General features: G+C 53.1%; 1 protein-coding gene across 7 annotated transcripts; it reads left to right on the top strand.

Moving 5' to 3' along the window:
• The first annotated feature begins 44,095 nt into the window (after window positions 1-44,095).
• Window positions 44,096-137,236, top strand: PDE9A (phosphodiesterase 9A). 7 transcript variants are annotated; one of them, XM_064578432.1, is made up of 19 exons: window positions 44,097-44,325; window positions 73,367-73,437; window positions 74,543-74,620; window positions 78,116-78,219; window positions 105,364-105,418; window positions 106,546-106,616; window positions 113,468-113,552; window positions 118,769-118,850; window positions 120,764-120,838; window positions 124,410-124,496; window positions 125,342-125,446; window positions 125,683-125,765; window positions 126,802-126,958; window positions 129,790-129,903; window positions 132,447-132,551; window positions 133,197-133,325; window positions 134,457-134,552; window positions 135,896-136,004; window positions 136,772-137,236. In XM_064578432.1, exons 1-18 carry the CDS (start codon window positions 44,257-44,259, stop codon window positions 135,986-135,988), a joined length of 1,659 nt encoding a protein of 552 aa, XP_064434502.1. In that variant the 5' UTR covers window positions 44,097-44,256; the 3' UTR covers window positions 135,989-136,004; window positions 136,772-137,236. The 7 variants fall into 7 exon arrangements, with proteins under 7 accessions (XP_064434519.1, XP_064434502.1, XP_064434507.1 ...); XM_064578437.1 differs by having other exon boundaries at window positions 44,098-44,325; window positions 78,119-78,219; window positions 136,807-137,236; XM_064578423.1 differs by having other exon boundaries at window positions 44,098-44,325; window positions 136,810-137,236.
• The last annotated feature ends 4,723 nt before the right edge of the window (window positions 137,237-141,959 follow it).

The raw sequence follows: 141,959 nt of genomic DNA, 5'->3' as shown, positions 1-141,959 counted from the left end.
CCTATGCCCCTCGTGTGTCACCTCTATCCCTCGAATGGAGTTGGAATTTTTGTGTCAGAGTCTGTGCCCACATTGCACAACGACCTTGACAAGGGCAGGCTATGGTTACAGCTCAGTGCCCAGTACATACTGGCCTTCCCAACGACACTGCTGAACGAATGAATGAGTGAACTTATGGAGCCTTCACCTGCCTGCTCTCCTCCTTCACAAGGGCATTGCAACAGAGGTGTTAGACCCAGGACTCAGCCACCGCAACACGCTCACTCCCATCAAACTTGAAGACGTGGCTTCCCTCCACTCCCTTGGTCCTACTTTCCAGTGACTGAACTTAGTGCAGGATGGATCACCACCATGTTGAAAATGCCAACTGGCATTTGCCCTCTCCCCGGTCATCCTGGGGCAGCAGGAGACTTTCAGCATCCAGTGAGATGTACCTCCCGTTAGCCCACAGAGGCTGGTCCCATCTTCTTCGTCCCAGACATTGCTGACTGAATTCCTATTAGGAGTTTGACATCACGCTGGAGGCCATGGAGATTACGGAGATGGGTAAGATGTAGTCCAGCTCTGGAGGCGTGTACAGCCCACTAAGGGGGTAAAATTGGAGTCGGGGACACGGGCAGAGACAAGGCCAGAGGCCACGACGCCTCTCCCTCGGTACTGCTGAGTCACGAATTTACACCTCAACTCACTCCGATTCAAGGCCACATCGGCTTCATTTCCAGTGCAAGCCTCAAAATGTGTGGTCTTAAAAATACTGATTATTCTATTTTAATTAAGCTTCTGCCATCTGCATTTCCATTTTGGGACAAGCTGTCAGTCACTGCTTCCCTGAAATGCATGTGGATATGCACAGGCTAATTTAGGGGCAGCTGGATAATGACTCATATTGAAGAGGAGCTAATGAGAGCTTGTCTGCTTTTGAGATGCTGTGGGGAAGGGGTTGACCCAGTAAGTGTTTGTCAACTTTATAAGCTCCCTGCAGGGCAATCATCCAATCTTTCATGTGGTCGTCAGCAGCCTGGATAATGCTGATCAAGGGGCAAAGAGCATGGGGGTTCCCCACTAAGCTTGGCCACGGAGGGGCCCCCACTCCTCACAGGCAATGCCCACCCAGTACCCTGCACCAGTTTAACCCCAACTCTTGCACCCAGTTGACTCTGGCTTTGCAGCAATCAGAAAGTTCTACACAGTGGCTTTTAGCACACACCCCAGGGTGCTCTTTTTAAAATACAGATTCTCAGCCCCACCCTCAGAGATTCTGGTTCTTTTGGTCTCGAGTGGGGCCCGGGCATCAGCATTTTAAAATACTCCCCAGTAGACACCCATGGGGATCCAGGGTTGAGAGCCCCCACTGTGCTGAAAGAACTTTCCTAGACTGAGGACCCTGAGCGCTAACAAATTCTCTTCTCATGGACTCAGCGTGTTCCCAGGTCTCTGGAGGCCATGCCTCAAACCATCTTTGCTTGAATTAAAATATTGACTTCTTCTGAAATTCTCAAACTAATTTAGCTTATTTCACATGAGAAACTATTACTTCTTTTCTAAAACAACATAGTAAAATGGCTGTTTTTCATATCTACAAACATATAAGGTGAAATTTTGTGTAAAACAGACACCCATACCAGTCATAAGATTAACCAAGTCATTTGGTGCCTAGTGATGTTTTCGACACCTGCAGAGCAAGGAACCTGAAACTTTTCTCTCTCTCTCTCCTGCAGAGCTGGGATCCCACACTGAGCACAGAGCCTGATGCAGGGCCCTATCTCATGACCCTGATCATGACCTGAACCAAAACCAAGAGTCAGACACAACCGAGGGCACCACCCAGGCATCCCAACCTTGTATTTAATACAAGTATACATTGCTAGATGTCACCCTCCTCCCATGCACCCACCCTTCCATGCAACACAACCAAGCCTGCTGTGTAGACCAAGCTGGGTTGTGCCTCACACAAAGGTGCCAGCCATACAGGCGAGTGGGGCTGAAATCCAGTTCATCTCATGGCACTGTCACCAAATCTTCAAAGGGGCACCCACTGGTCTCCATCAGGAAGGGGCACCCACTGGTCTCCATCAGGAAGGGGCACCCGTTGGTCTCCATCAGGAAGGGGCACCCGTTGGTCTCCATCAGGAAGGGGCACCCGTTGGTCTCCATCAGGAAGGGGCGCCCGTTGGTCTCCATCAGGAAGGGGCGCCCGTTGGTCTCCACCAGAAAGGGGCACCTGTTGGTCTCCATCAGGAAGGGGTACCTGTTGGTCTCCATCAGGAAGGGGCACCTGTTGGTCTCCATCAGGAGGGGGCGCCCGTTGGTCTCCAGTGTGAAGGGGCATCCATTGGTCTCCAGTGTGCAGGGGCATCCATTGGTCTCCAGTGTGAAGGGGCACCCATTGGTCTCCATTGCCGAGACTGGGAACCTGAGCCTGAGTGATGTTAAATGACTCCCTGGTGGCAGTGTGCATATCTGCATGCGGGTTCGTGTCACTGTAATGCCCATGTAAGCATGTGAATACATTTGTAAATTGATATGCACATGTTTCAAGAAGCAAGAGGCCTACTATACCATCTTCTCCCAACCCCATAGGTCAGCTGAGAGGCCCACTGCTCCTTCCCTTAGAGCCCCTCTGCCCCTTCCCTAACAGCTCCACTGCCTTAGTGCAAGACACTGGTGCCTAGTTTTCAGCAGGTCAGAGTGGATGGATCCTGGGCTTAGACCCAGTGAGCAGGAAGGGCTTCACTTTTTGGTGGCTTCTAGGCCATTGTTGGGGTAATGTGTGTCAACTGCACCAGGCCAGGGGTGTTTGGGGGTATTTGGCTAAACACTATTCTTGGTGTGTCTGTGAGGGTGTTTCTGGGTGAGATGAGCATTTGAATTGGTGAACTGAGTCAAGCAGAGTGCCCCCTCCCCAGTGTTGTGGTGGGGGGTTCGTCCAGTCTGTTGGAGCCTGAATAGAGCAAAAGGCAGAGAGGGAAGACTTGCTCTCTGCTTGGCTGTTGAGCAGGGACATTGGACTCCTGCCCTCAGACTGGGACTCACACCACCTGGGCTCCAGGCCTCAGGCCTTTGGACTCAAACTGGATCACACCACCATCCTCTTGGGTCTCCAGCCACAGATACAAGTCTAGGGATTTCTCAGCCTCACAATCACGTGAGCTGATTCCTTATCTTAAACACATAGACATCTGTTCCCTGGAGAACCCTGACTAATGTGGCCACCCCACCTAGATTCTGTTCAATCTGCCTTTGAACCCGAGGCTGCCCTGCACCCCATGAAGTGGGCCCCATGCAGGGTGGTGCTGGAGAAACCTGTCTGTTTTTTTGCTCCACAGGAAATAGCAGAACACCTGGAAGCAGGTGTCAAACCCGCTTCCACTCATAAATATAAGAGGACTGCCGGGCCTGAGGAACTGCAGGAGCAGCTCCATTCTCCTTTCCGGCACTCGTACAATTTTCAGAAAACAAGCCAACCTTGGCTGGAAAACACTGGCAGGAGAACTGAGTCAAGGACAGTAGGGGGCAAGGGGTTCTGTCAACTTGTCTGCAGCAGAGACACACAGAAGGAGTCCATTGACTGTGTCAACTCTCAGGATAGGAAAGCCAGCCCAGACAGGCAGGTTGGAGAAGACTGTGTGTGGTCAGCATGGCCCAAACAGTCATCCCTGGGCTGAGGTCAGGGTGTGTGGCTTTCAGGAAGAGTATCTGCGGCTTCACAGAGCTGCAGGGGCTGTCTACAGTCTCCTTTGATTCCAGAATTTACATCTCTATCGTGGATGAGGCACTTAACCCCTCCAAACTGGGTGGGGAGAGACCATGGCTGAAGGAGGTCACAGCAACTGAAGTAGGGTTGGACAGGAGACATCCCTGGGCAATGAGGCCCTCACCATCCTGCCCAGGATGAATTGATCCCCTTTTGTTATATGGTTCTTTGGGCAGTGAGTTATTTTATGTTGTGACCATGACTTCTGGGTGAAAGACTGTGCAATAGATTGTTTAAATGCTGAGTTGGTTGTGGTTGGTTGGTTGGTTGTGGTTGGTTGGTTGGGTGGGTGGTTGTGGTTGGTTGTGGTTGGTTGGTTGGTGGGTTGTGGTTGATTGGTTGTGGTTGGATGTGGTTGGTTGGTTGTGGTTCATTGGTTGGTTGGTCTGTTGTGGTTGGTTGGTTGGTGGGTTGTGGTTGGTTGGTTGTGGTTGGGTGTGGTTGTTTGGTTGGTTGTTTGGTTGTGGTTCATTGGTTGGTTTGTTGGTTGTGGTTGGTTGGTTTGGTTGGTTGGTTGGTTGGTTGGTTGTTGGGTTGTGGTTGGATGTGGTTGGTTGGTTGGGTGGTTGTGGTTGGATGGTTGTGGTTCATTGGTTGGTTTGTTGGTTGGTTGTGGTTCATTGTTTGGTTGGTTGGTTGTGGTTGTTTGTGGTTGGTTGGTTGGTTGGTTGTGGTTGGTTGTGGTTGGTTGGTTGGTTGGTTGGTTGTGGCTGGTTGGTTGGTTGGTTGGTTGGTTTGAAAATATGCTTTTGTGTTGAAAATATGCCTTTGTGTTGAAAATATGCCTTTGTGTAGAAAACTCCTTCAAGCCCAGAGAGAGTTCTGTGCCAAGAGCCTCCACCTCCTTGGGGAACGCTTTGTCTTAAACCCACACGTACTCTCCCAAGTAAGCTCAAGTCTGTACTCAGAGCACATTGTTTTCCAACAACTTGAAAGGATGTGGCATTCTCCCTTAAACAAATGCACGGTACAGGCCCAGACCCCATGCTGTGGCCCCTGTTTCTGTGGATTCCAGGCACCTGCACTCTCCTTTCTCTGAGACAGGGAACCTTGCAGATGCCTCTGTCAGGCCCCCCACCCACCACCCCCTCTTCTCTGGCACTCTGACAACACCCCCAACATGTCCACATTATTAAAGAAGTGTGGACAACAGCACTTGCCACCCTCATAGCCCCTTAAGCAGACCTTTGCACCTGCTCAAGGAGACTCCTCTGGGAGTCACATTCAGACCATAAGATTTCTCCAGCACCCAGATGTTTGTTACACAGCAACCTCTGACTGATGCAGCCTCAGCTTCTCTCTGGTTCTCTCTAGGTGAGACCTGGCCCTCTCACAGATCCTGCAGTGTACCCTTAAAATAACCCAATCCGAACTTGAGACATCCAAAAAGTGTCTGTCCCTTGTGGCCCAGGGTACTCAAAGCATCCCCCAACTCATGTCTCTGTCCCCCGCATTTCCCCTTCCAATCCCTGTTCCCTCAACTATATGACAGCACCAGGCTCTGGTAGGATGACCCAGGGGTCAGAGCTCATTCCCCACTCAGGAGCTGTATGCCTTCAGGCAGTTCGTCCACTTCCTTGGCCTCAGTTTCTCTTATTGTAAAAGAAGATTGGTAAGTGAGGATGATGTTTTAAAAGGCATATGAAACCCCTCACACCACCAGGTATACAATAGGTATTCAATAAATGTTTTTCTTCTCCACCAGCTCCCTTTTCTGCTGCCCCAATAAACCTTCCTAAACTACCACCAGCTGTGGACTGACTTGTGTCACCCCCCAAACTTATAGGTTGAAGCTTTAACCCCACTGTGGGTATATTTGGAGTAAGGAAGTAATGAGGTTAAATGAGGTCCTAACGGTGGGGCCCTTATCCCACAGGACCAGTGTCCTTGTGAGAGTACAGCAGAGAACTTGCTCAGTCCCTCCCTGGCCCCACCAAAGTGCACACAGTGGGGAAAAGCAAGAAGGTGGCCATCTTCAAGGCAGGAGGTGAGCTCTCACCACGAACCAATTTGCCAGCACATTAATGTTGGACATCCAGCCTCCAGAACCATGAGGAAATGAACTTCTACTGCTTGGTCACCCAGTCTGTGGGATTCTGTTACAGCCACCTGAGCAGACTGAGACACCCTGACAACATTACTCTCGTCCTGCCCATGGTTTTTACTGCATTGTGAAGTCAGCCCGGGTGCAGGCAATGAGGGCTTTCCCAGGTGGGACTCCGACTGCCCTTCTGGTACCATGACAGCCCCACCGCCAACACCCAAGGGTCCAGCCACACCAGGCCAAGGTGATGGCTGATCATAGATGGACAGACAGACACGAGGGTCTCAGGGGGTCCCCAGAGGGAGCAAACTCAGTACCTTATGGCCACAGAGATGGCCAGAGGGATGCAGCAACAGCCGGTCACTGTCAGTTCTTGGAGGCGCTGAGGCTCAGCCCACGGGCTTCTCCTTCCTCGGAGCCACACTCTGTTTTGCTCTGTAGATGAGCAATGCTGTAGTCACATGCACCACGGTCCCAGTGCCAGGGCCCTGGCTGTCATTATCTGCTCTCAGAGTCAAGGTTTTCACTAGAGCTCTACTTCACTTCTAGGGACCCTGAATTAGGTGCTCACCTAGTCATGTTTTGTTTTAAGTATTCGGTTTTCAACCTAGGCTTATCAAGAGGACACTGTTTAGGAGGCTGGGCTCCAGCAGTGATGGGGGCTGACCAAGCCTCTGCCCTCCCAGAACCTAGAATCTGATGGTCGATGTTGTTATGGAAGAAATGCAGGAGGACAAGCCATGAAGGACAATCTTCAGAAACAGGTCTTTCAGTCTGCGGAAAGTTTATCAAAAGCAAGCCTGAGATGTTGATTTTATCTTTATGCAGGCAGCAGGTCTGTATGATCTTGCAAGCCTGTCTCATCTTATAGGCAGGGTGGTTTCTGAAAGGCTGACAGTCAACTTTCCTCCATATTTAAAAGGTCCCTGCAGTGAAACATGAGCTTTAAAGTCACAGTATAAGGGCAGCTGCTGCTGGGAATCTACGAAACCCAAGCGTCATTCAGAAAAGGAGCCGCAGGGAAATGTGTTCCAATGTGACCTCCTTGAATGTGAGCTGGCTTGAGGTGCATGTCGGGCGGCCACAGGTCAGCTGACCAGCAAGCAGCCTCCGGGCCTTGGTGTTCACCCGAAACTGATGGCTGACGTGAGCTGGGCTCCTTCCTGCTCTGAAATCCACCCTCCCCCCACTGATCCTTCCTTCTGTGGTGTGGTGTCACATGGCAGGTGTCGGCGGGAAGAGCAGACAGGTGGACCCTGTCCCACACGGCCAAGGGCTTGCTCTCCTGCAGACACCTGGGTCCAAGTGTCCCACGGGCTCTGACCAGGCCAGGAGTGCACCTGCTCCCACGCCGATGAGCCGCCTGTGTACTTTGGGGAGTCAGAGCAGGCTGGGGCCCCCTGGACACGGGCCCCTCGCCCTCTTCCCTCCAAGGAAGGACCTGCCCAAAGCCGCAGGGCAGGGTGCAAGTGAGGCAGGAAGCAGAAGTTCCATCTAGATCCTCACTGTGCCAGCAGAGCATTTTCCTGTGAGGTCTTTGGAGCTCTGTCCTCTGCCTGAATGGCTGCTGACATGTTGGGTCTGTGAGCTGGCGGACGCCACTTGTCCACCATCTCCTCTCCTTCCTCCACCTCCTGAGGATGTCTACAGTATTTTCCATGATCGTTTTTTCTCCTTGTAGAAGTTGCAACCCAATAGGGGAAAAAAAGAAACAAGCCAGGACAGACAGGCAGAGTGGATGCCTACAGTGCATGACTTCAACATCCCTAAGAAAGAAGAAAGATGGGGACAGAAAATGCAGGATTCCATGAAGTTAAAGGGGATGGAAATGGGAAAAAAACATATTCAAATATGTTATGTTGTTGGAAATTAAAGGTGGAGACAGAGGGCTCCCTGTTCTCCCTACTTTTGTGCAAATTTGGAAACTTTTGTAATTGTAGTCTCGGGAGCACCAAAGAAAGGGAGGTCCCATGCCACCTGGAAGGGATCGAGCAGCAGCCTCCATGGGACCAGAACACTCTGTAAACGAACGGAAAAATCTAGCCAGACTGATGTAAACCTTTAGGATGTGAAAACAACATAGAACTCTTAAAATAAGGGATGTTTAAAAATGAAACCACCCCTTTTATAGACTACAAGCAAATCTCAACGTGTCCAAATGCACTGTCGGAAATAATGCACCAACATCCTGATCGTCACAGGGACAAGACCCTGCTGTCTCCACAGTGGTTTGGGAATATGTCACTGTTTCCTTAGTGGCCTTCTAGAGATCACTTCTCAGGACCTTTCAACAGCTGAAATGTTTGGAATCTTGTACAGAAATTTTAAGAAAATCAAACTCCTAGTCTATATGTTCACATTAAAGAATTTATGGATATTCGGAATTTGCTGTGTTCATAATCACAATCAAAGGGCTCCCTGGTTTCTTCTTTCGATTAAGATAGAAGTAACTGATATAGACTGGGGATGTTAAGTAGAAATTTTCCTAAATTTATTTCCAGCATGGGAACATTTGAAAGAACTTGAGAATCGAGTCCGGGAACAAGACGGCGGAGGAGTAGGAGACCTGGATTTCGTCTGGTCCCAAGAATTCAGCTGGATAGGGATCAAACCATTCTGAACACCTACAACCTCAACAGGCAATCAAAGAAAAGAATAGCAGCAACTCTCTGAATAGAAAAGCGACCACTTTCTGGAAGGTAGGACATGCAGAGAAGTGAATCCGAGGCAATATTCGGGAGGATAGATGGCGGGGGAGGGGCCTCCGTCGGCCACTTCTGGCAAGTGATAGAGCCGCGGAGCACAAAATCAGAACTTGTAGAAGTTGCCTCCGCTGAGGGACGTCACTCCAGTGGCTAAGTGGGGGGTGGACCCCTCGTGGGACAGTGTGGTCTCAGAACCCTCGGGGTCACAGGAAGACCGGGGGTGCCTGAGTGTGGCAGAGCTCCCAGGTATCAGAGCAGGGAAGCCGGCTGCAGAGACAGAGGGGAAGCGCAGGCTCTTAGCTCGGGGTGGCCATAAACCGGGATCTGCGGCACAGTCGGGCCACTGCTCCCCCAGCAGGGACCCAACAAGCGGCAGATCCAGGGAGACTCCCCTTCCTCCCCTGGGAGGAGTGGCGCGGGAGTGCACAGCAGGGATCTGCTGAGTTTGTAGACTCCACAGGGGGTAGGGTGCCAGAGATAGAAACACTCGGTCACAGGCTGGGTGAGCACGGAGTGTGGCCAGAGACCGGGGAGATGGGAGTGACTGACTGCTTTTTTCTGGGGGTGCACTGAGAAGCGGGACCCGAGTTCTCGGCTCCTCCGGGGCAGAGATTGGGAGGCCACCATTTTCACTCTCGGCCTCCAAAGCTGCACAGAGAGCTTGCGGGGAACAAAAGCTCCCAAGAGCAAACCCGAGCAGATGACGTAGCCTGGACTGGCAAGGGCGGGGCAATTCCGCCTCCAGCAAAGACATTTGGGAACCACGGCAACAGGCCCCTCCCCCAGAAGATCAGAGAGAACAGCCGGCCAAGACCAAGTTTACCGATCAATGAGAACGGCAGAACTCCAGAGCTAGGGGAATACTGCACATAGAATTCATGGCTTTTTTACCATGATTCTGTAGTCTTTCAAAGTTAATTTTTTTAATTTTCTTTTTTTTCTTTTTCTTTGTTTTTTTGAATTTTTCTTTTTCCTTTTTTCAACCATCTTATCAATCCTTTTTTTTTTTTGGCAAATCTTTTTTATTTTTCATTTTTAGAGTCATGTTCTATCCCTTCATTGTAGTTAACCTTATTTTTGGTATATATATAAGTTGTTCTTTCTTTAAAATTTTGGGATACAGTTTCTTCTAACAGACCAAAATATACCCTAAATCTCTAGTGCATGGTTTTGTTCTAGTCTCCTGCATGATCACATTCCCTCCCTTTTTTTTTTTTTTTAAATTTCTCTTATTTCATTTTTCAACCAATGTCTTATCAATTCCTTTTATAAAATCTTTTATAATTTTCATCTTTACAGTCATATTCCATCCCTTCATCGTATTTACCCTTATTTTTATACATATATAAGTTTTTCTTTCTTTAAAATTTTGGGAGGTACTTTCTTCTAACAGACCAAAATACACCCAAAATCTAGTGTGTGGCACTGATCTATGCACCAGCCTAATCATATTTGATCATAATCTTTTTTTTTTCTTTTTTTTCTTTTTTCTTTCTTTCCCTTTCTTTTCCCCTGGTTTCAGGTCTCTTCTGATTTGTTTAGTATATGTTTTTCTGGGGTCATTGTTACCCTGTTAGCATTTTGTTCTCTCATTCATCTATTCTCCTTTGAACAAAATGACAAGATGGAAAAACTCATCTCAAAAAAAAAAGAACAAGAGGCAGTACTGATTGCCAGGGACCTAATCAATACGGACATTAGTAAGATGTCGGAACTAGAGTTCAGCATGACGATTATAAAGATACTGACTGGGCTTGAAAAAAAGCATGGAAGATACTAAAGAAACCCTTTCTGGAGAAATAAAAGAACTAAAATCTAATCAAGTCAAAATCAAAAAGGCTATTAATGAGGTGCAATCAAAAATGGAGGCTCTAACTGCTAGGATAAATGAGGCAGAAGAGAGAATTCGTGATATAGAAGACCAAAAGATGGAGCATAAAGAAGCTGAGAAAAAGAGAGATAAACAACTACTGGATCACGAGGGCAGAATTCGAGAGATAAGTGATATACCATAAGATGAAACAATATTAGAATAATTGGAATCCCAGAAGAAGAAGAAAAAGAGAGGGGCAGGAAATATATTGGAGCAAATTATAGCAGAGACCGTCCCTAATTTGGGGAAGGAAACAGGCATCAAAATCCAGGAAGCACAGAGTACCCCCCTCAAAATCAATAAAAATAGGTCAATACGCTGACATCTAATAGTAAAACTTACAAGTCTCAGAGACAAAGAGAAAATCCTGAAAGCAGCTCGGGACAAGAGGTCTGTAACCTACAATGGTAGAAACATTAGATTGGCAACAGACCTATCCACAGAGACCTGGTAGGCCAGAAAGTACTGGCATGATATATTCAGATCACTAAACAAGAAAAATATGCAGCCAAGAATACTATATCCAGCTAGGCTGTCACTGAAAATAGAAGGAGAGAAAAAAACCTTCCAGGACAAACAAAAATTAAAAGAATCTGCAAACACAAAACCAGCCCTACAAGAAATATTGAAAGGGGTTCTCTAAGCAAAGAGAGAGCCTAAAAGTAACATAGACCAGAAAGGAACAGAGACAATATAGAGTAACAGTCACCTTACAGGCAATATAATGACACTAAATTCATGTCTTTCAGTAGTTACCCTGAATGTAAATGGGCTAAATGCCCCAATCAAAAGACACAGTGTATCGGATTGGATAAAAAAACAAGACCCATTGATATGCTGTCTGCAAGAGACTCATTTTAGAACCAAAGACACCTCCAGATTGAAAGTGAGGGGGTGGAAAACCATTTACCATGCTAATGGACACCAAAAGAAAGCTGGGGTGGCAATCCTTATATCAGACAAATTAAATTTTAAACCAAAGACTAAAAAGAAATGAGGAAGGACACTATATTGTACTTAAAGGGTCTATCCAACAAGAAGATCTAACAATTGTAAATATCTATGCCCCTAACATGGGAGCAGCCAGTTATACAAGCCAATTAATAACAAAATCAAAGAAACACATCAACAACAATACAATAATAGTGGGGGGACTTTAACACCCCCCTCACTGAAATGGACAGATCATATAAGCAAAAGATCAGCAAGGAAATAAAGACTTTAAATGACACACTGGACAAAATAGACCTCACAGATATATTCAGTACATTCCATCCCAAAGCAACAGAATACATATTCTTCTCTAGTGCCCATGGAACATTCTCCAGAATAGATTACATCATAGGTCACAAGTCAGGTCTCAACCGGTACCAAAAGATTGGGATCATTCCCTGCGTATTTTCGGAACACAATGCTTTGAACTAGAACTCAAACTAGGACTCAGTCACAAGAGGAAAGTCGGAAAGAACTCAAATACATGGAGGCTAAAGAGCATCCTACTAAAGAATGAATGGGTCAACCAGGAAATTAAAGAAGAATTTTTAAAAATTCATGGAAACAAATGAAAATGAAAACACAACTGTTCAAAATCTTTGGGATGCAGCAAAGGCAGTCCTAAGAGGAAAGTATATAGCAATACAAGCCTTTCTCAAGAAACAAGACAGGTCTCAAATACACAACCTAACCCTACACCTAAAGGAGCTGGAGAAAGAACAGCAAATAAAGCCTAAACCCAGCAGGAGAAGAGAAATAATAAAGATCAGAGCAAAAATCAATGAAAGAGAAACCAAAAGAACAGTAGAACAGATCAACGAAACTAGGAGCTGGTTCTTTGAAAGAATTAATAAGATTGATAAACCCCTGACCAGACTTATCAAAAAGAAAAGAGAAATGACCCAAATAAATAAAATCATGAATGAAAGAGGAGAGATCACATCCAACACCAAAGAAATACAAACAGTTATAAGAACATATTATGAGCAAATATGCCAGCAAATTAGACAATCTGGAAGAAATGGATGCTTTCCTAGAGATGTATCAACTACCAAAACTGAACCAGGAAGAAATAGAAAACCTGAAGAGACCCATAACCACTAAGGAAATTAAGCAGTAATCAAAAATCTCCCAAAAAACAAGAGCCCAGGGCCAGATGTCTTCCCAGAGGAATTCTACCAAACATTTAAAGAAGAATTAATACCTATTCTTCTGAAACTGTTCCAAAAAATAGAAATGGAAGGAAAACTTCCAAACTCATTTTATGAGGCCAGCATTACCTTGATCCCAAAATCAGACAAAGACCCCATCAGAAAGGAGAATTACAGATCAATATCCCTGATGAACATAGATACAAAAATTCTCACCAAAATACTAGCCAATAGGATCCAACAGTACATTAAAAGGATTATTCACCACGACCAAGTGGGATTTATTCCTGGGCTGCAAGAGTGGTTCAACATTTGCAAATCAATCAATGTGATACACTACACTAATAGAAGAAAGGACACGAACCATATGATCCTCTCAATAGATTCAGAAAAAGCATTTGACAAAATACAGCATCCTTTCTTGATTAAAAGTCTTCAGAGTATAGGGATAGAGAGTACATACCTCAATATCATAAAAGCCATCTATGAAAAACCCACAGCGAATATCATTCTCAATGGGGAAAAACTGAGAGCTTTCCCCCTAAGGTCAGGAACACAGCAGGGATGTCCACTATCAACACTGCTATTCAACATAGTACTAGAAGCCCTAGGCTCAGCAATCAGACAACAAAAAGAAATAAAAGGCATCCGAATCAGCAAAGAAGAAGTCAAACTCTTACTCTTTGCAGATGATATGATATTTTATGTGGAAAACGCAAAAGACTCCACTCCAAAACTGCTAGAACTCATACAGGAATTCAGTTAAGTGGCAGGATATAAAATCAATGCACAGAAATCAGTTGCATTTCTACACACCAACAAGACAGAAGAAAGAGAAATTAAGGAGTCGATCCCATTTACAATTGCACCCAAAACCATGAGATACCTAGGAATAAATCTAACCAAAGAGGCAAAGAATCTGTACTCAGAAAACTATAAAATACTCATGAAAGAAATTGAGGAAGACACAAAGAAATGGAAAAACATTCCATGCTCACGGATTGGAAGAACAAATATTGTGAAGATGTCAATGCTACCTAGAGCAATCTACACATTTAATGCAATTCCTATCAAAAAACCATCAACTTTTCTCAAAGAAATGGAACAAATAATCCTAAAATTTGTATGGAACCAGAAAAGACCCTGCATAGCCAGAGGAATGTTGAAAAAGAAAAGCAAAGCTGGCGGCATCACAATTCCGGACTTCCAGCTCTATTACAAAACTGTCATCATCAAGACAGTATGGTACTGGCACAAAAACAGACACATAGGTCAATGGAACAGAAGAGAGAGCCCAGAAATGGACCCTCAACTCTAGGATCAACTAATCTTCGACAAAGCAGGAAACAATGTCCAATGGAACAAAGACAGTCTCTTCAACAAATGGTGTTGAGAAAATTGGATAGCCACATGCAGAAGAATGAAACTGGACCATTTCCTTACACCACACACAAAAATAGACTCAAAATGGTTGAAAGACCTAAATGTGAGACAGGAGTCCATCAAAATCCTAAAGGAGAACACAGGCAGCAACCTCTTCGACCTCAGCCGCAGGAACTTCTTCCTAGAAACATCGCCAAAGGCAAGGGAAGCAAGGGCAAAAATGAACTATTGAGACTTCATCAAGAAGCTTTTGCACAGCAAAAGAAACAGTCAACAAAACCAAAAGACAACCGACAGAATAGGAGACAATATTTGCAAATGACATAGCAGATAAAGGGCTAGTATCCAAAATCTATATCAAACTCAACACCCAAAGAACAAATAATCCAATCAAGAAATGGGCAGAATACATGAACAGACATTTTTCCAAAGAAGACATCCAAATGGCCAACAGACACATGAAAAAGTGTTCAACATTGCTCAGCATCAGGGAAATCCAAATCAAAACCTCAATGAGATACCACCTCACACCAGTCAGAATGGCTAAAATTAACAAGTCAGGAAACGACAGATGTTGGCGAGGATGCAGAGAAAGGGGAACCCTCCTACACTGTTGGTGGGAATGCAAGCTGGTGCAGCCACTCTGGAAAGCAGTATGGAGGTTCCTCAAAAAATTGAAAATAGAGCTACCGTATGACCCAGCAATTGCACTACTGGGTATTTACCCCAAAGATACAAATGTAGTGATCTGAAGGGATACGTGCACCCTGATGTTTATAGCAGCAACGTCCACAATAGCCAAACTATAGAAAGAGTCAAGATGTCCATCGACAGATGAATGGATAAAGCAGATGTGGTATATATATACAATGGAATATTATGCAGCCATCAAAAAAAGAAGAAGAAATCTTGCCCTTTGCAATGACGTGGATGGAACTAGAGGGTATTATGCTAAGTGAAATAAGTCAATCAGAGAAAGGCATGTATCATATGATCTCACTGATATGAGGAGTTTTTTTTTTTAAATCAACTGTATTTTTTTTCCTGCTTGTGATTCCCTTCATTCTTTTTTTTAAGTAATTTTATTTATTTATTTATTTATTTATTTATTTTATTATTATGTTATGTTAATCACCATACATTACATCATTAGTTTTTGATGTAGTGTTCCATGATTCATTGTTTGCGTATAACACCCAGTGCTCCATACAGAACGTGCCCTCTTTAATACCCATCACCAGGCTAACCCATCCCCCCACCCCCCTCCCCTCTAGAACGCTCAGTTTGTTTTTCAGAGTCCATCGTCTCTCATGGTTCATCTCCCCCTCCGCTTTCCCCCTCTTCATTCTTCCCCGCCTGCTATTTTCTTCTTTTTTTTTTTAACATATAATGTATTATTTGTTTCAGAGGTACAGATCTGTGATTCAACAGTCTTGCACAATTCACAGCGCTCACCATAGCACATACCCTCCCCAATGTCTATCACCCAGCCACCCCATCCCTCCCACCCCCACCACTCCAGCAACTGATATGAGGAGTTCTTAATCTCAGGAAACAAACTGAGGGTTCTAGAGAGGAGGGGGGTGGGAGGATGGGTTAGCCTGGTGATGGGTATTAAAGAGGGCACGTATTGAATGGAGCAATGGGTGTTATGCACAAACTAATGATGTAATGTATGGTGATTAACATAACATAATAAAATAAAATTAAAAAAAAAAACTTGAGAATCTCTGTGTTTAAAGGGTTAATTTCCTAGGTGGTTGGATCCAATAGGCAAGTTTGCTTTGTTAATCAAATAAGTGAAGCTCTCACCAAGAAAACCCACTGTGCTGAACTGAGGAATTTAAGATATTCCCAGGTGTTTGACCTGTGCTCATAGGTATCAAAGGCCTCGTTAAAGGAATTGCTTCCAGTTACCACACTGATAAGCTGAACTTAAATATAAGGAAGAACTAGTTATTCAAATTCTCCACTTTGATAAAACGAAGATTACTTTTATAAAAAAACGAAAACCAATTTGTGAATTATGTTTTCTGTATAAAAGCCAGCCTTGAGAGTGCCAAACCTTCACATTTAACACAAAAGGGAAAATGCAGGAAGAAGCCACCCACGTACTGAAGTGCAAATGTGCTCTGACCAAGAGCCCTTCAGAGAGCGGTGGGGAGCCAGCCGGGGCCCTCTAACGGGGGCTCTGGAAGTGGGTGCTCGGCCCTCTGGCCCACCTCTCCCGCCTCCTCAGCTGTCCCTGCTCCTCGGCCCTTTCCTGGCACCCACCTGCCACCTGCGTGCGTCCCTCCGGGCTTGAACACACCCCTCACTGCATCCTCGGCCCCTGCGCCTCCAGAGAAGAACCCCTGGCTCCTTCCACGCCAAGCGCCCCCCCAGCCCCCACACACAGCACGCCTCTTCTGTGCATGAATCACACACCTGTTCTCCAGTCCTCACAATGCCAAGCACAGAATAGGAGGCTGAGCAGAACGAGGCCATCCTCGCGTGCTAACCCACGGTGGCCCCAAGGGAAGGCAGGGGGCAGGGGCTGAGCTGGGATCTCGCCTAGCCGTGGAGTGTCCGCCCCTCGGGGTCTGCTTCGGCTGCGGGGGCACCAATTCCTGTCCAGGCTGAGACCCGAGAGAGGGGGAGGCCAGAGTGAGCCAGGGCAAGGGGCACTCCAGACAAGGCAGAGGGGACAGTGTGGGACCCAGAGCTGCAAGTCACAGGGCTCCCCTGGGAAGTGCTGGCTGGGGTGGGAGGCTATGTCCTCCAGGGGGCTTGTGGCAGCAGGCACCCAGGATGGGTGTCTTCCTGAGCAAGGGTGAAAGGGGCAGCTGAAGGACTGTGGCTTCGCTGCACCGTCCCTGGGCCATAAACTATCCCCAGCAGGTCACCTCCACCCTCAGGAAGCTGCCAGGCAGGCACCCCTGGGTGCCCGAGGCTTTGTTCAGTCCCCTCCCTGGACGCTCTTGTGCTCCTCACCCACCCACCAAGGTCCCATGGCACCCCTCTGAGCCACCCGGCTCTTCTCCCTCGGGAGATCCCCTGCCACCTGAGTCTGATCTGTGAGCTTCCTAGGACAAAGCCTCTCCCTGTGGGGTCACCTAGTCCTTAAGTTGGGGGTGCTCGTCCCTTCCCACAGCACCACCAGCCTCGGTGGGCAAGGTGGGCTCTCCCCATGTCCAGGAGCCAGCAGCCCCCGACACCCCCGGAGCCGGCCCCTGCTCTCCCAGCGAGGCAGGCACACCTGCATGCCCTCGGTGCTGTTCTCCAGACCCACAGCCACCACCCCGGCCCCTGAAATCGTACCTTCCGCCCACCGAGAAGCAGGGCCCAGACTAGATTTGGAGGAGAGAATGGGAATGAATCAAACATCCATGCGCTCCCCAGGCAGGCATTCGCTGAGGGTCACTAGCATCTGTCTGCACCCCCAGGGCCCCTGCCCAGAGCCTCCATGGGGACATTTTGGCAGTGGGAAGGCAGACTGGGCGGTTTCCATGTCCTTCCTCCCCCTCCTCCTCCTTCACCCTCCTCTTCCCTCCCCCTCCTCCTCTTTCCATGCCTTCCTAGTGACAGTGTCAGGGACTTGAGGGAGAGGAGGTGTTCAGGGTTTAACCACACCCAGCTCTCCGTACCCCCTCACCAATCCCCAAGTTCATCTCCTCTTGTATTTTAACTCTTTCTCTTTTTTTTAATGTTTTATTTATTTATTCATGAGAGTCAGAGAGAGAGAGAGAGAGGCAGAGGGAGAAGCAGGACTCCCGCAGAGCAGGGAGCCCGATGCGGAACTCGATCCCAGGACCCCGGGACCATGACCTGAGCCGAAGGCAGACGCTTAACCGACTGAGCCACCCAGGCACCCCTATTTTAACTCTTTCTTGAAGTATAACCTGCATAAAGCTAAATACACAAATCATAAGTACTTAGTTTTATGGATTTGCACACCGTGAATGCACCTGCTGAACCAGCCAACAGCTCAAGCAAGAGAGCCTCACCCCCCAAGATCCCACACGGCCCCTCCAGTCACACCCCCTCCCTAGAGAGCCGCTGTCCCGACGGCCAGCACGACAGACTATCTGGTGTTCCCTTGAGTAGGTGGACTGCACAGGGCTCTCCTGTTTCTGCCCTCCCCCCTGTCCCGCCTGTGCTGGTTGCCTATAAGGTTGCCCGCGCCGCTGGACCCTCCACTCTCACCACCGCGCGGGGGCGCACGGGGCTCCGTACCTTAATCCTACTGGTCACAGGCTCTTTGGCAGTTCCTCGCTCGTGGCTAAGATGGACCGTGGCACGGTCCCACGTGAGCGTGTTTTCTCTGGGTATATGATAGGAGGGGACTGCTGAGTCCTAGGATGCTCACACGCTCAGTGCATTCTTTTAAACCAGGTTCCCGAGCCACGTGGCAGCTTACAAGCCCCCTGCCATGCGGGAGGGCTTTCTCTTTGCCACCAGCACCTGGCATCTCTTTCTATCCATCCTGAGGGTGCATTCCAGACCTGAGTTGGGCTCCTCTGCTGACTAATTGAGTTGAGCATCTAGAGGATCCAGTGTGATCACCCTGTACATGGGGATCCCAGCTCCCAGCCAGTGGGACGCCGTGGCACTCAGTAGAGCGTTGGAGGCCAAAGGACTTCCAAGCTGTGGTCTTGGAGGCCAGAGGGCCTCCCAGCTCTCAGTTCAGTGCTACAACAGTGGGGGAAGCAGGGGCCACAGATCTGTGGAAGGAGGCAGCAGGCCGGCCACCAGACCAAGTAGGCTTTTCTTTCCAGGATCTTCTCATGCTGACACCGGCGGCTCAGTTTATAAAACCAGAAAGGAGGAATTTGCTCAGCTTTTACAAATCCTGCAGAAAGGCAGCTCGAAGTTGAAAACTGTTCAAATTCTGTTTTCTCAGCGTGTACTGATGTAAAGTTGTCCGTGTTCCTTCCCCACCGAGGACCATGAAGAGGCACACGATCGGTCCCAAGCTCCCTCATCTATGTGATACTCTGAGGGCAAGACATCCCTGGTGCTCCAGGGAGCTGTGCCCAGAGGTGGGGAGCCTGCACTCTGGGGCTTGGCTCTTGCCTGTCTGGGGGGACCATCAGGGTCTCTCAGCTGTGGTGGTTTGATGGGGGACCCTCCCAGCCCCACACAGGAGTCAGAGAGCAGCTGTGCCTGTTCTCATGGCCCCCGAGGCCCTTGACCATGCTGAGGTCCTGATTCCTCCATACACTACCGAGCTGGGAAGTCTTCACGGGATGTGCCTGCTACAGTAAAGACACCAAAGATGTGAGGAAACCCTGGAGCGTGGACAGCACTGGCCAAAAGTCTAATCCAAACGACATCTCAGTGCCGGCCCATCCCCCTTTGCCTTCATCCCTTGCGGGCCACCAGCCTGGCTTCTGGCTGCCTACACCTGCATTCTCCTACCTGAGCAGTGTTGTGCCAACCCAGAGTGGAGCCTGAGATGAAAGGAAGTATATGCTCCCCATATGCGCGCTTTATATAGTTGTATATGGTTATTTTCCCCAGAGCATTAAAGTAGTAGAAAAATAATGAAAAGCTAAAAAGTAGGTGTATTAAAAGCCACAGCGCTACTGGTTTATTTATATTGAAACAGAATTCATTATAATTTTACTTCAATTTAAGTTAACTAAAAATTATTTAAGGTGACCACTCAGTTAAGAGAAATCGTCAAACGGGGAAATTCTCTCCATTAAAAATCAGATTAGCAAACAAGTCAATTTTGGATATGTTACTGATGCTTTGCTTCATGAAAGCCAGGTGTAAACCCACCCAGATAGATCTACCTGAATCCTGTTGACCTTATTTGGAAAAAGCGTCTTGGTGGATGTAATTAAATTAAGGGTCTGGGAATGAGACCATCCTGGATCAGGATGGACCCTAAATCCAAAACAAGTGTCCTTTTAAGAGAAGAGAAGGGGGTGAGACACACAGAGGGGACAATTATGTGAAGAAGGAGGCACAGGTGGAAGGTGGAATTGATACAGTCACAAGCCCAAGACCACCAAGAACTGCCAACAACCCATCAGCAGTGGGGACAGAGGCTGGAGCAGACTTCCCCTCAGAGCTTTCAGCAGGATCCAACCCAGCTCTCCCTCCAGAGCCAGGAGAATATGCATTTACCTTGTTTTAAGCCACCTCACTTATCACAACAGCCCCAGGAAAGTAATACAGCTGGGGTTCCTTTTCTCCCCTCCTCAGGCTCCAATGTGGTTTGGTGTCACCCTGGCTTGTATCTCAAACTTTGATATTTTGTTAATTGTGGATTTTTTTGCATTAATTTTAATTTTTAAAGTGTATTGTCTTTTTGACATGGATCCAATGAGCAAACAATGGGCTGGTTGAAGAAAGAGATTAGCTGATATCCATAAGATGGGATCCCTGAATACTGGGATGCCCCCACATCCCCCAATGGATATTTATGTCAAATACAACTATCTTCACACTCTGCCCATTCCACAAGATCCACAAATGTCTCCCCAGGACCCACCTTGTCACCGGGTTTTTATTTGGGCTCTTTCCACAGCTCTGGAAGACTGGCCCACCCTTTTGCCACCCTCCACCAAGCAACAGAGACCTGTGCCTTCAGTGAATTCTACACCTCCATGAAGTAGACAACCAGATGTGTTTCATGGAGTTCTGCCCACCAGGAGGATTTCCCGTCCTCATTGTCCTTTAGGGCAATGCCTTGATTGCACTGCATTGCCATCTCCTTCCAGCTGGTGCCAGCCCGTGTGCAGACCCCTCCACTAACCAGTCTCATGCTGCTCCTTCCCCATTAACTGTGGGAGATGCCCCTAGTGGCCACAGGTGTGCGCTGAGGGAAAGGTGATGGAAGAGCCCGCAGGTCCCATAGAGTCTGAGCTCCTCCCTGCTCACGCAGGTTACGTGTGCCTTGTGGGTCTACTCATGCCCAGTGTCCCCACGAAAACTTGCGTTCTATAATGGAATTCTGTTGTGTGTATCCGATTTCATGGTTGGGCCACATGGTCAGCTGGTGATCTTCTCTTTCAGGGATGGTAGCACCTGCTCACCATGAAATGTGTTGCTCTTGGGGGCGATGTAGTGTGAATACCACAGTAACGGCTGGGACATCCTGCGGAAAAGGGTTGGTGGTGCTAAGGAGCCCTGGGGGCAGGGCAGGGAAGACAAATTTTTTATTTCTGTGAAAACAGAGTGCTGCTCCTATGCAATGGGTATATCAAGCCGGCCACCAAGTAGTCAGCTTGTCCCAGTGGGGATCACGCGTGACTCGGCACGGTCTCAGGTCAGCACTCAGCAGTGCTAGTAACCAGGTCAGCTTTGCCGAGAGGAGGATCATGTGGCTGAGTCTCCGTGCATACCGTAAGTGCAGACTGCTTATCATTCTCCTTAGTGATTCCCTCAGTAAAGATATATCTGAACCATAGTCTCCATCACCTCTAAGTTTCTGAAAACCCACTATCATGCTCTAGGGTCCATCTGACTTTTGTACCAGCTAAATGGGTGTATTAAACGGGCTCGTGGTACCAATCTCCACCCCGACATCTCCCAAGTATCCTGGTGTCCCAAATTTTCAGTTTCCCTGGGATGCAGTTTTGGGTTTGATTCATTATTTCTCAGGGGTATGGTGTAGAGGGCAGTTCCAGAGTTTCCTTGGCCCCTTCTACCAATAGGGGCATTTGGCCAGTTGCTGAATATTATGGACTGAATGTCTGTGTTTCCCCTCCCCCCACAATTCATATGTTGAAATCCTAACCCCCAGTGCAAAGATATTCGAAGGTGGGACCTTTAAAAAAGAATTAGGTTTGGATGAGGACATGAAGGTGAGCCCCCATCGTGGGATTAGTGTCTATAAGAGACACCAGAGCTGGTTCTCTCTCTGCCACGTGCGGACATGGTGAGAAAGGGGCCATCTCTAAAAGCCAGGGAGAGAGGCCTCACCAGACACCGAATCTGTGGACACCCAGATCTCAGATTTCCCCACCTCCAGAACTGTGAGAAATAAATGTTTCCTGTGTAAGTCACCCCGTCTATAATATTTATTACGGCAACCCGAGCTAAGACATTAAGCATATTTATTCCCACTGTATACTCTGCATCTGGGGAAATAATTAAGAATGGGTCTGTAGGTCCACTGGGCTCCATGTGAGATGAATTTGGGCCAAGACTCCATTATTACCGTGCCAAAAGCTTCCACTTTTTAAAGATTTATTTATTTATTTGAGAGAGAGACAGAGAGGGTGTGAGTGGGGGAAGTGGCAGAGGGAGAGAATATCCAAGCAGACTCCCACTGAGCTCAGAGCCCGGTCTCACGAGCCATGAGATCAGGACCTGAGCTGAAAGCAAGAGTTGGATGCTTCACCAAATGTGCCACCCAGGAGCCCCCAGAAGCTTTTTCCACTTTTATTAGTGGATCACAGTGTCTCTTGGGGATCAGTGTATGTTCCAAATCAATATCTAATAATGCCCTAGGGTTGGCCATTGCATTGGTCCCAGGACATGGACCCCTCTAGGGAAGGCCCGAGGAAATTCCCACAACATACACTTGTGCCTCATTGCAGTACCCTTCTGCAAAGGAAGACAGCCTCCCCATCAATGGGGGGACCCAGGTCTGTGAATTGGCTCTAGGTCCAGATCTGGGTCATGAATCCCTACTATAGTGATTTAAGTTGGATTTCTACCTATTGATTTAGAATTTGAATTTTCCACAGATAGATCAATATAGATAGATGATAGATAATGATATGGATAGATAGGTAGAAAGAAAGAGAGAGAGAGGAAGGAAGGAAGTAAAAAAGAAAGAGAGAGAAAGAAAGAGAGAAAGAAAGAAAAACACTCCTCCTTACATACCTATATCTTGAGAGGCTGTTCACCTGTTTCATTTCTATTGATTCCATGATCAGTTAGCCATTGCTGCCCATCCGACTTGTCCAAACACTCTGATGACTACCCTTCCCATTTGGATATGGAAGTGGAGCCCACTTGTCTCTGATGGGTAAACCCTTGGCCTCTGCCACTCCAGGACCTTTCTCAGAAATGCAGAGCCAGAGGCTCATTGAGCCCTTCTGTAGACCATCACTGAGTCCAGGCTCTGATGAGCAACCTAGTAGTCTGTTGATGAAAACATTACATTTAACCACACTTAACCAATGGTTCCCAGCCCTGGCTGCCCATTAGAGTCTCCTGAGGAATGTTTAAAACTCCTTATGTCCAAACCCTACCCCAGGTAATCACCTCAGACTCTCTGGAGGTGGCATCAGGCTCTGCAGATGACTCCCATCCCACCTGGGTCAGTGGGTTGGGTGGGCCTTGAGCCTCATATCCCCACTTGGCCTTACACCATCAGAGCCCCCTCACACGTGCTCCCCTATTTCCTGCTAATAACTTGTCAAGGTCCTGAAGCCTCTTGGTGCGTAAGCTGCCTCCTCCCTTCCCAGCAGGACTGTGTTGAGCCCGCCTCTCTGCTGCTCAACCCATGGTCCAGAGCCCAGTGGCAGCACCGGAGCTTGTTAGGAATGCAACCTCTCAGGCCCCACCCTGACCTACTGGGTTAAATCTGCCTTTTAACAGAACCCCCTGAAGATTCCCAGGCACACTGAAGCATGAGAAGGGAGACTCCACTCTCATTTGCACCTGGTGGGAATGGAGGTGTTTGGGGGTGGTGGTGGGCGAGGAACAAGGAGACTTAACATCAGCTCAGGGGGCACCTGGCCCAGTCTAATCCTTGAAAGGCTTCTGTGCAAAGCAGGGCTGGTGTCCTCAGACAAAGGAGGGGGACTGTTTCTAGGGGGGAAAGGAGGCTCAGGGAACTTGGAAGTTCAAAATTCTCGGCTCTATACATGTCTCCATGCCATGTGTCAGGTCCCTCTCTTTGCCCGCCGGGGCCCTTACCTCATGCATGTCCAGTAATCTAAGTTTTTCCTCTCCCTAGGGAGGTTGGAAAGCCAGGAAACTAAACTCTTGGGACTCATCACTGTCACCTCACAAGGGCTTCCATCCCAGTGCTTTGCCCTCCCCACTGCACTGTAGTCCACATGACACCAGGGATTATCAGAATCATCAAGATGCCACTGTACTTGCGCTGCCCTGTGTCGCCAAGGAGGTTATTCCTGGGCTTCTGGAATATGTGACCAACCCATTCCCAGACCCTATTTAGGCCTCTCCTTGTATTAACTACCTTATCAATCAAGATCTCAACAGGAAACAAGTGCAGAATCAGGATACTTTGGGGCTATTTGGTAAAGGACTAGTTATAAAGGTATGGGCAGAGCATGGGGGACACCTGAGAAATGATGTGGTAACCTGGAGATGTTACCACCAAAGGGGTTATAGGGAGGGGGAAAGCATTTACCAGGAGCCTGGAAGAAGACAGCCATGTATAGGAGGACACCGTGAGCAGAGCAGTGACCTTCAGTCATGGGAGACAACAGCCTGATGAGGGCAATGTCCCAGAGTCTGAGGCCCTGACCTCTCCCCCCAACTCTGAGCTCCTGCTGAACCCAACCAGAAGCCAGAAGAGAAGGGGGCCTGTTGGTGTGTCCATATGGGTCAGCCCCAGGACAGGTGAAGAAGAGGGACAGAGGGTGGACCAAGAGGGCATAGCCCCGTAGCACCATGATACAGACTTGCAGGGCTTTGTGAAGCCCAACATCATCACCACGCCATTCTTACCATAGTTGTTCTCTCTGCTAGAAAGCTCTGTGCCCTACCTGCTCAAGGCCAGTTCCATCTTCACTCAGGCTCAACCAGCTGCCATTTCTTCAGATGCTTTCTGACCCTCTACCAACAACCGGGGTCCCCAATCCCTAAAAGGTAAGCCTCATGCTGGCACCGTGCCTGTCACAAAGTAAGTACTCCATGAATGTGTGTCCACCTACCTAGTGGACTTCTGTGATTGCATGTGCTGACATTTGCCTAAACCAAACCAAACATCTTTATTTGTTAATTCATCCATCCATACATCTGTGCATCCATGCATCCATCTATCCAAGCATCCATGATCCACCCATCCATCCATCCAAGGATCTTTGATCCATGATTCATGCATCCATGCATCCATCCATAGATATAACCAAGTATCCATCCATCCACCCATGCATTCATCCAAGTACCCATCCACCTATCCAAGCATCCATGATCTATCCATCCAAGCATCTGTGATCCATGATTCATCTACCCGAGCATCCATCCATCATCCATCCACCATCCATCCATCCATTCATCCATCAATCCATCCATCCATCCATTCATCCACCCACCCATCCATCCATCCATCCACCCACCCATCCATCCATCCATCCATCCATCCATCCATTTAAGATATATTCTCCTATCCCTTTCAGCACCAGCCTCACTTCATCAGGTGCCTGTGGATTATGACATTAACCTCATCTTTAACTCCTCTTTTCTTGGGGGTTGTGTAGAAACACACAAAGTGACACTGAGATGCAGATACCCTGGACCAAGAAAGTTTTGCCTTGGGGCACCTGGGTGGCTCAGTCGGTTAAGCGTCTGCCTTCAGCTCAGGTCATGATCCCAGAGTCCTGGGATCGAGCCCCGCGTCGGGCTCCTTGGTCAATGGGGAGCCTGCTTCTCCCTCTCGCTTGCCTGCCACTCCCCTTGCTTGTGCTCTCTCTCTGTCAAATAAATAAATAAAATCTTTAAAAAAAAAAAAAGAAAGAAAGGTTTGCCTCTTAGGTCACCATAGCCCATCTCCACATAAATGCAAAGTAGCTCTCTCACTGTCCAAGATGAACATTTTTCACACCCACCCCAGGGTGGGCAGGCAGGGAAGCCCTAATTGGTGTGGCAGTTTTTCTTACTCCCCACCCCCAGTTAAAGAAAAGAATAGAAAGCAGAGAGCTCTAGAGCATATTCTCTGTTTTTCATTTGTTCACTTACAGATAGCTTTTTTCCTTCCTCCATGAGGCAGCTAAGTAGATTTAACAATGATTCATTAAAGTTCTGTCTACAGAACATCAAATCAGTCAGTAGAGAGGCTTACATTGTCAAATTACTAGATATTTATTCCACAGAGTGACTAACTTTCCCCTGAAGCAAATGGTTTTCTTGTTCTGTAATACTCATACCGTAATAATGTGCTATTGTGTAACATGTTAATAACACTCTGCAAACACCGTAACTCAGTTAAGGAGCATTTATAAAGAAGCCTTGAAATATCTCCCCAAAGACGTTTGCCTTTTCTGGTTAGATGGCGTCCTATGCACCATTTTTGTTTTCAAAGCTGGAAAATGAGCAGAAGTCCAGTGTATAAGCTGTCAAACAGGACAAATAATGACATTTGTTGGGAACGTGGGATGTGCATTATTTTTACCATGCACATTATTACATCAAACCCATGTACCTGATAATGGCATCTCTTAAAAGAATCAATCTGGGTTGCAAAATTATAAAAATGAATATTTCTAGAATACTGTGTGTTTTCTTAAGCCACCATTATGAGGTTTTCATGGAGTAGGTCACAGAGGGTCTATGTGTTTTATAGGTGGGGTGAGATTAATCAGCATTAACCAGAAGACAGATTCACGTCCAGTCCCCATTGGTGCTAAATGGGCTTGCGAATAGGATCTTTCAGTGCACACACACGTGTGCATGCGCACACACACACACACACACACACAGGAAAGCTGCCTCTTATGGTCCATGCCTCCTTCCCAGAACTATCAAGCTCTGAGCTCTGTGAGCTCACTTGCAAATTCTGGTAAGAAATGACGTCTCATCCTCATGATGCGGAAAAGGGCATGTGACAGACAGCAAGGCAAGGCAATGTTCCAGCTCCATAACAGAGATGGGTAGGGAAACACAGAAGACGGTTTTCTTCACTCTGGGCACTCTGAAAATGGTAGCTCACGTGTCCACAGAAAACCAATACCAGGGTTCAGTTTCTATGAGGACATTCCATATTCCCTGAAGGTCAGAGTTGAGCTATTTTTTTTTTTAAAGATTTTATTTATTTATTTGAGACAGAGAGAATGAGAGAGAGCACATGAGAGGGTGGAGGGTCAGAGGGAGAAGCAGACTCCCCGCCGAGCAGGGAGCCCGATGCGGGACTCGATCCAGGGACTCCAGGATCATGACCTGAGCCGAAGGCAGTCGCCCAACCAACTGAGCCACCCAGGTGCCCAGAGTTGAGCTATTTTTGAGCAAAATACTAAAGCCAGTTCTGCTGACCCACAAAGCACAGAGTGCCTCCTGGCCACAGCGGCAGCTCACAGTGGGCCAGCCGGCCGGCAGGGTAGCCTACTTCAAGCTCACAGGCCCAGCGTGCCCAGGGACGACAAAGTGACAGGAAGGCGTCAGCGCCAGTCTGCAGGAGCGCTGTTCCAGGAGCAGACCCCGCCTCCAATACTGTTACAAAACCATCGGTTTCACCAGGTGGGCTGCCGGGGGCCCTGCCTAAGCTACCTGGGTCTGGGGACTTTGAAGGGGCAGGTCGCTTTGGAGGAAGGGCAAGACGAGGGCCACCTCTCAACAGCTTACTTTGAAGTTGCTGTTTCAACCTTGGGCCTCCCGTCAAGAGGCTCACTGCTTAAATCAAAATCAGCACGCCGAGAGTCTTCATTCCTTTTACATCCGGGGGCCCTGCCTAGACCTCCCTTAGCTGGTCTGATAGGTCCCCTCCCAGCACGATCATTCATTCTCTCGCAAGCCCTCCACAGTTTGCAGAGCCTGGGAAGCCACTTGCCTGCCACCCACACAAGTTCTCATGAGAACATCCTTCCTACTATCTCCGGCTTTCTACAGGCTCCGCGTTCTGCCCCAGCCAGGGTGGGAGAGGGGCATCTGTCCAGGCCCTTCATCGAACGCTGTACAGAGAAGCATCTCCACTGCCCGCGAATTCCACAGCAGAAGGCTAACTGCTGACGCTGCAGGGCAGGGAGCCTGGAATGTTCCGCAGCCACAGACCTAGAGCCGGAAGCGGGGTAGCTCCTGCTGTGTACCCCTCCTCACCTCCGCATCCGGGTGGCCAGGCCCTGAGAGCCCACCCACCCCTAATGGGCTCTCCAAACATCAGGACACATAGATACTGGGCTTCACCATGGGAGGTGGGGGGGTGCACAAGCAAGAGGAGGGGCCGGAAAGATTATTTTGTGTGGTAACAGGCTAGAGTTGAAGATGCCAATATGATCACGTCGGACGTGATATAGATACAGAGGTTGTGGGTCTGTGTCTACACACAAGTCAGTATATACACATATATTTTCTTGGTCTGTCAGCTGAGACAGCCCAGAAGCAATGAGCACAGCCAGCGCCGGATGCTGGTCTCAGATACCACCCTCCAGTCCAGGCTCCTGGGGACATGGCTGATCTACAACTAGGGCAAGAAGTACACGAGAGGAGCTGAGCATCTTGTGGTGCCAGAAAGTAAGGAAGTGTGAAAGAAAGAAAGGAAAAAGAAAGAGAGAGGGGGGGAGGAAGGAAGGAAGGAAGGAAGGAAGGAAGGAAGGAAGGAGAGAGGGAAGGAGCAAAGGGAGGAAAATGGAAAAGCACATGTAGAGAATGTCCAAGGGACCCAGGAGCCTACTGAAAGAGCTCCCAGTGACCAAAACTGGAACAATTGGAGTAAGAAAATAAAGTAGCATTGGATTATAACCCAAAGAATTAACTAAATATCCATGAGTCCATACAGATATACATAAATGGTTGAACAAACGTGTAGGGGAGAAGAGACAAATTTCCCATACAGAAGAATTCAGAATAACTGATGCCAATGGATACGGAGCACAGCTCACTCTCCTTCCTTGGGGACAGTGCACAGTGACTTCCTCTCAAAGAGGACGCTGAGGGAGGGGAAATGGGGTGACTGCACAGAGAAGAGACCTGTCAGACACATCACAGCCAGGGGACCGAGCTCAACGTGGACGGTGACAGGGCATGTGGACAGCGTGCGGACGGCGTGCACCCCGGACCTGACGCGATTCAAATTGCTCCTCGCCTCTGGCTTCCCCCTCAACCCACACCCCAGTCTACTCATGAGAACAACATCAGACGGATCTCAATCGAGGGGCAAAATAGCTGACCAGCCCTCCTCTAAACTGTCAAGGTCACCAGAATCTGGGAAAGTCTGCGAAACCGTCCCAACCAAGAGGTGCCTCAGGAGACAAGATGACTGGATCTCATGTGGTTTCCTGGGCGGGATCCCGGAACAGATCAAGGATATTAGGAAAACGAAATAAAACAAAGCAAAACAAAAACAAGACAATCCAACCAAGGCTTGGACCTGCGTCAAGAACGCTGGATGGATACTGGTTTCACTGATTGTGACAAGGGAGGCTGGTGCGGGGTATGCGAGAACTCCGTGTCCCACCTTTGCCATTTTTCTGGAAGCCTCATAGAGTTCTGCCTTAAAGACTTTATTTTATAAACGGTAATGAGCATATTAAGCTTGTGAGTCATGGATCTTCCTGCGTCGGCTGTGACCCAGACGCCTGGGTCAGAGCACCCAGGTCCCAGCTGCGATGACTCATGCTGGGCCCGGAGTGGCCCCTCAGGCCCGTGTCTCACCCAGTTTTGAGGAAGTGACCCTCCACTTGGGTCACAGGGCTGGCATGACCTGAGCTCTGGGCTGTCAGCCAGCCATGGCTCTGGCCACCCTCGGGGAGAGCCCATTTGGGGGTGGGGGGTGGACAGATAGACAGACACACATAAATTGAGACCCTGGATCTATTTGCAACCATTCCTGGACTTTTTAGTTATGAATCAGCACATTCATTGTCTTTGCTTACGTTCCTCTGAGGTGAGATCCCGTCACTTGCAAATGCCAGTGTCCTGATAGGCCCTGGATGTAAGCCCCACTCTGTGCCCTCGACGTGACATTTTAGCCTATGGGAAGTCCTGTGCTTTAGAACGGGAAGAAATTTGGAGAGCCATGTCTTGCATCATCAAACAATTGAAATTTCTTGTTCTAAAGATTTTATTTGGGCGCCTGGGTGGCTCAGTTGGTTAAGCGACTGCCTTCGGCTCAGGTCATGATCCTGGAGTCCCGGGATCGAGTCCCGCATCGGGCTCCCTGCTCGGCAGGGAGTCTGCTTCTCCCTCTGACCCTCCCCCCTCTCATGTGCTCTCTCTCTCTCTCTCTCTCATTCTCTCTGGCTCAAATAAATAAATAAAATCTTTTTAAAAAAATAAATAAATAAATAAATAAAGATTTTATTTATTTATTTGACAGAGCGAGGGAGCACAAGCAGGGGGAGCAGCAGAGGGCAGAGGGAGAAGCAGGCTTCCCGCTCAGCAGGGAGCCTGACGCGGGGCTCGATCCCAGGACCCCGGGATCATGACCTGAGCTGAAGGCAACGCTTCACCGACTGAGCCACCCAGGCGCCCCAAACAATTGAAATTCTGATGGAGCCCACCTAGATGAAAAGCTCAAACTTACTTTGGTCCGGAGCGCCAAGCTTTCCTGCACACGGTGGCTGAACAACCTGGCTCCCACCTCGCTTAGTGAGCGGCTGAGGGCCCTCGGATGACAGTGTGAGGTTCTGCCGGGATCTACTCCCCCGCTGCGCTCAAAGGAAGGAGGGGCCGTAGGTTTCTGCGAGAAGAGCAGCGACCCCCCATTGTGCTCTAACACCACAAGGACAGAGCTGCCCCCCTGCAGATGTCGCTGAAGTGTGGCCGGCTGGTCGCCCGGGAGAGAGCCTTTGGAAAGGGGGGCTCTGTGGCACCTGGCATCCCCGCGGGCCGTGCTGATGCGTCCACGGACCGGCTCCTGTCCTGTCCTGGAAGGCGGAAGGCTGTGGCGGGCCCCGGACGGCAGCAAGCGGCCCGGGACACCCCCTACCCGCCTCCATCCCCCCGCAGCTGGGCATTGCTTGGGGGTTGTCTCGGGGAGGAAGACATTGCCCACCGCCCTGAAGGGGGAGCAGAAATTGTCTGTCGTGTTCACCTTGCTCTGAAGAGGCCTCTTCAGCAATTCTTAGACCTGGGCTCCCAGGGGGAGAAGTCGCAACTGCCATGGCAACAGTGATCCGTGCTGGTCAGACAGACAGCAAGCCTCACAGAGCTTCGGCCCCGCGGTCTAAATTCTCCTCGGACGTTGGAAAGCATAAAGACGCAGGACGGGGGAGAAGAAAGGCGTGGATGGAGACATGCTGTGTGCGGCTGAGTGCTTTCTACACTTATGCCCTCGAATCCTTGCAGAGGCCCTACGAGCCCATTTTACAGAGCAGTAAACTGAGGCTTAGGAAGCATAAGCAACTTATCCAGTGTTGCCCAGCAAGGAAGAGCTGGGTTCTGGCCCCAGCTGACCAGTCCCTCGTACCCGATGGCCCGGCCGCTGCACTGGTCAGCCGGGCCTCTGTGCACACGTGTTGCTTGCATCCACGTCAGCTCAAACTGCTCCACAGCTTTTGATCCTCTGGGGGCTTTCCTCGCACCGAGAATAAAACCCCCAATCCCACACCCCAGCCTGCTCTGACCGCTGCCTGCTCCTTTGCCTCTCCACCATCTCCCCGCCCAGGGCGGGCTGCCTCTGGCTTTCCCAGGGGCTGCTCCTCTCCTTTCTGACAAGTCTCCTCCTTCACTTGATTCATGTCTCTGCTCACGTGTCACCTCCTCTGTGATAACTTTCCTGACCACAATATCTCAATAGCAGCCTGAGGAATTCTCTATCCTCTTTCTCTGCTTTTTTTTTTTTTTTTTTTTTTAATTTTACAGGTCTTATCTCTGCCCTGACATTGTAGATCGATTGATACAATCTATCATATGGTATTTTTTCTATTGTCTATCTCCCCACCAGAATATAAGTCTCACTAGGGTGTTTGTGGTCTGTTTTCCCACCAGAATAGAAGTCTCAGGTTGGTAGAACTCTGCCTATCTTATTTACCGACAGAGATTTTTGCAAGTCTCCCTGCAGAGAATGCTTATATTGCGCATACGTGCAGGGTGAGGGTGAAGGAGATGGAGTATCTGCTCTTGCTTATGTATCTTCCTCTTCTCTCTGCCAATGAGCTCACCAGAGAACGGGGCCAACCCCACAGATCTCTGCCCCAACCCTGCTCCAGGCTCCCAGCTCCCCACTCCTGGCCCAGTGCTTCACCCTGATACATGCTCAATGAGTTTTGTTTGCTATTGTCTGAATCTGGGCTGGACCCAGAGTCTGGAAGGCCTGATAGGTCCTGCCATTCTACCTGCTTCATGGTTGGCCTTCATGAAGTTCTGGTCAGAGACAGGCCATCTAAAGCTCATTTTTCCAAATGTCAGTAAACCCTTTTGATTCCCTCCATCTCCCACCTCACCTAATTTCTTCGAAGAAGCTTCTTTGAAAATCTCCAACCTCTACACTGATCAAGAAAAATGCTCTCCTTCGTTTAAGGGTGTGATGGAGGCGGTGAGAATGGGCCACACTCAGCAGGCAGGGGACTCGGGGTCCTGGACAGAATATCAGAGCCTCTCCCCAGTGGCCAGGAGAAGGAAGGAAGGAGCGTAACAGGAAATCCACAGGTTAGATGGAGTTTAGGGGAGCAAATCAAAAGGAAGTGGGAGAACAAAGTGGGAGGAGGAGTTCTGAGATATGATACGCTGTCCTCTGGCAGGGGTGACCCCAGCCTAGTTGCAGTTTGGAAAGTCACAGACCAGAGGACCTTTCTGAGGAAGGTGGCCAACAGCGGGGTCTCTGGAGACCTTACTCCCTACTGCTCTCATTGGGGTGCCCAAGCAGAGGCCCAGTCACATGCTCTCAGACCCAAATCCTTTAAATAAGCAAATATCAGTAATGGCTCAACGGCTAAGAAAGAAAAAAGGAACAAGATTTTCCTTAAGATCTCTCTTTGTGATCATGCTACAATTTGCAAAATATAATCTGTGTTGGGGAAGGGGCACTTTGGGTTTATGGGCTTGCTTTCTGGGGAAGCACTAGAGGAACTGAGCTGGGGGTGGCTCAGTCGTTAAGCGTCTGCCTTCTGCTCAGGTCATGATCCCAGGGTCCTAGGATCGAGCCCCACTTCGGGCTCCCTGCTCGGCGGGAAGCCTGCTTCTCCCTCTCCCACTCCCCCTGCTTGTGTTCCTGCTCTCGCTGTCTCTCTCTCTGTCAAATAAATAAATAAAATCTTAAAAAAAAAAAAAGAATTGAGGTGGAAGGAACCGTGTCCTCTACCAGCTGGGAGGATTCAGAGGCCCTTCCCTTCGAGCTTTGGGCCACGTGGGAGGGAGAGGGTGGCTCTCAGGACAGGGGACAGGGAACCACCCGCTCATTTGAACCGGCGGGCGCTTAGGAGAGTAATCACAAATGTACAAGAGTCATGGCCAAGGTCGAACTTTGAGTTCACAGAGGAGTTTCTCCCACCAGAATATGTACCAGCTCTGACCCCTAAAACTACTAGCATTGAGTATGTTTTTAACATATTCCAAGGTGTTGTGGAAGCCACCCAAAATAAATAGGACACAACCATCCTCCTTAAGATCTATTGGGAGGAGTGCTATCCAGTCAGAGTGCCAGGATCCACAGATCTACTCCGGTGGTGAATAATCAAGGACAGGTCTGCATGACAATGAGGCCTTTGTGCCCTGTTTCTGGAAATGACATCATCGGTCCGCAGTGGACTCCACTTACAACAGCAGACTCACTACTGAGCCAGCGTGGGCCAGGAGGTCATTTGACTTCTCCGATCAGCCTGGACCCTGACTTAAAATCCTGCAGCTTCCCCGCACGGTTACCGTGGGAGCTGCTGGAGGCAGGGGATGCCGAGGACAGACTCAGATGCCCACCACGCTCTCCCAGAACCTGCCCCGGGGCCCAGACTAAGAAGCCCACCTGCTGGGTTGGCATCTGTGGGCGGCCACCTCCCCTCCTTGTCCAAGGACCTCGGGTGACGGGGTAATGAGATAATGACAGAAATGAGGGCTGGCTGGTCAGCAGGGACCTCCGGTGGTGACGGGGCCCAAAGCACCCAAGCCCCCACTCACCCCACGTCTGCACATCGAGAACCTCCTCCCGTTTCCGACGTTTTCGACGATGCTGGTCTTTGCTGTTCTCACACAGTTAATGCCACTCTATGAAGCAGAATGAGCTCTCCATTCTGCCCGCGACCCAATCATAGAAACAGAGTCCAGAGAGCGTCGGGGTCATTTCATCCTAACGGGCCTGGACCCCCCGACCCAGGGCGTGCAGCAGTCAGGCTCACATTGGAGCTCGGAGCTCGGAGCTCCTCGCGGTGGACTGTCCTGAGGGACTCAAAAGCATTTGCAAGCTGAAGACCAACAGCGGTCCAAAGGGTTGAGAGCGGCCATGGTCAGCACTGGTCTACACGGCAGATCGGGGAGGGTGAGAGGGCGCATCAAGCCTTCGCAGACAGTCGGAGAGTCCACCCAGCAGCCCTGTGCGAGGACAGGTGAGGGGGCCCCAGAGAGCCCCGCTGTTCGCCCTCCAGCTGAGCCGGGCCCCAGGGCTACAGTGCTCGGCTCCTGAGCTCCAGCCGTGCACCTCTCGGCCGTGGTGTGTCCGGGGCTCCGGCTTCGCTGGGCAGACAGGAACCAAGTTCACCCCGCGGCTGCAGGGTGAAAGAGGCCTTCCAGGTCGGCACGAGGCAGCCTCTTGCTCCTCAGAAATGCCACCGTAGCCCAAGGGGCAAGGAGTGCACAGTTGGCTCTTGGTACTGTTCTAATACCAACTGAGGCATGTCCAAAATTCAGCACAGGCCATGTGCAGAAGGAAGGTTGGCTGCTAAATCACGGAGGCACTCCTTAATGGAACAGTGTTTGACTGTCCACTCAGCTCCAGGTGGAGGGCCAGCCCCTGTCGGAAAGACCCCCACAACTCTGTCTTTTCCTCCCAAGGTCATAATTCAGTGGAGAAGACAGTGGTGGTTCCGTGCACAGGATCAGCCAACAATACGCTGTCTTCCTAATGGGACAAGAATACGGCCCATGCTCCTACTGTGTGCCAGGCCCTGAACCAGTGGATTCTCACGCATTAGCCTGTGCTCCCAGTGAATCTCCAGAAAGCGTTGAGCCAGTGTCGTCTCCCCCATTTGATCAGGGAGGAAGCTGAGGCTCAGGGGAGCACGTAAATTGTCCAGGGCCACACGTGGGATCCCAGACGTGTGCTGGGTCTTGGGGGCCCAGGGGAGGAGCTCCCCACCCTGCTCCAGAGGCCAGGGGTTTAGGGAAGTTGGCACCGTGTAGGTGATCTTAATGGATCTTAAAAAAGAGGTGATCCAGGAGAGGAGAGAGGAAGGGACATTCTTCTTGATGAAATGAGGTGCAAAGTCACAGACATAACGGCGAGTATCTGTTGTCTCCTTGGGGGTGTGGATGGGGAAGGACGGGACAGACGGAAGATGCCAGGTAGGCCACACAGGGAGGCGAGGAAAGGTCCCCACAGGCCAGCGGGGAAGTGACAGCTCCAGACTAGCCCGCCAGGAAGCTGCAGCAGGGAACATGCGCTCCGGAGAGATGAGAGGGGACGGAATCCCTGGTACGAGGCCCTAAAATGGACCACAAGAGACGAAGTAAGAGGGCCTGGTCCAGCCAGCTCCTGCGGAGGCCGTCGCTGGCTGAGGGGACGAGGGAGGCCCCCTGAAAGCCTGGGGAAGCAGCGTAACTCCACACCACACGGTTAAACGAAGGCTCACGGCGTCACGTTCGTAAACCTTCTGAGAAGGTGGGAGGGCACTGATTTGCCCGCGCTCATCGTATGTCACCTTAATGCTTGCTTTCCCTTTTCCTAATTTCATGGCAAAAATAATATCACAGAATCAAAAAAAATAATGTTTTGAAAAAGAAAGTGCCTAGAGCCCCACCCCCCATTTCATATCCCCTTTCCAAACCGGCGCAACCCCATGGCGGTTTTCACGGAGCAAGCCTGGTGGGCAAACTCTGTGCAGGAGGGGCTGGCTCTTGTCCACGCGGGCGTCCAGCTCTGGCACGCGGCTCAGGCCACACAGACAGGCCGTGTGTGGGAACAAGTGTCCAGCGTGTAAATGCCTCTGTGGATTCTACCGCGTCCTGGATGTGCTGTGACCTTCCCCTTGGCCTCCGAACGCTCATCATAATTACAGTGTTTGATTTTCCCCCTAGCGAATGCACCACAATTAAGTAGCCAATGCCAATCTTTGGAAATGTAGGTCATTTTTTTCTTTCTTTTAACAAAAAATTTTTTATTAGAAATGATACTTCCTTTCTAAGCTGACAGGAGACCCAGAGTGCTACCACTTGGTTGTGTAAATATACAAAAGCCTCATTATAAAGACACTATGAATAAAGTTGAAAGGTGAACGAACCACTGACTTGGAGGAAATATTTGTAAGGTCTATGATGGTCAGTGAGCTGCTATCCTTTGCACAGAGGAGTCAGTAAACATGAGTAATAAAAAAGATTTGGGGGTGCCTGGGTGGCTCAGTCAGTTAAGCATCTGCCTTTGGCTCAGGTCGTGATCCCGGGGTCCTGGGGATCAAGTCCCATGTCAGGCTCCCTGCTCAGCGGGGAATCTGCTTGAGATTCTCTCTCTCCTCCCTCTGCTCCTCCCCCTTGTGTGTTCTCTCTCTCTCTTTTTCTCTCACTCTCAAATAAATAAATAATCTTCAAAGAAAACCACAAGATGTTTCTTCTCTTTTTAGATTGGAAAATATAAACAGGATGGCGACTATCATATTTTGTTTGCTTGCTGATGGGGGGCACATAACTTGCTATAACTATCCAGAAGGCAGTTCAGCAAAATCAAAAATTTAAGTGTGCACACACTTCCGCCCGGAAATCTTACTTCCAAGAACCAGTGCCACACAATAAAACACAACTACCCAAGGCCACGCATGAGGATTCTTTCCGCACTACTTACAACCACAAAATGCTGAGAAGATCGCAACGCCCACGGCGTAGGGAGCCGGCTAATGAGAGAAGAGAGCGTGCACGCAAGAGATCCACGGACGAGGATTAAGAAAAGGGTGCGTCTCCATGTTCTCATCTGGATGCTCTGCCTTTCCCACCGCATTGTTGGAGTTATTTACAACTAGTAATAATTTTGCAATTACCAAAGCCAGAGAAAGAAACCTGTCAATGTGGGTGTGAGTCAAACACCAGTAGCACCGCACTGAGATGGTTCTCGTGCACACGGTTTTTCTCCCTCTGCACCAAAGCTCAGGGCAGACCTTTTCTCGAACTCTTGCTGCACCTGCCAAATGGCTTCCCAGAGTGTTAGAGCAGCTTAGGGGGTGTTCGGCTTATTACATTCGTGTGAAACAGGCTGATCCCTCCAAGAGGCTGATGGTAAAACTGTCAGCGTGTAAAAAGTCTTACCTCCAGTTAGGTTATTAATTTTAATCCCGTCCTATGGTGCTCCCAGAGTCCAGAGTACTCCAGTCTCCCTTTGTAAGCCCTGCTCAGTGCCTTGTGGGCAGCTGACACTAAAACACTTTGCTTGTCTGATACATTCACTTTGTGCCCTCCACCCCACCCCTGGTTTGGAAAAAGGATTCGTATAGGAAGCAACTGGATCCTCCTCAGAGCAGTTATTAAAAACACCAGGTAGACTGAAAGAACAGGCAGAAGGATGCCCTCAGGGCAGATCGGCAGCAGGTGCTGGGAGCAGGTGCTCAGTGCTGCTGGCCTCAAGGGAAGATGCTCTGCCCGGCCAAGCCACTCCGGACACACGGCTCCTTCTGCTGTGGATACATCCTCTGGACTTTCCCCAAGTGCCCCAAGCTTCCTTCCTAATCTCTGCATCCTTGCTGGAGGCTGCCCACCCTGCAGAGACAGGGAAGACCTTCTCTTGCTCCTCACGTGGCTTTGCTTCTTCAAGCCGGAGATGAAGAGCTGGTGTGGGGCCCGGGGACCAGGACCCAGCCCCTCCCACCACGGTCTCAGCTCAGTCCCTCTGCTCTTCATTTTGGCTCTGATGCCTTACTTTGAAATTCTCCTTGGGGGCAGTCTCTATGGCAATTCACGAGTAAGTTCTGCATACAGCAATGCACAGAAGAAAGTGCAGTCCATTCTGGGGGCCAGAGACAGAGGCCGGCCCCAGTTCTGGCTCTCAGGAGCCCCGGTGGCTTTACACCTCCAGGAGCTCCTTCACCTCTTCCCCCTTCCCTGTGAGATTTAGGCAGGATCTGGCCCTCAGACATCCCAGACCATCAGAAGCTTCCTTCCCTGTGACTCCCCCGGGGACTGTGTGAACTCCAAGTTCCCATAACACTCTGGGGCCTCCTGCTCCACCCTGGCTCCTCGTCCTGCCCCCAGCCCCCAGCCCACCAAGCAGAGGCAGGCAGTTTCTTTAGTTTTTGTCCTGATTCTGGGAACTTATACGGGCTGCATTCCTGGTGACCAAGCCAGGGTCAGGAGTACAGATCAAGGACACCGCAGAGATACCTGGGCTGATTCGGTGCTTGGAGGGGAGAGCTGGCTCCTCGGATGGCACCCCAGGGGCTGTCCAGGAAGAAGGAGCATGAGTTCAGGCAGGACCACATGACACAGAAGGGAAGGAGAGCAAAAAGTAGAAATAATGTCAACCTAAGCAATGAGCAGAAGTGAAAGATCTGAGCACCAGCCACACTGGATGCAGAATCCAGCCACTTCTCACCGCTGTGGCCCCGTAACCTGCGCTCTTAGCAAACGCTACCGCAGCAGTGTCTCCGCGGCCCTCCCTCCTACAGCCCTGCCAGCCAGCAGCGGATGATGCTGTCGAAACACCAACACGCGGGTAAGCCACGTCCCTCCTCCGCTCCGCCGCCCGCGGGGCTGGCATCCAGAGCAGGGGCATCGGGTGACTTGCATGGCCCACACGGGGGCCTGCCCTCCCCTCCTCTCTCTGACCTCACTCCCCACTGCAGGCCCCCTCTCTCCCCTCCTCCTCCTCCCACCCACTGCACCGGCCCCCTGTGCGAGGAGCCTTGGCCTGAAGGTTCTTCACCTTTGCTAGAAGGCTCTTTCCTTCTGGGCTCCTTGCTCCCCGACTCCTGTGTGCTATGCCTGGTGCGTTCCTGAATACATCAGCTCCCCATATGCCGTATTTGGGATCTCCTTCCCAGAGGGACTTTTCTCCTTGGCACTCATTATGATCCAACACGCTACATGCTACATTTCTTTGTCCCATCTTGTCTGCCTCCCAGTGAAAGGCCAGCGGCCCCAGGCCGAGATTTCTGTGTATTCTCTCCTGAGGCTCGGACACACAGTAAGGACAGTGCTGATGAGTGCTGGAAACACTGCCCCGCGCGGGAATGAGGCAAGGGCAAGGACCCCTCTCAGGGGCAACCGCCAAAGTCTCACTGTATCTGCAGCCGTCCTCGTCGATCACCCGCTTACGAGAGTATTATTCTGAACACGGAACCAGCCAGCCCGCAAGGAGGCCTGCCCCACATGATGCCGGACGCAGTCCCAGCACTGCACGCTCCCCTCTGGGGTATACAGTTCTGCAGAGCTGCACGCAGCATTTGGACACCTGTCCTTCCAGGGCCCCAGAAGGAGATGACTGGAGAGGGTCAGGTCAGATGGCTATAGACACGGGGAATGAATAAGTGCCGGGCTAATGAGCCATCTGCTGGGTGGTGAGATTTCCACACCCGGCAGCACACCAGTCCCACAGATCCACCGCTGGATTAGCCCAAACATCAGAACATCCGACAACAAAATTGAGCTACAATAACTGTGCTTTTTCCAATTTTCTGGGGACACGTTATCACGATTGTGAGTCAGGTGGCCAAGTATAACCCCCCAGCTTCAGCTACCCCCACCTCGAAGGTCTCCTGCTGCCTCTTGCTCTCCCCCTAGTCACTTCTAAAGCAAGTCTCAGGGTGCCCAGGCTCTGACGTGGTCCCTTCACTGGGCTGGAGGCAAGGGCAAAGCCATCATCATTCTCAAAGAATGATGAGTCCTACTCCCAGAGCAGGCAGGAGACATGAAATGACACACTGTCCAAAGGCTGAGGAAGAACGCTTCCCGTAAAGACGATGAGCCCCGCCTTCCCCAGCGCTCCAGCCTGGCCAATGCTCCAGGGGGCCCAGAAGACTCTGGAAAGCCTGGGCACCAGGGGGAGGCTGCATGGCCAGGGAAGGGAAAGGCACTGACCGTTGGCAGTGGTCAGCCTGGCTCGGGCAGGCCTGGAGGGAGGGAGGCGCCTGTGTGCACCAGGCACTCTCACTACGCAAAACCCAGACAGTCAACAGATGCAAGGCAGTGGCTTGGAATCCACATAGAATGGAACAATCAGGGCATCTCTGGCTGGGTTGACACGCGTTGCCAAGAGCGAAAGGCACCTGGAGCCACTCAGCACTTACCAGCCTCCCCCCATCTGGGTCCCACTGGGAGATCCCAGAGAATCGGGAGCCGCAAAGCAGCCCCCACTGTGATCTACAGGTCACTAACCGCCCGAAATCCCTTCTTTTTCCCTCCTGCTTTTCCCCTACTCCCTGCAGCGATTAACGAGGTGGGGGGAGGGTGGGCAGAGCAAGAGCTGCCGGCTGGGTAATCCTCTCTCCAGCTCCATTAAGAACAGAAATAAAATTGCCATTTCAGCTCTGGGTGCAGCCGGAAAGAGGCTGTCACTCCCGAGAATATACAGAAAACTTAGAAGGATGCGCATGAATGAGAAGCAACTTTTCCCATTTCCTAGTCAAATTACATGAGGATGGCAATCACGGCCAGGAGAGGCTGAGCCTCGGGGAGTTGCCTAATGCTAAACAGTTCTGGATTAGCCACCTGGGGCAAAGGAGTCGCTCTGGGCAACTGTCCACGTGGGAAGGTGACCAGCCTGCAGCCAGAGGGGGTCGCCCTGGGAATTTCTGGCACTTGGGAAGGTGACCAGCCTGCAGCCAGAGGGGGTCGCCCTGGGAATTTCTGGCACTTGGGAAGGTGACCAGCCTGCAGCCAGAGGGGGTCACTCTGGGAATTTCTTCTGGCACTTGGGAAGGTGACCAGCCTGCAGCCAGAGGGGGTCGCCCTGGGAATTTCTGGCACTTGGGAAGGTGACCAGCCTGCAGCCAGAGGGGGTCGCTCTGGGAATTTCTTCTGGCACTTGGGAAGGTGACCAGCCTGCAGCCAGAGGGGGTCGCCCTGGGAATTTCTGGCACTTGGGAAGGTGACCAGCCTGCAGCCAGAGGGGGTCACTCTGGGAATTTCTTCTGGCACTTGGGAAGGTGACCAGCCTGCAGCCAGAGGGGGTCGCCCTGGGAATTTCTGGCACTTGGGAAGGTGACCAGCCTGCAGCCAGAGGGGGTCGCTCTGGGAATTTCTTCTGGCACTTGGGAAGGTGACCAGCCTGCAGCCAGAGGGGGTCGCCCTGGGAATTTCTGGCACTTGGGAAGGTGACCAGCCTGCAGCCAGAGGGGGTCACTCTGGGAATTTCTTCTGGCACTTGGGAAGGTGACCAGCCTGCAGCCAGAGGGGGTCGCCCTGGGAATTTCTGGCACTTGGGAAGGTGACCAGCCTGCAGCCAGAGGGGGTCACTCTGGGAATTTCTTCTGGCACTTGGGAAGGTGACCAGCCTGCAGCCAGAGGGGGTCGCCCTGGGAATTTCTGGCACTTGGGAAGGTGACCAGCCTGCAGCCAGAGGGGGTCACTCTGGGAATTTCTTCTGGCACTTGGGAAGGTGACCAGCCTGCAGCCAGAGGGGGTCGCCCTGGGAATTTCTGGCACTTGGGAAGGTGACCAGCCTGCAGCCAGAGGGGTTCACTCTGGGAATTTCTTCTGGCACTTGGGAAGGTGACCAGCCTGCAGCCAGAGGGGGTCGCTCTGGGAATTTCTGGCACTTGGGAAGGTGACCAGCCTGCAGCCAGAGGGGGTCACTCTGGGAATTTCTTCTGGCACTTGGGAAGGTGACCAGCCTGCAGCCAGAGGGGGTCGCCCTGGGAATTTCTGGCACTTGGGAAGGTGACCAGCCTGCAGCCAGAGGGGGTCACTCTGGGAATTTCTTCTGGCACTTGGGAAGGTGACCAGCCTGCAGCCAGAGGGGGTCGCTCTGGGAATTTCTGGCACTTGGGAAGGTGACCAGCCTGCAGCCAGAGGGGGTCGCTCTGGGAATTTCTTCTGGCACTTGGGAAGGTGACCAGCCTGCAGCCAGAGGGGGTCGCTCTGGGAATTTCTGGCACTTGGGAAGGTGACCAGCCTGCAGCCAGAGGGGGTCGCTCTGGGAATTTCTTCTGGCACTTGGGAAGGTGACCAGCCTGCAGCCAGAGGGGGTCGCCCTGGGAATTTCTGGCACTTGGGAAGGTGACCAGCCTGCAGCCAGAGGGGGTCACCCTGGGAATTTCTGGCACTTGGGAAGGTGACCAGCCTGCAGACAGAGGGGGTCACTCTGGGAATTTCTTCTGGCACTTGGGAAGGTGACCAGCCTGCAGCCAGAGGGGGTCGCCCTGGGAATTTCTGGCACTTGGGAAGGTGACCAGCCTGCAGCCAGAGGGGGTCGCTCTGGGAATTTCTGGCACTTGGGAAGGTGACCAGCCTGCAGCCAGAGGGGGTCACCCTGGGAATTTCTGACACTTGGGAAGGTGACCAGCCTGCAGCCAGAGGGGGTCGCTCTGGGAATTTCTTCTGGCACTTGGGAAGATGACCAGCCTGCAGCCAGAGGGGGTCGCCCTGGGAATTTCTGGCACTTGGGAAGGTGACCAGCCTGCAGCCAGAGGGGGTCACCCTGGGAATTTCTGGCACTTGGGAAGGTGACCAGCCTGCAGCCAGAGGGGGTCACTCTGGGAATTTCTTCTGGCACTTGGGAAGGTGACCAGCCTGCAGCCAGAGGGGGTCGCCCTGGGAATTTCTGGCACTTGGGAAGGTGACCAGCCTGCAGCCAGAGGGGGTCGCTCTGGGAATTTCTTCTGGCACTTGGGAAGGTGACCAGCCTGCAGCCAGAGGGGGTCGCCCTGGGAATTTCTGGCACTTGGGAAGGTGACCAGCCTGCAGCCAGAGGGGGTCACTCTGGGAATTTCTTCTGGCACTTGGGAAGGTGACCAGCCTGCAGCCAGAGGGGGTCGCCCTGGGAATTTCTGGCACTTGGGAAGGTGACCAGCCTGCAGCCAGAGGGGGTCACTCTGGGAATTTCTTCTGGCACTTGGGAAGGTGACCAGCCTGCAGCCAGAGGGGGTCGCTCTGGGAATTTCTGGCACTTGGGAAGGTGACCAGCCTGCAGCCAGAGGGGGTCACTCTGGGAATTTCTTCTGGCACTTGGGAAGGTGACCAGCCTGCAGCCAGAGGGGGTCGCCCTGGGAATTTCTGGCACTTGGGAAGGTGACCAGCCTGCAGCCAGAGGGGGTCACTCTGGGAATTTCTTCTGGCACTTGGGAAGGTGACCAGCCTGCAGCCAGAGGGGGTCGCCCTGGGAATTTCTGGCACTTGGGAAGGTGACCAGCCTGCAGCCAGAGGGGGTCACTCTGGGAATTTCTTCTGGCACTTGGGAAGGTGACCAGCCTGCAGCCAGAGGGGGTCGCTCTGGGAATTTCTTCTGGCACTTGGGAAGGTGACCAGCCTGCAGCCAGAGGGGGTCGCTCTGGGAATTTCTGGCACTTGGGAAGGTGACCAGCCTGCAGCCAGAGGGGGTCGCTCTGGGAATTTCTTCTGGCACTTGGGAAGGTGACCAGCCTGCAGCCAGAGGGGGTCGCCCTGGGAATTTCTGGCACTTGGGAAGGTGACCAGCCTGCAGCCAGAGGGGGTCACCCTGGGAATTTCTGGCACTTGGGAAGGTGACCAGCCTGCAGCCAGAGGGGGTCACTCTGGGAATTTCTTCTGGCACTTGGGAAGGTGACCAGCCTGCAGCCAGAGGGGGTCGCCCTGGGAATTTCTGGCACTTGGGAAGGTGACCAGCCTGCAGCCAGAGGGGGTCACCCTGGGAATTTCTGACACTTGGGAAGGTGACCAGCCTGCAGCCAGAGGGGGTCGCTCTGGGAATTTCTTCTGGCACTTGGGAAGATGACCAGCCTGCAGCCAGAGGGGGTCGCCCTGGGAATTTCTGGCAGTTGGGAAGGTGACCAACTCTGTAGCCAGGGGGGTCACCTGCTATGGGCATCTGTCCAGGGGTCGCTTGGACATAGGCTTCTCACTTGGCCCTATCCCCAAGGCGGCTGGAGTCAAACGGAAGAAGAGGGGGTGTGCCTTAATGTGGGAATGGAGGAAGGGGGAGGAGGGAAGGGAAAGGAGCAGGAGGGAGGGAAGAGGAGGGATAGGGAGGAAGCAGGAGGCGGAGGAGGGAAAGAGGGGGTGGGAGGGGGAGGGGGAGGGAGGAGGGGGAGGAGAGGGGCCGAGGCTGGAGGCGGAGCACGAGCCTGGACGCGCGCGCCAGAGGCGGCGGCCCGAACCGCACCGTGCGGCGGCGGCGCTCTGGTTGGCTGGTCTCCCCGTCCTGCCGCCGCCGCCGCCCCCTCCTCCCTCCCACTCCCCGCCCTCCCCGCGGCGGCTGGCGTCGAGAAAGTACAGTAAAAAGTCCAAGTGCAGCCGCTCGGCGCAAGATGGGATCCGGCTCCTCCAGCTACCGGCCCAAGGCCATCTACTTGGACATCGATGGGCGCATTCAGAAGGTAGCCTCCCCCCCCCGCACCCGCGGCCTCGGGTGCGAGCCCCCCACCCCGCTGTGTGCCCCCACCCCGCTGCTCACGCCCTCGCCCGCAGCGCTGTGCTTGGCCCCCACCGTGCGATCCCGCGCAGGGGCCCCTCCCCGGGTGACGGCGCGGGGGTCGCAGCGGCGGGTGGGGGAACCTGGCGCAGCGACGGAGGGCGCCCGTGTGGAGGGCCGTCGTCTGTGCGTCCGCGCGTCCTGGGTCCGGGCTGCAGCCTCTGACAACTTGGGCTGGGGGCAGCAGGGCTCTGCGGAGCTGCTGTCCCCACGCGCCGCCCCCCACCCCCCATGGAAAGGGGCGACCCACAAGGGGGTATTTTTTTCCACTTCACGGGCAGAGCTTTCTTTGTAACAAATCTCATCAGGCTGAGTTTGTATGTTCAGAGGCTGGTGCATGAAGCCTTTCATTTCCCAGAGCAGACGCGCCGCAGAGCCCCTGGGCTGCCCTGCGGGACGTGGTCCCCAGGCAGGGGTGGTGACTGAGGCACGGAGGGTGGCCGAGTACGCAGCCCCCCACCCAGGGGTGGTGCTTCCTGGCCAGGGGGGAGCAGGTGGAGGGGCGGGGTTTGGGGAGCAGGGGCTGCGCTCGGCAGCCCCCCACCCCCCGCTCCCTGTACCCCACTGGACAGATGGTCAGCTCTGACAGCAGAGGGGGCTCCTTGAGGCTGCTCTACCTCCTGGGCCCACAGAGAGACTGAGGGACAGGCCAGACCAGCCCTGTGGTCTCTCTGCCCTTCTCTGGAGGCATGAAGCCCTCCAGATGTCCAGGGTCCCTAACCAACTTGACTCTCATAGGAGAGGCTTCCCAGCAGACCCTCTTTGTTCCTGGCCCCTCCCTTGCTAAGCCCCTGGCCTGAGTCCAGAGCGTCCTGGGCCCATGTTCCTGATTGGCAGAGAGGCACAATAAGAAAGCTGGCTTGGAGGGGGGATTTTTAGCTCCTCCAGAACCACCCCCCCACCGGGAAAAACCATAGTGAGGAATCACTCCCAAACTTCAGCTGGACATTTCAGGGAAGCTGCCACCAATCCCCTTGCTCTTCTCAAGGAGCACCCCCCCCCCGCCCCCTGCCGGGAAGCCAGGGAGGGATGCCCCAGCCAGTGACAGAGCAGGCATGAGGCGGGGGAAGCGGGGGGAGTCTCCAGAGATCTCTGGAGTGCCTCTGCCAGCTGATAGGCTTGCCAGAAGCCACCCTCACTCTCCCATCCCCGTCTCCATCCCAGGAAGTGAGAACTGCCCCTCCCCCACCAGCGCCCGCTTTAATAGAATCAGAGAGCAGGGAACAGGAAGAGTCTGCAAGGCCAGGTTGTCAAGCCTCTTGTTCGTCAGTGCTAGGCAGTTGGTCAGCGGCAGACGGAGGACTGGACTCCGGTCCCCTGACTTCCAGGACTCAGCACCTGTGACTGAGCAGGGACTTAACAGCCCCCTCAAAGGTAGAAATGACTCTCGGCTGAATACCTCCCTGTGCTGCAGACACGCGTGCACAAACGTGCCCACACGTGTGCACATACGTGTTCACACAACACGCACATGAAACCATGTTGCACACACATACACGGATACGCACACGTGTGCATGAACCACACATGCTCACAAGAGCAAACCCACACGCCGACACACGCATGTGCAAACAAGTGCGCGTGCACACATCTGCACAAGCACACACACTCCTACCCCACCAGATGAGAATTCTCAAGAGATTGGCCTATTTTCATCTTTTTGAAAGAGATGAGATGAGATGCCCGCCACTGGGTCAGAAGTGACAGCTTCTTCCCGAGAACTTCCCAAAGGTCTCCCCGAGAAGCTGGATTGGAAGTGGGTAAGAAGTGGCAGAGAGGCGCCAGAGGGTGGGAGGTGAGCACTGAGTCTGGCAAGCTCTGCCCGCGTGGCAATCAGGCTGGTTTTGAGAAGGTGACACACCTGAGGTTGGGGTGACCTCCGGAAAAACAGCCCTGGAGGCACACCTGCATTCAGGAGAGAGGCTGTGGCCTCGGGAGGGGCCAGATCTGCCGCTGAGTGCCGGCTCCCCTACTTTCTGTGGTCTTGAGCAAGTCCGCGGGCAGCTCTGAGCTGGCCTCCCCCTCCGTAGAGTGGGACGGCAGTCTCTGCTTTATAGACCGTCCTGAGAAGGACACAAGACCGTATGACCAGAGTGCGTGGGGTACTGCGGGAACAGGTGGGTCCCTCTCTCTGTCCACAGTGGCCTTTCGCTGATACAGACAGGGGAGGGGGAGCCCGAGTAGGCTGTGGTCTAAACCTCGCCCGTGGCCGCAAGGCAGGGCAGGCGGTTCTTGTTAGCGGTTCTTGACCGGGCTCTGCGCCCTCTGCCTGCGCTGTTGACTCTGGTGGAGGCTCTAGCTGGACTTCTAGCCGTGGTTGAGAGCCGAAGCATCTGGGATTTCCAAGCACGTGCTGGAAAAGGACAACGGGGCCCTCACCGCACACCCGGCAGCATGGTGGGGACCGAAAGTGTCTCTGCTGAGAGCATTTCCAGCAATGCTTTCTGTGGCCGCGCTTTCCGTCCTTAAGGCTCCAGGCACTGGATTCAGCCCCGCTCTGTCTCCCTTTTATCCTGCCCAGCGCTTCTCCCAGGAAGGTCATGGACACAGACCCCTGTTGCTTCCGAGGGGCGGGCGCGCTGGGGGTGGGGGAGGGGCTAAGGCACTGCTTTGTCTCCCCCGCCCTCTGCCCCTCCAGTGACCTTCTCTTGGGCACCCCACGCTCCCCCCCCAGAGAGAGCACCAATGTGGGGGGAGAGCGTTCACAGCAGTGACTCCTGCAGGTGTAATGTGCTCCAGCCAAGCTTAGGGGGAATGGTCCCAGGTCACCGGAAGGGAGGCCGCCCGCCCTGTCTGAGGACGTACGTGGGGTGGTGACACTGGATACTGGATGTGTCTCAGGTGCTTGACGAAACCACTGCAGCTCCCGGATAGCTAGTTCAGTGCCTTCTGACATGAAGAAGACTCCAGACACACAGCTCACCCAGGGTGACACAGCGCGAGGCCAGCAGGGGGAATTTGGGGGATCCTCAGGCCGCCGTGAGGGGATCGAGCTCCCATCTGCGGGCTTTCCTTCAGCGCTGTGCGGGGGGGGGGGGGGGGGGGGCGGGTTTGGAGGGCAGAGGTTATCCTCCGAGCCTGCGCCCCGCTGGGTCCCCACAAAGGCAGCAGAGAGCCATGCGGCTGCTCCCAGGGCCTCGCCTGCATCCCCGTGGCCTGGGCGAGGTCCCTAACCTCTGTGTAAGGTGGGGATCCCTGTAGTGCTGCTTGTTGTAGAATCGGCCGGACAAGACCCATCACTTAGGCCGCTCTCTAGAGGAGCTGTCGAACAGCCGCTGTGTGCCGAGGGCTGGGTCCCGTGCGAACGTGATACCCACGACCCTGTCCCACCGAGCGATGGGCTCACAGATGGTAAACCACAGCTGTTGAAGGGTGCCCGTGGACGGACAGAAGGACATGGCAGGCCCCGCTGGTGGGGCAGGGCTGTGTGCCAGAAGTGGGATGCTTGATGAATAGGCTCCCTTCCTTGGTAAAGACTGGCTTTGGGGGGCCCGGCGTGGGGGAAGGGGACTTTTTGTAGACTGGGAAGCCTTAGGGTGACCCAGGTTAGGAACTGCTGGACGGCCAAGGGGACAGCCTCACTCACCTCCACACGCCTGTCCCCTTGATGCCTCCTCCCCTGCTCCTGTTGAAGGAGGAGGGAGTGGGAGCCGGGGTCCCCAAAGCTGGATAGCTGGGGACCCCCGCTCCACAGGACTCTTCTCCAGAAGATGCTGCTTCTCTTCTTTGCCCAGATGGTTTGCGTTTTCCTTTCCTCCGCTGGCCCTGGCCTCAGTACCTGTTCCTTTCTCCCCTTCCCCACGCGGTACATCGGAGAGAGGGGGCACTCAGCTGGGATGTCCCGGGGCTGCCAGGGTGGTGCCCTTGGCGTGGGGGGGGGAGGGGCCCTGCCTGGTAGCACGGCCAGGCATGCGTTTGATGACCTTACCATTACCAATGAAGAAGAGTGAGGGGTTCACGTGACCTTGGGGCCTGGCTTTGGGCTGGAGCTGCTGAGAAGCCTCATCTGGACAAGGATGGGCATTCTGGAGCTCCTACCAGCTCTGGAAGGGAGCACTTCCATTGGTGCATTGCCCTGGCCGCTCAGGGACATGGCAGTCTGCCTGGACCACCTTCGGCCACTCTGAGCTCCTGCGTCCTTGTCCCAGTCTTGCTGCTGCAGGAACCCCGGCCTTACTCTGCCACTGGAACCCAGGTCCAAGACAGCCAACAGCCACTTGACTCTGTTAAGTGGTTTCTACTCTAAAACAAGGAAATGAATGAGGAAAACCCAAGGGAAGAGCAACCTTGGGAAGTTGTTGAACTATCTGCAGAAGACTGTGCCCGGTTCACGGCTGACTGCTAGCCCCTCCCCAGGCCCTGTGCGCTCAGGGCTCCCGTCTTCTCCCAGGGAGCCGGCGTCCACCCTGCCTGGGCCCGCTGTGACAGGGATTCCGGGGTACGCCCCTGGTTCCTTCCACTGGCGCCTACAGGGCCGGGACCCTCGGTTTTCCTCTGTGGCAGGACCCTCCCCCCGCCCTTGGAGATCAGGCCTCTGCAGCCCTGCCAGCCACCTCCCTTCCTCCCACCTGCCTCCCTCTGTCCTCCGCTCTGCTCCAGCCCTGCGCCCTCCAAGGGACTTCAGGCTCGTCTACCTTCATTGCTTGCCTTTGGCGCAAATCGAAGCTGCTGCGCTTCTTCAGGCCGGTCCTGTCTTCCATTCTTGAAGGGTGTAGCTGCCCCTGTCTTGTCCCGTGTGGTCAGCGCGGCAGGACCTTGAGACCCCCCAACTCATGGGCACGTTTCCCCTTCCTGGAAAGTACGTCTGTCCTGCCACCCGGCAAAGCCCAGTGACAATTCCCTTTCACTTTAAGTTGTGCGCACCTGCTCTGCCCACACTCCGAGCCAGTGGAGCCCAGGAGTGGAGGGGTCTTCCCTGGGTTTGCACAGGGCTGATGCACTGGCTAGGCAGACCCATGGTGAGTTCTCTGGACTTGGGCGTTCCTGTTAGCCCTGCATGCCTGCCAGGGGACGGGAGCACCCCTCGGCCATCGCCCGCAGTTCCAGCCCCGTCTGCTTATCTTTCTTTAAATGTTTATAGCTTAAGATATTTACGCAGGTACTAAAATGGTAACAGAAGCTAATTGCAACGCAGGGAAGTCTGGGGACTCCTAGTTTGGAGAAGGGAGTCATCCCACACCGTCTTGGTTTCCAGCAGAAAACCGGAGATGGTCTGCGGGCGATGGGGGAAGCATTTTGCCTCCAGGCCTGCCCCCGAGCTCACGATGACCCGTCTGTCTCCAGCTGGGTCAGAGCTGGGAGGTGAGATTTAACAAGAACACCGTGTGTTCAGCCTCTTGCTCAACAAGTAGATCGGCCCAGAAGGTGTTGTGCAAACAGAAACTCTTGGAAACGCAACCTCTCCGAATTCTACCTAGCCCTGGGCGCTGAGAAGTCAGAGAACGCTGGCCTCCCTCTTCCTTCCCACTTGCCCTGGCCTAAAGCCTCGTTCCCAACATCTGGAGGCCCCGGGAGGGGCGTGGCTGAACCCCACTAATGTCATCAGGATTGACAGATAATGACACGGCGGTCTCTCAGACTATGTGCAGCTCCTCCTGTCTTGGAGGGGTGACCACACCGAGTGGGGAGGGATCAACAGCCCCACAGACCCAGCTCTGTCCCTTGACAGCTGGGAGGTCCGAGGGAAGTCACCTTCTCCTTGGTTAAGTGGGCAGTAACGCCCCCGTTGGGTGACCGCAGATAGCACTAAGTAATGTGCGAAGTGCCCAGGGCTGGCGAGCTGGCCACACGGGGAGGCTCGGCCAGCACGTCCTGCTGGCAGGCCCTTGCTCCCTCCCCCCTCCAGCACACTGTGGAAGGAGCTGGGGCTCCTTCCCGTCCCCGGTCGGTATCTCTGCGAGCCCACTGCGAGCCTGAACTAAGGCCCCAGGCCCCCGGGGCCCACTATCCAGGACACCTTCATCTCCAACTTGGCAGAGGCTGCTGGAAACAGGACCACGTGAGCCCCGAGCCGGGAGGGCCGGCGGCCTCCCCAGAGCCGCTGTGAGCTAAGGGCTGCCTGGCCTCAGACACGTGCAGAGTGCAGCTCTGGTCATCCAGGAAGAGAAGCAAGAGCAGACGAAGAGCATGGTGTCCCCGTCAGACGGCTGATGTGAACCGACATGCAGATGAAAGAGGAAACGGACTCAGCCAAGCGGCTGATGGCAGAGCCAGCCACAGGGAGCCCAGGACGCCGCCCCGCGGTCAGACAGCGGGACTGGGTGCACAGGGAGCCTTGGCTCACTGGAGGCTGGGCCCCCACACCCCTGTCCTGGCTTTGCTGCTCCCGAGGCCCTTCCCACAGCAGAAGGCAGAGGCTGAGCCATCCGCACCCGGTCACCTGCTTCCCGGGCCACCGATGACCCAGCAGCCTGCGCTACTGGGAACTGGCGGACGTCTAGAGCTAAAAGGGATAAGAGGGTACCCGGAAGACACAAAGGGACCCCCAGGTACCCACCTGCACAAGACAGCGGCAGCCCATCAGCTGGTCCCACCCCCAGGAAGGATGCCCCCCTGTGTCTCAGCGCCCCCCGGGCCACACGGACGCATGCATGCATCCCTCCCTAGGCATGTTTGGGATACGGTCACGTGGTGGGCCACTGTCTAAACAGCACTCAGCTCCTCAGCCCCAGATACTTGCAACCTCAAAAAAACCAATCTCTGCAGTCGACAGTGTGGTTGCTTTGCCTTGACCGCACCCACCTGTCCGCCTGTCCCCCTCACCTCCACCACGGCTCCACGTCTGCTCCCCGGATCCCCAAGCTGATCACCGGATGGGAGCATTGGCCTGAACAGAATCTCACAGCATTGCTGAAAACCTGGTCCAGAAGATTAAGTTCGGGCCAGAACGTCTCAGCAAGTTGGCTTTAGATGTTGCCCCGCATGCCTTTTTTTTAAATTTTAACAAAATACATATAAAATTTGCCATCTTAACCATTTCTGGGTTCCGTGGCGCTGAACACACTCACATTCTTATGCAGCCGTCCCCACCATCCGTCCTGAACTTTTCCATCTTACCAGACCGAAACTCTGTCCCCAGTAAACGCGAACTCCCCCAGCCCCTCCCCGGCCGCTAGCACCCACCTCCTACTCTCTGTCCCTGTGGGTCTGACTGCGCTGGGTCCCTCCTGTGAGTGAGTCACACGGTGTTTGTCCTTCTGTGGCTGGCTTACTTCACTGAGCATGGTGTCCTCAAGTTTCGTCCACGTTGTGGCACGGGGCAGTTTTCTTCCTTTTTAAGACCGAATAATATTCCGTCAAGTGTATTGTCCACGTTCTGTTTATCCGTTTGATCCTCAGTGAACCTGCCTGATCGTCTTTAGAGCTCAATCATTCACATTCTTATTTCCTCATTGCAGTGGGTATATCATTGTGTTTTCCGGAAAACACTCTTCTCCCTAAAGCCCTCCATGGTTTCCTGGTCGCAGTTGTGTGAATCTGAGGAGTTGTGTGTGATGTGGTCTGGGAGGTGGGATATGTTACAGGCGGGGAGAGTAAACTGCTCAGGGAGGGGGCTGCCTCTCCGATTCAGTGACATTCCACGCATTTACTGGCAGCATGATGTCACGGTTGAGAGCATGGGTTCCGGGGCAAGTGTGTCTGCCTTTGAAGAGGGTCATGTGCAGGCAAGTTCCTGACATGCCTCGGTGACTCCATCTGTGAAGTGGGGTGAAGGGAGCATCTCCCTCATGCAGTCGTTCTGATTAAATGCGTAAATGTGTGTCCAGTGTTAAAACGGGGCCAGTTACGTGGCCAGTGCTAACTAAAGTCCCTATTATTTTTATTTGTTTGTAACTCATTTATTCGTGTTGTGGATGTAAGGCAGTCAGATCTCCGGTCTTGTTGGGAGAGCCTTATGGAGACCCCTGGCTTCGTGCTCCTGGGTTGGCAAGTGGCCCGTGGGGCAGCCGGCCGTCAGTCCCCGCAAGGGGCCCCATGTCCAGGCGTGCTCTGTGACATGCAGGGCCCGCCCAGCCCCGAGGTGTTCCCAGCTCCGTGATCCCATGCTTCCTGGGGTAGCCCCAGGTCCACCCTCGTCCCCCTGGTCTTTTCACAGAAGCTGGGACCACGGATGCCTTTCATTTCTCCTCTGTTTCAGAGATGGAGCTGTGGGGACTGCAGTGAGGAGGGCGGGCGGTGGGGTGACTGCTCAGGCAGGCAGGCATGGATGAACTAGGACAGCCAATGTCGCGTGCACACCAGCTCCGGTTGCATGAGCGATCCAGGCTTCAGCCTCATTTATTTTGCCGGAGGGGGGTGGTTGTGGTACCCACAGCCCTTAACGGTGATTTTGCTGTTGAAGGGAGCTGCGCTGGCGGGGGGTGTGGCTAGTTGCTGTCAGTGGCGGCCCCGGGGGGCTCGCTGCCACGTTGGCCACTAGACGGCTGGCCTGGGGGAGGCGGAGGTGGGGTGCTTTGGGGAAACAAAGTCAGAGCCCACCCGTAGAATGGCAGGAGTTGGCGGGCTTTGGCACAGACTTTTTCTGTTTAGCCCGGAACACTACCATGAGGACAAGCTGCCCCCGTCCCGTCAGCACCACCAAAGGGAGGTGTAGGGGGGCCGGAGCTCGGTCATCCTGGGGGCCAGTCACACACGGGGCTGGTGTATTTTGTAAGCAGTTAACGGAACCCGGTGATCAAGCTCTTTGTCCTCACAGCTTCTGCCTTTAGGGAATTTTTTTAAAAAAAACTTTTATAGCCTTACAAGTAACAGAAAAAGAGGCAGTGCCTTTTGACATTATCATCTAGAGATCTTCAATAATGTTGGATTGGCATTTGCGAGAGCAGCAAACCCAGGGCTTGTGTGCGGGAAAGCTGAGGGCGGACAGCCGCGGGGCGTGGCTGGGAGCCAGGCTGGGGCTCAAGCCATGGCCGGGGCACTTGGGGAGCAGCCCCAGAATGATTTCGCTGAGAGTTGTGTCCTGTAAACTTCACGCAGGGAAAAGTGAAGATGTGAGCTGTGGTTAAAGGTTCGTACGTACTCTGAGACCTCTCGGTGGAGCTTCTGAAGGCTAACACATCTCGCCGCCGCTATGGATCACAGAACATCCAGAGCCCAGAGCAGACACCAGAGGGGCTGGGAAACGTGACCCCAGTGATGGCCAATGATGCCTGGACATTTGGAACCCCTGAGACTTAAGGACACCCCCTCCTTGGAGACACCCGGACGCATGGCCGTGGTCCCCGCATGTATTTGATCCCATTTTGTGTGTGTTGTTTAGGAGGCTGTGCCCCAAGTAACAGAGGTGGGAGAAGGCATCTGTGCCCCATCGGCAAAGCCAGCCTGGAGTATTCCGAGGAGCCGGGGTCCAGGGAGGCGCTTCCGTAGCAAAGGAGTGCGTGGGGAAGTGTAGAAGCAGTGGATTTCCCCACAGCTATTTCTGGAACCCGGGCTGGGTGGCCCCAGGCTGAGCAGGTGAAGGAAATGGGTGCCAACCTCGGAGAGCTGTGTGGACACAGGGCCAGGTAGCGTCTGGACGTCGGCGGGGCGGACAGCCCTGGCGGGGGGGGCGGGGAAGGCGCTGAGAAGTGACTGGTCTCTCCAGAGATGAGGGACCCTGGATCTCCTGGGTGTTGTGCAGAAGCAGCCGAGGCCACAGGCTGGATGCCAGACCTCCTGGAACACTCCACCCCCCTACCTCCCATCCCCGCCCCCCTGCCCCCCACACTCCCCGGGGCTGGATTTCTGATTCAGCCTCAGCCCCTGCAGTGAGCCCTGGGCATGTCCTCCAGAGGGACAGAGCAGGCAGCCGGGAGAGGCCGCTCTAGAGCCGAGGTGGGTCCCGGCACCAAAGGGGCCCTCGCGGCGCCTCCCGCCCCTCACCTGCCCCTCCTAAGGGCCGGGCTTGGTTTCTGGAAGAAAGAGCCGGTGGGGGGGGGTGGTCACCCGGGTGGCTCAGTTGGTTAAGCGTCTGCCTTCGTCTCGGGTCGTGATCCCAGGGTACTGGGTTCGAGCCCCACATCAGGCTCCCTGCTCAGCAGAGAGCCTGCTTCTCCCTCTCCGTCTGCGTGCCTCTCTGCCTACTTGTGCGCTCTAGATCTCTGTCAGAAAAAAATAAATAAAATCTTTAAAAAAAACTTAAAAAAAAGAAGAGCCAGGGGGTTGGCCGCTTTCAGCCAGCTGCTGTAAGCCCCAGGCATCAAACTGAAGAGTGAGCCCGCACGCAGGGCTGTGGCTCAGCGTGGCCGGGGAGACACGGCCCCAGCTGAGGTTACATCACAGTGACCCGCCCCCCCCCAAAGTCCAACGGCACTGAGCAGAACCCTGACCTTTGGAGGGACTGTGGCAGCTCCGCAAGAGGCCCGCAAGGCCTCAGCCTGGCGGGTGGAAGCCAGCCTCTGAAGGACAAGAAGCAGGGTGGGGAGGCCACTGCAGCCCCCACGGCAGCAGGCACGTGGCCGACTTGGACTCGAGGCCCCTTGCCTACACTCAGAGACACTTCTTTTCTGGCAAAAAACCATGTTCGGTTTTTCTAATGAAATGTCAAGGCAATAAAGAGAAAAGGGAAAAGAGGCAGGAAGGAGGCAGGAAGGAAGGAACTCTCCTCCACTCCCGTGGCCCTGAACTGCCCACTTTCTCCCACGTCTCTCGGATTTCCTTGTCCCCCGCCATGGCCCGCCAGGTGGCTGTGTGAGGACCTCAGATCCGCTGCCCACGCTGTCCTGTGCTCTGTCACTGCCCATGTCAGCCCCCAGCTCATGACTTGCAGGATGAGGTGTCCCCATCCAAACCCCAAAACTTCTGGGGGGTATTACAGTTATTTCAAAGGGGATTTAAAGTTATAGTTTATTTGAGGCATTTCATGAAAAAGGACTTTGAATAAAAACATGCCCCTCCCTCTTGCCTGCCTCGTGCCCTTGGAACAAAGTGGCCTTGTAAAGTGAGTGGTGCGGGGAGGGTCCCCATGGCCGCCATTAACAGGAGGAAGTGGGGTTTGCTTCCCAGGCCTGCCGAGGGGAGGTGGACAGAAGGACGTGGAAACTTGACCTGCTTCTCCAGCTCATTCTGGACTACCTTTGCTCATGGTGTGGATTCCGGGTTTCATGCAAGTGCAGACTCCAGCATGGGTCTCAAGAAGGTCAGGGGTGGTGAATGATTTCCAGGATTACTTGAAAATACCCAGATAAGGAGATAGTGCTGACAAGTGGATTCCTCTGGAAAGAAGTCACGGTCCCCTGGCTCAAGCCAGAAGATGCATCACCCTCCTCCCAAAGCCTTGACAGGTTCCCCTGAAAGGGCCGTAAGCCCTAAGTCACCCAGAATCCTCAGGGTTTGCTCCCCACCCTCAACCTCAGGGCCAATACCTGCCATTTGGCCAAGGCCTCCGCGGCCACCTGTTGGCCCGCCCCAAGGAGGCTCATGCAGGACCAGCTCCCTCACCAACAGCCCCTCGGCTGCACACTGGTGCTCCCCTATGTTGTTCCATCTGGTAAAGAGGATGGGAGCGGTGGTGCTCACTTTCCAAGGTGCCAGAGCTCGGGGTCTCAGTTGAGGAGGGCTTTCCTGCCTCCCAGGCTAGGTCTCCCCCATGTCTTTTCACCCGCCGCCACCCCCTCGGCCCTGCCCAACGCAGCTGAGGGCTGCATGCTGGGGTCTCCCGTGGGTGGTCCTCCCCGCAGCCCCTCCCCCCGGGCACGAAGAAGCCTGGACCCCAGGACGGGTCTCACTGGCCCACACTCAGACCCCTGATACAGCAGAGCTGGACGAAGACCTTGAGGGGAGGGGCACAGGTTAGGCGGGAGAGCTGGGTGAGGGCCCAGCTCCGGGAAAAGCAAGGGTGGGGCATCAGGAGCCACCTCTTATTTGAATGGGAACTCAAGAAGCAAAGCCAGTTGAAACCAGAGAGACCCCTTTGGAAATGTCCTCACTTGAAGCCGTCCTTGGAAGGGTGCTCCACGTACACGCACGTTTCTTGCCCTTCCAGCTGTCTGCTCTTTGCACTTTCAGTCCCCTGCGATCCATTATTTATAACCGGGGAGAGTGACCTCAGACGCCTGAAGTAGAAAAACAAAACAGAGCGACCCAGAAGAGTGACAGGGAGCGGTGGGACGGACCTGCCGTGACGAACGGGTCCTGGGCGGAGGAAGCCTTGGACCCTCGCAGACGCAGGCGCGGGGACACGGGCCCCGAGATGCCGCCGAGCCCAAGCAGCCCAGAGCCTGAGCTGGACGGGTTTACACAGTCTGCGTAGCTGTGTCCTGCTAAAGAACGTCGTCAGCCAGGACAGGAATGTCCCCGCGTGGCCAGACTGTTCTTCCCCAGCCTCCCCACCCCCTGCTCCAGCCCAAGCCCACGTCAGCTCTTGTGAGGGGACAAGGGGGCGGGCCTCCCGCCTGTAATCCGTCCCCCGTGGCCCCTCCCGGAGTGTGCTCCCCGTCACAGATGCGCTCCGAGCCTCCCACGAGCTTCAGGGATTCCTGGTCCCTGCAGAGAGTCCAGCCTGAGCGCCCAGGGCTGCGTCAGCTCCCGGGGCCGCCGTGGCACATTCCCACTGTCAGCCCGACTGCAGACAGCACGGGTTTATTCTCTCGAAGTTCTGGAGGCCGGAGTCCAGGATCCACGTCGCTGGACCAGAATCAAGGCGTTGGCAGAGCCTCACTGGCCTAGAGGTTCTAGGGGGAAGCCGTTCCTTGCTCTCCCACTCCTGGGGGCTGTCAGCACGCTTTGGCTCGTGGCCACACCGCTCGGGTGCCTTCAGAACTCTCTATTCGTCTTCACATCTCTCTGCCGCCTTGTGACTTCACTTAAGCACCCCCGCCCCCCGAGGTGATCCAGGCTCATCTCATCCCAGGATCCTTCATCTAATCTGCAGAGACGTGGCCACGTAAGGTGGAGAAGGGTGCTACAGAGCCCTTTTCCATGCCGTTCTGCGGGCTTCTGGCCTCAGACTGTGCCACACGTCCTGTTCCCAAGGCTCCTCCCATATCCCCGAAAGCCAGTGGGATCATGGGTCTGGAGTGGGAGCGGGGCGCAGTGAGGGGATGGCACCTTCCCTTCACTGGCAGCCCAGTGTGCCTCCCGTCCCTCCGGGCCCGCCCGCCTCCACGGACCGGTCACCTGCCTGCCGGCCGGCCGCATACCCCAAGCAGGGCCTTAGCTGTCTCTCCCCTCCCACACCAAGTTTTGCTGTTCGTTTGGATGGAGTGAACTCGTGGGGTGCTGAGCAAAAGTGCCTCCCAAACCCTTTCACCTCAGAGACGTTTGTTGAGGGCTTCCTGTGTGCCGGAGCTGAGAGAAGATGCTTGATAAAGAGGTGGGTTTGGGAGGCCGTGGTATGCTGCAGATCACTCGGCCCCCACGCCCCCCACGCCCCCCACGCCCTCCCCCGTCATCAGCTTGTCGCTTACGCAGCAGCCCTGGGACGGGCAGGCTGGGGTTTGCGGCTGGCCCTGCCCTATGCCAGCTGTATGATCCCGACCCTCAGATTCCACATCTGTGAAGTGGGGATAGCACCTGCCCAGCAGATTTTGTACAGTGCCCGCTATGTACCACATACCTTTCTAAGGATTTTATAGAGGTGACCAGCGTCTGCCGCATGTTGCAGATGCGGAGAGTGTGCGATAAAGAATTTGCCCACGGCCCCAGGGTGCAGGCAGAGCTGGGGGTGGACCCAGGAAGGCTGGCTTCGGGTTCTGTGCCCCACAGTGCAGACTTCAGGGAAAGGTCTTCCCACGGGATGGGATGGTCTCTCCAGCCTCTCGGGCTCAGTGCAGAGACTTCCCCCTGGGGGCTTACGGTGCCTCGAAGCAGGTGGAGCTGGTATTACCCCACCTTGAGGAGGGAAGGGCTCTGCAAGGGCAGAGAGGTCGGTATTCGGGGGCCCCCCTGTGGTTTGCCCCAAACTAGGTCTCCCACAATTCCGGGAAGCTTTGTACCCGTGCTGCATCTGAGCTCCATCGGAGCGCTGGGTGGCCTCCCACACTGTGGCCTCCATCGTCCCACAGCGGCTTGTCACCCCGAGCCGTCCCTCACGGCTCCCTTGCCGACCATCACCCCGCCCTTCCTGTTCATCACCATCATGTTGCTGCTCACTTGCTGCGTGATTTTGGAAACGTTCCTGAAACTCTCTGAACCTTAATAGCTACAAATTGGGAAGAATGACACCCACCTTCAAGACATGCTTTAAGGACCAAAGACTGTATGTGTTCTTCACCAAATAATGGCAAAGAAAGGAAAGGGAACCATCTCTCTCCCTCTCTCTCTCTCTCTCTCTCACACACACACACACACACACACACACACACACGTTTTCAAGTCAGGATCCAAACCTGGCCATGCACTCTGTTTATTTGCTGTCTCCTTAAGTCTCTTTCTATCCACGTGTTCATCCCCTTTCCATTCCTGCCATTTATTTGGTGAAGAATACATACTACTTCTGATCCTTAAAGCATGCCCTAAAAACACAGATACAGACATATAGATGTACAGAGATACAGAGATGTGGATGAAGACATAAGTGGCTGAGGAGTGATAAGGGAGATTCTCGTTAATTTCCTTTCCGTGTGAAAATCACACTGCGGCTATCTTGAACCATAAGCAAGGATCTTGGATGTTAGGGATGCACTCTGAAATGCACACAGATGATGCAGAATGATGTCTACAGTGAGCTTACGACCACCCCAGCAGGTGGGGAGGCCGGGGTGCAGACCCGTGGGCTGGGTCCGAGCTGGCGGCCGGGGTGGCAGTGGGGGGTAGGGCTCTGCTGCTGCCGGCGCTCCAGGATTTCCAGCGTACAGAACTTCTTAAGGATTTTATTTATTTATTTGAGAGACAGAGAGCATGAACGGGCATGTGAGGGGGAGGGGCAGAGGCAGAGGGCGAGAGAGAATCCTCAAGCAGGTTCGATGCCCAGTGTGGAGCCCGACACGGGGCTCGATCTCACGACCCTGAAACCATGACCTGAGCCAAAATCATGAGGCAGGTCCTTCACCGACTGAGCCCACCAGGCACCCCTGGAGCTTCTCTTCTCTAGAAGAATGTATGCAATGAGTCTGGCCCATAGTAATAAATGGTAGTTTCTGCTATTATTTTATATCCTTTTCAAACACAGTGACCAGAAAAATACCTCCTAACTTGGAAAGGGAAATGAAGCCTAATACAGAGTTTATTTTAGGGATTGCCTGCCTAGCGGTTAACTGTAATCCATTCTGACTGTGACGTTATCCTTAAGTGTACTAAAAACAAGGAGCAACATGGGGTGAACAATATGCTCAAGTTTATATGTCTATGAAATTTATAATTAGAGGAGAATTGCAGACAGATTCCAGATGCACATAGAAGGAGAGAGAGGTAGATAGCCTACAATCTTGGCCTCAGTGTCATGCATTTATTTCCTGAGTATTAAAAAAAAAGGCAGGGGGGCGCCTGGGTGGCTCAGTCATTAAGCAGTTGCCTTCGGTTCAGGTCATGATCCCAGGGTCCAGGGATCGAGCCTCACGTCAGGCTCCCTGCTCGGCGGGAAGCCTGCTTCTCCCTCTCCCGCTCCCCCTGCTTGTGTTCCTGCTCTCGGTGTCTCTCTCTCTGTCAAATAAATAAATAAAATCTTAAAAAAAAAAAAAACATAAAAGGTGGGATTTTGGTCTTGATCTCTGTTTAGCCTGTCTTCTGTATTAAACACTTGTAATTCTTGGGCACTAATAAGCCAATGGGAATTTGCCTTTTAACTCCCCCAAAGATAGAAAAGTTGTGAATCCACGGATGTGTCGTAAATTGGCTGTTCTCTGGACTGGTCGGGTTGAGTTCTAATTCCTGGAGCTGGGGCGTGAGATCCAGGTGCCAGACTGAAATACTCTGATTTCCTTCAAGGGCAGACAAAGCCTTATAAGAGCTTATAGACATGTATGTAAAACCTTAGTAGGTAATAGAAGCTACAGAAAACAAATCACAACTTGGTAGACAAAAGATAAGGAATTTGAATTGGTTTATTTTCCTCTGGGAGGGGAGCCTAAGTCAATATTTGTTCCAGGTATGCCATCGGAAATACCAGCAACTGGAAAACAAGGCAAACAGAGAATGCATACATAATTATGGGCAAGTGACTTACCTCCCATGCAGACCTCCGCTAGAGCTCTCCTGTCAGCACAGCATCCGTCTCTGGGCTTAGAGCCAGGGAGGCTCCGGGTTTGCATGTGGGACCACCCTGGCCAGGCCAGGCCAGCTTCTTCTCTCTCTGTGGCTTAGAGTCCTCATCTGTGTGAGGGGTGATGGTGACACCAAGCTTATGAGGTTCTTATGAGGACCCGGGGTCACAGGACTTGTAAGGCATTTGGCTCAGGTTCTGGCCCAAGCATAGGCTCAATTCTGTTAGGCGGTGGTGATGGTGGGAGTGCTGGTGCTGTGGTGATGCTGGTGATGGTGGAGGTAATGCTGGTGGTGGAGGAGGTGTTGTTGGTGTGGTGATCCTGGTGGTGGAGGAAGTCATGGTGGAGGTGGTGATGGCAGAGATGGTGCTGGTCGTGGAGGAGGTGGTGGTGGAGGTGATGGAGGAGGTGGTGGAGGAGATGATGGAGGAAGTGATGGCAGAGATGGCGCTGGTGGTGGAGGAGGTGATGGCAGGTGGTGGGAGGAGGTGGTGGTGGAGGTGATGGAGGAGGTGATGGCAGAGATGGTGCAGGTGGTGGAGGAGGTGGTGGTGGAGGTGATGGTAGAGATGGTGCAGGTGGTGGAAGAGATGGTGGAGGAGCTGGTGGAGGAGGTGATGGCAGAGATGGTGCAGGTGGTGGAGGAGGTGGTGGAGGAGGTGATGGCAGAGATGGTGCTGGTGGAGGAGGTGATGGCAGAGATGGTGCTGGTGGTGGAGGAGGTGCTGGAGGAGGTGATGGAGGAGGTGGTGGAGGAGGTGATGGCAGAGATGGAGCTGGTGGTGGAGGAGGTGATGGCAGAGATGGTGCAGGTGGTGGAGGAGGTGGTGGAGGAGATGATGGAGGAGGTGATGGCAGAGACGGCGCTGGTGATGGAGGAGGTGATGGCAGAGATGGTGCAGGTGGTGGAGGAGGTGGTGGTGGAGGTGATGGAGGAGGTGGTGGAGGAGATGATGGAGGAGGTGGTGGAGGAGATGATGGAGGAGGTGATGGCAGAGACGGCGCTGGTGATGGAGGAGGTGATGGCAGAGATGGTGCTGGTGGTGGAGGAGGTGATGGAGGAGGTGGTGGAGGAGCTGGTGGAGGAAATGATGGCAGAGATGGTGCTGGTGATGGAGGAGGTGGTGGAGGAGGTGATGGCAGAGATGGTGCTGGTGGTGGAGGAGGTGATGGAGGAGCTGGTGGAAGAGGTGATGGCAGAGATGGTGCTGGTGGTGGAGGAGGTGATGAGCTGGTGGAGGAGGTGATGGTGCTGGTGGAGGAGGTGATGATGGTGGCACTAGCATCATTAGTCGTGTAACACAAACCAGCAGATGCGGACTTCAGCCTCAGCTCATCTGCACGGAAGGATTTTGGGCACCAGTGCTCCCCGATGGACAGATCCTGTGCTCCGTGGGATGCAAAGGAACTGCCCACAGTTCTGCCCACAGGGACCTCATCTTCCAAAGACTTCCTTCCATGTTTAACGGAAGAGAAAACTAACACTAACAAGAGTGGGTTCCCATGGATCACTGAGCCTATCAAAGTTTGTTTTTGGTTTTTTTTTTTAACTCCCACCTGCTGATTCTAGTAACTAATACATAGTTGAATTGCTAGGACCCGAGTTTTTGTTGCAGTTTGGGTACAGTTGAACATGGCTGATAATCAATACAGGGATATCAGTTAAAACAATAGAGCCCGCATTGTGACAGCATTCCCAAGAGAACACATCCTCTTGGCCATACTCTACGGAACAGGAATGCCGACATGTTGATGTCAGAGCTGGGTGCCCTCGATGCCTCTTGCTGGGGAAAATGGCCTTAGAGGGGTCAAGGAGGAGCCTCCCATCCCCATCCCCAGAGAAGGGCTTCAAGGGACCCCTCCCGTAATCACAGGGACCACACAACTTAGCACTTAGTGTGTACCGGGCCCTCTGTGTGTCGTAATGAACCGTCCTAACATTCCATAGGCAAGGGATCATTTTCCTCCTTTGGCAGGAGAGTCAGAGCCTCGGAGCAGTTAAGAAACCTGCCCTGGGTTGAGCTGGTAAGAGGAGAGGTGGAAGTGAACTCACATCTCTGACTCCTCCCTGCTCACCCCTCTGCCCTGCATGTGCCTGGAGCAGTGCACGACACCAGCAGCCAGCCAGGGGTGACCCAGGGGATGTGAGACAGCTGGAACAGCACAGTCTCCAGACAAAGCAGGACCTGCGGGTTCAGACGGCGCCCGCTGAGAGCAGCCCCTCCACCAGCTAACTGTCCCCGTTGCCAGGCCTCCTCTGCCCTGATGGCCCACAGAGTTCGTGCTCAGATCTGCACTGTGTTAGCAGCTGAACACAGCATCTCACATGCCATCCTAAAATGTGAAGGTTACATAAAGAATTAAGTGACATGTATTAGTCCCCGTTTGTTCTAGAAGCTCAAATTGATAGTGCCCACTAAAGAATTAATGGAAACAGAGGGGGTCCTTGTGGGAGCACCGCAGTTGGAACTGGGAGCTTGGGGTGACAGCTGCAGGCTCAGCTTCACTTCGTTCTGTTGGCCCCCAAAATGCTGCCTGAGGAGCGCCCTGGCCTACACAGTCCGGCAGATGAGGACAGACCTGCGTGCCTGGGGGCCAGGACTCGGTCTTAGGACAGCGGTCGTGGCAGCCACGTGGGTACCAACCGAGCGGGTCTGACCTCAAAGATAACATGTATCCCCTCAAATCATTGATATTTAGGTGATTAGAGCTGAGGGGGTGCTTTGTAATTACGTCTAAAGGAGTTTTAGTCGGGCTACTTAAAGAAAGGAAACCTGAATCTGGGTTACCAGGACCCTGTCCCGAGCCCCCATGCCCCAGCGCAGCGCCCCTTCAGAAGTCTGCCCTGGCTTCCCCGCCTGAGCCGCTCTCAGCCCACCTGCTGGCCCGGACCCTTCGGGGCCCCTGCCCAGGCTCACTGCAGCCTCCTGAGAGATAGGCCCAGGCCTCCACACCCTTCCTGGTCACCAAACCCTCACTCCAGCAGGGTCTTGAAGAGGGGTGGATCTCAGGGGCGTTCAGATAAGGTCTGGAGCTTGGAAATTCTTTACCTGGAAATCCTGGCCCATGGGGAGCGAGGCCTGGCTGCGTCCCAGGCACTCAGAGCACCTGCTGGGGACGGGACCCCCTCCCCTACCTCCCCCTGCCGTTTGCCGCTTCCGGTTTTCCCCCAGGGTCCCGGGGCCACATGGGGTCCCTCCAGCCCCCCGGTTTCTTGCAGTTGTAGGTCTGTGTACCCGTGGCCAGCCCGGAGGCACGGACCCCCTCCCCCCTCCGTCCCAGGAGGCACCTGACCTCGTTTTTGCTCTGGATTCCTGTTCTGCCACCCCCACACTCTCTCTGCGACCCCCCACTTCCCTGATGTTCTCCTGGGGCCTCCCCCTCACCCCCAGCTCTCCCACCCCTTGCTGAGTGCTATTTAAATTCTGGGCTTTGTCCTCTGGTTAATTTCCTCATCTGCTTGGCTTAATGCCAAAGAATATTCTTTCCAAATAAAAAATGGTAAAGGCTGTTTTCTCTCTCATAAGAATTTTATGTCAGTGCCGTAGAGCGTGCTATCAGGAGGGAATGTTCATAAGCTAGTCCTCTTATCAGTAACTAACCTCAGCTTCCAGATCTAGATAACTTTTTTCTTACTTATAAAAGTCCTGCAGGGGCGCCTGGGTGGCTCAGTTGGTTAAGCGACTGCCTTCGGCTCAGGTCATGATCCTGGAGTCCCGGGATCGAGTCCCGCATCGGGCTCCCTGCTCGGCAGGGAGTCTGCTTCTCCCTCTCACCCTCCCCCCTCTCATGTGCTCTCTCTCATTCTCTCTCTCTCAAATAAATAAATAAAACTTAAAAATAAAATAAAATAAAAGTCCTGCATATTCATTGTCGAATATTTGAAAAATGCAGAGCACATAAAAAGAAAAGAATCCATGGCACCAGCAGGCATTTCGGGATCTCTCGTGTGTGTGTGTGTGTGTGTGTGTGTCTTTCTTTTACATAATTTTTTATCCTGCTCATTTCACTCAGCATTACATCAGCAGTACTCTCTAACGTAGCATTAGGGAGTCTTCAAAAACATGATTTTAATGCCAAAATAATGTTCCATCGTGGAGACATCCTAAAATGTAATCATTCCATCATTGGTGGGATATTTAGCTTAATTCCATTTCTGCACGACCCTCCCCGGCCATGCATCTTTCCTTCTGGAGTGGCGGCGCGGGTCAGGGGTTTGGCTGGCTGTAAACAGGAGCTCGCTGGTGGAAAGTGCCCGAATGGAGCCTGGCACTTCATAAATGCTCTTATTATGATGTTTGCTGTTCGTATTTCCTCAAAAGCAATTCCTGGAAATGGCATTCTGGGTCAGAGGGTGCATGTTTGCCAAACTGCTTTCTACCAGGGCCGTGTGGACACACATTCCAGGCAGGGCATCCCCTGGCCACCCCCGGCCAGAGCTGTTTCACATAAACGCTTGGGGGTAATTGCAGATTCACGTGTGCTTGTAAGAAATAACACAGAGACATCTATGTATCCTTTACTGCGTGTCCCCCATGGTAACTTCTTGCAAAATTACAGTACGGTATCACAACCAGGATATTGACAGCAAGACAAGCCACCACCTTACTCAAATTTCCCCCGTTTTGTTGTGCTTGTTCGAATGTGTGTACTGAGTCTATACAGTTTATCACACGGGCACGTTCCCACAGCCAACACCACAGGCACAAGATGGACGGTTCCGCCCCTTTAAGACCCACCCACCTGCTTCCTGCCCCCGCCCGCCCCGTCCCTAACTCCTGGCTCACACTAATCTCCTCTCCATTTCTACAACTGTGTCATTTCCGGAACGTCATATAAATGGAATCCTACAGTGTGGAACCTTTTGGGATTGGCTTTTATCCACTCGACGTAAATCCCTTGAGATCCATCCAGTGGGTGCGTGGATCGATAATTTACTTCTTTTTATTGCTGAGCCGTGTTCTGTGATGTGGACAGACCGCAGCGCGTTTGACATATTTCCCCGTTGAAGGGCACCCGGTTGCTTCCAGATTTGGGCTTTCCATCACTTTTCCACCGTCGTCACTTTGCTTATTTCCTCCTGTTTTCTGAGAGGCCGGTATGACTATTTTCAGAAGTCAGCACCCTTGTTTTGGTTGGGTAGAGATTTCTGAGGTCCGTGTGACATTTACAACTAATGGGCATCATCATCAATTACAAGAGCAAATACAAGTATGGTGAAGTGTTCACGCTAGGATTTAAGAACATCCAGGGGGCTGAGAGGAGTAGCCAGCGCGGGTGTAGTGCGGAGGCGGCCAGATGTGAACGTCCCGGAAGCATCCAGTGCTGATTAAGCAGAGGAAGGAACACGGAGCCGGGTCCCCGCGTGGAGGAGCCGAGCTCACTCACTCCGTGGGAAGGGCAACGTGATAGAAGAAAGCACCTCCCTCCCTTCCTCCCTTCCTCCCTAAGGTCCCCAGCAGTACGGTGCCCACAGATCTGGCTCTGCCTCTTCAGCCGGAGCCACATAAAATCACTAGGAGGGCGACACCGTAGAATTATAATGAGGGAAATTTTGCTTGCGATTCATCACTCCAAGTTCCAAGCAGCTCTGTGAAAACTGTTGCTAAGGCAATTGAGTAAAAATCGACAGGCTGTGTACACAGTAAGGGCAAGGCAATGAACGTGAGCGCGTGTTTGAAAACAGCCGGCCCCTAAAGCACGACGTGTCTGACAGATCGTTTTTTCGTGATTTTGAGAGGTACCGCAGATGATTTCTGTGATTGCAAAAGCTGACGAGGGCCATCGTGGGTTGCCAGCTTCGTGAGATTGTCCCCCTGGTGATAAAGATGGTAGCCTGCCCTGCAGAGGAGATCCCTGGGATGCTCGGCTCCCTCGGGAGGGAACCTCCACCGACCCCCTCCCCGCCGGGTCCCTGGTCCCCTCCTGGGCGTAGCCACACGCTGATCTCTTCTTCTGTGATGGCGGTGGTTTTTGTCTTTCCCAGCCTGCAAAACTCAGCCCAAACCTAAACTGCCAGTTGGTTCTCTTCTTTGTCCAGGATGGGGAGCATTTTATGACGTGGCACCACCAATATCTGTGCAAGAACCCCAGCGGCTAGCGGTGGTTGGCTTCATGCCCATCCACACGAGAATTGATAAGCCCATCAATGCCGCTCCCGGCAGCAGCAAGGAGGCGCCTCAGACTGCAGCGGGAGGCAGAGCTGGGGGTCTGCCCCCCGTGTACGTGCGCGGAGCACAGGGCCCGGCGGGCGCTCGCAGGCCTGGCGCACTCAGCCCACTCTGCTCTGTGAGGCTCTGTTACTCCTGCCCCTCCGGCCCGAGCGTCTGATGGCTCCGAAGAGGGAGTCACTTCCTTGGCAGACGGGTCCTACCACAGCTGGGCTGAAGAGATGCCGAAATGAGTAAACAGGGAGGGAGCCACGAGTCATCTGTGTTTGCAACACCCAGATAACAGACCACTGTCACGGTGCTTCTGTGCATCCAGCCTGGCTGTCGCCTGATCGCCCCCACAGCTGCTTGTCATCCTCCTTGAAAGGGGAAAGCGAGAAGCCAAAGGAGGACAGACGGTGGACATTAAGACCACTCTCCTTAAATATTACTTTGAGAATTCACGCATGGATTTCAGTCCAGAAACGTACATCCGTAAATGCAGTCTCCAGAAATCAGAGCCAGTGTCAGGCAGACGAGGAGTACGGCACCCCCACCCCCACCCCAGGGCAGCCAGCATCCCCTGAGCAGCTGGGCCGCGCCAGGCTCCGGACTCCGCAAAGCAAGCCGCGGCCTCCACGTCTGAAACACGTCGTGGCAGCCACGGCCGCCCATGGTCAGAGCTGGGGTGGAGGTGGAAGCCGCTGCTGGGCCTACCTTAACACCGTCGGAAGCCGAGCAGGGCCAGGAGTGCGGGAATGGGGGCGCACACCAGCCCCGCTCTCCCCCGGCTGGAGCAGGGGCTGCGTGAAGCTTGTGTGTGTCACGGCCCAGGCCACGGCCACACGGCTCACACTGCTGCCGAGCTGAAGGCTTGGTCACCGGAGGTATGTGGCCGGGCCAGTCCCTTCTTACTGTCCACCTTCATACCCCAGCTTTCAGATTCACAAAGTGGGGCGTGGTGAGCCAAGGGTGGTCCAGGGTAGGAGGTCACAGCCTGAAGCGGGAGGGGGACACGAGGGAGCCCTGGCTGCTTGCCACTGGCCGAGGGTGCCAAAGCCCAGATGCTGAGGCCCTCTCAGTGGGTGGAAGAACCTTCTGGAAAAGGTCCAGCACAGGTGGGGCCGCCCCAGTCTGTGGCCCCCACCGCACCCCTGTGTCCCTGCTGGCCTCGGCGCACATCGGAGTCCTGTCTCTGCCCCAGAACGTGCCAGGCAGCTCATCGTTCACTTGGATCTCCTCTCCCTTGGTGGTGAATGACGCCCTTCCACATCCTCATTGAACACTTCGTGCTGGACACGCAGCTTCACTTCTCCGTGGAAAGTCCTGCTCCAAAGCTCTTCCATGGAACTTGGGAGCTCTTGTGTCCTGTGCTTGGGTTTGCAGGGCGACCGCAGAGTGCCCTCCAGGAGCTCTGGTCGAGCGATGATCCAGTCTTCGCCCGCCTGATGTCACGGCAAGAAACTCCGCATTGCCTGGAGCTGGCGCTGCGGCCTGGAGACCCCATCCATCCCCCCGCCCTTGGCACACACCAGCACAACCTCGAGGGGCCCCCTTCTGCCTGCTCCCTCCATGAGCCTCTGAAGGGGGCGTCCAGGGAGACAAAGGAAAACACAGACCACCGGGCCCTTCGTGAATAGAATCCCATTCCAGGAAGAGGCCTCTGGACTCAGAATCGAAGAGAAGTCAGACCCTGTCCTTTAGAAACTGCCCATCCTGTCTCTTTAACCCAAAGGCCACGTGGGCATGGGCTTGGCAGCCTCCGTCTGTCTGCTCTGCAGTCACCGGCCCTGTTTCTCTAAGCATGTTGGTGGAGGCGCTCTCGATACTCGGGAACAGAAATGTTGTTATGCCAATTCAAGGAGGTCTAGGTTTGCATGGGGCCCATGGACGTGAGGAGGTGTGTAAGGATGCTGTGAGTCCCCAGGAAAGGCCCAGCTCTGGGGTGTCAGGAAGCCCGGGTGGGCCTGGCTCTCCTGTCCTGTGTCCCTCACCACAGCCTCCCTTGGCTCTCTGGGACCAGTGCCTTCCCTCTGCCCCTCTTCCGAGGACTGCTCTTCCTTACTCATCCCGTGGGTGACCTAGTGTGGTCAGCCCAGGACGGACTCCCACAACCCTGCGCTCACCCCAACTGCCGCCAGCTCTGAATCGCTTCATAAAAGGTCTTCTCGTGAAGAAAGGTGATGGGGTACTGGACAGAGGTCACAGGTCAGGCCGCAAGGACCGGCAGGGCCACCGGGAGCCAGGGCAGTCCATCGGGGCTGCAGGGAATGTGCGGAACAGCCAGTTGGTTGGTATGGATTGGCTGCTGCTGTCCCTGGATCTCATGCCTAAGTCTCCACCTGGAAGGACAGGCCCAGAGGACGCCTGTCAGAAGGTGCCCCAGCCAGCCAGCATGGCCAGAGCCCCGGGTCCCCCTTCCTGGGCTGCTCAACAGGAAGGGGTCAAGGCTGGTCCCAGCGTGAGCAGAGCCAGAAAGCCCAGTCAACCTGTGTGTGCTCTAATACTCCTGTCTCTCTTCCTTTTCTTGATCCGCTGTGGATCGGTGCCACGAGGCGGCAGGACCATCCCGCTGTGAGCTTGGGATCCCCCCCACCTCCATGTTTGCCTTTCTGGAGTCAAGGGTAGCTCCCTCCCCAAGACACAGTGAAGCAGAGGAGCTGGGGTGGTGGTTCCTTCAAGCTCTGGAAATCCCACAGCTGGGAAATTGGAAGTTCTACGAAAAGAAAATCAGGTGCCGAACAAAATGTGGTAGAAAGCCATCTGGGGCGCTCGGCAACTCAGGGCCCCCTGGAGACTTGCCCCGCAAAGTGTAGGCTTCCAGAGCCCGCAGGGACCGTGAGGGCCATGGGCAACGGAGGTGGCTGCTGTCCAGGTTTGTGTTAAAGCGACGCGTCCCCCATGACGCCTTCAGAAACCTGCCCTCCCGTGTCGCTCCTCCCGCCCTGACAGCAGATGCGATTAACAGCATTTACAGATGGCAGGCTGGGGCTCCGAGTGGTCACGGTCTTCCCCAAGGGGGGGGCTGGTGTGTGAAAGGGGAGCCGGTGGGCAGAAGGCGTAGCTGGTGGGGATGGACACTGGGCTTCCCGTTCCTGTTCCCGCTGCTCCTGCCACTGCTGTCCTTGGAAGGAGGCTGGTCCGAGTGTAGACACCGAGTGACCTGGGAGCCCAGGTGCTGTGGCCAGGTGCGTGCCCTGGCTGGGGGGCCTGCGGGGTCCTCTCCGGCTCCGACCCCAGCCTGGGGCAGTTACGGGCCAGCAGGAAGGTTCCAGAAATTCCCATGGACATTTCCGGGCCGATGCTGCACAAGAAGCAAGGTCAGTGTCCAGCAGGCGAGAGGGCCCCTGAATCCTCATGTTTCTCTCCTCTTGCTCTCTTATCCCGGCTGCCAGTCACACCGCATGAAAGAGTCTGGCAGCTCGGCCGTGCCGACTTGGGAGAGCCACCCTCACTGCCTCAAGCTGGGGGAAGCACAGAGTCTTTGCTTCTCCGCTGACTTGCTGCTTGCATGTCCCCCTTCCACGTTTCATGTTACAACACTTGTTCTTGGCACTTCTTAGCTGGATAAAGGACTTGCACAGTGATTCGGCATGTGAACAAAAAGCTATGTGGCCTCCTGCCAAGGCGGCCTGGGGGTCTCCTGGGCTGAGCAAGCCTCTCCCAGAGCCAGGAGCACCTGAGCTAAGCTGGGGGCTTCTCGGGCCACGGGCGGAGAATGCCACAGTCCCAGCACAGCTGCCGCCTCCCAGGAGCACCCGCCACCGTGCACCTGCCTCTCCCCTGCTTGGCCCTGCCAACGGTGTGTTCACTAAGGTACCAGCGTGGCTCTCACGCAGATAGAGTGACCCCACGCCAAAGTCGTCCTTAGCAGAGCAAGGGAACTAGTAAGATGTTACAGCCAGCTCAGAAGAGAAAGCAAAGAAGCGTAGACTCGTGTGCAGGAAAGGAATCCCGAGACCGATCTACAGGTGGACAGCGCATGACCTCCCAGCGGACACACAGCGGCATCCCTTCTGTTTATTCCAGATTTCCTCACAGTCTCCTGGCAGGTTGTCAGAAATAATCTCACAGAAGGGCTCTTCTGGCTCACGAGCAGGGCTGGCCTGGCGGGGATCGGCCGGGCCATTTGCAGGGGGCGGCGAGAGCGTCGGCCTGCCTGCTGGGCCCGCCCGAGTTCGCCTCGCTAGGAGGCCTGTGGTTGCGTGTCTTAAAGCTTCTGGGATTTGCGTTCCAAGGCTGGGAAGGCGAGCCCTGCACTCCGTCCTCCAGAGGCGAGAGACTCACAGACGTGGGTGAAGCCGCTGCAGACGACCACGGCGAATGCCCTGTGTCCCCTGTAAGGTCCCCTGCCATGCACTCTCGTCCTCCGAGCACGGGCATGGCGATCCCATGGAGTTGTCTGCGTTTCAGCCACAGAGTTACGGTCTGGACACGGTCCGAGCGAGGCGGTCAGAAGCCGGTCCCCAGGAGTCTGGCCCTCAGCGTGGAGCAGTGCATCCTCCTCCCTGGGGTCCGAGGTGGTCCTCCCCAGCCGAGTCCCAAGCTGGCCTGTAGTGATATGGCAGAGGCTTGGGGCAGGCGTCGCAGGAGAACGGAGCCCTCTGCTGCCCGGTTCTGCCCATTCCACGGAAGATAAACGACGCACAAAGACGCTTACACAGGGCCACAGAGGAGCCACCCCTCCCCGGCAGGAGGGACCCCACAGTGCGGGTGTGAGCTGCTGATCCAGGGAGCCTGGTAAACAAGATGCAGGGGCCCAAACCCCCGGCTTCGGAATCCTCGTGCCAGGGCCTGGGAGTCGGCAGCCCCAGCTGAGGAGCATCGACAGCATCTCCTCGGCAGGGCCGGGGGTCAGGGGGAGCAGCTCCCTTCCCCTCTGCAAGCCTCCTCCTCCACCCACCCCTGCCCTTCACCTGCACAGTCAAAGGTTCAGCTGAGAAAGAAGTAGAGCCGTGCCAGTGGGGGAATGGCCAGGACCCCAGCCTCAGCCCTCCCACCCCTCACCTCTCATGGCACAGCTGGAAAAGCCGAGGCACGATTATGTCGCTCAGACCTGCGCTGGGGCCGCTGGGGCCGCGCTGTCGTGAGAATGCAGGCCTGGCACTTGGTCAGATAAAGTCAAGGCTCCTCTGCAGAGGGGTGGGGAGGCTCTGTCCCGCGGCCAGGCGCGGGGAGAGGGGCATCCAGAAAGGGAAGGAGTGGCACCGAGCCAGGGCCCGGGGAGGGGCTCCATGGCCCACAGTGAAGGCGGGATAGGCGCCTGGCGAGGCCCGAAGCTGGAAGGGACAAGTCCTCGACCCTCACGTGCCCAGCCAAGGAGGTGGACCGGCTGGGCATGCGGGGCACGTGGGACAGCAAAAGTCTCTGCACAGAAAAGTGGCATGACTGGGTCTGAGTACCAGGGCTGGGAGCTAGGGGGACCAGGAGCGGGGATGGGCGCAGGGGCCGCTGCAGGATCCCGGCTGAGCCAGGACGGCGGTGGCCACCAGGTGCACAGGGCAGACCACGCCAGCACTGCACGTGTGGATACGGTGGAGAGAAGGCGAGCCAGCTCGGTCTCAGTGTGGCCGGGCCAGCAGCAGGCAGGAAGTGGTGTTAGTCACAGGAAGGCCGGGTGTATGGGGGAGAATAGTCACTGCCCCCATAAAGGGATATCCTGAGGCCCTTAGATGAGAAAGCGGGTCTCTGGGCACCGGAAGATGCCCGCCCTTCCCAGGGGTGAGGGGAGGGGGCAGTCAGCCAGGGAAAATGGGGAAGGAAACCCTCTCCTGGGGTGGAAATAGGGGCCATGGTGTGGATTGTTCAGGCCCATCAGCCACGGAGATCAGAGCCCTCGCTGTACTTGAAATCCCCTCCCAGGGAGGGATTTGGAGCAGAGACGCACTGTCGGGACCCCCTGCGCCAAAGATGCTGATGCAAACGCGTTTCTCTCCCGGCCCCAGAACTGGACCCCCAGGCTCTGTGCACCTGCCTGCACGTGATGGTTTTTACCATGGAGACGGCCAGTTCACTTTGGAGTTTTCCCATTGTGATGCCCCTTGGATTTAGTCCTACAGCCTCAGCCCCGAAGTCCATAAAGGCAATCTTTGTTTTTTAAGCCAATGACCTTTAAAAAGGTATTTTGGGAGGGCCTGGGTGGCTCAGTCGTTCGACTCTTGATTTCGGCTCAGGTCATGATCTCGGGGTCGTGAGATCCAGCCCCATGATGGGCTCTGTGCTCGGCGGGGAGTCTGCTTGAGATTCTCTCTCTTCCTTTGCCCCTGTCCCCACTTGCACGCTCTCTCTCTCTCAAATAAATAAAAATAAATCCTTAAAAAAATAAAAAGTTCTTCTGTTTTTTACATCATGGCCCCCAGGTCTCACTGGAGACTCCCCACGGTGGGGTGTCATGAAGCCATGTGGCAGCGCCGTCCTGGGTGGGTGTGTCTCGTGGGTGAGAGCGTCACCTTCGCGACCGTTTTCAGGAAACAAACGAAGGAACTCTTCGGTTTGTATGGACGGACTCAGTGACAAGACATACGTGTGGCATTCCTGGGCCCATGGTTACGTCGTCTCTTTTTTACGATAAGCCTGCAGGTTGGGCCGGAGAGAAAGCTCGGGGACCCTGACGTCGCCATGGAAACCCGCTGCGCAACTCTGGCCCGTCCCTCACGGCTCTGTGGCTTGTGTCTTGCAGGTGGTCTTTAGCAAGTACTGCAACTCCAGTGACATCATGGACTTGTTCTGCATCGCCACCGGCCTGCCCCGGTGAGTGGTCCAGCCAGCGCCCCAGCAGGGCGCCCCCACCAGCAGGGTGCCAGTTCCCCTAGAGAGGAGGGTGCCTGGGAGAGAGGGTGAGCCGCGGGTCTGAGGGGCGACAGGTGGGCCAGGGCCCCGTGGGCTCACCTTGAACGCGGGGGCCCTTTCTGATCAGTGAGTGAGACCCCACAGGTGTGGGCCACGGCCTGTCCCCAGCCTGCCGGACTGTTCCCCCACGCTGTGCATGCAGGAAACCACTGGGCAGAATTAGGCAGAAACCACTGTCTTAAGGGGTTTTTTTTCCTTTTATTTGCTTTTGAAGAAAGGACAGAGGAGGGTGGTTGTGTTTTGGCTTTGGCCCCCCAGCCCGAGATGATCCAGCAGGTGATATTTTCTATCTCGGGGGTGGCGGGGTGGGGGGTGCCAGAGAGCAACGTTTGGGAAGACAGATTTTCAGAAAGTAGTTGGAAAGGCCAGTAATCCCCTCATAGAATCATCAGACTTCCAGAAGAGTCTTTTCCCCCGGGTCGGCAGCCTGTTCGAGTACAGCTTCTATCCTCACTCTCTGACTGTAGAATGGCCAGGGGTAGCTGGGGTGCGGCATCTAACTCCGGAGCTGTGACCCGGGTTGAGGACGGGGACAGGACCTCAGCAGTGTCACAGGCAGGGAAGGACAGGCGAGGCGCCCTCTGGAATTGCAACAAACAACAGTTTGTAGCTGCAGAAACAGCCCGCAGCCTGGGGCGTCTTCGAGCTTTGTGCTAGGAAATAGACACAGTTCTTGAGAGCACCCCGAGATTCGGGTGTCACCCCCAATGCACGCACCCGGAGACCACAGAGGCTTAAATAAGGTGGTCGAGGCCACACCGCTCGCCCAGAGGCCCCAGGGATGAGAGGTTGGGGGGAGACTCCGCTTCCCTGCCCGAAGGTGCTTCCTAGGAGAGGCTCCCCCGCGCCCGTGGCTTCCTTCAGAATGGACAGAGCACTGGGAATTACTCATAGCCACCTGTGTGTGTACAAAGGCAGGGCCATGTCCTGGGGCCGAGCCAGCTCCCCAACTACCCATGCAGTTGTCCCTTCGGGCGTGGGGACACTGACGCGGGGTGTCTTCCAGGAACACGACCATCTCCCTGCTGACCGCGGACGACGCCATGGTGTCCATCGACCCCACCATGCCCGCCAATTCAGAACGGTAAGCGGCGGCCTCTCCAACACTTCTCTACACACACAGGACGGGCTCCACGGTTGTCCTCTTAGTTCACTGCTGTGGGAAAATCCAAATTGAAACCAAAGATGGGGTAGGGGTGGGAGGGTCCTTTGCAGACCAGTCACTTTCCAAGATAATTACAGGTGCAGGTGTGCTCAGGGGCCGTTCTGAGGGCTTGCCCGCAACAAGAGTACCCAACAAGAGGAGGCACAGAGGGGGAAACTGAGGCCCTGAAGGCAAGTGAGGTCAGTGGAGCCAGGCCCCAGGGCGGTGCACTGACTGCCCCTGTCCTGCTCCGAAAGGTTCCCTGACCCTCACTGTAGGTCCCCAGAAGGTCCCCTGAGCACCCAGCAGTGAGCGCCTGCTCTCCCCCCTGCCCCCAGAAGCCGGCCTGTCAGCCATTTCCCCCGCCCAGGGCTGGGTGCAGGACCCCCAGGCCCTGGCAGGGGCACAGCTAAGGCTTCAGTGCAGAAGGCCAGACAGACCCCGTGGGAGGTACAATGCCATCACGAGCCTCCCAGCCACACCGTCCCTCGGGCTCCGTGGTCCGTGGCGGGCAGCATCCTCCGTGCCCCCAGATGCCTCCACTGGGCCCCCTCGCCAACTGTGCCCATCAGTCTTCCCAAATTTCGTCCATCAGAAGCTCCTGCCCCACACCCTCTGGCTCTGATTATCAGCTCGGGGCTCCCCGAAAGGAGCAGAGCTGACCAGCTCCCCAACGACTCCGGTGAGATCCTTATAAATCCTGGCACACCCACCCCGGCCCGACCGGACAGCGCCTCGGAAGCGAGGTCTCCAGCGACTGGTCACCCCTGACGTCCGCGAGGTCAGGGCAGATGTTTCACTCCAACCAGGGCCCCTTCGGCACACAGTGTGACCTGCTCTCTGAGCAAAACTGTGTCTGCCTAGCACTTTACTCCCTGCCAGAGGCTGTCGGCAGGGGCGGTTTTGCTCCCCAGGGGACACTGGGCTGCGTCTGGAGACATTCTGGCCACCATAGACGGGGGGCACGCTGACATGCGGCGGCCAGAGACCAGAGCTGTTGCTACCGGCCCTACTGTGCGCAGGATGGCCCCAGCACCGACACTCACTGCCCGAAATGCCAGGGGTGCCGAGGTCCAGAAGCCCTCTCGGCGTTTTCTCTTTACAGAGCTACTGGCTATCCGCTCAAAGGTCACCAACCCCCGACCCAGCTCCGCGGAGGCTGCCCCTCCCCCCTCCCTCTCTCTGCCCCCAGGTTCTGACTCTCCGTCTCTCTGGGGCTGAGCCCCAGAACTTGCTTTTCTCTGGGCTCCCAGGTGCTGCTGATGATGCTGGGTGGGAACCCTGTGCCCCCTCCATTGATGGGACCTCCTTTTCCTCCACTGGCTTCCCTGCTGCCTCTGTCTGCTTCCCACCGTCCGCCCAGGGGAGGTGGGTGCGCTCAGGGGCATCCTGCTCAGCCCCGCACCCGTCCCCCTTCCCAGGTCACATCCTAGCGGCCCCCAGCACGGCCCCGTCTGCTCTGGTTCTCTTCGTTCCCGCTGCCAGGGGGTCCCGTCTGTTCCAGGATAACCAGTCCCGCTAACCCAGTGACTTTCAGCCCTGCCGAGGACTAAAACCACCCGAGATCTTCACAAAGGCACCGATGCCCAGACCCCTGCTAGAACCCATTCAATGTGGAGTTTTGAGGGAGTGCTTAAGGCTCACCAGGTGATTCCAGTGGGCAGCCCTGGGCGAGGGCCACTGATGGAAAGTGTGGAAAATGTAAGAAAGTGTTCAAACCCACACGGATTTAAAACGTGTTACCTGGGCGCCTGGGTGGCTCAGTCGGTTAAGCGACTGCCTTCGGCTCAGGTCATGATCCCAGGGTCCTGGGATCGAGTCCCACATCAGGCTCCCTGCCCTGCGGGGAGCCTGCTTCTCCCTCTCCCACTCCCCCTGCTTGTGTTCCCTCTCTCGCTGTGTCTCTCTCTGTCAAGTAAATAAATAAAATCTTTAAATAAATAAATAAATAAATAAAATGTGTTACCTGAGCTGCCGGAACCCAGACACATTGTGACACAGTCTCTAGGGAAATGAACCCCTAGTTCCAAGTAACCAACTTCCAGAAGACCTTCTGAGGCAGGGCCCTTTCCTAAGTGAGAGCAGGGTATTCCCAGGGGAGAGGTGATGGCGTGGACGCGAATCTCGACACTCTGTGCCGGGAGGGACCCTCGTGGAGCCGTCCGTCCATCATCCAGGATAACTCTGCCGTCCAGTTTTTATTTTATACTTTATTTGTGTTTTCAATGGTCAGAGTTTTCCACGTGGCCTGTACCTGTTAAACCACAGGTATCCCCATCGATCCCTGCTAGCAGTGGGGTACGTCGGAGTCTCTCCAGATTTTCTGTGCTTGTTCTCTGTTAGTCCATAACATGCTCAGTCCGCCCACCAGCCCCTCAGGTCCACACCTGCACACATATCTCCCTTTCTGACCACGGACTGACACTGCACGGAACAGCGAGTAGATACGCAGTGCCCTGCTGACCGGGGCTGAAAATTTAAAGCTCTCTGCCGTTCAAACAGTGCGGTGATACCCATCCTCAGGGTGTAGTTGAACATGGACTGTCGGATCCCTGAGGACAGGAGCATTTTGTCCTGGTCACTGTTCTGTGACCTGTACCTGATCCCAGAGAGCACTCGTGACAAACAACCGAACGGACAAACAGATGACATGGACAAATGACGTGTGAGGGTGTCCCCAGGGGCCAGTGTTTCATCTGATACCCTTGTTCCTGAATTCATGGGCTGAGTCAGAGGACTGAACATCTTCCGTCAACCAGTCCCGCCAGGCCCCTTCCCCAGGACCGTGGGGGTGCGCGCCCCGGCCAGCAACGCAGTAGCACGTCTCCCTGGGCCCCTGCAGCCTGCCTGTTGAAACTTTGCTAAACTACTAGGTAAAAAACGGCATCTCTCTTGAGCCTTTCTTAAAAACTCTCACCAGCTATTGCGTATTCCTGCTCTTTTTGACCTCTTCTCCGTGGCTCCATTGTCTCTCCCTCCCTCTCTGCCGTAGGTCCTTGTGTGTCAGGGGCAAACATTCTCCCATCTGCTCTGGGCCTCGGGACCGCTGGGATGGCCTCACCAAGTGCGTGTTCAGCCGAGGGACCCACCCTGTCTTCCCTCGTGCACCTGGGAGATGCAGTTGCCGTGAGCTCGAGCCGGGCCCGGGACAGAGAGCCTCCCGCATCAGTCGGGCGTCCGCCCGGTGGACTTGAGCAGTTCTAGTGGTCTTCCACACCCGAGTAGCCGTGGTGCTGACCACAAAATGTGTTCAGTTCACCAAATAGGAACATCACAGAGGAAGTTCATCATTTAAATGATATATTTAAAGTATCTGGAGTTCTTCCGAACGAGGAAGCTCAGAACTGCCAAAGAAACTAATTTCAGAAAAAAAAGTAGATAAATAACCCTAATCCACTGAATTCTAATTTATCCCGAGCGGCTTATCTCTCACAGCAGATGCGCCAAGAACACCTTTGACGGCATCTCACAGGGGAACTGTCTTCTGTCTTCCAGCACTCCCTACAAAGTGAGACCTGTGGCCGTCAAGCAATTGTCTGGTAAGGCCCTGCTATCATTTTTAAAATTAAAAGAAAAAAAGAAGGCTCCAGGCTGCCCCTGTGATTGAATATTTATTAGGTAAGCGTTTGAATCTAAAACCCTGTGCTGTTACAGAATCCAAAGCCCTATCTTAGACTCCACCCTTGACAGCCCCTTGGGGACCTCCCTCCCATGCTGTCCCTTACTGACTCAGAGGGCACTGGGTGACGTTCCGCCCGTGTCGTCCTGGACACAGGGCCTGTCCTGCTCACTCAGACCGTGAGCCGCCAAGGTGGGCCATCTGCAGCCCCCAGCCCCCAGGATGCTTCGTGTAGCCGGTGGTGTTGTTTTGCTAAAACCCATTTCCTTTTGGATCTTTTATTTCCCTTATTTATGTATGATTCATGCATCATAAAATGTTCCCATTTAAGTGTAGATTTTGATGAGCTTTGAAAAATGTATCCCCGCCCCCGTAACTGTTAACCAGAATCAAGACACAGAACATTTATATTACCTGAAAAGGTTCTTCTGTGCCCCTGCCCAGGGAACCCCCTCCCTCGACCCCTGCTCTCTGTCAGCAGCTGACCCGCCTTCTGACACCGTAGATTTGTCTTTCCCAGAGCGTCGTATAAAAGATAGCCCATAGTACGTGTGCTCCTTTCTGACTTTCTGACTCAGCCTAACGTCTTTGAGACTTGTCTGTGTGTTGGGTGTCCCAGGAACTCACTCCTTTTTATTGGTGGGGAGGTTTCGTGGTGTGGCCGGACCGCAGTGTGACTACCCATCCACCTGCTGAAGGACACCCGGGGTTATTTCCAGTCTGCGGCCTTTATGAATAAGGCTGCTGTGAGCGTTCAAGTGCATGCCTCTGTGGGGACACATATTCTCATTTCTCTTGGATTGAACAGGATTGTATTTGTTTCACTTAAAAAAAAAAAAATACCCTAATCCCTTTTTCCCAAAGTGGCAGCACCATCTTGCATTCCCACCCACGGTGCGCGCGCTCCTCGTCTGCACTTGGAACTGTCTGCCCCTTTTATGTGAACCATTCTAATGGGGGTGTGGTGATACTGCATTGGGTTTGAATTTGTGTTTCCCTAGTGACTAACGAGGGGGAAAGTATTTGCTAACCGGTCATAAATCTTCTTCCGTGAACTTCCGCGGTCGTCGAGACCTGTTTCCCGTACTGTCAAATAGTGAGTGCTCCTGATCAGTCGGACACACCCTGTTAGTCAGATGTGTCTTGTGAATATTTTCTCTCCGCCTGACTCACTGTTTCGTTTTCCTGTTAGAGCCTTTCAGTGAGTAGAAGTATTAGATTCTGATTTAGGCCTGGAGGACCCATTTTGTTCTTTTATGGTTTTGCTTTGGGCGCCCTAAGAAGTCTTAGTTCATCCCCTATCTGTGGGGTCATCGGCCATGCTTTCTTCTAAAAGTTTTATTTTTTTTAGCTTGCACATTTAGGTCTGTGATCCATTTCAAGCTGACTTTTGTGTATGGCCTAGCCAAATTTTCCTTTTTAAACTGTGAAGTTAACTTAATTTTTATTTCTTTATAAGATTGATTTTTTGTAAGATTCAGAAGAACAGATTCTGAAGCCACCTGTTGCCGGGTGCTGGGCCGCGAGTGATGAGGGACTGAGGCATATGGGCCTTTTCTCGTCTTGACACTTGACAGTGTTTACACATGGGCACTGGTTGCTTTAAATACTCTTTAATGCTTGAGAAGCTCTTTGAAAACTCTTAATTCAATCCTTTTGATAGTAGATGTTAGAATAAAGTAGGAGTTCTAACTTATTCTAGGATGACAATTCCTTTTTAACGTGAAAGGTACTCGAGCCCTTGACTTGGTAACAAATGTGATATTTTTTACATTGTTTTTAACTAAACCCCATACTTTATTCGGATTTCACTAGTTTTTCTCCTAATGTCTTTTTTCCGCTCCAGCGTCCGAGCCGTGGTCCAGCCCGTCGTGTGCTCATCGATGGGTCTTCCCGGTTGGCCCTGGTCTCGCAGGTGCTCACACTCCCCTTGCTTGGCCTCAGAATTGTCTGATGTTTTTCTCATGCTCAGCCCAGGGGTGTGGATTTGGGGAAAGAATGAGGAGGTCCAAGATATCCTCTTGACTCATTGCCCTCTCCACTGTGAAGTTACCGTCTTTCCCCTTCCTTACTCTATTCTTTGGAAGGCATTGCTCAGTCCAGCCCTCCTTCAGGTGGGGGAGAAAGGGACTGACGTTCATTCTCTCTGTGTGGATATCCACTTGCTCCAGAACGTTTGTCGGAAAGACAGTCCTTTCCCCCAGTGAATTATCGTGACATCCTCGTCAACACTCAGTTGACCATGTATGTGTGAGTCTTTCTGTGGACTCACTGTCCTGTTCCATCAACTGACTACACGTCTGCACTCAAACCCCTGCCACGCTGTCTTGATTACTGTGCATTCACGGTAAGTCGTGAAACCAGCAAGTCCTCTGATTTCTTTCTTCTTTTTCAAAAATATTTTGCTTATCCCAAGTTCCTTTTATTTTCACATAAATTTTAGAATCCGTCTGTCAGTTGCTACTAAAAAAAAAAAAAAAGGCTGCTGGGACCTTGAAATTGTATTGAATACATAGAACACTCGAAAAGAATTACTATCTATAATGTTGAGTCTTCTAATTCATGAATATGGCATCTCTCGATTTACTTAGGTTTCTCTTAATATCTCTCAACATATTATAGTCGTCAGGGTAAAGTTCTTGAATAGATGTTGATAAATTTATCACTAAGTATTTAATATTTGTAATGCTATTGTCAATAGATTTTTAGGCCAATTCCCAGCAGTTTTTTGTTTCTAAAAATATAATTGGCTTTGTATATTGACTTAACTAAATTCACTTAGCAGATCTAGTGCCTTCTTGTAGATTTCTTATGATTTTGTACATCTGCCAATAGAGAATTGCTTCTTCCTTTTAGATCTGGATGTCTTCTGGTTCTTTTGTTTCTTGGGGTCTTGACTTGTTGCTCTAGCTAGGGTATCTAGTACAAGAGAAGTATAAGGTGTGAGAATGCAGATTCTTGGCTCTGTTCTCATGTTAGAGAGAATGTGAAGTTTTCCAACATGAGTTATGATGTTAGCTGTAGGGTTTTTTATCAGGTTGAGGATTTTTTTTCTTAATTCCTAATTGGTTGAGAGTTTTAATCATAAATTCGTGTTGGATTTTGTCAAATACTTTTCCTGCCTCTATTGAGATGATCGTGTTTTTTACTCCTCTGTTCTGTTAGTGGTGGATCTGTTGATTGATTTTAAACTTTAACCTTGAATTCCCAGTATAAACTCTATTTGGCCATGGCGTATTGTCTCTTTGTTTTGAATTCAATTTACAAATGTTTTATGAAAGATTTTTGTGTCTATATCAACAAGGGATCCATAGTCTTATTTTTTTACAATATGTTCAACTGGTTTGGGTTTTAGGGTGATGCTGGCCTCATGGGATGAGGGAAGTGCTCCACCTTCCTGCCTTCTGGAAGAGTTTGTATAGGGGTGGCACTGTTTCTACCTTAAGTGTTTCATAGAATTCACCAGTGAATCCTCTGTGCTTGGAGTTTCTTTGTGGGAAGGTTTTAAACTATGAATTCAGTGTCTTTAAGAGATAAGTATGTCTGGGTTTTCTGTGTACTTGGGATTGACTTTAGGAAGTGGTGCCCATTCCAGTGAAGATTCATCTGAGAATCTGTTGGTATGGTGGAGCTTGGCAAGTCCTTGCCATCGCTTTTATGTCTATGGGATTGGAGTAAGACCTGCTCTTTCTTTCAGGATACTACTAATTTATATCTTCTCTCTTTTTAATCAGTTAATCCATCTGATTTATACATTTTATTGACTTCTTTTTTCTAAGAGCTAGCCTGGAACTTCATTGGTTTTCTCCATTGTCTGTCTGGTTCCTATTTCAATGATTTCTCCTCTTACCTTTTTATTTCCTTCCTTCTACCCACCCTGTGTCTAGTTTGCTCCTCTTTTTCTGGCTTCCAAAGGTGGAAGCTTCGATCATTAATTTTAGATCTTTCTCTTTTTTACATAATAATTTGAAGTTAAAAATATCTCTCTAAGTACAACTTAGCTGCATCTCATAGGTTTTGATGTGTTGTGTTTTCATTTTTATCCAGCTCAAAATATTTTCTGATTTACCTTGTAGTTCCTACTCAGATCCACTTGTTATTTAGAAGTGTATGTTTGATTTTCAAATGGTTGTATATTTTCCAGTTATCTTTCTGTTACTGATTTCTAAGTTAATTCCATTGTGCTCAAAAGTGGACCCTGTTTGACTCCTGTCTTTTTTTAATTTATTGAGATGCATGGTGTATCTTGGTGACTGTTCCAGATACACCTGGCAAGAGTGTGTATCCTGCTGTTATTGGGTGGAATACTCCACCAGTATCAGTTAGGTCAAGTTAATTGATAATGTAGTACAAGTCTCCTGTATCTTTATTTTTCTGTCTACTTGTTCTATCAATTGCTGGAAGATGGGTATTGAAAGATCCGAGTCCCTTGTGATGTGTTCACGTCTTTTCTCAGTTTGTCAGGTTGTGCTTTGTGCATTTTCTATTCCTGTTATTGGGTGCATACTTATTTAGGATTGTTGTATCTTCTTAATGGGTCAGTCCCTTTAGCCTTAGGAAAATGTGGGCTTTATCCTTGGTTCCATTATATCATCCTTATCTCCTGTTAATACAGCTACCTGGGCTTTCTTAGACTTAATACTCACATGTTATACGCTTTCCGTCCTTTTACTTTGAATATATCTGTGTCTCTATTTGGAGCAGGTTTCTTATTGGCAGCATTTATCAATTTTGGCAATTTCAGCCTTTCAATTGGAGCTGTTAAACCATTTACAATAAACATAATCATAGATAAAGTTGGGTTAAGTCTACTACTCATTTTGTTTATTTCATTCATTTTTTTTTTAATTTTTTCTCTCTTTTCCTATATCTTTTGGATACTGAGCATTTTTTTCTCCACTCTCGGTCTCTGAGCTATTCTTTGTTTTATTTCTTCCATTCTTGGTCTCTGAGCTGTTCTTCGTTTTATTTCTTCTTTGCTGCTCTGGGTTTCACAAACTGTATCACTGACATATCACAAATTATATTACACCACCTCTTGATGATGTGGGGGCTTAGAGCAGAGTGCTGGCATTTATCCCCACCCAGTGCTCTATGTCATACATTTTACTTCTATGCTACATATGTTTTAAGCCCCATAATCCACTGTTAATCATTTTTTGCTTTCAATAGTCAATTATATTTCTTCTACATTTCTTTGTATAGATCCATGTGTGCATTTTTTGCATACTGTTCATCATCTGGATTTTGTTTTCTCCCATTAAAGGGTGTGGGCTCTGTCCTGGCAGGCAGTTAAATTATTTACAAATCAGTTTGATGTCTTTGAGACCTGTTTTTAGGCTTTGCTAGGACCGTTGTAGAGGACCCTTACTCCAGGGATAGTTCAGTCCTATTGCTAAGGTGTGATGCCTCTGGGGTCTCCCTCGAACTCCTGGAGATGAGTTTGGGGGACATCAGGGGCTAATCGTGTGGGGCCTTGAAGGCCCATCAGGAGGCTATTGCTCTAATTCCGTAGGCAGAGGGGGAGCGTGGGGGCCGTGGGGCTGGTGAGGAGTGGTCAGATTCTGGCTTGTTCTGGGGAAGACCCCAGCTTGTTTTCTGACTGAGCAGACATGGGATATGAAAGAAAGAGGAGTCAGAGAAGCCTCTAGGGTCACTGAGAAGGAACAGCACCTCCCAACAAGGGAACAAGCTGAGGGTGTCGCAGCTTCCAGGAGGAGAAGGGAGCTCACTTTGGGACAGATCGGTGCGGTGGGGCTGTGGGCACCAGGGTTGACTAGATGTGTCTGGAGGAGGCTGCAGCTTCTTCTCCACTGCGGAGGTGCCGTGAGACTGATGGTGGTGATGATGGCAGGGTTTGCAGCCAGGGCTTGGTGAGCTCCCCAGAGAGGAAGGGAGCTGGCAGGAGGGACCCAGGACAGAGCCCTGAGACCCAGCACTTGGGCACAGGATTCCATCAGAAGGACACTAGCCTCTTACCACCATCCAGAACAGAGGGGCCAGAATAATGAAGCCTTTGAGGAACAAAGAAGCAAAAGCAGACGGAGTGTGGGGCAGACCAGACAGGAATGAGCTTTGGGAAGGAAGGCTGGGGGATGGGGCAGCTGTGCACAGATATTTACAAGATGGTCATCGGAAGAAGAATAAAGAGGGATTTCGGTGTAACTTTGGGGCCCAACTTGGACCAGTAGAGGTGGGTTTTGCTCCTTGAGGGAAGGACCTGAGCAAAAGCTAGAGCCAGTATGAGCACACCTGGCAGTCTGGGGAACTCGGCAGCCATGTTCTTCTCTGCAGCCAGAAGAAGTGGATTTCCTCCAAAGGTGTGCATCCCCCAGCATCACGAACACCACCGCATGGGGCAGACCACCCTTGCTTTGTGCACACTGACGATCAGGCTAACCCCGCCTTTCCCTGGCTCTGGGGCATGAGGACCCCTTCTCTTCAAGGCCACTGGCATTCCAGGTTTTCTCTTTATGGACAGACACCTAGGCCTGAGCCTTCCTGAGACAAGTAAGGAAATGGAGCTCTGTCTTTCCCTCTGGAACTTTTTCTACGAATGTTAAATCTTGGCTCTCTGCAGGGAAATGCCCCTCCATCATCCATGCATCAATGCCCAGCCCGGCCTTGCTTCCAGAGCCCCGAGTGTGGCTGAAAGTAGCCCCCGCGGTCCGTGAATCAACAGGCCACTCTCACAATGGCAGGAAAAAGCAGCTCAGGAAAGGAAGTAGGAGCCTGGGGTCCAGACTTCCATGCAGCTGCTGAGGTCCCTGGCCCTATGGTCCCCCGTCCTTCCTGCTGAGCCCACATTTCAATAAATGCTCTGAACTTGTCCTAGCAGAGCTGTTCAATACAGAAATGCCCGGAGTCTTGCTGTTCTGTGACTTCAGTATTCGGAAACAGGAAAGTATTGTGGAAAACATGACTTTTCGTAGTAAAGAAGGGTTGAGGTCCTGGCCCGGGCCCCACACCCGTGGCAGGTGCAGGGACGTGTTCGAGATCGAGGAACACCCACAGCAGAGAAGGATCTCAGAACAGGAATCGTAATGTCCCCTGTAAATAGGGAGCTTCTGTGTTTACCAAACACCTTTTTGGAAAATACTCTCTTTGCCTCAGCATGGGAGACAACCACGTGGATAGACTGGTTTCCTCTTTTACAGATGAAATAAAGTTAATAGCAACCATGAAGACCATGGGATGGATTTTATGCATCTTCTTGGAACAAGGATGCTGAGTCTTTTGAACAGCCTTCAACCATCAGTTTTATTAGAGCTGAGCGGCTCAAACGCAAACAGGGCATTTTCCAAATTATCAGATACATTATTTCGGTGTCCAGCCAGTTACCTTGTGCCTGCCCACATGTCGTCTGTCCACAGGAGCCGATGGAGGAGAACATGGGAGGAACGGCTTCACCCTCGATTAACCCCTGTATTCAGAGCTGGAGGGGAAGGAATGTTCACCCAGGCTGAGCCTCCCCGAGCATGGTGGGGGGGTTGAGGCTCTGTCTGGGGCTCTTTGATGTCACGGATCATTTCTCTTTTGACACAGGCTGAGCCTCGCTCTCATTTCTGTCTTCCTGGGCACAGATCATGAGTGACTCAAGGCCTTCCTGCTTCAACAGCCTCATTGTCCTTGTTCCCAAGAACAGAAAATGAAACTGAGCCAGAAAGACACATCAGGAGCCATCACGGAGCAGAGGCGACAGGTGGCTAAATGGGAGTGACGGGGTGCCTGGTTGCACCTTGAACGTTACCCAGAATTCCGTCACGGGGCACCTGTCTGCCTTGTTTCCACAGGAAGGCTCACAGCTTCAGTGCTGGTCTTCACATCTCGAGACTCAGGGAGGCCAGGCCAGAAGGGATCCCGTCTGGATCTGGCCACATGTGCTTATCTGCTTGGGTCTCTTAGAGAAACTGAGCCCCCCAGACTGGCTCCCCACTGCTTACGAAACAGGAGTCACAGTGAATGCCCTGTGGCTTGGTACAATCTCAACACCATGGAACACTGCAGCCGAAGGGGCTTCCGGGCAGTGAGCTGTTCCACCAGGAGGGAACTGGGGTAGAGAAGGCCACCACCATCCAAACACAGGTGCTCTAACTGTAAAATACACGCAGGATGGTGAAGATTCAGCTTATGTGAAGGAATGTAAAACAACCCGCTAATCAGTTTCAGATTGATTTCATGTTCTCTTAGTGAGATACAATTCACAAACACAGCATGCACCATTTTAAGGCAACAGTTCCATGGTTTTTAGTAACAGTCACTTCGTTGTGCAACCACCACCACTGTCTAAATCCAGAGCATTTCTGTCACCCCCCAAAAGCCCCGTACCTATTGTTGGCATTCGCCCCCCCCCGCCTTCACACCCTGGCCCCTGGCAACCACTGTTGCTATGGAGATGCCCGTCTGGATGTCTCCGGTGAGGGACTGTGTAGCCTTGTGCGTCTGGCCTCTTCCACCAAGAGCACAGCGTTGGCGGGGCTCCTCGCGTCAGCACATCACTGCTGTTCGTGGCCGAGCCGCGTCCCGGCGCGGGGGTGAGCACGGGCTGCGTAAACCCACACAGGCTGACGACATTTGGGTTGCTTCCCCTCTGGGCTGCTGTGAGTGATGCCGCAGTGACCGTGGGTGTGCACGTTTTCGTGTGATACGTATTGAAATGAAGTGTCTTGAGATCTATTGGGTCAAAAAATTTTTTCAAAGTCCGGCACGTGCTCAGCAGCAGAGATCAGAGGCCACTGACGTCACGGGCACAGCAGCCTCCTCCGACCTGAGATCCGCGCCCCCCCCACCAGAGCCTGCAGACCTCCCCTCCTGGGTGCAAGGCGACCAGAGGTGTCAAGGGCTGTCACCGCCCGGGAACAGTCCCCCCGAGAGTGAGGGAGCCAAGGGACAAATGTGCGGCAACCCTGTGGGTGCTGGACAGGTCTCTGAGGTCACCGACATGACACCGTCACTCAGGGCCCCCCCCAGGTGAGCTGCAGGTGCCCCCCCTGCACGCCCCACTGCGACAGCCCCGCGCAGACCCGCCCTCCGCGGGTTCTCTTCCCTTGCTCGCCTCAGTCCTGCACACACTCCAGGGTTTCCCGGGGTCACTGCTGCACGCAGCTCCCTGTCTTTGGGGGAGCTGCCCCCGGTCACTTGTCATTTGGGTGAAATGGCCTCAGGACAGCTTCCCACCACACTGCGCTTCAATTTCCCTGCAGAACCAGAAGTGGAAAACACACCCCATGGGATTCTTGCAAAGACAAATGACGCAATTTGCACAAAATGCTTAGCCTGGCGCCTGCCACTTGGTAAGTGCTCAGTAAACGGCAGCTGTCATTGGTAATGACCCAGCGCGTGGCTTTGAATGGCTGAAGTCACGCCTCCCTGGCATGGCTGACAGCTAACAGGACAGGAACGCCCCGAAGGTCTAAAACCACTCGGGGTGCTGGCTCCTGTCACTTGCCAGGCAAGTGCGTGCTTGGAATGTGAGCACAAATGCGTTGCTTATGAGAGATAATAATGCTCTTTAATAATGTTTTCTATTCTTAGTGCAGCTTCATTGCCAAGAACTTTGTCATCAGCCTCAGTCACCCTGACTTGCATGATTTTTGAAACAGAAGGAAGAGATGTAGTGTGGCCGTGAAAACAAGCCCTTCTCCTGGGTCGCCTCCGAGGGGCTTGCCCCATTCCCGCTGTCTTGTCTTTACGGGATCGCACGTCCCGCTCCCTTCGGGGTGGTCCCAACAAGGGCCACAGCACCCAGCTGTCGCCGGCAGACACGTGGGTAGCACATAGTCGTCCGAGGCCTTGGGAATCTGTGTCCTGACCACAGAATTGGGTGACACAGAAACGGTGGCCACACGCCCTAAGAAGCCACTGCTCTGACTTGCGTTAGCACGGACCGCTTTGTCCTGTCCTGGATCTTCCCACGAGTGCAGTCAGTCATCCAGTAGGTGCCGTTTCAGTCTGGATTCCATCAGCAGCATGTTTTTAGGATATGTTCATGTAGCTTATTCACTTCTCTGCTGCTGAGTAGAATTCCATCTCAGGGGCGCCTGGGTGGCTCAGTTGGTTAAGCGACTGCCTTCGGCTCAGGTCATGATCCTGGAGTCCCGGGATCGAGTCCCACATCGGGCTCCCTGCTCGGCGGGGAGTCTGCTTCTCCCTCTAACCCTACCCCCTCTCGTGTACTCTCTCTCTCATTCTCTCTCTCAAATAAATAAATAAAATCTTAAAAAAAAAAAAAGAATTCCATCTCAGGAGCACCCCATTGTTGGCTCACTGTGTTTCCTGTTGGGTGACCTTGGGTAGTTTCCAGCGTAAGCCACTGAAAACATCGCACAGATCTTCCCGTGGCCGTATCTGTGGTTATCTTGGGTCATAACCCAGGAGTGATGTCACTGATTCATATGATAAATGTATGCTTAACTCTATAAGAATATGCCCCGCTGTTTTCCCAAGAGGTTTTGCCATTGTTCCCTCGTACCAGCCGTGCGGGAGGGACCAGGTGCTCCACACACAACCAACCCTGACGTTCTCAGGTTTTTAAATTTTAGACATCAAGTAGGTATGTCCTCCCTTATGGTCTTATTTTATCTATATTTCCTTATGGTCTTAATTTATATTTCTCAGATGATGTAATGATTGTTGAGCATGTTTTTATGTGCCTTTGGATATATGAATATCTTATTTTGTGAAGTGTTTGTTCTAGGTATTTGCTCATTTTGTAAACGGGCTTATGTGCTTTTTTTTCTTATCACTGGTTGTAGGAAACTCCATATATTCTGGATATAATTCATCTGCCAGATAGTGTATGGCAAATATTTTTCCCATTTCGTGGCTTACCTTTTTCATTTTCTTAATGATGGCATTTGATGAGCAGAAATTTTTAACTTGATAAAGTCTAAATTAACAAGTTATTCTTTTATGTATTGTATTTTCTGTGTCTTCTCATTTTCTATCCCCAGGTGGAAAGATAAGATACACTTTTAAGAGATTTAGAGTTATAGCTGTTACATTTTAGTCTAGAGTCCAATTTAAATTAATTTTGTGGGTGGTGTGCGGTAGGGGTTGGCCATCATTTTTTTCTATACACGTATTTGGTTGCTATAACACCACTTGTTAAAAAGACTTCCCTTGTTCCACTGAATCACATAGATGCCTTTCTTGAAAATTATTTGTCTGTCTAGGTGTGGGCCTCCTTGTAGTGTTTCTGTTCTGTTTCATCAATCTGTGTGTCTATCTGTGTGTCTATCGATCTGAATTTAATTTTCCATTTGTCTGCTGCTAGTTTGTAAAAATAGTCTCTTCTGACATTGCTTAATTCATTTGTTAGTTCGGGTAGTTATTTACTAGATTCCTAGGATTTCCCATAGAGATGATCATATCTTGGGATAATAAAGACACTTCTACTTCTAGCATTCCAGTCTTTTTGGTTTTTATCTCTTTCACTTGTCTTGTGGTGCTGGTTGAAACCCCAATACAGTTAAGTAAAAGTGAGACCAGGCACCCATCTTCATCCCAGGCTCAGGGAGATGCGTTCTCTCTCCCTGCTGAGTCTGACGTGAGCCAAAGGTGTGTCGTATGTGCCCCTGATCAGGCTGAGGGAGTCTTCTTCCCCTAGCTTGCCCAACGTGGGGTTTTTTTTGGCAAATGTTCTTTGACAAAATTCTTTGTTGAATTGCATCAGGTGTTTTCTGCATCTGTTGAGATGAGTTGAGGCAATCTCCTTGTATTCCTGGGTTTCTAGTGGTTTTTTATCATAAACAGGTGCTGGATTTGGTCACATGCGCTTTCTTCATCTACTGGGATGATCATATGATTTTTCTCCTTTATTCTGTTCAGATGGTGAGTTATGTTGACTGATTTTCAAATGTTAAAACAGCTTTGCTTTTCCGGGATAACCCCACTTGTATTCCTAGAAAAATACTTAGGAATGCATTTTTAAAAGGGTACATAGAACCTCTACCCTGATGTAAGATGTATTCTCTTTTATATATCGCTAAATTTGGTTTCCTAATAATATTAAAAATTTTTAAGAATTTTTGTGTCAATGTTCAAGTGGGATATTGGTCTGTAACCTTTTTCTTGTGATGTCTTTGTATGCTTCTATGTTGACGTTAGGCGGCCTTAGAAAACATGTTGAGAGGTTTGCTTTCTTCTATTTTCTGAAAAATTGTGTGTGATTTTGGTATTATTTCTTCCTCTGTCCATTTGTATGTAATGTATTTATTGATATGGTTGAGGTTAGGTTTATCATGTTGCTATTTGTCTCTTATTGATCTTGGGCTTCATTTCCTGTTCCTCCTCTTCTGCCTTCTCTTGGGTTAATTGGATTGATTTTTGCATTCCATTTTATTCCTTCTGTTGGCTCTTCAGCCAATACTATACTTTTTAGCATTATTTTAAGTTGATTGTTGTAAGTATTACACTATACATCCTTAGCTTTTTTTCATTATAGAGTTTATTTTTTTAATTTATTTTTTATTTTTTAAGGATTTTATTTATTTATTTGAGAGAGAGAGCACAAGCAGGGGGGAGGGGCAGAGGGAGAAGGAGAAGTAGGCTCCCCACTGAGCAGGGATCCTGACACAGGACTCATCCCAGGACCCTGAGATCATGACCTGAGCCAAAGGCAGACATTTAACTGACTGAGCCACCCAGGCGCCCCTAGACTTTATTTTTTTAGAGCAATTTTAGATTCACAGCAAAATTGAGTGAAAGGTACGGGAGTTCCCACATATTCCCTTCCTACCCACTCACTCAGCCTCTCCCACCACCAACACCCTGCATTAGAGTTACACAGATGTTACAGTCAAGGAGCCAACACTGACATGTCATTATCAGCCAAAGCCCACAGTTTACATTAGGGTTCACTCTTGATGTCGTACATGGCATGGTTTTGATGGAGGCATAATGACGTGTGCCACGATTACCGTATCATGTCATTTCTCTACCTTAAAAATCCTCGTGCTCCACTTGTTCATTCATTCCTCCCCCCACACTCTTGGCAACCACTGATCTTCTTACTATCTCCATAGTTCTGCCTTTTCTAGAACGTCCATAGTTGTCATCCCATACAGGATGCAGCCTTTTCAGATTGGCTTCTTTCACTTAGGGATATGCATACAAGGTTCCTCTATGTCTTTTCATGGCTTGATAGATCATTTCTTTTCAGTGCTGAATAAAATTTCATTGTATGGATGCTCTATAGTTTATCCATTTACCATCATGGTTGCCTCAAAGCTTTGGCAATTATAAACAGACATCTGTAAATATCTGTGTGAAGGCTTTGTGTGGAAATAAGTTTGCAACTCCTTTAGGTGAACTCCCAGGAGCATAATTGCTGGATCACTTGGTACGTTTACCTTTGTGACCACCAAACTGTCTTCCAAAGTACCTGCACCCTTCTTCATTCCCGCCAGCAGTGAATGGGAGCTCCTGTTGCTGCACATCCTTGCCAACACTTGGTGTCGTCAGTGTCCCAGATTTTCACCATTCTAATAAGCGTATGGTGGCATGTCACTGTCACTTGAGTTTGCAATTCCCTAACATACAATGTTGAGTATCTTTTCATATGTTTATTTGCCATCTGTATATTTTCTTTTCTTAAAGTGTCTTTTCAGATCTTTTGCTTATTTTTAAATCATCCTTAACTTTTGAGTCTATTTAGAATTAATGTTGTACTGTTTCACATAAAAAGTAAGAACTGTAACAGTATAATTCCTCCCCACAATGTTTGACATATATTTTACATCTATGCTATAGACATCCCCCCAGAATTCATGTTGAAATCCCCAGTGAGATAGTATTAGGAGGGGAGGCCTTTGGGAGGTGATTAGGTCATGAGTGCAGAACCCTCATGAATGGGATTAGTATCCTTATAAAAGGGACCCCAGAGAGCGCTCTCGCCCCTTCTACCACCTGAGAACATAGCGAGGAGACAGCGGTCCATGAACCAGGAAGGAGGCCCCCACCGAACACCAAATCCGCTAGCGCCTTGATCTTGGACTTCAGCTTTCAGAGCTGTGAGAAATAAATTAACACCAGTCTGTGGTATTCTGTTACACCAGACCGAACAGACCCAAGCCAATCTACCTATGTTATAAACTCCATGATACAATATTATCATTTTTGCTTTAAACAACCAGTTGTCTTTTCAAGAAATTATGAAAAGAAATTTAAAGATAATTTTTTTAAGTTTTTACTTAAGTAATCTCTACATTCAACATAGGGCTCAAACTCACAACCCTGAGATCAAGAGTCTCATATTCCTCCAACTGAGCCAGCCAGTTGCCCCTAAAGATAAATCTTTATAGTTACCTACATCTGTATCATTTCTTTTTTTTTTTTTAAGATTTTATTTATTTATTCATGAGAGACACAGAGAGAGAGAGAGAGAGAAGCAGAGGGAGAAGCAGGCTTCCCACTAAGCAGGGAGCCCGATGCGGGACTCGAACCCAGGACCCTGGGATCATGACCTGAGCCGAAGGCAGACGCTTAACCATCTGAGCCACCCAGGCGCCCTACATCTGTATCATTTCTGGTGCTCTCATGTACTCCTGTAGATTCCAACTTCTAACAGGTGTTATATCCCTTCAGCCTGAAGAATTTCTTTTCTCTTTTAACATTTCTTTTTTTTTTTTAAAGATTTTATTTATTTATTTATTTGAGAGAGAGAGAATGAGAGAGAGCATATGAGAGGGGGGAGGGTCAGAGGGAGAAGCAGACTCCCTGCTGAGCAGGGAGCCCGATGCGGGACTCAATCCAGGGACTCCAGGATCATGACCTGAGCCGAAGGCAGTTGCTTAACCAACTGAGTCACCCAGGCGCCCTCTCTTTTAACATTTCTTACAGTGAGGAACTGCTCATGACTAATTCTCTCAGCTTTTGCTTATCCAAACATGTTTTTATTTTGTCTTCATTTTGAAAGACTGTTTCTCAGGGTATAGAATTCTGCATTTGTGGTGTGGTTTTGTTTTTGTATTTTGAAAGAAGTTTAAAAATGTTGAGTCATTTTTTTCTGCCTTCATCATTTCTGATGAGAAATCAGCTTTTACTTTATCATTATTCCCCTGCAGAGACTGTGCCTTTTTTTTCCTTCTGGCTGCTTTCAAGGTGCTTTTCCTTTGTCTTTGAGCTGCAGCAGTTTGATTATGATGTACCTGGCTCTGGTATTCTTTTTGTTTGTCCTACTCGGCATTTATTGAGTTTCTGTGGTCTGTAAACTCCTGTTTTCACCAAATTTGTGAAATTTTCAGCTTTATTTCTTTGAATGTATTTTATGCAGCATTCTATCTCACCTTTCCTTCTGAGATTTCTTTTTTTTCAATATTAGTATAAGCTTAGCATAAGCTTTTACTTTTTTTTAATCTAAATTCAATTAATTAACATATAGTGTATTATTAGTTTCGGAGGTAGAGTTCAGTGATTCATCAGTCTTTTTTTTAAAGATTTTATTTATTTATTTGTCAGAGAGAGAATGCGCACAAGCAGGGGGAGCAGCAGAGGGAGAGGGAGAAGCAGACTCCCCGCCGAGCAGGGAGCCCTATTCGGGACTTGGTCCCAGGACCTAGGATCATGATCTGAGCCAAAGGCAGACACGTAACCGACTGAGCCACCCAGGCCTCCCTCATCAGTCTTATATAATACCCAGTGCTCATTACATCATGTGCCCTCCCTATGGCTATCACCCAGTTACCCCATCTCCCCACCCCTCCTTCTGAGATTCTAATACATGTATGTTAAAAGTTTGCTATTGTCCCTCAAGTGGTTGGTTCAGTTATTTTTTTAATCTCTTTTCTTTTTGCCCTACAGATTGCATAATTTCTGTTGATCTGTCCTCAATTTTCCTGACACTTCTGCTTACTCAAAACTGTTATAAGCCCATCCACAAAAGTTTTGAGATATACTTTTAAATTCTACAATTTTTGCTTGATTCTTATTCATAGATTTCTGTCTTGTGATCCTCATCTGTTTGCTATTTACGAACAACCTTTCCTTTAGGTCCTTAAACATAACCATAATTGCTTCACGAAAGGTTTGCTCTGCTAATTCCAGCATCTGAGTCATCGAAGGTTTCTGCAGGGTGATTTTTTTTCTTGACTGCATGTCACATTTTCCTGTTTCTTTGCATGTCTCTTTTTTAGTGTAGACTTATGAATATTACATTGCAGAGATTCTGGATTTTGTTACCTTCTTCTGAAGAGTGTTGATTTTTTTTTTTTTTTTTTTTTTTTTTTTTTTTGTTCTAGCTGGCAGTTAAATTACTGAGGGATCACTTTGAACTTGTGGAGGCCTGGTTTTATGCTTTGTTAGGGTACATCTTTAAGTGTGGCCCCTCTCAGCCTTCAACAGGAAGCCTGAGGTATTTGTCAAAGCCCTCTAAGTTACATGGACTCAGACTGCAAGCTTTGTCCCATGTGGTGGGCAACACTGAAATCTCTGCTAAGCTCTATTGTCCTCCTAGGCCTACATGCATGTGCAATTGAGAGATGGATTAGGGGTAGAATAGGAGAGTTTTTACAGAACTTCCTCCTTTGGGAATTCCCTCTTTCATTTCCACCCTCTCTGACAACCCCAGACCCTGCCCTCTGAACCCTCAAGCCAGTGGGCCTGTAGCTTTCTGCTTAAGTTCTAGCCACCTCACGATGTAAGCTCACTCCATAACAGAACATAGACATCTTCTTCCTTTCTTCTCTAGCAGCACAGCTTCGTGGATGAACCACAGTTTATCCAACTAGTCCCCCATCGGTGGACATTTATGTTGCTTCGCATCTTTGGTTATTACAAATGATCAGTCAGCCATTTCTTATCCCTCTTGCTCAGCCTCTCCAGCTGTGTGCAACATGCTAAACTCCAGAGATGGAGTGAAACCCTTAGTTTGCAAAAAAAGCCCCAGCCTTTAATAGATAATTGCAAAAGTCCTGTCCTTTATACCATAATCAATTAGTTTATTGGGTCAGAGTTTATCCTGACAGAATTCTTCCAGAAACTAGTCTTGTGGCGTCATCTTGACATATGCATACAGTGGACAGAGTCCCACCAACATGTACAACACACCACTGGTTGCCAAATTCAGATACACCTGGAACATCCTCACCAGAATATCATACCCACATCCTTCTCCCTCAAAAGTACACCACACCTCATCAGCCGTGGGGAGCATGTTTCTGAGGGAGGAGGAGTGTGTGCAGAATATCCTTGCTCCATGTGAAAGTGCCACACTGGTCTTTGCAGCCCTGAGTGGGAACATGACTTGGGTAGAGGGCAGGATGAGTTTGGCCATGTCGTTGTGACTCAACCTTCTCTCTATATCACACAGCCACATCAGGTCACTAGGAAGGGAAAATGACCCATATGTACAAACCGCTTAGAATGGTGCCTGGAACATAGTAAGAGCTCAATAAAGACTGTTATGGCTGTTGCAATCCATAAAACAATAAAGGAACATTGCACTGCCAGCTGTCCCGGAGGCAACTCCCCTTACAGGCATTTGTCTTGCAAAACAAGCCTCAGGAGAAGGGCAGAGGGAGAAATTGTATCCAGACATCTGGGATCAAAATTAAACTATGCAGAATAGGAAATCCCCCTCTCCAAAACTGAAAGGGGGAAAACTCCACCCTATTCTTGCCTTTGAGGTGTCGTGAATCTGTAATGATCCTGTACATTGCCCAGCTAGACGGTTGCAAGACACACTCCAGAATTTCAGATGTGGTCATCAGGGTGCTTTGGTCCACCTCGTTTTCTCTGTTACATCTGAAGGCTAACAGGAGGCAGAAGCATTAGTCAAGGTCACCACCCGCCATAGGGAAGCATCCCTTTGGCTGCTGATAAACGTGAGTGATTTCTCAGTAAGACAGGTCCTGGAAAGGGCACCTGTCCCTTTAAGAAGCAAGCTGAGGTCACTGTTAATCATATAACTTTATTGTGCTCCTGGGCTATAAGGGAAACATCCTCATTCTGCTCATCTGTTTTATGACGTCCATAAACACTGAATTGCCCATGACTGTGCCCTGGGCCAGAATGTCCTCTACCAGCTAAAGGGGCTGGGAAAGCAAAAGTGGGACAGAGGTGAGTTCACCCCTCTTGCTTCCCTGGAGAAGAGTGCTGACACCCCGAGGAGGAGGGAGGGAGCGGGGGGCAGACAGGGAGTCGCCCTCGCCATCCCCCTAGGCAGAGTCTTGGACAAGAGTGGTAATAAATAACCTGCGCCCAATCTTCTGGGCCTTGGGGGTGTCCATCTGGCGACTGGTAATGTGAATTATTTTCCCTAATGCAAAGTAAAACACCCCTCTCTGAAGTGATAGCAGTGTTTGTTTGATAAATGCTTTGGGAAAATGCCTGTCAAGTGCGTATTTCTGGAAGGATGCTCGATATCTCACTCCCTTGCTTCCGGGTGAGACAGGGGAAACCCCGCTCGCTCGGGGCCTCACGTCCACACTCGCAGCTCGGCCGTGGTGTTGGACAACACGGGACCACGCATCAGAGATGCAGACCTGCCGTGAACTCCCGGGAGATGCACACATGCCCCGGGGGCTCAGGTGCCCGGGCTGAGGTCCCCATGCCACCTGCCCTCCACGTGCAGGTTTGGGGCCCGCATATTACTAGGTCCCCATTTGCGTTCATTTGCTCAGGGGGAGAAGGGTACGCGCCCGGACCAGCGCCTGGGGGACGAAAGCATGGCTGTCACTGTTAGGGCTCCGCTCAGCACCAGGTGAAGTGAGATGCCAATCAAGTTAGTGCATCACGTGAACTGCTCTTTAGAGCAGAATTTATAGGTTAGGCTGTCCTATTGATCAGTTAAACCAGATTTCCTTGCCATTTGGTGTGGGGAAGACTGGGGTTTTGCCTGAAACAAGGAAACAGCTCCCAGAAGGGCTGGGAGAGGCGGACGCGGGCCCCCTGAACCGTCTGCCGTGGCCTGAGGGGCAGGTGGGCGGCAGCCTCTGGGCAGCGGCGCGTGCGGGCCTCCCCGGGTCCCCTGTGAGAGCAGCTGGGTAAATGCTCTGGGGGAGGGTGCCCGTCCTGCCCCGAGCCCCAGGAGTGCCCTTGGCTCTATCCCCAGGGCCGGGTCCTAGGGCCCCACGAGGGCACATCCGTGGCCCTAAGCCCGACTGATTTGGCGGCGTCCAGCAGCTGGACCTGGCCTCCACCAAACTCTGAGATTACCCTGGAATGAAAGGGACCTCTGCTGGGTGAGACTCCGCCAGAAGCAACATTCATGCGCTGGTGCCCGTCACCTGAGAAGCCAGGGACAAGCGCTCCCGACGCCCTAACGTCAGCTGGTCCAGGAGTAAGAGGCAGAGGGCAAGGCTGCTGAAGCCTCCGTCCTTAGGACGGCTCATTTGGGCGGCCCGATCTGTCGCCCATATTGGAGCCTTGCATGCCAAGGACTGAGTCCCAGCGAGCTTGGAGCTGCGCCCTTGAGGTCCCCCACCATGCCCGGGGCCTGGGGACACGTCCAGACGGTCTAGCAGCTGCTCGGCTGCAGCAGGTTTCTCCGGAGAGCATGCAGGTTGCCCGTGGCCATCCACTGGCCCTCCCCCGCCTCCGACGTGTGGGGCAGCAGTGCTTCATCTTGACTTCCCGAGCCCTCTGAGCCTGCGTCCCACCCTCCCCATTTCCCAGCCCCAAAGAGCCGGCGTATCCAGTGCTGAGCCGCCAGCGTGCCCCATCACTGCTGATTGTTCCTAAAGCAATGGAGAAATTCTCAGAGCAAGACACCTGAATACACTGTAGTTTTTTTAAATGCAATCTGTGCCGCGCAGCGTTCAGGAGAAAGACATGGGTTTCCTACGCTATGTCAGATTTTTCTGGTAGGGTGTGCCAGGAAGACTAACATCTGTGATTGGAAACCGTTTGTTGCCCCCACATCCAGGGTTTCAGGGCTGTCTGAGGGTTCCAGAGGCGCGAGCGGAGTGCAGAGCACATTGAGCTCGGTGCAGGCAGGACATGCCCCCGGAGCCCAGCCTGCGCCCCGGGGGCTGGGACTCCCCGGGACAGGCAGGGAAGGAGGAAAGGGGGTCCTGGGGGCTTGGCCAGTAGCAGCAAAATGGCTAACACGCATGAATCACAATTCATTTTCAGTTCTGAAATCCGCTGGGAGGAAACGGCAACTCGCGGCAGGAATTCCAGTGAGCCAGGCTGGGGAGGGGGAGGCATCCATTTCCGGATCAGGGCTCTGTTTATGGATGTGTGGGTGTGGTTGGTCTTTGTGAGCACAGGCATTTTTGCCCCTGTCCCCTTGCAAAAGAATGCAGATTGTGCCCTATGTGAAGCACTCAGGAGCCGCGGTGCTGTCCCGGGTACTGTTCCAGATAGGGTGTCCGGTGCGAGCACCGTGACCCAGGCGACAGCACCCAGGGGCTATTCTCACGGGGAGCTCAGCCTCCCACCTGGGCCCTTTCTGGGAACTGTGGACATGTTGGTGTAGCTGTCACACGGACCAGAGCACGAATGTCCACCCCTTGGACTGAGCCGGGGGCAGAGAAGGCACAGGATGAAGGGACAGAAAGCATTACTACTGCGTGGGCTGGAAATTAAATGTTGGCATTAAAATCCTGAGATGCTCAAAGGATCCCATCTCTGGAGTCCAAAGGGAAAAGGAAAATTGCTCCTTAACTTTTTGAATCCATCCTATCTATACAATTTTTTATTAAGCTTTTTATTTAAAAATTATTATAGAATAGTACACAGTTGTAAGGAAAAATACAGCGAGAGCCCACGTATCCCTTACCCCTCTTCCCCCATGGTAACATCTTTCCAAAGGTGGTAAGAAGCCATAGCGGGCTCTGCACATTGATATGGTCCAGATGCAGAGATTCCCCATCACTGCTGATTGTTCCCCATGGAGATTCTTCCCTCCGTAACCCCTGATAATCACTGGGTTCTCCATTTCTGTCATTTTGCCATTTCAAGAGTGTTCTACAAATGTGGCCATCCAGTAGGTACCTTTGGGGACTGGCTTCTTTTACCTGGCGCGAGTCTCTGGAAATCTGTCCAGGTTGTCGTGTGGCTCACTCACTAGCTCAGTTCTTTCTGCAACCGAGTAGTGTTTCCTGCTGTGGACGGACCATAGTTTGTCTAGCCGGTCACCCATCGAAGGGCTTCTGAGTTGTTTCCAGTTTGGGGCTATCACAAATAAAGCTGCTCTGAGCACCCTGTGCAGGTTTTCATCTCTCTGCCCTGGGGTGCAGTCACTAAGCCTACATTCCCATCAGCAAGGTGTGGGTAGTCCAGTTTCTCCACATCGTTACCAGCTTTGGGGGTTGCCATCGTTTTTGTTTTTGTTTTTAATTTTAGCCTTTCTGACAAGTGTGCCGTGATAGTTCACTGTAGTTTTAGTTTGCGTTTCCTAATGGCCCGCGATGCTCAGCATCTTTTCGTGCGCTTGATCTCCCTCTGTATGTTTTCTTCAGGGGAAAAAAAAAAAAAGTCTGCTAGCGTCTCTTGCCCCTTTTCAAATTGGGCTGTTTTGTTTTTTTTTACCGCTAAGGGGTTTTGGGGGAGTTTTGTTATCTGCGAAGTTTATTTCACAGAGCTTACTGTTGAGTTTTGACGGCTCTTTCCATGCCCTGTATTCAAGTCTCCGTCGGATGCAGTTTGCAGATATCTCCTCCCAGACTGTAGCTTGTCCTTTCATCCTCTGGCTGCTCTTCCTCAGAGAAAGAGCTTTACTTCTGATGAAATTCAGTTCATCCATTTTCCCTTTTATGGATTGTGTTGTGATGTCGAGTCTAAGAGCTCTGCCTGGCCCAAGAAGCTGGATATTTTCTCCTATTTTTTTTTTCTAAAAGCTTTATAGTTTGTATTTATATCCATGGTCCATTTTGGATTAATTTTTATATAAACCATGAAGTTAAGGTCAAGTTTCATTTTTCTGCCTGTGAATGTTCACTTGCTTTAGCACCATTTGCTGAAAAGTCTGTCTTTCCTGCATTGAATTGCCTTTACACACTGGTCAAAATCACTTGGGCATATTTGTATGGGTATAATTCTGGCTCTCTGTTCGGTTCCGTTGATAATCTGTGTCTACCCCTCCACTAACATCCCACAGTCCTGATTATTATAGCTGTCTATGGGCTTACCTTGTTTTATTGTGCTTTGCTGATATTGCATTTTTTACAAATTGAAGGTTTATGGTAAACCCGCAACAAGCAAGTCTGTCGGCACTATTTTTCTAGCAGCCTTAGCTCGCTGTCTCTGTGTCACATTTTGGTAATTCTTGGAATAGTTCAAACTTTTTCATTATTATTATATTTGAATTGCTACAATTTCATGATAAATTTTAACAGATGAGAAGTTTCTTCTTATGGATGAGCAAAGAAAGCGGTTCCTTTTTTTTTTTTTTAAGATTTTATTTAGTTATTTATTTGAGAGAGTGAGCACGCATGAGCCAGGGGAGGAGTGGCAGAGGGAAAGGGAGAAGCAGACTCCCCGCTGAGCAGGGAGCCCCATGTGGGGCTCGATCCCAGGACCCTGAGATCATGACCTGAGCTGAAGGCAGACACTTAACTGACTGAGCCACCCAGGCACCCCAAGAAAGTGGTTTCTTGAGATGACATCTATTCTTGGTAAGGATGCTGTGAAGATTGTTGAAATGACAACAAAGGGTTTAGAATATACATGAACTGAGTTGATAAAGCAGAGGCAGGGTTTGAGAGGATTGACTCCAGTTCTGAAGGAAGTTCTACTGTGGGCAAAATGGTGCCAAACTGCACTGTATGCTAGAGAGAAATCCTTCATGAGAGGAAGAGCCCATGGATACAGCAAAGTTCACTGTGGTCTTTTTTTTTTTTTTTTAAGATTTTATTTCTTTATTTGGACAGAGAGAGAGAGAGACAGCGAGAGAGGGAACACAAGCAGGGGGAATGGGAAAGGGAGAAGCAGACTCCCTGCTGAGCAGGGAGCCCGATGCGGTGCTCAATCCCAGGACCCTGGGATCATGACCCAAGCCGAAGGCAGACGCTTAATGACTGAGCAACCCAGGTGTCCCAACTGTGGTCTTATTTTAAAAAATTGCCACAACCACCCCAGCCTTCAGCATCCACAGCCTGATCAGTCAGCATCCACCCATACGGAGGCAGGACCCTCCACCAGCAAAAGGATTGGGACTCACTGAAAGCTCAGATGACAGAGTTTTTTAGCAATAAAGTATTTTTTAATTAGAGTAGGTACATTTTTTAGACATCATGCTATTGCACACTTAATAGACTGCAGTGTAGTATAAACATAACTTTCATATACACTGGGAAACCAAAAAATTCATTTTGACTCATTTTTTTGAGGAGGTCTGAACCCATACCCATGACATCTCCAAGGTCTGCCTGTAATAGGTCTTAAAATCAGACTGATTCAACCCACTTGATCTTCTTTTTTTTAATTGCTTTAGCTATTCTAGTTCCTTTGCATTTCCATATAAAAGTTAGAATAATTGTGTCTATTTCTACAAAAATCTTGCTGGAGTTTTGATAGGAATTATGTTAAACCATATATCAATTTGGGGAGAATTGACATCTTTACTATGTGAAGTCTTCCAAACCATGAGTATGGTATGTCTCTTCATTTATTTAGATTTTTATTTCTTTCTTTCGCCGGTGTTTTGTAGTTTTCAGCATACAACTTATGTGTATGTTCTGTTATATTTACACCTAAGTTTTTGGTTTGGGGGGTTTTTTTTTAGTGTTTATATGGTGGTATTGTGATTTTAATTTCAGTGTCTACAGGGTCATTGCTAATATATGTAAATACAATCAATTTTGTATATATATCTTGTATCCTGTGACCTTGATGAACTCCTTTTTTAGTTCTAGGAGGGTTTTTTGTAAATGCCTTAGAATTTTGTACATACAATCATGTAATTAGCAAACAGAGACAGTTTTATTTCTTCCTTTCTGATCTGCTTTCCTTTTCTTGCCTGGTTGCACCGGCTAGAACTTCTAGCACAGTGTTTAATGAGCAGAGAGAGAGCGGACATCCCTGTCTTGTCACAGTTTAAGCAAGAAGCTTTCAGTCTTTCACCATGAAGTGTAATGTGAGCTGTAGTTTTCTGGTAGTTCTTTATCCACTTGAAGAAGTTCTCCTCTATTCCTGTTTCTCTGAGAGTTTATGAAATGAACAGATGTTAAATTTTTTTCAAATGTTTTTATAAATTGATATGATCATGTGGTTTTTTTTTTCTTTAGCTATTAATACAGTAGATTACATTCATTGATTTTCAAATATCGAACCAGCCTTGCATCCCTGGAATTAACCCCATTTAATCTTGGTTGGTGTATAATCATTTTTTATATTTTGCTGAATTCAAATCACTAATATTGTGTTAAGGATTTTTACACCTGTATTCATGAAGAATAATGGTCTGTCCCTTTCTTTTTTTGTTGTCTTTGTCTGGATTTGGTATCAAGTTAATACTGGCTTCATAAAATGAATTGGAAAGTGTTCCCTCCTCTTCTGTTTTCTGAAAGAAATTGTTTAGAAATGTGTTAATTCTTCTTTAAATGTTTAACAGAATTCTCCAGTGAAACCATCTGCACCAGGAAATTTGCGGGGGGGGGGAGCTTTAAAATGAGAAATTCAATTTCCCTAATAGTTTAAGGCTGTTCAAATTACCTATTTCATGTTGGGTGAGTCTGGTAGTTCATGCTTTTCTAGGAATTGCTCCATTTTCCTCTAAGATTTCAAATTTCTGTGTGTAGAGTTGTATGTGTTTCCTTATTATCCTTCAGGGTTTGTAGTCATATCCCCCCTTCATTCCTAATACTGCGAATCTGTGTCTTCTCTGTGTGATATTTTTGCCAATCTCGCTAGAGATTTGTCAGTTTGTTAATATTTTTAAATAACCAGCTCTTAGCTTCACTGATTTTCTGCATTGCTTTACTGTTTTCTTTTTCATTGATTTCTGTTCTTTATTACTTCCTTCCTTTCTTCTGCTCTTGCTGTGGGTTTATTTTGCTCTTCATTTTCTAGGCTCTTAGATTATTGAGTTGAGTTTCTCCTCTCTTCTAATGTAAGCATTTAGTGCTATAAATGTCCCTTTCAGCACTGCATTAGTTATATCTCACAGAGTTTGGGTGTATTCTATTTTCATTTTCATTCAGTTCAGCATCCATTTTTATTTCTTTTGAGATTTCCTCTCTGACCCATGAATTACTTAGGGGAGTATTGTTTAATTTCCAAGATTCTCCTATGATCTTTCTGTTACTGATTTCCAGTTGGATTCTCTTATGGTCAGAGACCATATTCTACATGGTTTCAGTTCTTTTAAATTTGTTGAGGTTTTCTTTGTGGACCAGGATATGTCTTGGTCTGTCTTGGTCTATGCTTCCTAGGCATCTGAGAAGAATATGTGTTCTGCTATCGTTAGGTGGAGTGGTCTCTTGCTTGTTTGATGGGCTTCTCAATTTATGTCAAGTCTTCAAGATCATTAGCTCCCGAAGGTTATGCAATACATTATTTCTCCCAAGGATTTCAGAATAAGTGATCTGAAATCCTGCTGAGTTCACCAAGAAAGCCTGTGAAACTTTCTCACTGGTGGCTCTTGTCAGGGGAGTCACTTTCTCTTCCCTGGTAGAGGGGTAGGCCTCCCTGAAGGATAGGGCCTTGGATCAGCTACAGCTCCACATAGGGCTCTATGAAAATTTTACTCTTACGGTTTCGAGAGATACAACAAGGCATCGTTTTTCTTCTTCTCATCCAGTCTTAGAATGCTAAAGCCAGAGAGAACCTTGGGTCATCACCCGTTCATTTGGCAAGTGAAGGCATAAGAAGTTTCAAGAGGCTAATTTAGATTGATTGCTTTTTAAATACTTTTCATGAAATTAACATATGTTAGTTATAGAAATGTGTTAGATATAGAGAAACAAAAATAAGAAAAAAGTTTATATATAATCTTACAACCAAAAAATAATTACTATCATTACTTTGGAGTGTATCTTCCCAATGTCTTCAAAAATGAGATCACACTGTATTACTGTTTTACAATCTCTTTTTTTTTTTTTTTTGCTTTAACAATAGACATGAACATTTTCCAGAATGTTATTTCTGATAGCAGAATGTATTTCCACAGACCAGATGTACCATCACTTATTTAATGTCTACCTGATGGGCACTTCGGCTGTTACGGTTTTCACTAGGTTAAATAACACAACGATGAACATTTTCTATGTGCGCACACGTGCTTCTTCCTAGGAATGGATCATTAGATCAGAGCATGGGAACATTTTTTTGCTCTTGAGCCCCATCACCAAACTGGATAATTGAGATTTTTTTGTTCGTTTGGGCAAGTTTCGCTTGGTTTTCATTTGTTTGGGTTTTAGCAGAGGGCTAGCCAACAGAGAGTACATGACTCAGGAGCAAGTCTTGTGTAGGTTCTCAGGGTTTTAGGGCGTGAACGAATGGCCACCTGGAGCCAGGGCCAGCTCTCTCCCTTCCCAGGAGCAGGGAGCGCTAGAAAGAACAGTGCCGTGAGCATCTGTGCCTTCCTATGAGGCCTCTGGCACGGGGCCCAGCCAGGAAACAGGAAAACTGGCAGGTTATATTCAGCCTAGGACCTGAACCTTGTGAAGCCACCACCCAGCCTGGGGTTATGTGCCAGGCACCAAAGGGACAAACTTGCTTACCCCGGCCTGCTTCCTCTCTCCAGGACCTACCATGAGATGAGAACACTGTGTTTTACATTTGAAATATGCCTTGAACTCACCTTGTCCTAGTAATTACCCCCATAAAGTAGAGCAGGGCACTAAGTGGAAACTTCCTGTATTTAGAGACACAGTCCTGCCTTTTTATGGCTGGCGCAGACTACAAGAGGACCAGAGTCCGGTCGCTCTGCCGAGAGACCTCTGAGAGACGGGTTGGTGGGAGCAGGCCAGGAAGGGAAGGAGCCTCTGAAGGTGGACAGGAATACTCCAGGCCCTGGAGAGGCCTTAGCGTGCTGACGGTGGGCCCGAGGGTCCCTCCAGGTAACCCAGGCAGCTCCCTGCCCCAGCGAGGGCGCCACCTGCCCACGACCCTCCGATTCGGGCCACGATGATCCGCAGACTTTTCCCCTTCTCCATCTGTCTTTCTTTTTTGGTCGTAGAGAAAGAAGAATTAATCCAGAGCGTGCTGACCCAGGTGGCAGAGCAGTTCTCAAGGTACAGAATCTTCTAGACACATAGTCCCTGGAGAGGTATGCCTCTCTGTGCACGGCAGGGGTGGGCCCTCGCACGGCCATGTGGGCCGGCAGCTCTGACACATCACTCACCTGGAGGAGTGGCCTTCCAGACGGAGTCCTTTTATGACTTCCGTAATGAAGCCAGGGCGGATGGGGTCCGGGAAGCACTCCCCTTATACCAAAGACCTCGGCAAGTGGGCACTTTGAGAGTGGGAGCTCGTGTTGCTGAGACTTTTCTCCACTGGCTCTTCTGGGACTCAAGAGCTCAACCTATGAGAATTGACACCATTTTTTAAAATAAGCATTGCTGGGGCGCCTGGGTGGCTCAGTCATTAAGCGTCTGCCTTCGGCTCAGGTCATGATCCCAGGATCCTGGGATCGAGCCCCACATCGGGCTCCCTGCTCCGCGGGAAGCCTGCTTCTCCCTCTCCCACTCCCCCTGCTTGTGTTCCCTCTCTCGCTGTGTCTCTCTCTGTCATATAAATAAATAAAATCTTTATAAAAAAATAAATAAATATAAATAAATAAATAAATAAATAAAATAAGCATTGCCATGGCGATCCTGTGTAGACGTGGGGCTTCTTTCCGTGATGAGTTATCCTACCAGTTCCAAAGGAATGCTTTCCGTGGCTCAGTCACCCACTGTGGCATCTCACTGTCTCAGGGGACTACGGTGACACATCCTTAAAGGCCGAGTGGTTACAGTGAACAGGCTGGAGCCTGGAGAGGGCACACCGGGTCCCCTGCAGGGGTCTGTGCCCAGTAGGGCAGGGGGCGGGGCCTGGGCCGTCCCTGCTGGGAGCAGGGGTGGGGGGCCTCCCCTGAGAGCAGGTGTGCGGGAGTTAACACACCTGCCAGCCTTCTGTCATGGAAAACAGGCCCTGGCGATCCTTTGAGGGTGCGTCTCTTTCCTCCCCGCCCCTCAGGGGCTGTGAGCGCCTTAAAAGCAAGCCCTAGCGTCCTGTGCCCCCTACAGGGGTGAGCCCACAGAGAGGGGGGTGGAGCCCACCAGGAGGCCTCGCCCAGGGCAGGGGGTGCAGCAGAGGTTAGCCACACCCATTTCAACTTCGAGAATTTTAAGAGTGATGACTTTTTTTTCATTCCTAGAGCATTTAAAATCAACGAACTGAAAGCTGAAGTCGCGAATCACTTGGCCGTGCTAGAGAAGCGAGTCGAATGTGAGTGAGGTTTCTGTTTCCTTTTTGCTTGTCTTTTAATCTCTGTTTAAATTAACTGCGTCCCCCGGGGCTGGGGGGGGGGGACGAGGGGAGGGAGGGAAGGCTGGAGGTACATGGCAATGTCTTCTCTTTGCGAAACGCTTAAAAATTACCTTTGATGCTATTGGACGCGAGAACGGTGAGCATCTGTTTATACCGGGAAAGTCGCTTGGTGACCAGGGACAGGTCAAGAGCGCACGGTGACTTGGGCCGCCGCCCCTGCTCGGTAGTGGCACGTGGAGGCGCTCCTTCGGGGCAGAAGAGGACAGAATGAAAACTCGAAGCCCCCCAGACCGGCCCCCTTGGGAGAGGACCTTCTGCTGCACATCTCTGTGTCTCTTTCTACATAAACGAGGCAAGTCCATACACTCCGCGCCTTCAGAACTGTTTCAGGAATACGCCTGCCGAATCGTTAGCTCTTGGTTCCCCGTCACCACCGAGGCAAGCAGAAAAACTTCCAGCAAGCAAGGAGGGTCGGTTCTGGTCTTGACTCAGGGACCAAACAGCTGAAACTGGGAGGGGGACAGCTTCCATCTCTCACCCTCTGTGTCCTCGTCCATAAAATAAGGAGCAATGCTTGAATTCTCACGCTTCACAATTCCCCGTCCAACTCACACATCTTTGTCAATGTCAAGGCAAAGGGCAGCCTATTTATTAAGCTCAGGGATGACGAGACCAAATCCGAACCTGAGGCCAGCAGGGCTGTGGCTTCCCCAGACAGCATCTGGCTGATTCGTATTCACAGGATGCACTGAATGTCACTTTCCGTATCTTGTATGAATTGCTTGGATTTTTTTTCAAGAAGAATATTCAGGATCATGCAAAAACCTGTTCACCTTAATAACTTGAAACATGACCTACATAAGTTCTACTTCTCAGAGTATGTTGGCATTTAGAAAATCCATTTGATATTCTGTCTTCAAAACCAATATATTTTCCCCACTGATGACGAAGAAGCCACAAAGAGATTAAGTGACCCGCTGAAGCTCATCCAACGAATTGGAAAAGTAAATAAGACTGAGGTCCGGGCGGGGCCGCTCAAGCCGTGCAGGACCCCCGGGCGCCTGGGAGGGCCGGTCGGGAAGCACCACACATGCCGGTTGTGGCCACATTCGGCAGAAAAGGGGCTTCTTCCTAAAGGATTCTGGGGAGCTCCCAGGGCGCTGGGAGGTCTCAGAAGCAGGGCTTGCTCGGTGACTACGCAGCAGGAGCAAGATCCCAAATCCCACGCAGAGCTGATGCGCGAGGATGCCGCATCTGAGCCCCAGACGCACGCTGTCTCCCCAGCGCCCAGAGCTCTGTGCGCAGACCCCACCATCCCCACGGCCACTGCTGCAGACATCAGGCTGCTTCCTCGTATACTGGCCACAGATCCGAAGTCTGGACGGAGCAGGACCGTGTGCCCACGCCCTGGCTGCAGGGGAGTGCGGTAGCTTCCGTGGCCCTCTCAATGGAGTACCACAAACGGGGGAGCTTAAAGCAACAGAAACGGACTGTCGCACTGCAGTGGAGGCCAGAAGTCCTAGACCGGGAGGGCGGTCCTTCTGGAAGCTCTGAGGGAGAATCTGCTCCGGCTACGGGCAGCTCCAGCAATCCTCATCTTGTGGCCACGTCACCCCAGACCACCTCGTCTTCACACAGCCCCTTCCAGAGTCTCTGTGTCTCAGGCCCTGAGAGGACACCTGTCTTTGGATTTAGGCCCACCCTCATCCAGGATGATCTCGTCTGGAGAGCTTAATCGCTTATATCTGCAAGAAACTTTCTCTAAATAAGGTCATACTCATGAGTTCTGGGGGTCAGGATGTAAGCATATATCCTTTTAGGGGACACAATTCAACCCACTATAGAGAGCGTTTGCAGTGGGAGGCAAAAGCCCAGCTTCCCACCGAGTCCCATAATGTAGGGAATTCTCCAGATGCTGTGGGAAGGGGTTCAGCCGAAGAACACAAAAAGCATTTGCTGCTGATTCACCTTCTATGTTTACAGAAGCGCAGAGTCACCCAGATGCACCCGAGGCCGGCAGGTGCCTCCCGCCTGGCCGCCTCTGGGCCCGCGCCAGCCTCCCCCTTGACCCCCGCCCCGCATCTCTCCCAGAAGCAGCACCAGCTCCTGCCGGTCCTTGCAAACAGGAAAGTTGAGGAGGCCATTAAGGAATTTTCAAAACTCCTCCAGAACACTGTGTTGACCTCAGTGCTGAGGCTTCCGGTATCTGGCCGTGGAGACAGTGATCAGGCCGAGAAGTGTTTTAATTTTGCCTCCAAGCGGTGTGTGAACTGAGGACTACAGGACGCGACACCTCTGACCTTCTCCCCTGGTGGCCTAGCCCCGAATCCTCCAGAACTCGCTGTCCCTGTAGGCCCTCGTGTCCATCACATAAATCATGCAAATGCACCCAGGTTACCTCGAGGGCGCGTTACCCCGCCGTGCACGGGGCTCAGGCTGGCTGCATACACTGCGATTAGCCGTGTTGTTACTAGCCAGCACCAGAGACCCGGGCACAGCAGGAACGGATCAAGGGAGCAAGAAGGGAGCAGAGAAAGGTCTAAGAGCCATGGGCCGAGATAGCGACTTGGCAGTAGTCAGGTGGGAGTGTGGGCAGTGGGTCCTCCCATAGCCCCAGCAAGCCCACCTCCTGGCTGCCCCCTCCGAACGGGAACACACCCCCCAAGGACATGCCCGTGACTGCGACAGACTCTCGTCCTCCTTGAATTCTGCCAGGCTTCAGGTGTGTCCTCTCCTGGCACTTGTGGCTGACCCCTTGCCAGTCTCCAAGCCCCCTGCTCCCTAGCACAGAGGGGGCGGGGTCCCTCACTTGTGCTGAGCCCCAGGGCCATGAGCTCCAAAAAGCCACCCAAACACCGCAGTTCCTTAACCCAAAGATGTGAGTATCCAGGGCATGGCAGGGACCTTGGAAGGCCCTTTTGGGGAGAAGGGTCCTGACGCAGACCCCTCATGCAGGTCACACGGGAACTACTCAGGCGGCAGTCCTGACCCCCCTGTGCACTGGGAGGGTTGCCGGGCTCGACTGCCAGGCTGCTGTACTGGGCCCAGGCCAGACCCGGACTCGCACCTGCACGCTCACATGCACGCACATGCTCACACATGTAAACACATGCATGAACATGCAGAGACCTGTGCACACAGATGCTTGCACATGCTTGCACACAGGTAAACGTGTGTGAACACGCAGAGACATGTGCACTCTGCTTCTTGCACACATGCTCACATGTAAACACTTACACGAAGATGCAGACACACAGGCACACATCCTCTCACACATACACACCCCCCCACATGCACACCTCACACGCATGCGTGTGTAAACACACATACACATACAGACGCACACGTGCCGTGTCTGGTGTACATGAGCTGTTATTAGCTGCTCTCTGTGCTTGAGTTGAAGGAGGCCTGCGGCTAGGACTGGCCATGTGTAAGCCACGTTAGGCTGGCTTGACTTGTTTTAAGTGGATTTCCTGCTTTTTTGTTTTTTTACTTTCTCAAACATAATTCCTCTGAATCAAATATAATATCTGAATTTCTCTTAATTCACTTTAGAAGCTTTTCTTTCTTTTTATCTAAGTCGTTTTCCTTCTTCAAGGGTGTCTGAGGTCTTGCTTAGGTTAGAAATTATTTCAGAGACACGGGACACCCAGGTCGTCACCTCACTTCCCGGTTGGAGATGAAACCTCATGGGGCCTCCACTTCCTTCCTTGTTTGTGGGATGTGGCCGCGCGCGCCCCGGTCCGGGGCCCAGGCCTGGACCAGACCCCAAACACCCGGAGAGCTGGCCTGCGGGACAGAGTTTAATGTCGGGTCACACAAACAATCCAGAAGACTCGAAGCCGAAACCCAAGCTTTTCTGTGTCACCCAGGACGTGAGGCTTATGCACATTCTTTGCCGAACCCCCTGGAGGAAGTGTTGAAATACAGCTGTAGACGTACGTCTTTAACGAACTTCCGTGAGCTCTGCCGCTGAAGGAGGGTCGCGCCGGCTCTGGCGCCCCTCGGGGGAGCCCAGTGAGCCGGTGGAGAAGAGGAGCAGAGCAGCCTCTGTGGCCTGTGCTATCCCTCTGCCCACTGAACCCCTTCCCAAAGCCGGCACCCCTCTTCCAGAATCATTCCCAGAGGTTCTCCTTCAGGGTGACGTGTGACTCGCAGAGCCGCCCCCCCCGCCCTTCATGACCCCCAAAGTCCTAGAGGGGACCCCCAGGCTCGCAGGGGGTGCTCCTCGTCAGGGGGGCTCCAGCAGCCCTCAGGGCTCTAGTTTGGGGTTCCGCTCTGTGCCCACCTGTTTAAAGTTTGCAGGTGGACAGATGAGGCTACCCTGTAGGGACCTGACATCCAGCCTCACTGGAGAACTGTCTCCAGGGTCTGTGCAGGACTTCTCAGGGGTAGGGCCCCGCTCCTAGGCCGGGCCCTGTCCCTCCTATGGGACCAGGGCAACGCGGCGCTGGGACAGGCCAAAGGTAAGCTGTGGAATCTTCCAGAAATGGCCTGGAAGGGGCGGGAGCAGCGGTGGTGGATGCGTGGTGCTCTGGCTGCCCCCCTGCCCCCTGTGTTCCACCTTTAATCCTGTGACATGTTTGTTCTCTCCATTGATTAATGCCCAACTTTGCCATCTTGTTACTATCAATTTCCTTGGCAACCAGGCTCTTCATAAGCGTAATCACCATAAATTCTGAATCTCTGGGGTTCAAGTTAGTGATATTGTTCTGTGTCGCCCCAAAGGCTGAATTTGAACATCACCCCCCAGTAAATGGCCCGGAAATGTGATCTACATGAACTGATATTGAATAATCGAACCTTACACACCCACCAAAAGCCATGAGCCAGGAGGCGGCTGCTAACACCAGGCGTGTCCTTAATTTACTGATGACTGGAAAAAGCAAATGAGAAAACACAAGCAGCATGATCCCAATTTTGTCTTTTTAAAACTCTGGATGGACAGATAGCTGTTTCCAGCGCACGGGGGTGGGAGAGAAATGCCTGGAAAGATCCACACCACTATACATAATAAATGGGTTGTTCTCTGGGCCAATAGGACCGTAGATAAATTTTACAACATTCTTCTTGGAGATGCTCTGCATTTCCTCCGTATGTTTAAAATGTAGTAAATGTGACCGCGGACTTCCGCAGGCCACCCTGTTTGGACTTTATACTGCTTGTCTATTTGCTTTGAGGATCAAAGTCTATATCACATACCAGAACTCTTCTCCAGATCTGCTTACTTTCTGGAAATGTCTGCCCTTCATATGTCAACAAGACTGAGCTCCTTCCCACGGACACTGAATCTGCCATGTGCTGAGGTCAGCGTCCCCACGGCAGACGCAGCTGGAACTGGGGCTCCCCCATGGGCCAGCCTCCTGCGGTGTGGCCCAGGGCCTGGACACGGCACTCTGGGAGGTCCAAACCAGAAGGGGTGGGAGCTGGTGTGCTTTTCTCTGAGGAGGACCTGTGGCTTCCAGCCGCTTCCCAGTGGGGTCCATGATGCAAGGAAGTGCTAAGAACACCCCGTTCCAGAAGGAGGTTTTGGGCTCTTAGGGAGTGGACCATCCCCGAGGTCGAATTCTCTGCGTTTCCCCACCTGGCTGGTGCCAACCCCTTGCACTGACGGCCCCGGGCTTTGGTCCCGTGTCCTGGGGGGGGGGGGCGGGGGGCGGACGGGAAGAACCTTCGGCACAACATCCCCCGAGCCGCACAGAAGCAAGTCACTAGAACCACGTCCAAATATCCGAATATCAGATCCTCCAGATTCCCACCACTTTGGGCAGAAAGAAGCAATATTTTCAGTAGCCTTGCCCCCCCGCACCCTGACCCTGGAAACGCTTGGAAAACTGCCCCGGGGAGCTTGGGGTTCGGACAGGTTGCCGTGCGTTTCCCCTCTGCAGACACTTGTCGTGGGAGGGGGTTGTTTTTCCTGGAGAAATCATTCGCATCGTATTGTTAGGTATTCAGACTGCGCTTGAGGGAAAAGGGGACTAGAGTAGCATCGTTGGTAGTTATCTTTTTGCATGATAATTGAGGTGTGATTGCAGAGTAGCAAAGCAATTCTCTTCTGTTCCCTAAAAGCTGACTTGAACCCGAAAACCTCTGCAGCCGCTTGCTCAGTAGCAGTGTTTCTGGGCTACGTGTGCAGCTGCCAGAGTGAAGGTCTTGGAGCTGAGCGCTCGCTGGGAGGCATGAGCTCCAGTTCGTTCTTGGGGGAACAGTGGTGTCCGGACTTTGCAGGCCCTCTGCAGGGAGCTGCGAGAATGTGAGCGAGCCCGGCTCTGCTCACCCTTGACCGGGCCTGTTTGTGTTCCCTCCACATGAAGTCCACACCTTCTCCCGGTTAACTGCTCCAGTGGGACCTTAAAATGGGAAAGTTTTATAGCAATATGAGCTCATCCTTGCCGGGAAGGCTGCGGTTTTGCTCCCCGAGCTTCTGGTCGTGTTTTCAGGCACTGTGGCCTTATTTTCTCCTCTTCTTTCTAGGATAAGAGATTTCTTTGTCCCCTGTCCCCAGCTGGTGCTTAGAGGCCTGGAGACAGAAAGTGGGGAGTGGGTGCAGGAAGACTCGGGATTGTGGGGAGGGGAGCAGGGGCTCTGCCCTGCAGAAACCGCAAGGAGGGGTGCGGCCGTTCGTGCTGGCCCCGGACAAGACAGGCCCGCCAGGCCGGAGTCCTTGTCCCTGAGCTGCTGGCACCCTCGGCTGCAGGGACCCCGGCAGGGGCCAGAGCCAGCTTTCTCGCGGGACCAGACCCAGTCACCAGCCTTGCGGGGTCCTCTGCATGTCTCCATGGCAACCCCCTTGTTTTTCTTTGTCCCAGTGGAAGGCCTGAAAGTGGTGGAGATCGAGAAATGCAAGAGTGACATCAAGAAGATGCGGGAAGAGCTGGTGGCCAGAAGCAGCAGGTAAGGTCAGGCCCGGGGAGAGCAGCCCTGCGCGTGGGCCCAGGGAGGGGGTGGCTCTGGGCTGCTCCCCGCAGCGCACTGCGGCAGAGCCGGACCCAGCTCCGGCCAGGATGAGCGCAGGGTGGAGGCAGCCCGGCTCCGGCTGGGGTGGGCTTGTCAACTGCACAGTCTTAGATGGAGGTGAGGAGGATGGCTTCAGTTAAAGGAGGAATAATCCCCCCAGAGATCAAAGCTTTAGGATTCACTTATCCAGCCTGAGAGAAGCTGGCATCGATTTTTAAAGAAAGGGCCCAATAAAAGGAAAAGGCATTTGGCTCACAGAGGAGGGTGTCCTGGTGCCCGGAGGCCGTGCTCCTGTGTGGACGTCCCTACAGCTCAGAATAGCAGGTCACAGGGGAGATGCCACAGGGCCTGGCCATTCTCCACACAGAGATCACTTGTCATGCAGAACGAGGGGTTCTCCCCTGGGGAGCCGAAATTCGTGGAAAAAACACCCCGGGCTTCCTTACACCCCCTCGAAGGTAGGTGTTTGTACAGGACCCTCCGCCGAAACTGTGGTCCCAGCAAGCGTTCGGGGTAACAGCGGAGATGATGAGGGAGGGGGCGCGGGCATGGAGCGTGTAAGTGTGGGGAGCTCGGCGGCATTTAGTGGGGACAAGGAACTGAAGACTAGCCCTGCGCACAGCCCCCAGGCTGTCCTTGAAAGCGCACCTGCCAGTTTGAAGATCATTCCCGGGTCTTAAAACGTTGAGGGCGACCAGCTTAGTGAGGGAGGCCGGCCGCGTGGAAGGCTCTTTGAAGGCAGGAGGTGCAGGGGAAGCTGACGTTCCCACGTGAAGCCGAGGGGCTGGCTGGCCTCGGGTGGGCTCGAAGCCACGTTAGTGTGGTCTTACAGGGCCCACACCACGTTTCTATCACACCCACTTGGCACCTGATGTGGATTTGGAGATGTCATCCCATGTGATTTGGGGAGGTCAGGGTGAAGGAGTTTGTGAAAATTTGCAGAAAACTGCGAGTGAATAATTCATGCTGGACATCCCCTTAGTGAGAGGCTCTTTGGGAGCAGGAGCCAGAGGCCCTCGTGGGACCAGGTACGGTTCCGGGAGTCGGCTGGGCCCGGCTCAGCAGGCTGGAGGATGCTCAGGCCCTCGGTGGCCGGGGTCTGCCACACGTGCCGGCCAGAGGGGGTGTGTCCTGGGCAGCAATGGGACCCCTGAGGTCCCTTCCCACCTCCGTGGGCATCACCTCACTCACAAACATGCCGACCCGCGAGCTCACAGAGCACCTGCGGGAGGCTTTTTAGAAGGCAGCCACTTGCCCCTCCTCTAATGACTAAGGCCTGCCACCTGCCCAGAGCCGCCGGGGGTGAGTCATGAGCCCCACCCTCGCTGGCCCCGTCCCTGCTGCTGCGTCCCGGGGGCTCCCTCCAGCTCCTGCACCTTCCTCCCATCCTGGGGAAGAGGGGCGTGTGCCGTCCTGGGGTGGCTGCCAGCCCTGCTCCTGCCACTCAGATTGCCAGGGGAAGAGCTCTCCGGGTCCGGGTTGTCCCGGCGTCCCGTGGCGGCCACGAGAGCACCTGAAACAACAGAACCGATGGCCAGAAGTCAGAGATCACGGTGTCCACAAGGCCACACTCCGTCTGAAGGCTCCAGGGCAGATCTAGTCCAGCCCCCCTCGGAAGCTTCTGGCGGCTGTCAGCAGCCCTGGGGGCTCCCGGCCGGTCCGTGCGTTACTGCAGTCTCGGCCTTCACACGGTCTTCTCCCTGCGTGTGCCTCTGTGCCCACATGTCCCTTTCTTGAAGGACACCTGCCCTCTTGGATTAGGGCCCACTGCCCCGGTGTGGCCACACGTGGAGCCACGACACCTGGGATGACCCTCCTTCCAAAGGAAGTCATATGCACAGTCCTGGGGCTTAGGGCTTCCCCTTCTCACTTTTGGGGGACATAATTCAACCCACACAACGGCACGAGGGGGGATACGCCCGATTCTGGAGCACATGGGAAGAAGCCGCCCGCCTGGGAGCCACAAGGCAAACCGTGACCCACCGGCGCCCGTCCGGCCCAGTGGGCAGAGCCGAGGTGGGGCAGGTGCCTGGGCCCAGCCAAGGGTTGAAGCGCCCTCCCTCGCCGCCCGAAAAGTCCATTTTTGGAGCTCACGGTGCCGTGATGCAAAGAGAAGCCTTCCCGGTGCCCTAACTGCTCCTAGAGGCGATGTTCTGGGCAGACAGTGTTCGCAGCATCCCACGGAGGTGAGAGACGGGTAGGTGTGACTCTTCAGTCACAGACCAACAGGGTAAAGTTCTCAAACGTTGCTGACACATTTAGGAAAAAGAAACCAGGTGGCTTGGGCCCGGGTCTAGCCCACAGCCAGGCCACCTGCCCCGGGCCCTTCTGGGCCCCACACGAATGGCCCTTCCCTTTGCTTTACGGAGACGCAAACTCAGACGGCAAACAGGAGGCCGCCTGCGCCCCCCTCTGTCTCTGTTGTGTGCAAGGCTCCGTTTTAACCACGCAGGGATGCCGTGCAGCATGTTAGCGTCCCCGGGACCAGGCTCCTCCACACAGGGCTTCGCCTGGACTGGGGCAGAGACGGGCACCCCACACAGCTCTGGCTCCTGGCTATCAGCCCAGCTAGGCGGCGGTCGGCCTCCCTGGGGGACAGATGTCTGCCCCGTGCCCGCACACATGGCTGACGAGTCTGAAGGGCGGCCCCACGATCGCCCCCACGAGCACCACCCAGCTGGGCCTCCCTCCGCGCCAGGGGCCCTCCGGCTCTGGGAGCGGCAGCGGAGGGGGTCGCGGGCAGGCTCTGGGACGCCCCCGGACCAGGCCGCGCGCTTCCGAGACACACGCCTTGGGTTTCCCCGGGTCCAGTGTCCTGCCTAGCTGGGCACAGAGCGGAGCTTGCCGCTTCACCCCGGGCGGGGGGAGGGCTCCCCAGGGCTCCGGGGGCTCCGGTCTCCACTTCCATCCCAAACAAACGGCCTTGTCCACTGGACGAGCCATGGGGCGGGGCGCTGGGAGCCCAGGAAATGAAAGCAAAAATGAGGCCCAAATAGAATGAAAAGAAAAGGCACCATGCCAGGGGCTCTGTCGCTGGAGGAGGCTGGTTCCCGTGGCAACGAGGCACAGAGGGAGCAGGCGGGCCACCTGGCCGAGGTGGGGGAGGGTGGCGGGAGGCGCCGGGCACCCAGCAGACGCTCCCGACACCGGGATTTTCAAGGAAGCAGCTGGATTCCTGCAGGCCAACCATCTTGCTTTGTGCAAGCTTCCCCACCCCCCCGGAAAATACGGCCTGCGTACACGGCGCGTGTGGGGATGTCTGCACGGAAGAGGCTGAGCGCAAGGAAGACAGGGCGATGCTGTGGTCTCCATTCTCAAGGGCACAGAGCAAGCTCGTTACTGCTCAGAAACGTGCGGGGGCGACTTCTCATTTATAGGGCGGCAATGGGAGACACCTGCCTGGTTGGTGCCTTTTAGCGGTTCATGGGTTCATTACTCTTTCGCGGAATCTGTGTTAAAATCCCCTCCCCACACGAAGTCTGATGAGTTTTGTAAGCATCGCGTTGAGGGAAAGAATAGCAGGACCCCCAGAAAATTGTACTGAAGGCTCCTTTATCAGAAAGGACACAGAGGTATTACTCTGAGTTTGCAAGTAGCAGAGCCCCCAGGTAAAACCTCCAGACTGTACAGATGAGGGGGCAAACCCCACCTGAGATCTGGATGCCGAGCTGCCCAGATGTGCTTCTGTGTATAGAGACCTCCTTTTGAAAAGAAATACCATGTTGTAATCTTTTTTTCACTTACTACACCGTAAGCAATAAATGGATCAAATTTGAACCAACATCCAGTTCGTACGTTTTCCCAGGAGGCCACAATGCACACTCATCTCAGCCCACAAAATGTGTTCTCTTCTCCTCGAAACTTGGTAGATTTTTTTTTTTTTGCATTACCTTTCAGCCCATACTGTATGCAACATTTCTTTTTCCCCTTTCCCCCAAAACCTTCTTACTTCACATAATACTCATCAATATCTTAACACATAACAGTCCATCTTGTTGATGTACCGTGATGGTTTAAATTATTTCCGACTCAGCAACATTGAGGTGGCTTCTGGTTTATTGTGTTTTTACAACAGATGACGTTGCAGTGAATACCTTCGTGCACAGAGTGGTTTGCTCACATCTAGTTCTTTTCTTAAAATATACTCCCCAGCGTAGACGCACAGGCTTAAAGGATAGGAATGTCTCATGGCTCTTACTATGTGGTATTAAAGTGCTCTCCCAGGAGACAGGGTGTGATCTACAAAGTGTGTAACGTCTGAGGATAAGGGAGTATGTTCCCTTCCAGGAAGGGAGGGTCCCCGGGTGGGGAGGGGGCCACATCCAGCCCCGGGTACCACCGGGCTCAGCACACTGTCCCCTGATGCTGGACGGTGGCTTCCCTCCAGAGCACGCCTGGCTGGATTTGTTCTGTCCTTATGGCGGGGAGGGGGTACCTCGATACTTAGAAGTGAAGGAAAACAGAGTCAGGAGCCCGATAGCAAATTAATCTCTAAAGGTAGGTACGGGGGGAAACTGGAAACTAAAAGTCTGTGGTGGGGACTGGATTGGCAGCTCGGACCCCCCCCCAGAGGCACCCCAGAAGGACGTGCCTTTGACACCGAGCTCTAGGGAGCAACAAGCAGAGAGTTTGCCATGAGCAAGGTGAAAAAAACAAGTAGCAAAAGAGTAAGTTTGAGACAGTTCCATTTTTGTTAAAAATCCAAGGCACTGTCCCTGTGTGTCCATGCCTAGGAAAACTCTGGAAGGATACCCCAAACTTAACAGAAGGTATTTCCAGGGTGTGAGAGATTGAAAGGAAAGAAGTAGGTAACGTGGGGGCTTGCTTTAAAAAAAAAATTTTGCCTACTTTCTCCTTGTTTGAATTTTTTAAAATAAAAATGTTTTTACTTGCATCATCAAAAGATTTTTTAGGAATTTGCCTAAAATGAAGGTGACGTGTTTTTGGAGAGCTGCAACATCCCAGGTCCAGGCGGGGTCCTGGTGGGTTAGCAATGAGAGGTCACTGGCTTGCTGACTTAACAAATAAGACCAAGGGGTGTGTGGGGTCTGGGTTTGGCTGGGGCTTCTTTGGTGTCACTCTGAGGAGGGGCCCCGGCAGACCCCTCGTCCGAAGCAGCCATCCCAGAGCTAATCCTGACTGTCTTCCTGCAGGACCAGCTGTCCCTGTAAGTACAGTTTTGTGGATAACAGCAAGAAACTGACACCTCGGCGTGATGTCCCCACGTATCCCAAGGTGAGAGGAAATTCGGGCTCTGGAGAAATGGCAGGTGTGCGCCCCCGGCCGGGCCCCCCACCCTCAGCCACCCCGACTTCCTGGCCAGGCCCCCCTCTGTCCGCACGTTTGCAAATGCAGCTCCCACCCTGGCCCTGGGCTGTGTGACCCCCGCTTGCCATTCTCAGGCCCAGTACTTTTTCTCTTCACCGTGTGTTAGTCGTGGGGGCCGCCAGGCCGGCAGGTCACAGCCCCTCCCCGCTGTCCGTCCCTCACCCATTCGGTGAGGGTGTTCACACTCAGACGTTACTGTAAGGAGCTTCCATTTCTGAAATCACCTAAAATCTGCCTCACTGGATCTCCTGTCCTGAACAGTGTGTAGCTATCACGAGAAATTTTGCTTTTCCGCCTCGAGAGGTTTCTCCGTTGCAAGAGCCCAGGCCCTAGTGGAGGCCCCAGTGACCGGGAAGTTGGGGGGGTGTGGACTTCAAACCACCACGGAGAAGGGTCTTGTGATGTCGGTCATCGTCTCAGCCATGCCTTCAGCTGAGTCAGCGAGACCCTGGCCTGGCACTGTCCACACACGCTTCCGCTAAGAGTCAGGTTTCCATGTGCTGGTGCAGGGACAGGCTTCCCAGGCCCGGCGTGGGGCAGGCCCCCCCAACTGCCCACAGTCCTCATGGGGACAAAGAGCCTCCCAGAGCCGCCCTGTGAGGGGTTCCCCCCACCCACTTCCAAATATGTGCGACATATTATCCGAGGTCTTCAGATGGACACTAGGGCCTCTTCCCACAAGAAAACATGACCCGCATCTCCCGATCCTGCCCAAGGGACCCACAAGGCCCAGCCAACGGCCAAAATGAAAGGTGTCCGTCCTCCATAGCAATCCTTATAAGAAACCAAACAGGGGCCCCTGGGTGGCTCGGACAGTTAGGCATCCGACTTGGTTTTGGCTCAGGTCATGGTCTCAGGGTCTGGGATCAAGCCCCATGTCGGGGTCTGCACGCAGTGGGGAGCCTGCTTGAGATTCGCTCTCCCTCTTCTCCTCCCCCTGCTCTCTCTCTCTAAATAATATAATAATGAATGAATGAATAAATAAATAAATGAAAAACCAAGCAAACCAAAAGACCTCGGGGAAGATTACATCTAATCCCCGAACACCATGACGGTCTTATGTCTAAGATCACAGCCTATTTCCCACGACAGTTTGACCCGATTCTGGCACTCCCCATCTACATCCCCCAGCAAGCTGCACTGCATTAGCCTGCAGCCAAAGAAAGAAACTCCTAATAGCTTCTTAGCCAGTATTGAATCTGTGCCAAGTTAATTCTTTATCCTTGACTTCACTCTATTGTTTTTTTGGGGGGGTTTTGGGGTTTTTTTAAGATTTTATTTATTTATTTGACAGAGAGAGACACAGTGAGAGAGGGAATACAAGCAGGGGGAATGGGGGAGGGAGAAGCAGGCTTCCTGCTGAGCAGGGAGCCCGATGCGGGGCTCGATCCCAGGACCCTGGGATCAGGACCTGAGCCGAAGGCAGACGCTTAACGACTGAGCCACCCAGGTGCCCCACTCTATTGTTTTTTTTAATCGGGTTTACGAAGAGGTAACTTACCCACAGTCAAGCTTGCCTCCTGCAGGTGCGGCACGCTGTGACTTTGGAGAGACTTAGGCAACCTCTGCACAATCAAATGTGGAACATCTCCCCCCACAGCCCTCCTGGTGCCCTCGCCCTCCCTCTGGCAGCCACAGATGGGATGTCTGTCCCTAGAGGCTGGCGCTCCGCAGAATCCTTGTAGAGTGTGGCCTTGGAGTCTGTGCCCAGGCGTTCTTGACCAGGGAACAGGAGGACGTGGAGCAAACGTCCCCCATCCATGTGAGCTCACCAGCCTTTGTCTCAGCCCAGAGCCTAACCAACCTCCTGTCCTTTCCAGTACCTGCTCTCCCCAGAGACCATCGAAGCTCTCCGGAAGCCCACCTTCGACGTCTGGCTCTGGGAGCCCAACGAGGTGAGTGAGGGGCCCCCAGTGCCAGCATCACGGGGACCTGCCAGGGTCCCCCCATGGCTTCGCCTGCTCTCTGGCCTTGATTCTCCAGGTTTTCCCTCAGTCTGACTCTGGGTGGGTTCAGGGGGGCCCGGACGCAGAGTTCAGAAAGGGGGGTGTCAGAGCAGAGGCACGGGTGGTCAAGTGCAGGAAAGCTGGCCCCCCAAACCCCACACACCCTCCTGGGCCGCCACACCCCCTGAGGGGAAACTTGGGAGGCGCCTCCTCAGGAGAGGGGCCGAGGGAAGACAGCTGTGTCTCAGCCAGAGGATGCAGGACTGGGGGTGCAGGACTCCTGCAGCAAGACCGTTCTTCCAATTTCCCCTTTTGCTGAGAAAACACTAACATGGAGATTTTTGTTTATTCGGCCGAATCTAATAATATCAGTTGTACCCCTCCGTGTTGGAACCCCGAGAAAACAAAAGTCCCTCATCATGGACATGAGGCCCACCAAATCTACAACTTCTCCAGCTTTCTGGTAACACAGACATGCAGAAAGGCCGCCCCCCTGCAAGCTTACCGCAGGGTGCAGGAAAGGAGAGATCTGCACCCTGAGCGGGCACCATCTCGGTCGCCAGGGCCAGGGTCTCGGAAGTGCCCAGCTCTCGTGCTTTCGTTCCGGCACAAGACTGCCGCCCTGCCCGCCCCACCTCCGCCCAACTGTGTGCTGGCCTGTGTCCCAGGGATTGTCCCATCACAAACCCTGGACCGGACGTCACATGGACCCCAAATCATCCAGCCACCCAGGAGCGCGCAGGACTGGAGGGTGGGTTTAGATGGGCAAGAGGCCACGGCAGAAGCCACCGTGCCCGGAGGGAATGGGAGGCAGCATGGCCAGGAGAAACGGGGGTCAGGTCCTTGAAGACAAGTGTCAGGACCAGGGTCTGGGCTTAGGACCTGGGCTGGGCAAGGCTTGTGCACAGGTGAGTGGGCACACCGGGATGGCTCGGCACGCACAGATTCCTGCTTCTGGCGGATGGGCAAACACCGCTTTTGGGAAATCACTCCGGCTTCCGCACACCAGCAGTGAGAGCAGAGCCAGGTCCCCAATGGCAAAGCACCTGCCTGGAAATGGGCACTCGCTGCCCGCTCTGTCTCCATCTCCCACGGAATCCCACTGGGGCCGGAGAGGCTGAAGGATTCACGCACCCAGGAGAGGAAGGCCGCCTGCCCACGGCATCAGGGCCGGGGTGAAGCCTGCAGGTGGGCCCAGCCTCCGGGTGGGCTTCCCCCAGCGCATCTCAGTGGCCGGGGCAGACTGCTCAGCGGTTCCAGGGTTTCCAGAGACGTTCTGCCAACATGCAGCCAGGAACCAGAGATGCCCAAAGACAGGAGCCCTAGCCTCTGGCCAATCTGGGGGTGCTGTGGATTTGGGACTGTGAGCGGTGAAGGCCCCCCAAAACTGCATCTGGCCGCCCACGAAGCAGCTCATGCCCTGGAATGTCGGGGCCCCCACTGGGGGATCACACCTCTTCCTTCGCGTGGGGGTATCTCTGTGCCCAGCACCCCCAGCCCCAGCAGGGTCCTCCAGCTCAGAGAGCAGACGAAGGCAATGGCTTCACGTGTTCTTGTTCCCCGCTAGCTGACGTGTCAGAGCTCTTCCCAGCATGGCCACCTCCCTGGAGCGCGGGGCTTACGGGCCATGGGGCCCCGGCTCTCTGGCGAGCGCCCGTAGCCACTTCCAGGTGGCCACCCGGCCCGGACCACCCAGCATCCGGGGCTGCCAGCGTGGGAACGGATGCACGACGCGTCCCTCCCACTCCAGAGCTGCCGCACACGTCACAGAAGTGGGGCCAGATGGTCTCGTCTGCCCATCACCTCCAGCTGTGGACTCCCGATCTCACCACCACCGTCACGGCTCATGGGGACTGCTGGAGCTGCGCGTGCGTGCGGAGGGGAGCGGAGGGGGCTGCAGGCCTCTGGCCCCAGCGCCGGCATCCAGGACGGTGGGCGCCAGCACCCCAAGCCACACGCCAGGGCCCTGGACTCGTCCCCAGAGCCTGGCACCCTGCACATAATGCAGTCTGCGTCCGTCCCGTCCCCTCGAGGAGGACAGTCCATCTGTGACACTGCAGATTCCCACATGCCCACTGAATTCTTGGCGATGCCACGGGTCTCGGCTCCGTGGCCTTCCTTCCACAGCCGTCTTGTGGACGCTCCAGGCACAGGGCTGGACATGCAGAGCTCATGCTCCCCGTGTTCCAAGCTCTCCCAGTGCCGTGTCACGAGGAAGACGGGTCTCCGGTGGCGTGCCCTGTAGCTGTCAGCTCGGGCAGCTGTAACATGCGCTGCAGGCCAAGAAGGCGTCCGCTCACACCTAGAGGTCCGAGATCAGGCGTCGGCAGGGCGGCTGTCTCCCAGGCCCCTCTCCCTGGCGTGTAGACACCGCCTTCCGGGTCCTCACGTGGTCGTCCCTGTGTGCATGTCAGTTCTGGTCTCCTCTCCTCATGGGGACACCAGTGCTAGTGGACGAGGGCCACCCCGATGACCTCATTTAACCTTAATGAGTGTTCAAAGGCCCTCTGTCCACACAGTCATGTCGGGGGTTAGAGCTTCAACACACTGATTTGGGGGCCACAGTTCAGTCCATAACACACCTTTTTGGGAAGAGAAGGTCACACGGTGACCAGAGGCAGCCCGGAAGCGTGACCGCTCGGGCCCCGGGTAGCTGGCGGATGGGACGAGGCAGGGCTCAGGTGTGTGGCCCCGGAGCCAGGGAGCGTGGGCCAGTGTCACACCCCTTGCCACCAGGTGATGCCCAACGGTCCCCGCCTCCTGGATCTCCCATCTCCCTGGGCGCTGCATGCAAGACCTGCTTCCCAGAAAGCAGAGCCTGCGTTCTCAGACTCTCACTTTTTAATAATCAGTCTTTCTTCTCAGGCTTAATTAGCTCCAGAGCTCTGAGCTATATTTAAATAGATCACAACAATGACAATCAATCATCTTCAGGACTGAAAACAAAAGCTGTTTTAACCTGAGCAAGATTCCCGTAGGAGACAGCTCAGTGACGGGAATGCGGCTTACCTTCCAGACCCCACAACGAGTGCCTTACAGTGTGTCTGGTCCCCGCGGGCCGCACAAGGGTGCACGAAGCGTGCTGGGGACGCAGGCCATCGAGTCTCAGCGAGCACAGGGCGTCTGTGTCTGCAAAGGCACCAGCTCTCAGGCGCGCATCCCATGGAACCGTGTCCCCAGCACCTCAGCCTGGCTTCTTGTGTGTCCAAGTTCAGAGTCACTTCGGACGTGGTCGTTTGGGGGTGCCCCCTCTCACCCAGTCGGTCCCTTCTCGCATGGAACTCCCTTAACTTCTCAGCCCAGCTGCTCTTTCAAGCCCCCACATCCCTGCTAGGAGTCCCGAGACCCCCCGCCCCAGTCAACATGGCTTTGCTATCAGGGCCCCCAGGAGCAGAGGGCTCACCTTCTAGGGACCGGTGGGCCCTGCAGGCATCTCCCGGGATGAGGAAGGGGCAGCTCCATCAGGCGGCTGGGCTGGCCAGCCCCGCCACCGACCACCCTTCTGTTCCTGTGTCTGCAGATGCTGAGTTGCTTAGAGCACATGTACCATGACCTGGGCCTGGTCAGAGATTTCTCCATCAACCCCATCACACTCAGGAGATGGCTGGTAAGTGCAGGCCCCCCCGTCCCCCTCGAACACTGTGTCATCCAGTTACTAGCGAACAGACCAGCTGGGCCCCTTCCTGGTGGCGTCCTACAGATGGAGGTGACGTTCCCATGAGTGTTCCGTGAGGACGTGCAGCCTGTCTCTGTCCGTCTCCCACCAAAACACTCAGCACCCCTAAGCTCCTGCTCTGGTGCTCGAGAAAATAGGAAGAACCAAGGAGGGGGCAGTGAAGTGAGTGTGCAGGTGCGTGCACGTTTATGGGGGGTGTCGGCCTGACTGCTGTGTGCGTGTGTGCATGAATGTTAGTGTGTGGAGGTGGGAGTGTGTGAATGCGTGCGGGTGGGCGTGAGTGTGCATGTGTGGAGGGGGTACGTGTATGAGTATGTGGGTGTGTGTTCAGCAATTACTTTAAACAAAATGTTGCTCAGAACTAAGTGTGAAAAGCATAGATGTTAAATATTAAAATATGAAAAGGTGTGATGAGGACCGGGACCCAGAGCCACTCCGATAGCCCCCCAGCCCTCCCTGCAGCTTCACGTCCCCGCGTGGCTCCTCAGAGCCCCTCTGGGGACACCTCAGTCCATGAGCCCAGGTGAAAGCCTACTGCCCAGCTGCCCTCCGGCCACAGAGTGGCCAGTGGAACGTCCTCAGGCCCCCTGGGCCGCCTCGCCCGTACCTCCAGCAAGCCCAGGAAGGCAGCTGGCCTCTGGGTCAGCCAAGGGTGATGCAGAGTGCATCTGAAACACTGGCAGTCAGCTGGCAAAATGGGAAGGAGCTGCCCGGGGTAGCCTGGAGGGGAGGGTGGGCAGCAGACGTGGGCAGCTGGGACCCTCCGTCTCTCGCAGCTCTGCGTGCACGACAACTACAGGAACAACCCTTTCCACAACTTCCGGCACTGTTTCTGCGTGACCCAGATGATGTACAGCATGATCTGGGTCTGCAGGCTCCAGGTGGGTCTCGGGGGGGCTCCTGCTGGGGGTGGCAGTACCTCGCTCGGGACGCAGCCCCCACCCGGGGTACAGGCTCCCCTACCCTCCTAGGGAAGCCACCCCAGCCCACCGTGTCCCCCGCCCTCCTGGCCCCACCCCCGGGCCAGCTGCTGAGGGGCTTCATCCTACCCATGTTACTCCTCTCCCACCCCATTCCAGCCCCCTCCTCACCCCCTCCCACCCTCTCTCTGATCCAGGAGAAATTTTCCCAAATGGATATCTTGATTCTAATGACAGCAGCCATCTGCCATGATTTGGATCATCCGGGGTACAACAACACGTATGTACATGATTTTTCTTTTTCCTTTTAAAGGGCTCTCTGGTTATCAGAGTGACCTTTTCAGTTTAACACGCAGACTAGTTCCAAGTTGGAGCTGTTGGCGAAGCCTCACCAGCCCCCAGCTCACCTCCGCAGGACACAGCTCCCACTCTGGGACTTGGTCCAGGACCTCGGGCCACCCGGGGCAGAAGCTTCCGGCTTGCCGAGCCCCGAGGGGCTGCCACACTCCTTTGCAGTCCTGGTGATGCCAGTCCTCCCCTCCGCCTGAAGCAGGGCGTGGTGGCCGCATATGATGCCCCATTCTCCGGATCCCTCTCCCCAGCCTGTTTCCAACAGGACCGAGACAGAGAGGGACTGCAGATGGGCAGCGGGTGGGAGGGGTCCACAGCGGGCTGTGGGGGCCAGGCTTCACAGGAACAGTGATTCAGTCCCACTTCTGGGGGGACAAGGGCACAGAGTCCACCCTGCATAACTGCCGGGTCCCAGCTGTGTGGCACTGGTTTGCATCCCTGGTGATGCACCTGTCCGAGCAGGTGTATTTGTGTGGTCTGACGTGGCCGAGAACTCACCATCACGTTTGACGGCAGGCCTCCGTGGTGGGGACGCCCGGGCTCCTCCAAGGAGGCGGGCACTGTGAGCATCCACCCCCTGCTTTCACACTCAAGATCATGTGCGAGGTACAGTCCAGCCAAGGGGTCGAAGCCACAGCTGCAACATGAAAACACACCCTGGTGCCCCCCCAAACGCCTGCCCTCTGTGCATACCAATGACGTGTCGAGGGGCCAACATGGAAGGCCTGATCGCCTCCGGGCACCGTCACTGGGCGCAGAGGAGGGGTCTTGGTGGCGTCTACCTGGTAGGGTTACAGGAAAGACCTTGAGGGCATCAAGCGAAAGGGGCAGCAGAGAGTCAGGAGAGCCCGGAGGAGCGCGTCCCTGGTACCGCAGAGGGCCACGGCTCGCCTCCTGGCCTCTGCTGGCACCGCCGTGTCCCCGCGGAAGTCTGAGCCTCCGTGTACTCTCTCCTTCGATGCCAGGTACCAGATCAACGCCCGCACGGAGCTGGCCGTCCGGTACAACGACATCTCGCCCCTGGAGAACCACCACTGCGCCGTGGCCTTTCAGATTCTCGCCCAGCCCGAGTGCAACATCTTTGCCAACATGCAGCTGGACGAGTTCAAGCAGATCAGACAGGTATGCAGGGGCAAGGGCCCTCTGACTGCAGAGTGGGGGGACGGTGAGCACAACCCCCTTGTGCTCACCGGTGGAACCCCCTTGCTCCAGTGGCTGAGGCCCCCACGCGCTCCCGGCCCCACCCCTCCCCCACCAAGGCCAGTGCACCCAAGGGAGACACGAGCCCTCAGCATGGATACACGGGACCCCACCGACCTGCATTTCACATCCCTCATTTGACCGAATCCTTTGAGATTTGTCCTTTCTCCAGCCTGCAGCCTGGGAGAGTGAGGGTTCCAGAGGTTGGGTCACTCATCAGAGGTCCACAGTGAGTTCGTGCAGGCCCTGGACAGACCCACCTGCTGCATCCAATCTGGCAGAAACCCGACTGCTTCCCGAACCCCCACCTCAACTTAAGTCAGCCCCACCACCCACTTCAGATAAGGGACGCTGGGGAGGAGGGGACAGCGCCCTCCCATCCTGAGACCCACAGCTTCCCACTCGCTACAAGTAACACCCCCTTCCACGCAGGGGGTCCCCGCTGAGCACAGCTCCGTGCACCCCCTCTGATGTTTCCAGGGGAGGGAAGAGACCGGAAGGACCTCTTAGAGGAGTATGTGGGTTGAATGGACCCCCTTTGCCAAAGAAATTGTATGTTCCCTTCCTGACCCCCGGAACCTGTGAATGTGACTCGACTTGGGAAGAGTCTTGCTAGTAGTTAAGTTAGATCTCTGGAGAGTAGCTTGGATTACCCAGGTGGGCCCTAAATCCAATGACAAGTGTCCTCAGAAGAGACAAAAGGGGAGACATACATGGAAGAAAAAGCCGCATAAAGTGGAGGCAGAGGCTGGAGTGACATGGACCCAAGTCAGGGAACGCCTGGGGCCACCAGGAGCAGGAAAAGTCGGGAAGGACGTTTTCCCAGAGCCTTGGGACTTCTGGCCTCCAGACTGTGAGAAGGGGCCTTTCTGCTGGTCCCCGTCACCCAGCTAGTAGTGCCACGAGCCGGGGACCACGTTCGTGTGGAGGAGCCACGCTCTGCCGTCCCACGGATGACAACCTCACCCACTCGATGCCTCGGGGCCTGGCCTCAAGGTGCACCTGATAAAGACACGGGGATCCGGGCTCTCCCTCCCGGAGGTCTGATAAGCTTCACTCTGTCAGAGAGCAGCCCCGTAAACTGTTGTCATCCATCGGCCACGCTTCCAGGAAGCTCAGAGCTCTGGGCGGTGCCGAAGGTCTGTCACCGGCAAGTCACTGATGCCCGGCACAGCTGTGTCCCCTTTATCTGTGGGCTTTCCCGCCCTCTCCCCTGCTCTGGAGCGCCTGGCCAGGATGAGCCAAGGCGCATCTTTCTCAAGTGGGAAAGGGGCAGGTCATGGAGAGGCCCCGACGGTGGCCCGGTGAGGAGCTCCTGCAGGGACCACAGCAGCCGGTCCCCCTCGTGCGTGACCCACCCGCGCCCGCCCCCCGGGAGCGGTCAGAGCAGGACCCTCCCACCAGGGGGACACAGGAGGCTTGTCCTGCCCCAAACACATAACTAACGTGAAAATGAAACTTTCTGGGCATAAAAGCAGTTGTCCCAATTTTTTTTTTAAAGATTTTATTTACTTATTTGGAGAGAGAAACCGTGAGCCAGGGGAGGAGCAGAGGGAGAGGGAGAAGCAGACTCCGCACCAAGGGTGGGGCCCGACGTGGGGCTCGATCCCAGGACCCTGAGATCACGACCTGCGCCGAAGGCAGACACTTCACTGACTGAGCCACCCAGGCGCCCTAGTTGTCCCAATTTTTAATAATATTTTGTCATTGAGTATGTTTAGGGATGAATCCTCATAGGAGTGGCCCCTTCACTAGTAACACAATGAAATCTTTAAGAGAAATCACAGAATTCAAAATGCCAGGGATGTTCCCCTCCCCCAAAATACATCTGAGATGACCCATCTCCACTGATTTCGGTTCCATCCCGGATGCTGTAGTTCTGTGTTTTGGGGAAAGCACAGCACTCTGTGCAGCACAGAGCTGTGTCCTTATACATGTTTTCGGGGTGCATGGATGGTCACGGCTTCGAATCACGTTACTTCTACTAAACCAATATTTGGTTAACAAGGTATTAAAATATTTCCATTTTAAAAATCACTGCATTCTTGGGGTGTCTGGGTGGCTCAGTCAGTTGAGCGTCCGACTCTTGATCTCAGCTCAGGTCTTGATCTCGGGGTCATGAGTTCAAGCCCCGCGTTGGGCTCCACACTGAGCGTGGAGCCTACTTAAAAAAAAAATTTTTTTTTTTTTATCATTGCATCCTCATTTACAAACGTGTTAGCAGAACGGTGCTGTCAAATATAACCTGACTTTGATCGCTCCCAAGCACTAAAGGCACAGATTAGATAACAGGAAAAAGTCTCCTGGAAAATCGGTTAGTGACCTCCAGCGATGTGATGTGAAAGAAATAGCTATATACCCGGACTCCTGGATTGAGGGGAAGCGTTTGTCCTTGGCTGAGACGAGCCGTCACAGGGAAGCCTGGTGCTGAGCCTGCCACCTGCAAGCGAATGAGCCTGGCGGGCCTGGGGGGGCTGCCTCCTCCTGGACTCGGCATTCGGGGCTCGCCCGCAATGCACGTGTGGGTTTGAATCCCCAGCCTCCACCCGCCAGCCGCGGCCTGGGAGGCTCCCCAACCTCCTCAAGGCTCCGCTTCTTCATCTTGAAAATGAGGACACTGATTCTCAGAGACACACATCGAGTTGGCACGAGGACCAAGTGGGACACTGCGCGGAGGGCTCGGCACGCAGTCAGGGCTCAAGGAGTGATGCTGGGACGGTACCCAGGGTTAACATTTTGCTTTCACTTTTCAGGGGATGATCACATTAATTTTAGCCACTGACATGGCAAGACATGCAGAAATTATGGATTCTTTCAAAGAAACAATGGAGAATTTTGACTACAGCAATGAGGAGCACATGACCCTTGTAAGTAGCTTGTTTTAGCTCATTCGGAGGCTGGTGCATGTGTCCCACCCTCCAGCCCAGACTGGAAACTGAGAAACCCCAACCCTTGCCAGGCCTTGGAGCAAGGCATGATTAAAGTGGGCGCACAATCACAGCGCTTACCTGAAAAGCCCCCAGCGAGCCCATGTCCCGGGTAGAGGCGGCTTTTCTGATTCCTGCATCTCGTTCTGACTTGAAGGTGGTGAGTGGGTGAAGGCAGTCCATCTTGCTCTGGTTTCCTGAGAACAAAGCTGGTCTTCCCGTGAAGGCATGGCCCCAGAAAACATCCTGCGTACCAGTTTCTGGGCGGGCAAGTCGGACCTGCAGGGCCCCTTCCCGGCTCACCCCTCCATGAGCAGGGGCCGGGCATCCAGAGAAGGGGAGCAGATCTCTCCAGTGAGGAGAGCCCACCTGGGTCTGCACCATGCCTGCCCTTTTAGGAGAAAAACACATGGAAATGTCCTTCCCAGTCTTCAGGGAAGGGGTGATGCTGAGCCTGGTCTGGGTGGGAGGCCTTTCTGGCATTCTCTCTCTTTTAAAACTGATGGTCCCTTTCCATCCCTAGAAGCTGATGAACAAGGACAGCCCTGTGAGATCTGGCTGACCTTCTGTCCATCCCGTCCCCAAACCTGAATTACAGCTAACACACAAAGTGTGCAGGGAAGGACCTAGCATTTTCCATAAGTAAAGAGCAGGAGAAAATATCCCCGTGAGCCTCCCGAGGCATCCCTTCATGGGGCTGAACATGGGGAGATGCAGTCACGTTGGAGGGACGGCTTTGCTCCTGAAACACCAGCGGGGTGTGGGGATGCCGCCTGCCCTCCACAGCAGGGCCAGGAGGAAGAACGAGTAGGCTGAGCCCCTTTGGAGTCTCCATGTACCCTCTGACACATAAGGAAAGGCCCTCACAGGCAGGAGGCCAGAAGTCTTGCTGCCAGGTGTCGAGCGGTCAGGACGATGAGGAGTGACCATCACACCTTTACTCCCTCACTCCAGCTGTTCGAGCAAGGGAGGGCCCTCCGCCCCCACACAGAGCGAGGGTCTGTGGCCTGCGGCACAGACCAGGGGATCGTGCCTTGGCCGAGGAGCCCCAAAAGCACCCACTTCTTGATGGACATGGGGACTGGAGGAGGTAGAAGGAGAGGCCCAAGAGTGGAAAGGTTCTGGGTCAAAATGGATTCTAGGACCTCAGCCGAGGCCCCCAACAGGAGGTCTGGATGCAGTGCTCCATGTGGCCGCGGCCTGAGATCCCGGCACAGCTCCCTCCAGTACGAAGTGCCCAGGCTGTGCCCTGGGCCCGGTGTGGGGGCAGCTTCCCTCAGAGGCCTGCCGAGCAAGGCCCTGTAACGGCCTGTGTTCTGGAGCCAACTCCCAGAGCAGACAAGGAAGGCCTGGATCGACTCCCGGGCACTGATAAGGAAGGGTGGTGACCAGGGACAGGGAAAAGGGCAGCCAGGTCACCCTGAGGTTCAGCTGGGGCTGTGCCAGACGCTGAGCTGAGCGGAGAGGTGCTCTGCCAAGTCAGGCTCCCACCCGCCTCCTGCAAGACTGGGTGCAAACAGCCCGGGCCCACTCAGAGGGCCCACAGCCCACGCTGGTGTGCCCGGGGGGACTTCCTGCTGGGTCACCTTCAGACCCCGAGCGGTGGCTCACGCTTTGTCCCGGGACGTCAGTGACCCCTGGGGACAGTCATGTGTGGCAGCAGGAGGCCTTGCTGGGGGACACCATCTGGCGCTGGGGGGGCCAGGAAGGCTGGAAGGAGGGGCCAGATTAGGACCTGGAAGGCAGTGGGCAGCAGGGGGAGGCAAGGTTTCTGTAGGGTGATGGCTTGAGCACAAGGTGCAGGGGCCCCGGGCAGAGAGCGCCAGCTCACAGGGGAGACACAGGCCTGGGAGCACCGGGCAGAAGCCCCCACCGCTTTCGCCGCCGTGTGATTTTTCTGACTCCAGGCAGGAGGGGCAGGTGCAATCAGAGCTCGGCCCGGTGGATGCCCTTGGGGTCACGGGCAGCCCTGCAGGTACCACTCGTGCTCGGGGGCATGCAGTGCCCAGGGGAACGCCCCCCACCCAGAGTTTCTGTGAGGGGCCTTCCTCTGATATGCTCACTGCTACCAGGGGTCCCACCATCACCCCTTTAACCTCTGCCTGCTAACGGTGACTTCTTTCTATATTTTTGTGTGTCCTCAACAAGCAAGAAGATCCTTTTACACTTTACGATTTAAGTTTGTATTACAAAGCGTGTCTGTGTTAACAGAGTTTTCTACTCCTCAAGCCCCCCAAACAGATTCTGATCCCGTGGGGGTGTGGTGAGGCCCCCATTCTCCTGGGCATGGCCGGGGGTCTAGACGCGGACTGCCAGCGCACCTGCCCAGAGCGAGCCTGTGGTGCCATGGACGCAGGCAGCACAGCTCAGCCCCCGTTGGCCATCAGCGCCCCCTCCATCCCCCGGGGCGGCAAGGCCAGACCCAGACAGCAGGAGTGGGACGTGCTCTACGCCCCATGCCTGATCCCAGATCTCTCTTCCAGCTGAAGATGATTTTGATAAAATGCTGTGACATCTCTAACGAGGTCCGTCCAATGGAAGTTGCGGAACCTTGGGTGGACTGCCTATTAGAAGAGTATTTCATGCAGGTAAGTGTCCCACACCCACCAGCTTAAACCCTTTATGGGCTCCGTGTTGGAAAGGCAACGGGTGTACCCAGGGGGACTAGTGGAGTGGGTCACAGACGATTTCTCCAGCCTCCAGGAAGCCCTCACAGCAGGTGCACATCCTAGATGAACGGGTACAACCTGACACAGGGAAGACAGGGGCAGCCTGGGAAAGCAAGCCCTGAAACCCACCGCCCGCGACCAGTGTGCAGCTGGTAGGGTGGATGAGTCGGGCAAACGGCCTCAAAGAGAAGCAGCAGAGGCAGGAGGGGCCCCCAGGGGCGGGTGAGACCACGCAGATCAGCTGACGCTCAGAGAACCCAGTGTGGGGAGGATGCTGGCAGGCCAGTGAGGTGGGCCCCAGGAGGAGGCTGTGGTCCTGCAGGCCACCTCTGCCTCGGAGCCGGCTGCGCCTGTCCCTGCGCCCTGTCCTCACGGCCGGCCCCGCACACCCTCTGAATGCTCCGGTGGCCAAAGAAGATACCGCTCCATCCCTGTCGCTACCTCCACCCCTACGGCAGAGCAGTCTGGTTGGGTGAGGCACAGGAACGTGCCCCGTGCCCCGTGCCCTCAGAGTCCCCAGAATCCACGGATATTTCTAACATTGTGGCCCACTGCATCCCCCAGAGCGACCGCGAGAAGTCCGAGGGCCTTCCCGTGGCCCCTTTCATGGACCGGGACAAAGTGACCAAAGCCACAGCCCAAATTGGGTTCATCAAGTTTGTCTTGATCCCGATGTTCGAAACGGTGACCAAGGTGAGTGACTGTCACCACGTGCTGAAGATGCCGCATTGAGAGACACACACGTGTGCATGCACAGGTTCACATGCGCACCCCTGTGCGGTGTGAGGTGGGACCCAAGGCCCCTCCGCCAGCATCCCCGGAGCCCTCACCCTCTCACCTCCCCATCTCACCCCTCCCAGCCTTCTGGTCTCCGTGCCCCCCGGAGCTGCCCCAGGCTCTCCACTCCCAGGGCACCTCTGCCTTCAGAAGAACCTCCTAACCTGCCCCACTCTACCCGGCACAGGGCCATCCCCAGGCTGATTTCAGCAAGGAGACCATCCCTGCCTCTCTCCTGAACCTTCCATGGCTCCCCATGCCCCCAACACAGGGAGGGCTGCCCCCCTCGTTGCACGCAGTCCCCCGCCGTCCTGGGCACACCTGTCTTACAGGACGGCCCTCAGCTCCTGGTCCTTGCCTTTCTTCACGCCTCCACCTCTGAGGGCACCCATTCAGCTGGCCTCGGCCCCATGGCACCGGCCAGCCTTCCGGAACCACCTCGGCACGTCCTCCCGTAAACCCCATTTGTTGCTACTTCTCTGGGGACTCGCCTCCCTGTACATTCCTTGCACAGACTTCCGGGCCTTTGTCATGGCCAGCGGGTGCAGGGGTGGAGGACTGCCACGTGGGCCCTGCCCTCCCCCTGCAGCAGGACCGGGCTGTGACAGGGAAGTGTGGAAGGCATGGGAGGCATTACAGGGCCGAGATCTGCATGCGCAGGATCCCCCGGGGCAGGGATGACAGGGTGGCCAAGGCCACGCCACCAGAACCGTCTCGTTCCTCCGGCCACGGGGCTGTCAGGAGACTAGAGACGAGGCTGGCGTCTGGACAACAGACATTTGGGGACAGGCAGGCGGAAGGCAGGGCCGTGTGAAGTGAGGACAGAAACAGAGTGGGCCCGGAGGTGGGTGGGTGGCAGGTGTTGGGCCTGCGGGTCTCCAGGAGCTGCTGACCAGATGGCCTCAGGATGGGGGTCACCGGGGACCCCGCTGCAAGTGGCGGCCCAGGGGCTCCGAGGACACTTGCTGTGTGGTCCCCTGGCCCCCCGGTTTCCCAGACGCTTGCCGCCGCTTCGAGAATGATGGACTGTGAACCTGTCTCTCCCAGCTCTTCCCTGTGGTGGAGGAAATCATGCTCCAGCCCCTCTGGGAATCCAGAGATCATTACGAGGAACTGAAGCAAATGGATGACGCCCTGAGAGAGGTAACAGGTGCCACGTGGGGAAGGTGGTCATCCTTGTGGTGCTCGGCGGGAGGGCCCTCTGCACCAGAGCTCATTTCCATTCCCCTGAAATCCAGACCTTGGCAAACCAGGGTACCTTTACTCTCTGTGAAACCAAATTGCCCCTGATGCTCTGCACCCCTTGGAGGGGTCACATCATCCCCAGTCCTTGTGCTGTAATCGGATGCTCCAGGGTCTCTCCACATTTCAGACCCCCTCAGAGCAGCATCCCGGCCCCATGTGCGTCCCTGTCCTCCTCCTGGCCCCGGGGCTGACCTTGCTCAGTGACAGGGCAGTAGGACACGTTGCTCCTGCAGGACAGAAGCCACCACCCACATCCCGGAGCTCACACATGATGGCTCGGCCCACTTAGGGTCAGGGAGACCAGGCCTGGCTCTAGGTTGCTGTGAGGCCTGGTACTATGTCCAGGGAAGGTCCAGCTCACATGCTCAGAGCCAGGGTAGAGGCGTTCTGCACAGCCTGTGAGTGGGTCTGGCCACGCCAGGGCCTTGGTGTGTGTACATCTCTGCTTCAGGGACCCCTGCCCCCCGAGACCACACAGACACCCCCCCCACCTGATAGCCAGTCACCTGGAGTGGGCCTGGCCTCAGCCGCGCCACACACCCCACACCCCATACTGTCTCCACCCCTCCTTCAGTCAGAGCTCCCCAGTTATGGTGCTCCCCAGCCTTGCCGCTGGGAACCCCCATGCCCCGCTGAGCGCCAGGTGGTCTCCCAGGTGTGCTGTGTTGCTCTCATCCCCCCAAACTGCCGTGTGTACAACACCAGGCACGTCATCAGCACTCTGGAGCTGCCTACTGGTCGATGGGCGTTCCAGACCCGCAGCCGGTTCCGCTAGTCAGATCTCTGAGCCTCCAAAGCCTACAAGCAAATGGTACAGAGAGCGATGTCCAAGCAGATGTCCCTGGCGGGCCCCCCGGCAGGATTGCTAAAGCACCTTGGCATTCCTGGGCCCCCCGAGAGCCATTGCTATAAAGGTCCCAGGCCTGGCCACCCAGCGGGGGCCATTCGGACCCCCAGGATGCTTTCCTGCCCCCAGAAAGGACAGACCCACAGGCTCCGTGCTCACCCCTGCCAGTCCACTGGGCTCTGCAGCCCGAACGAGCTAGCAGTCCAAGCTCGAGACTGTGGCCGAGACAGGGAGGCCTCCCGTAGTGGGGAAGGTGACGGGCACACAGACTGTGCTGCGGACATCCGTCTCCGTGACACATTAGCATTTCACTCAACGGGAAGCTCTTTAGCAGATAAGCAGGGACTCACAGGCTCCTGGAACCTGATTGTCCCCTACTCTGTCCTGCTTACAGAAGACGGAGAGCCTGACATCCGGGCACACGGACCCACAGAGAGAGGGAAGCAGAGATGTGAGGAAAAGTGAAGATAACGCCATCCTGAATTGACGTCTCTACGCATATGGTAATTCAGACAAAACGGGGCAGCAGTGAAGATCTGTGGGGGCTGCGGGGAGGACATAAGGAGGGGAGGGCAGAAAATCCGAATGGCTGATGGTTTTGGAGTAAGTGAGACTTTGATTCCTTGCCTGTAATTCATAGAATTTGGCTCTGAAGGAAGGGGGACATGCTTTGGCTGATAGCACAAGATCGGTCACAAGCCTACGGGCCACTTACAAGGAAAAGCACGTTGTGACAGCTTCCCAGAAATGCGGTATCACTCACACGGCTGTGAGCATTTTCCACGCACTTGACAGTAGCTGCTCGTGTGGTCCGTGTGAAAGGCAAACCAGCACCTTCGGTCTGAAGGATCACTGGAGAGATTCCCAGTTACACAGCATGCCAGGCGAAGGGCATGGGACGCGAGGTCTGATTTTGTGCAGAGGAGTAGCGACAGGTGCGGGCACCCAACAGGCTGAGCTTAGCTTAGGACCAGCTGAGTGACCCACCCAAGTGTCTCAACCACTCTGAGCCTCAGAGCCTGAATCTCTCCACTAGCGGGAATAATACCCTTACTATTGTTGTTTTGTCCGTTAAACGAGCAGAACACCGGGACACCCCAGGTGCTTGTAACATTGGTGTTTCGTTTTTCAGGCACATCCTATTTTTTAATGGTTCAGAAGAGGGATCGAGATTGTTTTATTTGGCCTAAATGTGTTCAGCAGTGTTGCAGTTTTTAAGCATCGTCTGCACGTCATCCTGTGACGTCTGACAGCATCTGCATATTTTCAGTCCCCACAGAAGCTTTCTCCTCTTCCTTTTCCAAGCAGACGGAGCCTGAAGACGGCAGGACAGTCTCGGGCCGCGGTTCTGGACCAGGCTGGCGGAGCCGGAGCCTCATGGGAGACAACCGTGCAGGGAAAAGTTGACTCTGAGCGCCTACTCCGCCAAGACTGTGTTTTCTAAGAACTGTTTTGTTCACTGATACAAAAAAAAAAAAGGAATTCATGATGCTGTACAGAATTTTTATTTTTAAACTGTCTTTTAAATAATATATTCTTATACAGAAACGGGTACTGTACTTTTTCTTTGGTAGTGCTGTGTATCCCAAGGCTGCTTCTGAGAGTCCCCAGAGTCCCCCCAGCTCTCCCGCAGAGACAAGGAACTGTGCTTTTCCCGCAGATGTATCTTAGAACAGTTTTCCAGTGTGATGTGATGCTCCATCCCGTGTAAATTCAAATTAAATCTCAGGCAGTGCCCGGAGCGTGTCCTGTTTGTGAGCATCGAAGGGATGTTGGTGGCTGTGCGTGGGGAGGCATGGGGCCGGAGGCCACTTGGTCAGACATGGTTGTGAACACACCACCAGGCTGGTGCCCGTTTATAGGGAGGTGGGCATTGAACACCTCAAACCGCCATACTCAGCACGTTTGAGGGTCTCTGGGGAGGGGAGCTGTCCCTTCTTCCTGCCTTTGTTTTGGGGTAAGCATTGGGGACACATTCGGGGTGGCCCTGTGCCCATAAAGGGAGACCCGACCCCTGCTGGTGGGCAGTCAAGCTCTGAGGGGCAGCACACACCCGAGCCCTCCCCCAACACCCCACGTGTGTTCAGACCCCTCGATGCTTCCCGGGCTGTGCACACCTCCTTGGCCCCCTCTCCGCACGGAAGAGGCTCTGCTCTGAAGAAGTCTGTAAAAGCCACTGCATAATCTGTGCTCTGTGGGCATTTCATCTGGGGTTGATTAGTGTCCATGCATTCATTCCCTCTCGGCGAATTCCAGAACACTACTTGCCATCCCTGAATAGTTCATTTTCTGCTGTGACATTTTCCGTCACTTCTTGATTCCAGTTCAGTATGAACGGCAGCTTCAGTGACACCAAACTCAGCAGGCGTCCAGATGGTGATGCACTTCGGCCCACACGCCGCCCCGCATGTGCTCTCTGACCAGTACCTCCCACCTGCTGAGTTGTGCTGAATGCCCACCTCGCCACGCTCTGCCCCTTGTCGAACTTCACACAGCGATGACTGAATTCAGTGTTTGTGCACACACACACACACAACCACACTCACACGCATATGTATGCATGTGCACATGTCCATGCACACAGACACACGATCACGTACACGTGTACACACACACACACATAAACCCACTCTAACACACGGTCTGCATTACGGGGCTGAGGTCATACCAAGTCCTGGAACAGGGAAATCAACAGCTCGGAGGAAGGAGTCTGTAAGGAGAGCACCTCTGTGACAGTCCCCACCCTTGTGTGGCAGCCTGGTTTCCATCAGTGGAGACCTCACAAACTGGCACGAGAGCATCAGCCTCCTGCAAAATGCTTCCTCCAACCTTCTGCCTCCAGAATGCTTATGTACTGGGGTCATTCACACCCCATTAGCTGAGCCCATTGGGGTGACGCAGCCCCAGCCTGAGTCACCCTCCATATGGACACGGCCCCTCCCTTTACCGCCAGCCAGCCTCTGTCACACGGACGGGGGCCCTGTCACCCAGCTCAGCCTGCTCACCCACAGCCTGGAACAGCCCTGCCCCAGGAGACTGCACACACGGGGGCTAGGTCAGTGACAGCATCAGCCCTGGAGGCTGGGGGGTAAGATGTGGCCAAGTGCCAAGTCAGCATGAAGGATAAAATGTCCGGAGCTGCGCTGCCCATCGAAGGACACACACAAAGCCCTGCGCTTTCCAGAACTTGATGGAGCCGGCTGATGCCACGGTCCCGCAGGACCACGCCTTCCTGCAAACCAGCCACGCCTCCGTCACTCTCTGTTCACCCAGGAGGACAAGAACATGCTGTTCTCCATTGTTTTTCTCCCCCGAGATTTCTAGCAATTGAAGGAGTGATGCATGTGTCAAAAATTGGACCCGAGAGACCCCACACATCTCGCTCCTAAATGTCACGCACCAGCTAGGCACTGGAGAGGTGCTGCCTTGGGACACAGCCCCCCCCCCCCGTTTCTCCCCCTGCCGAGCAAAAGGCCAGCACAGCCTCCAGCACTGACCTCGAGAGTGAGGAGAGACAAAAGGAGAATGTCTGTCACTCTCACCTGGGATGGGGACCCCAGGGCCCGACGCCTCCACACTGCCTGTCCTGTGTCTGACCACAGGCACCTTCTGCAGCTTCCTCCCGTCGTACCATCCAAAGCCAACGTGACAGTCCCTTGCTGGCATCTTTAACCAAATCACATCGGAAAATCAATTCCACGTGATGCTTGAATGAACACTAAACATACAAAATACTTAATCTCCAATCAACAGCCACTGGCGTCCAATGGCCTCTGGTACAGAGGAGGAACCGCTCCTCGTGGACAGGGGTCACGGAGCTGCCCCCCCGCGTCCCCCCCCCCCCCAGGAAATGCCCGACTCCGTTCTCGCTCCACAGGCAGCTGTGGGTCCCACTGCGGGAAGGGCTGACGAGGACCAATGTGTCGGGCTGATGCGCTAGACAAGAGGCTCTGCTCTGGCTCACTGCTTTTCCAATATCACCATAGGAGAGTTTTTAAAGTTTAAATCACAAGAATTTAACTGTAGTCTCTCTAAGGGGCGGATAAAATTGTCGCTCTGGATTTGGGGAGCTATTTTCGATCAGTAGCTAAGAGGAGCCGGGTGAGGACGTTAGGGACTCACACAGCGCCCCCCGTGTCCTCAGCAAGTTTTCCCAGCCTCGCCGCCGGCCCTGTGTCCTGTTGGCTGATGAATGCAGCGAGCCAGGTGAAGATCTGATGACGCAGCACCCACATCAGGGCCTCGGTGTGACGGGAGGCCCCACAGCCAGGACAGGTGGTGGGCTTGTGAGGCTGGGGGCTGCGGACAGGGCTGCCAGGTGGTGCATCGAGACAGGGGCAAGGCAGGGCCTGGGCGGCAGGCCTTCTGGAATGTGTCTGTGCAGAATGGCCACATGCAGAGGCCAGAGGCCAGTGAGGGAGACACCCCATGTCATCAGGAAGAGAGGGAGGTGGGGTCCGAGGGGCCACTGAGGCGGTCACTTGTGACAACAAGGGGGGTTGTCCACCTGCGGTCACCACCGACTGAGCTTGACCAGTGGTGACCCAGCCCTGTTGTGTGCTAGCCTTCCCTGGCTTAAACGCACAGGAGGAAGCCTGGCTGCCAGTGAAATCCCAACAGCCCAGAAGCTGGGCTGGAGTGACTCGAGCTGTTCATAGACAGACACCCTACACAAAACGATCTCCCAGGACCGCGCACACCTCAGGGGCAGCACTGGTGATGTACGTACTAGGAACTCAGACACTGGCCGATTGAATGAATGAGTCTGTGTGGTCACTAACCTACAGAATCATGTAAGAGGGGAAAAAATCACACTGCAAAATGTGTGTGCGCACGCTCACGGTGGGGGACAGGGATACTCTTGCAGGTGTGCGTAGTCATGTGAGGCTGCGTGTGCGCGCACATTTATAAGCATATGTGTGCCTATTATGCACCTGGCCTTGCTCCCAGCTGAGAACGGACATTGAAAAGATGGAAAGAAGCGAGTTTTCATGCCTGGCTTGGTTTGCAGACCCAATGCGCAAAGGAACCTTTGGGCTGCGTTAAGGGAAAAGGGACAGGTGTTGGGGAGAAAGACGCGGCAGCCAGATGGGGCAAGAAAGTATCTTGCAGCATCCAGAGACTAGTCATGGCAGGGAGAACTCTGGACTGATTTCGGCTGCTTTCCTTGACAGTTATTTTACAGAAAACTCGAAATGCACTGGGCGTGCCAATTGGAACGTAACAGAAGGCCATAGAAGCAAATGTGGCTGGCTGACCGGCCTGTGTGTTCGCGGTGCTGCTGGCGGAGGCCCAGAGTCGCCCGTTGAACTACTGATGTGCGTCCGCTGGGTGCTGGTCGACCCACAGGAAGTGGCCGGCCACACACACTCAGCGGCCACCACTCTGGAAACGCCTGCTTGCCGCCGGCTGGATACGTGCCGCGTGCCGACCACGGTTTCCCGGTTGGAAGGCATCACACAGAACTGTTCCTTCTGTTTATATATCACCCACCCACCTTGGACAGGCCCGTCCACCCTGAATGGAAACCCGGGGAGGCCTGCCAAGCCAGCCTCCGCCTTCAGCAGCCCAGCCGCTAACATCCAGCCGGGACTGCTCCTTCCCTCCTGTGCTGGTCCAGCATCTGCAGTCTCCAGGGAGGGTCATCCAGAGGCCACCTGTTCTGCAAAGAGCCTGGCAAGACTGCGCTTGAACCTTCTGGGCTTCTCTCCTGACCGCCTGCGAGCACTCCCCGCTTTCTGCATGAGTGTCCTGTGGCAGCCACCAACATAAACTACAGAGATTCTGTCGCGGTTCAGGAGGCAAAAGGTCCAAAACCAAGGTGTGGGCCGGGCTGCACTCTGGATCCTTCCTCTCCTCTTCCTGATTCTGGTGGCTACCAGCGGTCCTTGGCGGTCCTGGGCTTGTGGCTGCATCGCCCCAATCTCTGCCTCTGCGGTCACGTGGCCTCCTCCCTGCGTGTCTCTGTGTCCAAATGTCCTTCTGCTGTGGGGACACCAGTCACTGGATCCAGGTCCAGCTTACCTCCGGGCGATCTCATCCTAACTTTATTATAGCTGCAAAGACCCTATTTCCAAACAAGTTCACCTTCACAGGTGCAAGTGGTCATGATCTTTGGTGGGGGGACACAGTTCAACCCCCTACACCGACCACCCGGTCAGCTTTCCCATCTATCTCTGCCTCTTCCATTGTGCGGTTACACACACGCGTGCTGAGCGCTCGGCATGATGTCTGGCTCTCAGCTCTGCATCAGCAGCAGGTCCCCCCAGGAGCCTGCCTCTCTCCCCAAGGGTGGAAGCATCAATGTCCCATGGCCATTACTGACGTGTACCCCCTGTCCTGGGCAGGGTCATGGCTCAGCTCTCTGGGATGATTTCTCTTGGCAGGTCTTCCTCAAACAAGCCAGGCTCTGAGGGAGGCAGAGGGCAGGTACCCGTGAGGTGGGAGATCAGCAGACT

Source organism: Mirounga angustirostris, unplaced genomic scaffold (assembly GCF_029215605.1).
Source record: "Mirounga angustirostris isolate CCGP_5_RB_7025 unplaced genomic scaffold, mMirAng1.0.hap1 SCAF_1, whole genome shotgun sequence".
NCBI lineage: Eukaryota > Metazoa > Chordata > Mammalia > Carnivora > Phocidae > Mirounga > Mirounga angustirostris.
This window is presented reverse-complemented; position numbering and strand designations above follow the sequence as displayed.

Coding starts and splice junctions, on each gene's coding strand:
- PDE9A (XM_064578432.1), top strand. CDS start 44,257: ATGGGATCCGGCTCCTCCAGCTACCGGCCCAAGGCCATCTACTTGGAC. Junction 78,220..105,363: donor GGCCGTCAAGCAATTGTCTG/GTAAGGCCCTGC, acceptor TTTTGGTCGTAG/AGAAAGAAGAATTAATCCAG. Junction 133,326..134,456: donor TGTTCGAAACGGTGACCAAG/GTGAGTGACTGT, acceptor TGTCTCTCCCAG/CTCTTCCCTGTGGTGGAGGA.